Consider the following 144,179-nt stretch of genomic DNA (forward strand, 5'->3'; position numbering starts at 1 on the left):
CTTTCTAGTCTTCAGCATGTTTTACTCTCTTTTTTGTTCACCTCCTTTTTCCCCTCTGCATATTATCATTCCTTGCAGAACAGAGGGGTCTTGACTTTCCATTCCGCCTTCACTTCCACCTTGGTCTTTCTGCACTCATTATGCTTTGACATCCGTTGTCATTGGCTAGGGGATTCCTCTCACCTTTGCTGTGCCACGATCAGGGTGATGGGAGGCAATCTCTGAGCAGTGCTGATTCCTCCATAGTGGCTCTTTCACTGTGTCACATCCCAACACTTCCCCTTTCCAGAGCAAAGGAGGAGAAAAAAAAGTAAGAAATTATATTCTTGATGTGGGGGTTTGCACTTGGATCCCTCTTTGGTCTTGGCACCTTCCACTCTCCTTTAACATTATCCATAGCTCCTCCTTTTGCCGTTTCAGAAGTTAAATAAAGCATGCAGTATATAATGTGTCTTTCCCTTGCTCCCTGCTTTCACCAGCTTCCTTGCTCTCAGTATTTGAAGTGCCAGTAAATATTTGAATCTCATTTTTCTTGATTCCCCACTTGGTTTCAAAATTTTCAGGTGTGCTGTCTCCTCTTTGCCTATGTGATTTATCTCAGAGGGACTACTCACCTCCCGCAGAGATAAACTGTTAGTACAAATACAGAAGAAACAACTGAGATGAATGGATACCTGGGCAACCATGACCAAGTAAGAAAACTGATCATTTAGAAAAATAGTGCCACACACTTTTAAGGGAAAGAAAATGCTTTCCTTTTTACATACTCTTCCTTCCAAAGACAGCTGCAAGGGCAGCTGCAAAGCAAGTGGGGTGGGTTTTTTTGTTTGTTTCCCTGGCTCAAATGGTAGATTCATCTGGTAACTGGAAAAAAATTTAAACTTTGGTTTAGATACATTCAGTTGTCCCCTACTGCTATATCCAGAGATAAACCAGGAACACAAGCACAGCTTTGAACACAGGTGAAGTCTGAACATAAATCAGACTGTGCCCAACAGTCCCAACACCAGCTCTCCCCCACCTCAAGGTCCCACTGGCATCCGCAACACAGGCAATGCATGGGGTTTAAACAAAACCAGGAGGAGGCCTGGAGCCAGCCGTGGATATTTCAAGTGCCTGTTCGTATTGCCTTGTCCAAGCTCACTGTCCTTCATAATTGCCATCATATGTTACTAGGTGCAATGTGACTGAAAGATAGCTTTATATGCTATCTTTGCTTATATGCTTTATATGCTGCTCTCTGCTTATGCAACACAGTACATCCAACAGGAGTATCTCGCATCTGTACAGAAGTCGGGACCAAAGTGTCCATAAACAAGTAGAATCACTATCCTTAACTAATTTTCACTAGCAATTATATTTTAGTTGTGTGGTTTGTGATGGGAAGTAGCTAATATCAGCTTTTTACTTCTACTGGTATTAAATGCAGATAGTATTTTTCCTGCTGTGATTGTGTCTCTTCTTTTAACTGTAGTTTGGTTAAAGCAAAAGTAGCCTATATCTCATTTTAAAGTAACTTTATTTTTTCCTCAAACGTAGCAATAATATGAACTTAATAGAGCAGAAAAAATAATACATTATTTAATTCTTAAAAAGTTTAACATTAAATTCAGCCTATGTACATAACTTGTCTCAGATTGTTTCACACTCTACTGCCAATACTGCTTTGGTTTTTTTCATGTGTTTGTTCATTTTGTCTGTAGCATTCCCTTATCCCAAAATTGCCAAGAGGAAATTTCACAATTCTGTGTACTCAAGGAAATTGGACAATGTTACTTCACCAAGGACATTTTTACTTGGAAGCTAAAATGAAACAATTCTGAATGGGTGGCAGGACTAAGTTATAAAATGACAGTGTTGCAAACTTTGCAGCACCATTATAAATCGGGATTTTTCAATCTCTAACCCACATGATCACCATGGCTCCCTATTTCCTCAACAAATTAAGAATATCCATCTAACTGCAAATCTTTCAATTGATAGGTAGGATTGTCTCCAGGTTCGGTAAATACATAAGCAGTTACAGAAGTGCAGTAATACCAAGAAGATTGTGTGCATAAATAGAGATTAAAAGTATCCTACATTGTTTTGTAATTTTACACAGTATCACCCAGACAAAAGATAATCATTGTCTGAAATCAAAGGACTGGACCTTAGTATCACTTGCAGAATAGTTCATTCAGCTGGCGGACTGGGGACGTGGGTTGCCATTGAAACGTTCATAATGCCTACAACCACATGCATGGCTAATTACTGCTAGGGTGCCTTATTAGACAGAGATTTTCATGGGTTAAACAATTCTGGGGAACCAGGCACACATGTCTACCCAGATCTCCATCTGCCTCTCTTGTTCACCACTTTCTAGATTTCAGCAGAACTGTGTTTTCTTTCTGCATCCAACTACCAAAGGAGGCCAAACACAGTCACGGAAGCCATTAGAAACCTCAAACCTTGGTACAACCTGCTAAATATTTATTGAATTTGGAAAAAATGTGAGACAAATTTAGACTGAACTTGGGTTGATTTATTGTGTTTGGCAAAACATGGTTGTTTTGTATGAAACCAGACAAAGCTAAGTGGTTTCATTTGAATGAAACTAAAGCTTAAATCAAAGCTGGAGAGACATTACCGGAAAAAAAAGTTGGGGGTTTTGCCTCCTTTCTCCTTTTCCTTTTTTTTAGCTTTTTTTTTTTTTTTTTTGTTATTTTTTCAGGATCAAAAGTTATTTTGGTTTGGGTTTTTTTTTTTCATCTTGAGCCAAACTCCATAAAATATTTTATCCGTGCCTTTAGTCTGGCCACACATATACAAATGGAAAATCGTGCCGATTTTCAGGACAAGTTTTTTCCTGATTGCTCTTTACCTATCTTCACTAGAATGTACAAAGTCCTCAGAGTTTTCTCCAGGTTTATTTCTTCACAACAAATAGATTTTTCCAGAACAGATAATTCTTTTTGCCTAAAATATGCAGAGACTTTCAACCAAAAACAGAGAGAGAAACTTTCATGGTTTTATTGGAGAGGTTAAACCAAATTCCAAAACTATTCCAAATGTTAAATTACAGAGAATAGACAGCTGAAAGCAACAATAAAATAGCAACAGAAAGATGAAAAAAAAAAAGAGGCTAATTTTGTTATTCTGGAATTCCTGTGCATTGCAAAAATTTATAGCACTTCCTTACATCATCATTGTTAGTATTTGGAATCATCAAGTGGAGTGTTTTTTCCAGACAGAAGTTTTGGAGAATGTGAGTTGCATAGGGTTTTCTCATTGTTTCATTGATATTTTTACATAGCCTTAATTTTTACCTAGAGGAATAATTAATTTGAAAGTAAAATAAATTAGTATCTTGAGGCCAATGCAGACACAAAGACAGCTCCTCACAAAAACAGATATTAAACAACAAAATTTAAAGAACTTTGATGGGTAGCACTACATTTTTTCCTCATATGTTTACACAAAATTATTTCCTTTCAGGTTTGAATTATAAAATTCACCAAAGCAAAACCACAATTTTTGCTTTGAATTGCAGATGTTTTCCTTGAGAGGAAAATGTGTTTAATTTAATTTGCAATGCAGTTGATGCTGGAATAAATATAGCAACAGTTGTGCTGCAATTTGTGTTAAGATAGAATTAAAATATATTTAAAATTTTCTTCACTTGAGGTTAAAGAAGAACATTTAGTTATCACCATGGTCATCTAAAGCAGAATATGATATAGTTATGAGTTCATTTACACAGATACTCTGGCAACTGAAGGCAGAATCAGGGCATTTTGGCTGTCATTCAAGGAAATCCAAAGATGATGTTTAAACCTGAGTAAAATGCAAAAGGAGGGCACAGAGTACTTTAGCACAGGACATGAAGATGAGAAAATAAGGTTTAAGAATAAAGAGGGCATTTATGTAGATAAGACTATCCAGAAATGCAACAGGTAATGCTTAGGAAAGGTGGTGAGAAACATAGAGTCATAGAATAGTTTGGGTTGGAAGGGACATTCAAAGGTCATCTAGTCCAACTCCAATGCGTTTCATCCTGGAATTGTTTATCCCTCTTCACAACCCATAACCAAAGCATGCCCTTCGTGGGTTTGGTCCCTTGCACCCAAGTCTGTCTGTGCCCCGCTCCAAGGTGAATGAGGGGCACTGGAAAAGCACACCAGGGCAGGGGCAAGAGCAGCTGCTCAGTTATGGTAGTAGGACCACATGAAGGCCAATGTAAAGAAAAAGTCCTGCAAAGTTTCAGTACAGCAAATGCAACAACTTCATCAGCTCAGCAGGCAGCTGCTGGCTAACACCTAAGCCAGCCGGGGGTCTTCCCCTCGCCTTCCCCATTGCCTCATGTGATGCCATGCTGTGCAGCCTGAGCAATGTTTCACAGCCTGGCCTTTGGCAGGGTCACCCCAAATTAAGTGTTTGCAGAATAATAAAGCAGAAAGGTAAAGAGAGGCAATTTTATACTCCAAGCACATCTAAAATAATGCCCACTCCCACTGTGGCAGGAGAAAAAGGCTAGCTATAATTAAGCTGCTGAAGTATTTTATTCATTAAAAACAATTCTTTGATTTAGCACACAACACAAAACACCCACAGACCACAGGAAATCTCTGGGCTAATTCTCCTGCCCTTTCACCTCTCACACATTCGAGCTTTCTGCTTTCTTCCTCCTGTTCATCTGCTTTAATCATTAGCAACAGCCTTGTGCAACAGCTCTAGCAAGTAAAGTCAGCTGTCATCAGAGCATATTTAAACTCTGACTGTTAGTTTCCACTAAATCAGTTCTATGCCCATAGGCCTTATTAAGCACAGAGAAGGGCAGTGGTACAGGTCCCAAAAAGCTCTAGGGGGAACTATCCTTTCCCAGATGAAGTTATGGTCCACATGGTCCTCGGACCAGGTTTATCCTTTCCTGAATTTTCCAATAGCTTTGAAGTGGAAATGTGAAAACAATCACTGAGTGACCAGCAGGCGTATTGGGGATAGGTCTGAGGATGGTGGGTTTGAGTTGTAAGCATTTGAATGCCAAAATATAGGATCGTTAGGAGTAAAAAAATAAGTGCAGCTCTTGACAGTGGTCTAACAGAGTAAGTGCAGAGAGGACTGCAGTACAAGACGTGGAAAAGGTTTGATTTTGCTCAGGAAATGAGCTCCGCTTTCATAACATGCTTGCCTCCTGTAGTGAGGACTCGAGAGCTGGATGAGGTACTCCAGGTGGGGTCTCACCAAAGTGGAGTGAAAAATGGGTAGAATCACTTAGAATCATAGAATCATTAGGGTTGGAAGGGACCTTAAGATCATCTAGTTCCAACCCCCCTGCCATGGGCAGGGACACCTCACAGTAAAGCATATCACCCAAGGCCTCGTCCAACCTGGTCTTGAACACTGCCAGGGAGGGAGCATTCACAACCACCCTGGGCAACCCATTCCAGTGCCTCACCACCCTCACAGGAAAGAATTTCCTTCTTATATCCAATCTAAACTTTCCCTGTTTAAGTTTTAACCCATTACCCCTTGTCCTGTCACTACAGTCCCTAATGAAGAGTCCCTCCCCAGCATCCCTATAGGCCCCCTTCAGATACTGGAAGGCTGCTAGGAGGTCTCCACGCAGCCTTCTCTTCTCCAGGCTGAACAGCCCCAACTTCCTCAGCCTATCTTCATACAGGAGGTGCTCCAGTCCCCTGATCATCCTCATGGCCCTTCTCTGGACTTGTTCCAACAGTTCCATGTCCTTTTTATGCTGAGGACACCATAACTGCACACAATACTCCAGGTGAGGTCTCACAAGAGCAGAGTAGAGGGGCAGGATCACCTCCTTCAACCTGCTGGTCACTCTCCTTTTGATGCAGCCCCGGATACGGTTGGCTTTCTGGGCTGCAAGCGCACACTGCCAGCCCATGCTCATTTTCTCATCAACCAACCCCCCAAAGTCCTTCTCCGCAGGGCTGCTCTGAATCTCTTCTCTGCCCAACCTGTAGCTGTGCCTGGGATTGCTCTGACCCAGGTGTAGGTAGGACCTTGCACTTGGCATGGTTAAACTTCATGAGGTTGGCATGTGCCCACCTCACAAGCGTGTCGAAGTCCCTCTGGATGGCATTCCTTCCCTCCAGCATATCAACCGAACCACACAGCTTGGTGTCATCAGCAAACTTGCTGAGGGTGCACTCAATCCCACTGTCCAGGTCAGCGACAAAGATGTTGAACAAGACCGGTCCCAACACCAATCCCTGAGGGACACCACTCGTTACTGGTCTCCAGCTGGACATTGAGCCATTGACCACAACTCTTTGTGTGCGGCCATCCAGCCAGTTCTTTATCCACCGATTGGTCCATCCATCAAATTGATGTCTCTCCAATTTAGAGACAAGGATGTTGTGTGGGGCAGTGTCGAATGCTTTGCACAAGTCCAGGTAGATGACATCAACTGCTCTACCCCTGTCCATCAGTTCCGTAGCCCCATCATAGAAGGCCACCAAATTGGTCATGCAGGATTTCCCCTTAGTGAAGCCGTGCTGGCTGTCACCAAGCACCTTGTTGATTTTCATGTGCCTTAGCATGCCTTCCAGGAGAATCTGCTCCAAGATTTTGCCAGGCACAGAGGTGAGACTGACTGGTCTGTAATTCCCCGGGTCATCCATTTTCCCCTTCTTGAAAATGGGGGTTATATTTCCCTTTTTCCAGTCATCAGGAACTTCACCTGACTGCCGTGATTTCTCAAATATGATGGCCAATGGCTTAGCAACTTCATTTTGCCAGCTCCTTCAGGACCCGTGGGTGGATCTCATCAGGTCCCACGGACTTGTGCACGTTCAGATTTTTAAGATGGTCTCAAACCAGATCCTCTCCTACAGTGGGTGCAAGGTCTTCATTCTCACAGTCCCTGCATCTGCCTTCCAAGACTTGGGTGGTTTGGTCAGAGCCTTTGCCAGTGAAGACCGAGGCAAAGAAGTCATTCAGAACCTCAGCCTTCTCCAAATCCTGGGTAGCCAGTTCTCCTGAGAGCTTCCTGAGGTGGCCTACGTTCTCCCTAGTCAGTTTTTTATTTGCTATGTACCTGTAGAATCCCTTCCTGTTATCTTTCACATCCCTAGCCAAGTTTAATTCTAACTGAGCCTTAGCTTTCCTAACCTGGTCCCTAGCTTCCCGGACAACATCCCTGTACTCTTCCCAGGCCACCTGCCCTTGCTTCCACTTATTATAAGCCTCTTTTTTTCAATTGAATTTTCCTCAGGAGCTCCTTATCCATCCAAGGAGGTCTCCTGGCCCTCCTGCTGCACTTCCTTCTGGTTGGGATGCAACACTCCTGAGCTTGCAGCAGGTGATCCTTGAATATCAACCAACAGTCTTGGGCCCCCCTGCCATTTAGGGCTGTATCTCATAGATACTTACTAAGCAGGTTCCTGAAGAGGCCAAAGTCTGTTCTTTTGAAGTCTAGGGCGGTGAGCTTGCTGCACGCTCTTCTCGCTGTCCTGAGGATCTCAAATTCGAGCATCTCGTGATCACTGCATTCAAGGCTGCCCTGGAGAGTCACATTTCCAATGAGCCCTTCCCTGTTGGTGAGCACGAGGTCAAGCATGGCACTTCTCCTTGTCGGCTCCTCTATTACTTGCAGAAGGGAGTTGTCTTCTATGCAATCGAGGAACCTCCTGGATTGCTTGTGCCGGGCCGTACCGTCCTTCCAACAGATGTCAGGGTGGTCGAAGTTACCCATGAGAACAAGGGCCTGTGAGCGTGAGGCTTTTCCTATCTGCCTACGGAGTGCTTCATCCACAGGTTCTCCTTGATCAGGCGGTCTGTAACAGATCCCCACAGTAATGCTGGTCACACTCCTTTCAATGCAGCCCAGCATACTGTTGTTTTTCTGTGCTGTGAGCACACACTGATGGCTCATGTGTGGCTTTTCATCCATCAGCTTCCCCAAGTCCTTCTCTGCAGGGCTGCTCTCAATACCTTCTTGAGATTCCTCAGCTTGTATTGATATCAGGGGCTGTTCTGATCCAAGCGCAAGACCTTGTACTTGGCTTTGTTGGACCTCATGATGTCGAAACAAGCCCACTTCCTGAGGCTGTCCAGGTCACCCTGGATGGCATCCCCACCCCTTGGCTGTGTCAACTCCACTACTCAGTTTATACAGCATTTGCCATTCAACAGAATACTTAAGTTACATGTCCTCGGTTTGGAAAAGTGACATTACAGAGCAACCAACAGTATTCTAGGTGCCATGGCAAAGACAAATAAGAAAGAAATGACTATTTACTGTTTGGAGGTATCCATACTGCCTTTGGACCTATCCTTTGCCCTGTGCAACCTGTGAATTTTTTCAGATGCTTAAAATGCCTGTGTAGAAGCATTTTTAACACTGCATGCAGTTAATTTTTGGAAGCCAAAAAGAATCAGGTTTATGGCTGGTACATCTCAGGTTATTAATTATAGTTTATGTCAGTGTAGGGCATCACTAAGTCACTGATTTCTAGAGGCTTGAAAGATGGGTGAAGCCCTAAATGCCCTGCATTAATATTCTGATACTTCATGCCTGCTGCCAACCACTGTTAGAAACAAGATACTGGGTTTGAGTGATGTTTAACTTTTCACAATGCCAAGAATGGAGAGCTTAACAACTTCTGAGACATCTTGCCAGGTATTGAATTCAAACATTAAAGTTAGAGACTGAAACACTACAAAGCAAACAAATGAATAAGCAGCAAAAACTCATGTTCCCATTGTAGGATTGCCAAATTATCACCTGGTATCTTAAATACTGCTTTTAATCTCCAGCATACTTTACTTATTAGCTGGTGGAAGGGTGGCAAGTCTACAGAGGAAATTACCCTGAGCTTCAGAAAATAAGATATGCTCCCCTTAGGGCAGCAACAGACTCAGGTTACTTTTAGTATACACTCTATAAATGGATATATTTAATGAAGTAAGTTTGAATGTTTCAACAAAGCTGAATCACTAGCATTAATATAAAGGTAATTAAATTTATATCAGCACCTTTGTTCTGAAATTGCATCTTCGAGGGTCAGTTTCAAAAGTTTGGACAGAAGTTTCATCAAGTGAAAAAAAAATCTGTGCTGAGGATAGTCCTAGAGAGTCAGCTCCAGATGGTTCAGCTACATCAAGAGCAACTGACTTTCGGCTCCAGGCTCCTGCTCTCCACTTCCCTCCAGAGGAGCCTGGAGCTCTCGATGGTTAGAGAGCAAGGGAGTGCCTTGGACCAGCCTCCCAACCAAGGCACCCTTCCACATGTCTGCTGAAATGAAGCTGGCTGTTTTCCTCCTTCTTACACCTCTCTAAATGGCCACATTTTAAAATACACACATACACAGAACACACGAGAACATTTTACATTTCGTTTTTGCAGTGTAATGGTTTTGCTTGCTTTGTTATGGTTTCTTGCACCAGATGTAGGAATGCTGAGACATCTGGAAAAGAAAATCAGCTACAGCAAGAACAAACTACCAGTCACTGTTGCAGGCTCCTCAGAGATAGGTGAATGAGATTAAAGACAACACCAGCCAACTGGCAGAATGATTTAGAGAACCACTAGCGTTTCTTCCTTGCTTATCAGCTCCCTCAGCCCAAAACAGTGAGTGCTGGGCCATGTGAACGCTCTGTTCTTCAAAGGAGGCAATTCCAGAAAAAATCCTATGACGATAGTCAGTAATTAAAGATCCTGTTGTGAATGTTGCAAGATGAAAGCAATTAAAAGGAGTTTCAGCCTCTTCACAGCCCAGTTTGGGTCTCTTCACCAAACACTTAGGGAGGTTAAACTGACCTTTTATGAGCAGTTCAGCCATAGAGATGTTACACAGGACAAACAACACTGAACAATGTTTTTAAATCTCTCCATACCAAGGGAAACCTCAGATGCAGGATGGAAAGGCTAGTTAAGATCTGCTTACTCCTGGTTTACAACCTAGCACTGTGCCCTCCACTCCACGCCAGCATTATTAAGTGTCATCAGTTCCTTACCCCATCTGCCTAGGAGTCTCAGTGGAGACAACATGGACACACTTGAACTAGCTTTAATCTTACCAGCCTGCAGCAGCCCTGTGGCGAGGCACTGGCAATAGGCACAGTAATGGCTGCATGGGGTGAAGAAAGCACTCACAGCTCTGACATCTGCCCCGGCAGGCTGCTGCCGTCCCTGAGGTAAAGACATGTAGGGCAATGCCTCTTGCTGACATAGCTGGCCAGAGCATTTCTGCAGCACACCCCCAGCCCTCCTCCTCCTCCTCTTCCTCCATGCAGCAGCAGTACCAAGTTGTATTGCTGAGAAGCTTGGAGTCAGCACAACCTGAGCAAGCAGCCATTGCGATGCAGAGAGCAAGGTGGCCAATTGCCCTCAGGCTTAGGCGGCCCCTCAGTTGGGTTTTGCAGCCCCAGCCGCTGGCCTCCCGCAAGTGCCTCAGCCACCTTGTTTAAAACTAGGTTAAGTACATCTGCACCACACCATGTTTCCAGCCGCACTCAGTGTCCTAACCACAATCCTGGCTCCGGAGATAACCGACTGCCTGCATAGTCATGCACAGAAAACTGGGTTTCAAATGCGTTGACTCAACCCTTCAAGCAGGCATTAAGATCACTTACAGAAGCATACAGAATACTGTTTCAGAGCTCAATGATCTGTTTGTGTGTTTACCAACTGGAGGGGGTTGTAGCATTGCAATTTTGCCAAGGCAAAAAGGTGTTCCAAGAAGAGCAGCAGCAGCTGTAAGCGGGCTCTGGGAATTAAAATAATGGCATCTTATAAAACTTCACAAATTGAGCCAATAAGTGTGCAATAAGTCAGTTTTGAAATTACTGTCTTATATCAAGTTTCTCTAATAAAAGTCAAATTTGTGCTTAGAAAGGCTTAAAGCCCATATGCAGGGAAACTTTATAACTCTAATGGGAGCCATGATAGAGCAGTATGTTAGTAAATACATGTGTAAGCAGCACAGTACAAAGAGAAAAGTAGCAATATGTTAATTATCTCCCTCCTGTATTATTTTTGGTTGTCACTGTGGATGCAACTGCAGCAAAACACATGCACGTTCCCGACAGCTGCTCTGTTCCATGAGGAATAAAACAGCAGGAAGACTGGTAATGTGAAAGAAAGAAAACAGGCTTTTCTTCTATAAAAATTCATTACGTGTCCATCCAGAGATAGAAATAATCTTTTTATGTTCTCAGTGACTGATTCAGAGGCAACTTTTTTAAAGGAGATACATGGGTTGGAAAAGAAAGCTGTCTGATGCTGAAGAGCTAGTCTGGAAGAACAAGGCTCCTTATTAACAGCCATAGGCTCTCACTTAGCTTGGAAGTGTTGCAAATGGTTGTGCCAGCATTGACAGAGGTAGTTGTCTCTCACATCCCAAAGGCCTATATGGCCTCTGGCAGGCTCACCCAACAAGCGTGGAGCCAGCCCAGAATCCAGTCCTCCGTCGGATGAAAGATGAGCAAGGCTGTTGCTGCTTTGCCGGTGTGAGACTTGGACACTGTGCAGAGGACAGGTACCGTCACTGGAGAGGTTACAGCTGTGCTGTGCAGAGCACTGCCGAGTAATAGCAACTCAACCAGCATCTAACTGCATTTGGCAAATAGGCAAGCTTTCCATTGCCCTATACAAAAGTGGGCAAACTCTTTTTGACTGTATTTTTCCTTAGCCACAGAACAAAGCAGCACCACTCTGTCCTGTCCAAACAAGGTAACTACTGCTCTGTCAGTTGAAGTATAATAATAAAAGTTGAGCTGAAATGAGCCAGGCAAGGTCTTCAAGGGCAGATACTGGTCTTCTTATTTGAGCTTCTAGAGAAAGAAAACCCCACATTTAATTAAGCATCAAGCCAGAGGACGCCGCCGGCCTTCTTCCTAAGGGTACTGAAAAAGTGTACCCTTAAATAGGAAAGGTGGAAGGACAAAGGACTGAGCAGCTCAATAAGGTGTTTTCACATGCTGAGTGAATCCAGTGAATTATGGGACAAAAAGAGGACATTACATATGCAGTCATCCCTGCAGCCTCAGAATTTCACCAATCTACCACATCACCGCATCACCTTCTCACCTAGAAGGCAGTACCCATAATGGGGCAAATAAGTAGAAATCTTTCAAAAGTTATTAAAAACTAGTTTGACCAGTCCAGAAAGATGTGGATAACTAAACTGGAGATATTGCATAAAAAAGGTGAGTACCTAACTCCAAAAGGACATTCAAAGTTACAAAGCTCAGTGAGTCCAGAGTTAATAATCTACGTTCCACAGTAGGATGGGTCTGTAAGATATACTTCTCTCTTCACTGTTTCTTAGTTTACATGGCTCCAGCTCAGTCTATTGGATTTTGTGGTCTCTGTTCTTAGGCACTTGACCGATGCACTGCGCTGCATAAGCAACCATCCCAATATCTATATTAGATAATGTCTAAAAAGGGCACTACAATGCTTACTTCTTACAGAGCTGCAGTTAGGCTTAATGTAGTAGGCCAGGTCACCTGTTTAATTATTTTTTTTATCATTTTGAGTTATTAGAGAAGGCAACTTCAAAGATTTCCTTTTTCCTTTGAGAAAAAAATAATGTAGCTTCTATAACCTTTCCTTATCACCAGGTCTCCTTAAGACATACTGTTCTTCAGATTATGACATGCTGTGCTTTTAGAAATAGACAAATTATATCCTCTTCCTGTGATATGGTGACTAAAACTGTATAAACAAGCATTTCAGATACCAATGTGTAAACAACACACTGGGTCTTTCCAGTCTGCAAATACAACACGAATGCAAAATTTCCTGGGCCACAGCAAGGGTGTAAGGAAAGTAACTCCCCAAATATGCAGGGGCTCTGGACTTGGAGGACAGAAAAATTGCTTCATGTATTTTATTCCACATAACTTTGGTCATCACAAGAGTATGCAAGTATGGAAGTCTCTTTTCTTAGCACGGTGTCTGTTATGTATGGTTAGTTGTCTGTACAAGAGTTGTGTATACGGCAGTGCTTTGTTTTGCTTACGCTTTTCGTTCTGTGTTTTGCTTTTTGGGTACACAGAGAAGTCAGGCATGTTGGAGAGAATGGGTAATGGATGCACAGCCTACTTTTCAGTCAGGTGCAGATGGTCCTCCTTCCTCATAATTGGTTATTCCATGGACAAGCATGGTCCCTGTCTCTGACAGAGTCTTCAAGGTGAAGACAGGCAGACATCCATAGTCTTCCCTCACAGACCTCTCAGCCAGTCCTCTGGAAAGTCTGAGCTCAGGTCCTGCCTTGTTTTGAAAGTAAGAATGAACATGTTGAACTTGATTCATAATTCAGGGGAAAAACAATTTTCCTGCATATCCTTAAAAGGGATTGGTCCAGATTTTGGGCAGCCTAATCCTATGTAAATCTCTGTGTGCTTAGGGTTTCCTATGGCTGGATCTAGGCCTTCAGGCATCCATGGCAAAGAAGCATTAAAAGCATTAAAAAAGACATTTTAGAGTCAAGTGAGGCTCACTGAACATAGGCTTGTAGGTTTTCACTCCTAAAGGTGCTTTTTTTTTCCCGATGTTTTATTCTATAATATGACTAAGATGGGCACAAAGAGTCCTAGTTGAAAGCAAATTATACAACAACCCTGCTGCAAATAGCGTGAGCTAAAACACTTGATTTTCAATAGGGCTTTCAACTCTAGCACTCTGGATCCAGCTGCGGGCCTTCAGTTTTGGCTGCAGCTCAGGGACAGAAAGCTGCAGCCTCCACTGAGTGCAGTGAGAGGAGCATTCAGAGACATTTTTGCCAGATGTGGGAAGGGCGAAGGTAAATAAACAGAGTCTCAAAATGCAGTACCTGAAATAGCAACTCTTGCTTGCACCTTCACAGCATTTTATCTCTGATATTACAGGTTTTTCTCTCATTCTCTTGATTTTTTTTATGTTTGTGCATTGAATCTTAGAATAATAGAATGGTTTGGACTGGAAGGGACCTTAAAGTTCACCTGATTCCAACCCCCTGCCATGGGCAGGGACACCTTCCACTAGACCAAAAGTGCTAGTCCACTAGACTAGCTCAAAGCCTCATCCAACCTGGCCTTGAACACTGCCAGGGATGGGGCAGCCACAACTTCACTGGGTAATCTGTTCTAGGGTTTCACCATGTGTAGTATGAAATGTCTAAAGAAGGTTCTGGAGCAAATAGTACAATTTCGTTTCATATAATAATTCATGCAAATCCATAAAGCTGTAGTAGAAATTAAGTTGCATTCTGTTAGTACACTAAACACTATTGTTTACTGTACTAACACTGTTTTCAAATATATTTGTATTTTTCCATTAAAAGATTAGTCCCTCCCTAGCTTTTGGAGCTCATCTGCCTTTGAGATGATAAGGATCCACAATGTGTAGCGAAGAAGTCTTTTTCTAGAAGTTTCACAACATGCTCTGCTCCTAAATTGGGAATTATTGCTGTCTCCATATTTCATAGTATTCTGGGGAATATGAAGTGAGCTCTTTTATAGACTAGGACAGAGGGGCATTGGAGCAGCATGTGCAGGAAGTCACAGTGTGACCACTGGGGATACAATGAAATGGAAAAAAAATCGTATTTCTACTTACAGTGCTATCTGGGAAGCAATTTCCCAATAATATAAGAAGATATATGGATATTCTGACCTATTTTTTTGTAGAGACTCACTGCAGCTGAGTATTTCCTGTAGTGACCTGGATCCAATATCATAGAACCTAATAAATCAGTTAGTATTTCAGGTAACTAAAAAATTAAAAGATGCCTTAAAGATTTAAAATTTTTCCCTACATCATACTCCATTTTAACAAACAAAGGTAATGCGAAACATGTAAAAAATCCTCTCCTTTATTAATTTTTCATTCTTTTTTATTTTTTTTTACTTGAAAGATATCCAACTACGAGAGGGGAAGCCATGACATTAGAAAGAGCTTTTCTCTTTACCAGTGTGTTCAGAGACAAAGTGTGTGGCACATTTAAGTGATACATAATCCCCAGTCTCTAAGGAATAAAGTCAGAAACTGTTCTTGTGGCAAGAATGCAGATTTCATCTACTCAGTACATCTAATGCTGTTCAGTTATTAAACATCCTGTGTAGTTCTGATCTGTCCCCAGATATGGGTTTTTCTTCTGTGATTTGACTCAAGAATCCAAGTTTTCATTTTTGTCACATAGGCTCCACGATGACCCCTCAGTTCTCCTGTGTATGGGGATCCCATATAATCACCCCATATACTTGGACTAGACTCTACTCCTATCACTTTGTTGGGCTCTGCTGACCATGATGCAACTGCACAGGCATCATGCTGCTTAGCCCAGGAGAATCTGACCATTATAAATGTAAAAAAAAAAAACAAACAAACCAACCCCAGAAGCTTTCTTATTGTTTTCCTAAAACAAAAGGATCCTAGTTTCATAAAGCCAAGGCTTATGTATTAATCATTGAATCTGTTGATCTTTGCCAGCCATTACATTTATTGGAAGTTCAAGGAGCTGAAACAGTTAATTCCACATCGTCTCTTAGAAAGAGCCAAGTAGCAGAAAAGGGTTGGTGAAAGGCATTTTCCTGTACTCAGAGTTTTAGTTAATTTTATACACAATAACTAGGATGACACATTATTATGGAAAAGGTCATAATTCATTCCAGTCCATTTGCAAGCCAGAAATTCTAGGATTTGCATAAGTTTTTTGTAAAATGGACAATTTCATCTACAGCATGCAAACACTCTGAATTGCAGCTGTCAGGAGACAAAATTCACCAACAGAGGAATGGAATTAAAGTCAAAAACATTTCAGTTAGTGTATTTTATACTAGAGAAGCATGAAAAGAAACTTTACAAAAAATACTTGTGACACCAAAATAATATTTTGGCACTGATCCATAGGTATGAATTCAACCTCAAGTCCGTAAAACTCAAAGCTTTGCATTTTTAATGAATCGCTGATGCAGGCTTCTATGCTTTTCAAGTTATCCTGCCTCTCCCAGCCCTTCAGAGAAACACGCAAACTAAAATCGCTTACTGTAGCCATAGTTTACAGCTTAGTTACTGATCTTAGTTGTTTTGGGGTCTTTTTTCTATTTGCAAATATTCTATGAAAAGTCTGTTATTTAACTGCTCATTTCTTTAATGTGAGTAATTTAATTTTCAGGTTACACACTGGACACACAGTATTCACTGCAAATATCAAGTAAAATCCATTTAAGATTTGAACTAAGACTTAGGATCATCACTGGCAAAGCAGTAGAGATAAGACCTTACTTTGAGTTCCCATGATGAAATTTAACTACATAATGCCATTGTGTTTACACATATACCTGACACTAGAAGTTAAGTAATTAAGCTTACAACTGGTTCAAGGGACTTGTCACAGGAGGAACAACAAAATGCTCTTCAGCGTTGGTTTTACTTTAGAATAAAGAATAAAAGGGGGGGGTATTTCATTTAGTTGGTTGATTCTTTAATTTTTTTAACTTTTTTTTTTTTTTCATAAATGTGGACCTGATAACATCAGGTTTATGAACACACCAGGTTTATGAATGCATAGTTTATGAAGACATTTTGCTTTTAACAAATTGCCTATGCATTGGGAAATGTTACCCCTGTCTCCCCCCCAAAAAAAAAGCTAAGTGTTCACAGTGACATTTTATAACAGATATCTTTATACTACCTAATTAAAATAGGAGATTTCATTTCAAAATATTTTTCCATTTTGTTTTGTTTTTTTTTTTGGGGGGGGGGGTAAGTTTAAAAAGTCCTCAGACCAATATGTGTCCCTGATGATTTAGGATTTTAACTTGCTATCTACTAAAAACCTCTGAACGTTTTAGGTTTGGGTAAACTTGATGCCCTGCTCTCAACAAAGTGCAAACAAATCTGCCATGCTGGAAGACCTCAGCAGAAAGACAGAGGAGCCACAAACTTCTGTCTGAACTCAGCCCGAATTTCAGTTCCCTTCAATGCCACAAGCACAGTGGGAGCTGCCTGCGGGCTGTTGGTGGTACCTTCCTCCACCATATTCCATGTGCCTTCAGCCACCCGATATAAATCCACTGTCATGTGTGAGTCAGAGCCCGAAGACTCCCTAGGGCAGAATTGCTATTTCATAGCAACCTTTTTTGGTATGCTCTGAAATTGGCCAAGTCAAGCAGCTGCTATTCTGCATTAGTCATTTGGCAGGCAAGTTGATCCTGCAATTTGTTGAGCACACATATTAGTCCTTTAATGTAGTCCATTAAACAAACCTTGGTGCATATGAGTCCTCAAATTCAGTGGGAATACCACAGCAATTGAGAGATTTTGGTTTTAAGGGTTCTGTCGTGGCCAGTAAGTGGGAAATTTGCCATGGAATCCCACTGGTGGGGGGGGGGGGGGGGGATACTCCAGGATCAATCAACTCTGTAACAACATGGAGGAAAAAACACTTTTATATGTCATGTGTGGTTTAACCCAGCACTGTTGTTCTGCTACAGAAAAGTCCTCGACATGCAAAATCTGCATTTTCACTTTGTAACGCTACAGTTAGTCTTTGCCAGCATCTGCTTGGATCCACTATGAAAGTGGAAGTAAAACTGAAGCTACTCCAAATAAAGGCGTTGCATGTTTGCAAAAGCTTAAAATGCCTTTTTCTTCTAACTCCACACAAGACACATCTTCCTGGATAATCCTGTGAATCCGGGCAACAAAAAGCCACTTCACACAGCATGGCTCATCTGGATAGCGAAATATCCAGAGGAATTAGGTCTAGGGAAATGCTCTGATTTTCAGTTGTTTGAAGGCAGGACAAGTTAATAGTGTCACTGGTGAAGATAATCCAAGGAATTTCAGAGATAAACAGGAACTGAAATCTCCCTGGCTAATGGATATCTGATGTTACACCTCAGGGGTTTTTTCATAAGTCTGTGCTTATAAAGACTGTCAACAGCAATGGATGTAGTGGACTTGAACCTCCTCATACCCACCAGACAATGCTGTTCTTAACCAACAGTCATATACTCTTTGACCTGCAGCTATTTTTAAATGTATGCTGCTACACATCAGTGCTGATCCACCTCAATTTCATTGCATGTGGCTATTGCTGTTCCCAGAGCACTGATAGCTGGCTGAAGGCTCTACTGTGGAGAAGAAGAAAAGGTCACTACCGAAATAGCTTTCCAATGCAGGCCCTGTCTGCAGGGGCAGACGCATCTTCTCACACACACTCCGCATCCCCCTGCAGTCAGGGGGCTCCAGGAGGAGCAGACAGGCCTACCTATATGGAGAAAGGAAAAAGGTGGATACATCCCTGATAGGAAAGACAGGTCAAGTAAAGGGAAATAAAAGTGCATTGGAATAAGCCTTGCTCATTAAAAGGGTCTGGAAGCCAGTTTGGAGGATTTTCTTCCTCTGACCCGTAAATGTCTCTTTGAAAAGAAGACTTGTAAACCATTTAAGGAAAGTGTATTTGAAGGAAGTGGTTAAAAGAAAAGAATATGAAGGCAGAGCCAGTCACTCACTCCAGACAAAGGGGGCTGTGTTTATCAAAGTTGTTTTAAAAGGAGAAAATAAAGTAACTATGTTGGCTGAGTAATTTTTTCCTGCTGAAGATGGCAAAAATATTAATTGAAGAACTTGACAAAAAACTGGCTGTTATTTAGTCAGCTGTACTTAGAACCTAATTTATGTCCATTTGCATCCTCATTGTTAGGAAAGTATCCCTCAGGAGCTAACAGTGTGAGATAGTACAAAATGTTTTGTTGTCGTGTTTTTACTTTATTTTATTTGAATATTATATTTCATTGCCTACAACCAAACGCTTGGTAATTGTATTAGGTTTTCTCAACATGACAAAAGGGTGACATGCTGGGTGAGAACTTTAGTGGAAGAAATTATTTAAGGAACAAAAAGTCTTGTTTCTTTCAACTCCCAACCTTTTGAACATCAGCAAATAACTGAGTAGAAAAATGTCATCAGAAAGAAGTATCTGTGACCCAGTCAGGACATTAACTGGCTGAAATGAGGTGACAAAGTACCTAGAGTCCAGCTGTCTACAGGAAATATTCAGGTCATCAAGGTGGGGGTACTTCCAACTCATCAAACGTGTTGAGTATCCTTACAGCAGGCCCCTAGATCCCCCTCACAAGGCACACCTACAACCTCCACTTCACACATATATACAAGGCACACACATAGTTCTTAAAACACACAGAAAAACAATCACAGTATGAAACAAAAAATATGACAAAGCTGGCAGGTGTCTGGGGACAGTGGAGTATTTCCTCCCTTTATTCTTTTGCTTTTTCCATCTGTTTTAATCCTCTCTCTCCTCCCAGCGTCAGCCCTTCCTGCACTCAATCCTTAGCCATGCTGCCACTCTGCCACAGCCATCCTCCCATTCCCCGTACATCCCTGTACATCCCTGTACGTCCTGTGGCAATCAGCAGTGCCAGCAGTTAGCCATGGCCTGCATACCCAAAAGGAGAGGTAGCAACTGAAATGTTCCCCCCAGGGTCTCCTGTAAGCATCGCCACCAGGAAACTTGCTGCTGACAAAGGCACTGTGCCGGCCCCAGGAACCAAACACCCAAAGAGCAGGGGCTTTCCTGTAGCCCAAACGCAATTTACTGTAATCCCTTGCTGCCTCCTGTGCTTATGCACTACAGACCTTCTTGGGTTACAAGACACTTTGAAGATCTCACCTTCTCCCATTACTTGTCTTTTACATAAAATGGCCACAGATGTGAGCCTGCTAGTGTGTCAGAGGACTGCAGTTAATGATTTATAAGCCAATACTTCCTATTGGGCATGTTTAACATAGGGGTGTATGGCCGAGGGAGCAGGCTACCTTGCTGCAGGAGCACCCTCTGCTGACTCCCATGTGGGGCAGCAGCTCTGAGGCGGGGTGACGACTCCCAGGGAGGGGCTGCAAGGATGCTACATCTCAGCTTCAGGGTCGTGCTGACTGTCAAACCCCTCACTCTGCTGCAAGTAACAAGGTTAAATGTCCCAGCAAAGCCCAGATGAAGAGGACTGTAGTGGAAATACTCTGATGCATAATCCTCAGGAGCCCTGTGCAATGCACCCCAGCTCATGAAGCATCACCTGCAGAAAGCCCAGTGTCATTCCTGTGCGCATGCTCCAGCAATCACACAGAAAAGGCTCCTCTTGAGCCAAAGCCACAAGGAAATGGTCTAGACAGCTACACCTGAAAATACGCCATTGTGTGTGATGGCATTTGCCATGTACTCCTAATTCACCCCAGGTCCAAGTGCATCACAGGAGAGGATGTGGGCAGATACATTTGCCATGTCAAACATGACTCTCTGCAGGTGGGACTGATGCTCTGGACCAGCAGTCACAGCCTGAAAAAAAAAGCCCTCCTTGGGAGTGTGCACTGGGTGGATCTTCTTCAACTCCCTTCCCGTCCGTGACAGCTCTGGAGCTGGAAATGCCAGTAACAATGGTGAGAACAGTCAAACAGCATCTTCCTGCAGGGATGTGTGGACTAGATCATTCTAAATAAACAATGTGGCATAGGAAGCAATGGCTGCTCAATGAACACCCATTGTGTAGCTCAAGAGTACTGTTGGCAAGTGCTTGTCCTTCCTACTCTTCCCACATCTCTCTTTATGAGTCTATTTATTATTGTATTTAAATGTATTTAAAAATATTTTTAACGTTTCTGAACACTTTTTAAGCATTTGCTAATTGGTGAGCTAATGGTTCTTCACATCATCAGGAATCCTGGAGAGATTTTTAAATTGATGATTAATTTCAGATTCCCAAAATGCACTGAGTGGTATAAATGTTACAGAAAAGCTTTCCAGGGTGCTGTGCGGTTTCATCTTGCTTTCAATTTTGCTTACGTTTCAGGCCACTTTTTTACCTGGAAAGTGATTACAAAACCAAAAAGCTCATGGCTCTCTAGGCATACCTCTACCGACCTGAGGAAGAGTTTGCTGAAAGCTTGTCTGCTTTTTCAGACTAGTGCAATAAAAGATATTGCCTTCCCTTATAAGCCTTGCCTTGCTGACTGATCAAAATGTTGCAAATGTTATTTCCAGCAGTGCTTTATTATTCAGATTAGAAGGGCAGGTTTAAAAACCTACTGTAGGGGCATGTCCTCATTTAGCTAAAAATCAAACAGACATCTTCCTGCCTGAGACTTTTGGCTGCTTATCTCCAGGCTGTGGCACAGGACCCCATTTGGCACCAGCAGGAAACACAAATGGCTGCTGGAGGCTCTGCCACTGGACACCCTTCATGCCAGGGTGGAGACTGAGGCTTAAGTGTCCTCTCATCATGCAGCAAAGATCCCAGCTGGGCTACTTCTGGGCTATTTCTCCTTCCACACTGGTGTTTGTGAGCCCCAGACTGCCCTTTCCTGCTGAGGATGCTGCTGGTTGATGCATAGAGGGAGGCACCACCGGGCAGCGTGGACAAGCACTGGGATACATGGAAGCTGCTGCATTGATACCCAAGCAGAGGACTGTCATAGACTCCTTTACATGTATAGCATGGGTCTTCACTGGAGCTAAGGGCCACCTGTCTTTACAGGCTGCTGCACATCTAGGAATGCCTGCAGGGACTGATGTTACCAAATTTCATTACACTCTGCTTTCTCAGATTATCATACAACATAGAGTTTGTATTGTTGGGTTGCTGTTAACAGGGCAGGGATACAGGCAGAGGTGATTTTGTAGTAAAAGGTGAATTCTTTTCCATTCCCTCACCCAGAAGGACCCCAGAACACCTTCACAGAGGGCAGATCTGAACCATTGCAAGGACAGAGACCTTGGACCAGGACCAGGACCAACTGCTATCAGAAATACTGTGCATGTTACACTGTCATGGAGAGGCAATTTATTGAGCCCTGTTTCTGTGTATTTAATATTTTTAAAGGTGGTGGAAAAAGTACAGATAGCCTCCTTCTGCCAAAACATACCTGGTAATAGACCTTGGGCTGTTATTTGATTGGAAAAATGTTCTGACTGAACCGTCTTTTGGATTTCAATTCTGGAAGAGTTAGTGTATCAAAACCACACATAACATCTCTTTTCCACAGTTACATAATTATCTCAGTTTCTTCTGAGTGTCCTTCTTTGTCTCTTTTCCTTTTCATACATGTATTTTTCTCTTCTGTTCAATAGGGAGGAAGAGTTTCCTCCAGATAGTGGTTCATGACTTGGCTTTTCAAAGTACCAGCTTTAAGCTTGCAGCTGTAATGTCACAGGATGGACCACATTCCTATGAAAAAGCTGAACCTTTGGGGGTTTTGTCAGACCCTCACTTTTCTGTGACAACAACAGAGAAAAGATTGTCAGTAGCAATCATCTTGGGCATCTTGAATGTCACCCAGTCACAGATGTCTGCACACAGAGACTTCCAAACTGTTCTTTTACTTGGCTGCTTTTAACACAGCCTTTGGCCAAGACAATCCCCAAAGAAAACCAAGTTTCCACTGGAAACCAGGTTCCATGTTTTTCCACCACATACAGGGTTCAGTTTTGTCTTCTAGGTGCCTCCTACTCAAGAGGCTCATCCTCTGTATTTTTACCAGGTTTTGGATCAGCAACGGTTTGGTGTAACCTGTGAGCTTGATATTCATTCTCATGGTTTACAGTCAGTCATCAGGTACAACTAAAGGGCAGTTTTAACTACATGGTTTATTTTGCTAGTGCTTGTCACAAAGCAGCATCTAACAAACTCCCTGGCTACCTCAGCCACAGAGAGTACGGCACATGCTGTCTGACAGAGCAATCTGCTTGCAATAGCAGAAAGAGGATTTGTTCTGAAGGTCTTTTATTTAGGAAGAGGGGCAAAATGTTAAGGAGTGCCAAGATTTTTCTTTTGCATATAAATCCTCTCACTTTTATATCAGGGGTCATGCACCGCTGAGGTATGTGGTAAGGAAATAGCATCCTGAACTTGCCTTATACCAAAAAATGAAACAGATCTTCAATATTCCGTGGAGAAGAGAGTGTGCATCATTTCTTGAGAATAAGCCCTTTGTGTCTCTATTATTTTTACAATGCGCTTTAATGACCTGAAAGCATGTGTGCGCCTTCTTAAATCATCACATTCAAAACTACATTTTGACTGTAAAATATATTAAGAATCTTATAGAGGAAGTTATGCCATGTGTGGGGTTTTCTCTGTTTTCAACGATAGGATGAATTTTGCCCATACTACAAGGACAAGCTCCAAAAAAAAAAAAAAAATAAGGTGGGAAGGGGAACACATTTAAACAAAAAGAATAAATCCTAGCTCTAGACACCAGTGTTAGGAAAGTCACCCTCACCAGATGGCTAATACAGACAAGGGAAAATAGCCAACTTGATTTCAAATGTGAGAGTGATTTTTAAAATGAATTATAGAAACTACTTCAGATTCATTATTTTAAGCAGTGAAACTCATGTGTTTAGCTTATGGGTCTGGTTTGAATAAAAGTTTGTCTTTCTTGAATAGAAATCATATGTGATTCCAGGCAGTGGCCTGGACCATTTGCTAATACTAATTGTTGCTGGTTGAAAGTAGGGTAGAGGATTGTTAAAGTCTTCCCTGGCAGCAACTTGATCTGTGGAAATGTACTTTACAGGAACTGTGATGAGGTTCACAGCTGGCAGAAGCCTGTGATAGGGTGGCCACATGACTTTACATCTCCCATTTAATAATGGAATAAAAGCTCACATGACACAAGTTTGGAAGGTAAAGGATGGCAGGGATCATATAAACTGAAATAGGGATGTATATTTTTACAAACATTTCATATTTTGAAAGATAATCAATGATGTGGCTACTTTGAAATAATATTATCACAATATGCTGAAGTAAAGCTGGCACATTAGAAAGCCACCAACAAAGACCAGATGGGCTGTTGAAGTTCTCACATGAAGCATCAGTGGTTTAAAAAAAAAGTGTTAGATTATAATCATATCAGTCTGCCCTTGCCCAATCTCAACAGAAACCTGGTCAATTGGTAAATACTTCATTTTCTGATAAGGAAGAGCTGTAACTTTAGTTAAATAGATAAAATGTGATTATTCTGCATAATTTACATGTTAGCACCAGTATCCTGGTAAATTCCAGAGTGAAACCTTATCTTCAATTTCTGAAATGCCAGGGTTTTGCTATTTTCAACCTTCAAACAAAACACAGTGCAGCCTTGCTATTCACATCCAATCTGGCTGCATCTTACTGCTGTGTGAAACACCTAAGGCATGATTCAGCTGCCCAAAAGTAGGTCTTGGAGCCTTTAAGAATGCCCTGATGTGCCTGAGACACATCCAATGATCTGGCAGATATGGTGCATAACCCACTGCACCCCATGTCCCTGTGTCCCCTTCCAGGGTGGCAGCAGGGAGACACCCTGTGGCATGGCAAACAGTGACAGAGACTGGAAGTTGAAGCACTGAATCAAGTTTCCTACGTCTGTGGTGTAAACCTGGCAAGCTACCTTGGGATAAGGCTCTATAGGGACTCATAACAGAGATGTGGGCAGGGTACAGAGAGGAGATGCAGGTTTGACGCCTAGGTGGGTTGCTGTGGCTCCTTTCCCACAGGGAGCATGCTGGAGTTGTAAGAACCGTTCAGCTCCAGTTGAAGGGGTGAATGGCATTTGGCTGGTGTTTATACTGGTAACATGTCACTCATGAGTTCATCAAGAATTTCAGCCTGCAGTTCCAGTCAGAGAATTACACACTTATTTTCACTGCACACCCAATCTGTACCAACGTGTTTTCTGAAGCTTTGTCATGCTTGGGTAGACAGAAAGTATTCTTTTCACTAATATTTGTATTGTTTCACATCTGGTTCAGAATAATTCTCATGCTATTGTCAGTGGAATTGCTCTGCCATTTCCTTTCATGATGTACTTGATGGCTGCCCTGGAAAACAGTTTATTTACAGGTTCACGAAGATGCCATTGGGTATATTTCACATTTGGCAAACTACAAAAGTGACATTTACAGTTATAAACAGCTGCATAGACTAGCATATATGTTATACAACTTTCTTCACAGAGAAGTATACAGGGTAAATATAATGTAAATAGCTTTCCAGAAGTCAAAATGAATGCAGAAAACATGGAAGACTCTTAGGGAAATAGAAAGAAGTGCAACTTTAAAAAAAAACTCTTCCCTTCCAGCCCTACCCAATCCCAGTCATGGTTATTTCACATTCTCTCTCACTGACTCTCATTTTATATTGTACTGAAAAATCCCAAACCTTCACAACCACTGATTCTTTTCATTCATGATTTTACTTCTCTACCAATTTGCAAAGAAGCAGCTGGCTGTGAATGTTCTTGACACTAAAATGTGGGCATTGGTCATGCTGCTGTCTGGGCCAACTCTTGCTTTTCCTTGACTATTTGTTTTGTGATTCTTGCCAAGTTCTTGTCATGATGACAATACTACCTTACAAGCATAGCTCTAAAAGGAGACTTCTAACTTCTTCACCGTTGTCAGGTGGAAGGGTGAGATGTACAAGAAATTAGATATTTCTATTACTCTGACATGTTTTGAGCAGTACATTGCAGCATCAGGTATGTCTTTCATGGATAAGCACACACTGCTACCCATATAAATGCTACAGCTATGTAACAGCCACTTGTATATAAAGACTGCAGCTCCCCTGGCTGTGGGAATTCCAGAAGATTGTAACAAACTCACAGCTGCCCATGGCAAATATTACCTGAGAGAAAGTTCATTTTTTACACTCATAAACCTGGTATTACTGAATGAAACTTGCCTTGTCTGTATATCTCTAAAGAGGAATGGAGGTTGCTGTACAGACAGATCTTCTCTGATTCAAAGACCAATGCAGTATCTCACTGATTTTCCTGTCCCTCACATTCCTGAGCAAATACACATTTTCTTCTCTCTGCCCCTTGTATGTCCTTCAGTCCTCTTCCAGTGGAGGGTACGAGGGAAACAAGTACAGAAGGTGCAACAAGATTAATTTCACTGCCTGTGGGTGAGTGCAACCCTACCCTGTAGTCTTCTCCTGTCTCCTCTACCACACACTTCTAAGAGGTGCAAAGCAGCTCCAATGATGTGGACAAACAGATCAAAGGACAAGCAATTCATACCTGTTCACTACGGACAAGGCTGCAGCACGGATCCCAGGACAGCTTCTTGGAAAGGACTGACATAAACTGGTTTCCAGAACAGTCAAGATTATGCAGAAGACCACTGAGGACACTGAAAAAGAAGAATAAGACAGACTGAAGCCACCTGAGACCCACACTTTCTAAGCCATAACTGAGAGTTTCTGCATGTGTCTACCTTTCACAGGCAGTTTGGTGCAAACGCTGAGCAAATGTTGGCTTTTCCAAGAATGTGCTTTGGAGAACAGTGTGGACAAAGGCTAAGAAAAGCCTTCAGAAAAGACAAATGAAACAGGAATCAATGGAATCCTTTCACCAGGTGTAATTCGTGTGTCTTTTAAATGCTATTAACACAGACAAAAACAAATTCTCAGTTTCTGTAATAGTAAAAGCGGTTGCAATTATAGTAGGTTAGGATTCAGTGTTTCATTTTCTTTTATGCATTATAACATCCAACCATCTTTTAGCTGTCTCTGTCACCAAGTCCTGACTCCCTGTTAAGGCTCAATCTTTGGCACTTGTAACTAAAGCAACGAGACCAAGTCCTTAAACTTATCCACTGAATGTGTTGGCTCTGAGAGCTTTTTCCAGAATTATGTCAACTTTCCACTTATCACTTATCTTCCTACCTCCTGCAAGTGCCCCTACTCACAACACTTTGTACATAGCCTGAGCCTTTCAGAGACAATCATGCAACATATTAAAACCATTCTAATCTGATGCTTCACACATAACCCCTCAATCACAGCTCGTACTGATTCCAACCATCAGGCTCATAATCTCTGTAGCACATTGGCCAAGAAAGAAAAAAGGGAAAATCCATTTTCATTCTATCTTATCCACAACATGTGCAAATATTACCTCATCCATCCTTGAGCTGGCTCCAGAGATTAACCCAAAGCTGACATGATAGATGTCTAATTTAAAAAATAGCCCATTTCCTGGCAGTTGATTTTATTGTCAGTTTTGTTTTAAACTTCAACTTTGGGTGTGACATTGCTACCAGAATTTCACATTTTTAAATACCAATTCACTTTCAAAGGCTGAAGCCAAGGATGATGTCATGTGTGCTGTAGCTTAGCACATATCTGCAGTGAGAGCTTGAAGATTAAAAAGAAAGTTTTCCTTGCAAAAACAAGAGCAAGACACATACGAAAAAGATTTTTGCAGGAAAGCAATGTGATGCTATTTAACCTTCTGATTAGGTAAAGCACTACATGCGTCTCTTTAATTGAGGGAATGTTGCTTTAGCAGTTTACTAGGCAGGAAGTGGCTGCTGATGCCTGTGGAAAGCAGGCTGCATGAGGTTTGAAGCAGCACTCTGAAGTGAAGAGTTTTACTGAGCTCAGCAGAGGTAGTCTGCATTTGTACTCATGCAATTCCAAGTACAATTTGACCCATGGGGATGAAGGACACCAGCTAAATGAAAAAAATAGCATGAATCCTTTGTTTATGTTACAGAAAAGCTCATATTGTATGCAACATTACTAAGAAATAAAATATCCTTTGCAGTGAAACAGTTTGTTCTTCCTAATCCAGTATTATTGTTTATGCATATGTTAAATCATAGTATACACATGGTTGTAAAAGCTGATTTATTAACCCAGCATCTGCTGGGACTAATGTCCCTCAAAAATGTCCCATATGTCAAAGGCGGGTACAGGCTCAGAGAAACACTCACCCCAGCTGGTCAGAAGGAGCAAAATTAAAACAGGTTTTGCTTTACAGACTACAGTATTTTTGTTTGTTTTCATTAAACACTCTTACTGATTTTAAACATCTGTATTTGTTAACTTGTTTAGTTCTTTCAAACTTAAGAGTACAAACAGTGCCATATGTGCTCACCGCTGGCATTTCTGTTCCCCATGCTAACATTTGCCACCAGAGCCAGGCTTACCTCTGACAACTCAGTAAACATGCTTCACAATGACATTTGAACTAGGTGAGGTAGTTTGCTGCCTAGAGAACGCAGCAAAGACACGTGGAAACCTCCCTCTTAAAACCTATGACACCCGCTGTGGAAATGTCAGCTCAGCTAAAGGAAAGCAGCATACGGGGGAACTGCATGTGGCCAGCTCTCCTGTCTCTGGTTGTTAGCTTTGTCATCATTTGCATTAGCTGGTTGGAGTCTGTGCAAGCAGGTGGAGGGGTAAACTCCAGAGACTTGCACATCCTGCTGTTATATTATCACAGGGGCTAGCTTAAAATGAAATGAGAAGCTTTCAGTGGCTGCATGAAGCAAGTCTACTCACCTCAAGTCACAGCTGGCCAAGAAGATTAAGAAGTGGTTTGGCTTCAATGTGTTAGTGCTTTCACAGAGATGAAATAGAGTGCATTTCAGGGCTCTTTAATCTACCAGAGGATGCTCTCACAAGTGGAACACTCAAGCCATTTAAGTGATGAATTAGATGGGATTTTTACAAAAGGAATAATCATTATTAGTGACAGGAACCAGTTAATAGGGAAAGCAATGTCTTTATGGCTGCCTTCCTAGAGGGCAGGCCACAGTCAAACAAGTTACCAGTCCTAATACCACATTGCTTCCAATGGGCAGGAGATTAGACTACATGATGCGTAGTCATCTTCATCCTGTATACTCTGGGAACCCACTGAGCTGTGGATGGGTCACTTCCACTCCTAGAAGTATAGCCAAACGACAGCCACGCTTCTGCTTTCACAAAAAAAAAAAAAAAAAAAAGAAATCCTTTAAATTCTGTTAATTTTTTGCAATTTGAGCAGCCATGCTCAGAAAAAATAAACTCATTTAAGGCATTTCCCTTAGAGTGACCTCATTTTGAATATTCAAGCCACTTTTAGCAACCATTAACCTAATTTCAGGTGGATCCTTTTTCCAGAATATTTCAACTCTATTTTCTCCTATGATTGACTTGTCATAGCTCATTCCAATGTCTAATAAATGCCTCCTTGGGAGGTGTATAGTCTTAGAACCTGGCCTGGAATTATCCAGCCTAATTTTTGGCACCCAGATTTCCTGAAAAGTGGTTAATACAAATGAGCATCTCTTAAGCAACGATTCTTAGCTTCTTTTTCTGAGGTAGTTTGCCCCTTCACACAGAGACCATAAATAATGACATTAAACATTTGTCCATGTTTAGGATTACATAAACATGTGCCTCTTTTGTCCTCAAATCCTGTCCCCTTTATGTTCAAGACCTATATTTCATACTTTGCCGTTCTTGTAAGACTTTGCACCCAGCCTGTGCTCCATGCTATAGGGAAAGAAGTCTGTGCTCCTCTCTACTGGTTCATTCTCCAGGGGAGGTTTAGACTGAATATTAGGAACAATTTCTTCACAAAGAGGGTGATCAGGCATTGGAACAGGCTAACCAGGGAAGTGGTGGAATCACCATCCCTGGAATTGTTAAAAACTGGGTAGATAAGGCCCTCAGTGATATGGGTTAGTGGTGGTCTTGTCAGTCTTGGGGTAATGGCTGCACTTGATGATCTAAAAGGTCTTTTCCAACCTAGCTGATTCTATGATTTGTTTCTACGATTCTATAACCAGGCAACAGTTCCCTCTGTAAGACAGGGGTGTACCTATATACAAGAGCATGTGCATGCACATATGCGTGTTCACACACATGCTGTCGCTTTTTACACATGTGCAGCAGCTTTGCCTGCTTCACTCCAACAGATGACATAGGAAATACTGATAGTAATAAAGGCTGGGGGAGCACAGGCAGGGAGAGGTGGTGGTAGGTACATGTATACATACATTTCTTCAAAGAAGGAGAGGAATGCTTAGTAGAATATATAGACTCAGATAATCATTTAGGTTAGGAAACACCTTAAAGATGATCAAGTCCAACTGTTAATCTAGCATGGACAAATACACCACTAAACCATGTCCCTAAGCACCAAATCTGCATGTCTTTTAAATATCTCCAGGGATGGTGACTCAACCACTTCCCTGGGCAGCCTGTTCCAATGCATGACAACCCTTCCAGTGAAGAAATTTTTCCTAATATCCAATCTAAACTTTCCCTGGCACAATTTGAAGCCATTTCTTCTTGCCCAGTGGTTTGTTACTTGGGAAAAGAGACTGATATCCCTGGCGGTGTTCAGGACCAGGTTGGACAGAGCCTTGGGTGACATGGTTTAGTGAGAGGTGTCCCTGGCCATGGCAGGGGGGTGGAGCTTGATGATCTTAAGGTCCTTTCCAACCCTAACTATTCTATGGTTCTATGATTCTATGATTCTATGACACATGTTTAAATGGGAAACAAGGGGAGAGAAGCAAAAGATGGCAGCACTTATTTGCCAAAGGCTACAGAAGACAGATTAACTGGGCTTGTGGATATAGAAGAACTGGGACAGCTTCTGCTGTTCATGTGCAAGTGTGTATACATGTTGGGGTGAGGGAGAGCCATGCTGCGAACAGACGAAAACTTCTGATCCTCTCTGGACACATCCCATGTGAGCCTGGCAGCAGCTGGATGAGACAACTAACAGAAGATGAGGTCAAGCAAGAGCTATGGTACAGTCTTGGTTCATTGAAAGCTTTCCAAAAGCAGGAATCCAGTGTTAGGAGAGGTGCATTACAGTCCTTCAGAGGACTAGTCAACAGTCCCTCAGAGCCACTTGAGTCACCACTACTCCTAGAGACTTTCTGAAGCCTCTCTCAACATCACACTAACAGAAGTGTGTGAAATTGTCTCTTCCGCCCTTGTAAGGCACCAGCAATACGAACTGCTCAGAAAATGCACAGGTTTCTAAACATGTCGTTCATACCTTTTTCTTGTTCCTCTTTCTCCTGAAACATCCCTTTCACTCCATTCTTTAATATGTGTCCTTTTTTGATTACTAACATTAGTCTTCAGGAAAGCTAACTCTCGGCACACTAGTAAGAATGTATATATTAATCTGATCAGACTCAAAGTCCTCTAAAAAGGCAAAAAAAGCACCTGATAGGATTATCAAAAGTTTCTAGGCAATAAAATATCTCAAGAAAGGTGTCTTTACTCTCCCAGGTGTAGACGGTGGCTTGTATACATTCCTGAAATCAGGGGCATGTGTCTGGGAATGCTATTCCAAAGAAAATACGCAGGGAGGTCTATTTCACATCACTTCACATTCCTTTCTGAATTTGCACCTCTTTCCATGTCCAGCTATTGGGTGGTTTTTATTGCTTATTACGTTTTGAACTTGACACTGTGAAGATCAAATAAGCAGCCAGTTATCAATTAACTTTCCAAAGCAAATACTTCAATATTCACAGCACATATGTGTTGCAGGCATAAATGCTGGGGGGTGAGGGGTGTGTTGGGGTGTGTATGTGCGCACATGTAGAAAGAACCAGGAGAAAGGGCTACTCAGTTAACACACAAGTTTCCAAACACGTGGATTACACAATCTTCTTGTACCTCTTTTCCCCACAAAATCTCTTTCACTCCAAGTGCAGGCAGATACACATACACATACACACACATGCTCACCTTTGATATAAAGTGGGGCCTGGCTCTTGCTGTGAATGTAACTTTCTTCTGTTCAATGGCTCTCTCACACTCTGCTGTAAGCGGTCTGAGGGGGCCACCAAGTAAGGAGAATTTTGGCCCACCTTGTTTTAAACCTCATCACACATCAGGGCCAGAAGCAGCAATAACTTCTCATTATAAATTGTGCCTGTTATTGTAATTTATCAGGATCAAACAGTTGCTGGCAGCCCCTTCCATAAGATCCGGTTGCAGTGTCTATATCAGCATCAAGCAAAATCAAACATGGCTTGCGAACAGAGGTTTAGTGATAAATAAATCACTCAGGGAGCTTTAGAGAAACAAGTCTTCACACACACCAGTGTTATGGTACTTGTCTTTATTTCTCTTCCAGCTTTCCTTTCTTTTCTTTTCTTTTTTTTTAATTTGATTCACAGTGTTCAGATGACATGTGTTTTGCCTTATTCAGCCATTTGGAGTACAGGTGCATGACTGTGTTTTTGATGGAGTGTTGCTATTCTGGAGTGCTCCATCCAAAACACAATCCCACACATGTAATCCAAACTGCTGAAGATGAGTCAACCATCTTCCCTTTACCATGATAATTAGACATTTCTTTTTTCATTCAAAGTTTCAGTCTTTATTATTAGTTGCAGATGCCATGCTTGAACTGTACTGTTCAATCTTTAAAGGCTTTCACACCAGGCTATTTTATCCCTCAGAGTGGAGGAAATTAACAAAAAGCCCAAGCTTATCCAAACTTAAATTAAATCAAATAAAATATTATTACACTGCAAGAACACAGTGACACCTAAATACCTTTAGTACACATATAAAAATTGTAGCTTAATATTCTATTAAGTAAACATAGCAGCTTGCCAAGGAAGGTTTGTCGCAATTAAAGGATTCATGGAACAGCAGCTTCCAGTGTTACTAATCCATGCAGGCCACACATCTAAGTGTCTTTGCTTTGAAAACGTTTCAGTTTCTTATCACATTAAGAAAATGATGATTTCCCAGAAGGCTGAAACAACAAAGAACTTCACCAGGTTTTAAATCCTTAAGCTAGGTATTATTTTCCAGACACAGGCTTGCAAAAGGCTGTTTTCACAGGGCTTAATATACACTGTCGGAACCTTGGGACTGCTGGTGTTTATTTCTGGTACCTTAGGAGCTAATAGGTGATTAGTGGGGCAGATATGGAATGAAAGAAAAGACACAGGAAAGCAGGTGCCATAGACCTTTAAGGATAAGCTTTAAGAACTATTTTAGTCCTTCAACAAGCCTATCTCTTGGTGGCATTTTTGGCAAGAGGTGGGTGGCAGACAGACACTGAATGTTCAGCTGCTGTAAATCTCTGAGTAATGACAGGTTGGATCCCTACCCTAAAGCACTGTTTACAGAAAAAAGAAATCTTCTGCCTGTTCACATTTGAGAATTTCAGAGTGGTGAGATTTTCCTTTCCACAGTACCTGGCTGGCTTTTGTTTTCTGTACACAGAAGATCAATTTAGATTATCTTTAGTTCCAGGTATAGAAAAATAAACCAGAAAGGACACTTGCTGACTCTACAAAGGCTGGTGGAGCATGACACCTCCTTGTCAGGTGCCACCAGCACAGAGTAACAAAGGTGGTTGGGCTATAAATGTGTTGTAGGTGAGGGATCAGCACCTAGCTGAAGTGGCCCCAAGCAGCCCTGGGGATGTGGCAATAGAGAAGAAGACCTCAAAATTTCGTTGACTTCCCCCTTCCCCGGCTCTGTAGTAGTATCTGTACAAACAGCATGGGACTGGGCACTGCATCTCCATGAGCGAGAGGATGACAAGTAAGACAGCTACATTAAACCGACAAACGTGAACTTGCTTCGCACAGGGAACTCAATTGTAACAGTCACCCTGTTTCCCCGTTCAATACTGGTTAACACATCCCAGGGTTTTTGTTATTATGTGTGAACCCGAGTTTGAGGGGGGTTTATTCCTTCACTGGCCTTTTTTCCATTCACTGGGGAAAAGGATTTCCTTCATGTTCACCTGGGCAGTCCATGGATCACAGCTGGTGGAGCAGAACGTGTATAGGCAACAGTTCCTGGCAAGGATCTGATTTTGCCCCCTCAGCTTTTAAGACCTGATGCTCAGTTCCCTGTGCAGAAATGTAAGACTGAACCTCACAGCACGATTTCAAAGAAAATAAAAAAATGTGGAGCAGATTATCTTAGGATGAAATTATAATGAGAAAAAAGCTTGAGGAAAAGGGTAACTGGGATAAATTTCACACTCCAGCTCTCCAGCCCAAATGTACACCGTAACTACCTTTTGCCTGCTGAAAATGCCATAGAAATACTACTAACAGCCGCTTGGATCATAGGAATACTGTTTATAACAGACATGAAGACAGGAAAACTGTGGAATACATTATTGGTTTAGAAGTTAAATCAAACTCCTGGCAAATAAATCAACAATCATTCCAAATTTTCTTTCTAAAAATGTAGGCTAATATATTGCAAGGCAAGTGATCCATCAACAAAGTATGACCTTTCAAGCCAGAAGACAATCCTGTCCAGTAACTAACTGCTTAGTGAAATTATTACCTCAGCAGCAAAATTACAACAAGCCTTTTCCAGAAGCCACGAAGACTCAGGTAGACCATTGCCCGTCAGGTTTGAAGTTTGTGCTTACAGCTCCATTGCTGTATGAGATGCAAAGAGCCATGCAAGCATGCTGAACACTCTCAGCCCATCATGAGGGGCTGAACCACTGGAGCAAACTGGTATTGGATTAGTATTAGTTATCGTACATGTATACACCTGCTGCTATGCCCCATGTTAGATCCAGGGAAGACAGACTTAGAGGTACCAGAGAAATGCCAGCAGTCACATGCAGGTAAAGACCAGATTCGAGGAACTGTTCTTATACACCTCTATATAAGGAACAACAACCACGCTCCTCAGTTGCCGCCACCACTGGTGTGGGGCATACTTAGAGCTGGGCTTCAAGCAGGGAATGCTCCTGGCCTCAAATAGATGTGAATCTCAATGTTGTGGATGCACAGCAACTTTAAAAACATTTTCACTGATTTTCCCAAGAAAATTTTCCACCTCTTCACTTCAGCAGAAACTCCAACACAGAATAAGCATCCTGTACTGAAAGGAGTGAAGCACGATCCCTGGCCAAGTGGGTGTTCCAGGTTCCCAGCACTCCAATAACAGATCATTTTTAAATCAGCCCCTAAAAAAAACCCTGAAGACCTCCCAGTTGCACTAAATGCCACAGTTTGATCCTTTTTTGGCCAGTAGGATAAAATGTGATGTTATGACTAGCTGTATTTTAGGAAGAAATCTCCTGTGGCAACCCTCAAGCTACCTTATTTTCAGAGGAAAATGTTAAAAATTGCAAATCTATCACTTTAGATCTTCCACTGTTTCTGTAATGGCAAATATAATTGCACTTGCCATATTGCACTTTTTTGGATACTTATCTGCAGAGAAACAATGTTCCTTTAAATTAGCTTTTTAAGATAAACACGCATGCATGTGCTGTTTATTGTACTTTAAAATAATCCCTCAAAAAAAAACCAACCAGTTGAAAATGCTTCAAACTGCATTTGGAGAATGACCTGAGATGTGGGAAAGTTGTCTATTGCTTATGTTATTTTTTCACCCACTTTTGAGTGCTTTGAGGCTACATTTCCCCTGAGTTATGACAGATATTGCCACCCACCTTAGCTCTTCCTGCCTCTGCCCTAACAGAACCTCTTTGTTGTTTTATCTAATCAGATTCAGAGGCCCTGCTAGAGTTGGCTCTTTCAGACTGTTCAAAGCACTTGTATTTCTTATTTCCCAGGCTTCAGAAGAACTAAAAATAACCAAGTGAAAATCCGAAATGCAAAGCTAATATTCTTGCCAGTGTTAAGCAGATATGTTGTCAGGATTAACGAGAGATTTTACAGATCTGAAAAATCTGAATAAATCAGAACACTTAATTTTTCTTTGCTGAGTTTTCTGAGTTTAATCTTTCCTAATCTGCTAAGAATTTTTTATAACAATATTTACCTTAATTTTTTTCTGAAGCAAAGATACGCGGTGTGTCTTCATGCAAAGATTAAAATTTATTGTAAAACTGTCTATATACAAAGGAGAATATTCATTCTCCTTATTAATTTAGATGAGGGTTTGCAGTTCAAACCATTCGGGGGTGAAAGCAACCCAAGTTCTGCCTCCAGTCCCCATTGCAGAGTAGGAGTCATAGGTGTGTCACCTGATGCCAAGTACTGAGAATTTTCGCTGGCAAATGACCTGCAGGCAGCATAGGACAGAAACATTTGGTGAGTTTAAATGTGCTACAGTTGGTCAAACCAGACACATCTGAATCTATCTTTGAATAACAACTTTCTCAGGATTTGTCAAAAGTTAAAGCTTGTAACAAGAGGGATCTTGCTGCACTGGTTGCATTGGTCAGTAAAGCAATGTTTATAGGGAATGGATAAATGGAAGAAAAAGCAGTGTAAAGTGTCGGCAAATGCACTTCTTTCAAGTTGAGAGAGTGAGAAGCAGCTATAATTATTGATTGCAAACATTCAAGCTCTTGAAGTAACTTTTAACTACTTCCATTTGCTGGCAATAGCAGTTTATGATGGGGAAGGGTTTATTCCTGCAGCCAGTACTTACAGTAATTTTGTCCTCCCCTTCTTCAAGAGAAACTGAAAAGCTGGAAGCACAGGGCACAATGTAAAGGCAATTATGCATTCACACAAATTAGCCAAAGGGAGGATCTGTTTTTAAAAAGTCTGAGACACAGTGCATGTCTGCTAACTTCCAGAAGCTGGGAACTGGCCACCAAAGTGACAGCCCAGCTTCTAAACTTCTAAACTTACAGCCATTCAAGGGATCCAAGCTTGAAGCAGAAATAAGATTAGGGACTGGTTTAAGTCTCTGGAATAATTAGAAACACAACACAGAATTTAGTTCTCAGCCCGTGGAGAAGCTGCATGATGAAAAAACCTGGCAGGTGAGATGTTAAACTCAGTTCAAATTAGCTACTGTAACTCAGTCTACCAGAAATCTGGCCCTCAGGATCTGAGGACTATGGCTAATCAGCAGTGGAACAAAGTAAGACCTGCAGTGAAACAAAAGTGACAGTATTTAAAATGCTTCTTTAAAATGAAATTATAGTTAGGTGAACTATTTTATAACTAATCATAACTTAATAATGCCAGACTATCATTATCGCTTGCACAAAATACATTTCCACATAATTTTTCCATTTTCTGTGAAACTTGTAATTTTACAGCAGGCTTTTCTTTTTTGATGCGTATACTGGAAAGGGTTTTTATTGCATAGTCATATAAGGAAGCATATCACAGTGGGCATGCACAGAAAATGCAGTTTTAGCTTCTTAATTCACCACTGTTTGTTTGCTTTTCATTCAGTATGAAACTGTTAACCTCTAAAAAACATAATCAAGAATATGGCTAAATATTTATTATCATAATCTCGTATTTCACATATTTTCAAGTTCAGTACTGAAATACTATCCAACTCGATGCCTCAGCCAAAGTGGATGCGGCAGACGTTTTGCTGCTTTTTTATTTGATGTCTTTTTCCCCACTGACATTTACGGATGATATGACTCTGTTAGACAACAAAACAGAAGTATGGATATTTTATCCCTTTAAATTTTATTAACTGTTTGAAATTATTCCACTAATATGCAAAGCCTTATATTTTAGCAATAATAAAAAAAATGTGCTAACTGTACATATGCCATACATTTAAATGACAAGTCAATCGCTACAGCGGGAAAAAAAATCAGTTTTCACAGGAGTCAACAAAAGCTTCCCATCCATGCAGAGCCAGAATTTTACCTTAGAACCTGGGGCTGTGTCCAGCAGGACCTATTTCAGAATCTGTGATCACCCTTCTGCTTTAATCACGTTGCCGCCCAAATTGCCACATTCCTGGCTGAAATCCATGGCTAGCCTTGCGCTCTGTTTTCTAAGCTCCACTGCTAAGAGCTGGTTGGCATTAGAAGGAAATGAAAATCTTTTAAGTGGCTATTGTGCATGTTATTTGAATGCACTGGATGACATTTCAACACCAGGCAATGCCTCCTCTCCACCACAGTCATCAAGAGTGGTTTGGTGGTTTCTTTCCTTCCCATATGGGCACTGAGGTTTAAAACAGCATTGATCCCTCTGCACATTTTTCTATACTTTGTACAAGCCTCTTTGAACCTATTTCTGCAAACAGAGAGGCTTCAATGTGCAACAGTTTTTCAGCAGCTTGAAGGACTGAGCCCTTGATGTGATTATTTGATTATATATGAAGTAACTCTCATGATCAATGAGTGATGTCACAGTTATTACTTTGAAGTTAACGGCAAAATTTGCATTGGCTTAAATCTGAGCAGGATCAAGGCATGCAGCATCAGACTGACATTCCTTAATTAATTTCCATATTTCTCTTTAAATGCTCACGCCTCACTCCATGCTTTTTCATGAGACCAGAGAAGAGAGCAAATGCTGGAAACTGATGTTTTCACCAGCAACAGGCTGTCACACGTAACAAATAGCTCTAGAATATGAGTTTCTGTGGGCATCCTGTCCTTGATCAGCTCCCACGTTTCCCACAGACAGCAGCATAAGTTGCACACAAAGATGAAATAAATGACCCATACCTTGCAAATGGAAATACAATACTCCATCTGCAGACAAAAGGCCTGATTGAAGGAAGTGCTTCAGCACCTTTAGTCATTTCTACAGACTTCGGTGGAAAATAGCCTGTATTTCTCTGCTTCTTTGAATTAAACTATAATTTATACTTGCATTAAAAAAAAATCTGGGATACATAAAGGCCATATTGGAAGCACGGTCTTTATTTCTCAAGCTAACAGGAAATGAGAGACAGTAATAAGATTTTAACTAGCCTCTCACTTGCACCAAGTATCCAACACCCGCTGAAGAAAACTTCCTTTCAAAATCTTTTCATTCCAAGTCTGCTCAACAGAGAACCAAAATATGTGCGTGTGTGCGTGCGAACAATGTTCATTTGTATTCTTAAGTGAGCTTGTTTTGCCATTTACTAAATGCTGGTGTAAAAATTCCTAAAGCAACGTGACTCTCACAACAAACACAACTGACAGACCCTAGCTGGGGAGCACATGCAAGCACAGACTGCAATTGTTCTGTGGTTATTTGAGAGACAGTGGTCAGGGAAACAGGGGTCATTAATTTCTCTGTGTATTTTAAACATTTCCAGAGATGTGCTAAAATGCATTAAAAGCACAGCAGCTGACATCTAAGGCTGAAACATTAGAAAAAGCTTTAGTAGGGGATTTCTTTGTAAGAGCGAGAAGGAATGGTTTGGCTTTTGACCTCTGTAGTAGCGAAAGCAACGCCCTTTTAACTCTTCACATATTGCTTTTCCAAAAGACAGCTGACCAACTCCTGGAGAAGCACATCCCTCAGAAACTTGAGGCAGAGATTTTGGCTGCAGGTGGCCACAGTGTTTGCCCCACAGGCTTCAGGAAAGAAACAAGGCTTGTCCTCTGTGTGGACCTGGCATTGCCACCAGACAAGGAAACACACTTATGAGAGAATCATAGGCTGGTTTGGGCAACCTGTGCCAGCGCCTCAGCACCTTCACAGTAATGAGTTTCTTCCTAATATCAAATCTAAATCTACCCTCTGTCAGTTCAAAGCCATTCCCCCTTGTCTTGTCACTATACGCCCTTGCAAAAAGTTCCTCTCCAGCTTTCTTGCAGATCCCTTCAGGTACTGGAAGGCTGCAACAAGGTCTCCGCTTATTTAGTTTTAATTCCGCCGCTCCACCCGCAGTCGAACACAGAAACAACGCGAGCGGCAAGCTCAGAACCGACAGCGAGGGAATGACTACGGCCGCCTCCAGCATCTCCCTGCTCCCGCTGCCAGCAGCCCGGGGCAGACAGTCCCGATCCCGTCCCGGCGGAGGCAGGTGCGTGGGCAGGCCACGGCGGGCCGGGTGCTGCAGCGTTATCCTGGCGTGACCTCTCATGGTAGAAGCAGTGAGCGGCGGCGGCGCTGCCCAGGCGCTCTCCCCGGTGCCGGTATCCGCTGGCGCCGCCCGCCGCTGCCCAGCAGATGGCGCCGGTGCCGCACATCACCGCGCGGTGACTTCCGCTTCAGCCGCGCGGGCCGGGCCGGGTCGGGCCGTGCTGTGCCGAGGCGACCTTTGCCACGGTAGTAATGGCCGCCGGGCACCGTGCCGTGCTGTCACGTGTCGCGCCATGCGCGTCGTGGCGGGAGGGCCGAGGAGAGAAGGAGGCCGGCGGATTGGTCGGGATCACGTGTTGTGTCCTCCCTGCCCCGTTGCAGTGTGGTTTGGCGGGCGGTACGGTGGCCGCGAAGGTTTCCTAAGTAACCGCGCCGTGCTGCCAGCGAAGGAGGCTGCCATGGCCGAGGCGTGGCCCAGGTATGCTGCTGGCCCACGGGGCAGAGCTGCGCTCGTCTCTGAGCCGCTCCGTCCCCTGCCGCTCTGCAGCGTGTTCCTGCGGTCCGCGGAGCCGAGCTCTGCCTGGCGGTGCTCCGTTAGTGGCTTCTCTTCTCCCGTCCCCTTCCGTCCCGGCTGCACGTCTCCGAGCTCCCGCCCTGCCGGGGTTGTCGCAGTCACTCGGCAGCACTCGCTGGGCCCAGAGAACGGGGCTGGGGTTGGGACGAGCCCGTCAGTGCCAGGGGTGCTGCCCGGCCTACGCCTGCTCTGCGGGTGCTTTAAGGGAAGCTGGAGAAGGAGGAGGATCGGGTCATGGCTGGTCCTGACGCTGGGGTGATTAAAAGATTATGGGAAATGTGTTAGGCTGTATAAGCTTTCCTTCGTCCCTGCGATTTAGTCGTATCTTACAAAACCTTCTGCTTTCTGCACTGTGTTATAGCATATACCTCAGTAGGTGACTTCTTTGTTTTACCTACAAAGTCATTTGTGAGCCTCCAGTTCTCAAGGTATGGCCGTAGTGTGTGTTTGCTAATGGTGATGTTTGTCGATAATCTTCTGTTACGGAGATTGGCGGACATATTTGTTGTCCCTTGGAAAAATAAAGTTTCATATTGTTAGATTTTGTGAAAGATGTAATTATAGGGTAGATAGAAGTACAGATAATGTGAGAAGAACTTTTTTCTCGTAAGGCTGACATTAAGTATTCTGCATTTGCTGAAATAGTTATCACAGCTAGTTAGACATCTAGTGTTTAGCATCTAGCGTTCCTTGTAAACGAATGTGTAAAAGGATACTGGATTGTGTCGTGAGAGGTAACAATCTCACCATGTTTTCAGAGGTACTGCCAAGTGTATGTAAGGGTATCTTACTCAATAAGTGTATGTTACAAGGATAGCTTACTGAATTCATAGGCAGTCTGCTATAACTTTTTTGGTTTTTACCTGCTGAAGGTAAAGTATCAGGTGGTCTATGGATGAATAAGGAGTGAAAGCAGGAAGCACTTGTCACAGCTCACCTATCAAAATCAATTCACTAGGTGGGTAACAGTCCCTTATACTGAGAGGGCTCCATACTGAGAGAAGGTTTTTTTTTAATGGTAAAAGCATTTCTGCAAGTGTTTAGCCCTTTTATGTTTACATAGCACTTCTCAGCCTGGAAGAGGCTAGGATAGTTTAATGTTATACATGTGCAGTTTTGAATGTAGCCATATATGTTGAGCAGCTTGATATACAAAAACTTTGTAGAGTTTTGAGTGTGGAGTATGTGTTATACCTGAGAAGTCAATAGAAATTTCAGGGAATGGGAGGGGGACAAGTGCCACTGGCCTTCCGTGTCAGGGCATATCAAACCAAATGTCATCCTATAATCTTTAAACACTTTCATGTATTTATTGTTTACTGAGTTCTAGGCACAGTGGGGACAGTCAAACAATATTAAAATGCCAGATGTCTCCAGTTTGGGAGAAAAAAACATAAAAAGGAATTCAAAGGCCTTAAAATAGATGGGAAGTATTACTGCAGTGGATTCTTGTTCATTACCAAAATGCTTAATTGTGGATAGCTAAGAGAGCTGTCTTTTGAAGTGTAGAGATGTTGAAGAAAATCATATTTTATCCATCACCCAAATTTTAATTGCTGAAGCTGTTATTTTTAAAATGAGTGTTTTGATTATAAGGAATTTTAGGTGATCCAGGTATGTTTGCATTGATTGTTTTGTTAAGTAAATAATTTAGATTAGGGGTGGGAGGAATGAAATCTGTCATCAGTCTCGAGAATTATTTTTTGCTTAAAGCTGTCTATGAAAACAGGAAAACACTGGGTTGCCTCTAATTTCAGATGCTTATAATTAATTTTATTTTAAATCTTAGGTTTTAAACTCTGTTGTTTGGAAGGTAACATCCAGGTGCAGATTATGGCTCATCAACTTTCTAAAGAAGAATTAGATGAGCAGTTTGAAGAGTTTCTGAAAGAGGTATGTTTTAGAGGAAGGTCACATCCTTTCTCTTTAAAATAGAGGGGGAAATGAAATGGAAGATGCAGCTGTGTTTTTTATCACGTAATTCACATAGCTCTCAGGTTGGGGTCTTTGCAAGGTCTTAATTTAATTGCTACACTTAATTCATACTATGCTGTGTTATTTAAATGGAAGAGTTTTGTGATTAAATAAATAATTTTGTTTATTTGTCATCACTGCTAGGTTGTATTTTCAGAAAGAGCCCTTCTTTATTTTTGTTTCAATTTAATTGTGTTATTTAGTAACAGATGCTTCAAATTAATATAGTTGAAAATGAGATTAAAAACTTTTCCTGTATGTAAGCACAAGCTATGTTTTAATAATTTCCTTATTTTTCTGTGCAATATCTAATTTCACTGAATTCTATTTAAAAATTCTTACTAATCCTAACAAAATGAAGTAGTGATTAGAAAATTTTAATTTGATTCCTCTTATTCCCCATGGTGCTTGATGATTTTTGAATACAAGCAAGTCAGTGGGTTATGACTTAAGCTAACAATTATCAGATTTGGTCAAATGCACTAACTAGGTATGTGGGTTTTTTCCCACTATGTATAGACCTTTAATTTCAGAATTTTCTCTGTGGTCTATCAGACACACAATGTGGTAACCCTGAGATAAAAATACCACATGCTTAAGGCCTTTGTTAAATTCTGCTACTGTATGTAAGTGTAGCTAATGCTGGCAGAGAATATTCTTGGGGTCTCTATTATATGTAATGTATGCTTGAAGTGTTTTTCATGTGGAGGATGTGCTACAGTTTAATTACTTGTGAAAAATGTAGGTGCTTGATTCTATAAAAATTGAACCTTTTACTATGTAGTAAAGATCTGTAGTAATGAGAGGCTTCTTTATCAAGAAGATTTTAACTTTCCCAGGTAGGTCTGTAACTCATGTAAATGTAACGTCAATGAGAAATCCGATATTGAGAGAATAGAAAACCAAAATGCCATCTGAAAATTAAGGTTCACAAATAATTTAGAGGTGAATTTTGTAATTTAATTTGATGATGTAATTGAGATGACATTCTTCAATTCATCGACATTATAGTTATTAAAAATAGAAAATTAGGCTGTGCCTTTCTGTCAAAAGTTTTTTACTATTGTTATAAAGGGAGTTGATCTGGGGAAGAGAAAGGAGGCTTATTCTTTGGTTTATTTTGTGCATCTGTCAAACTCTGCATATGATTGCTTCTACTATTTTGTTCCTCATTTGGAGTGTTCTTCATGCTCTTTAGCTACTGCCAACATAGAGAATGCTTGAGTTAGAAAAAAATTAAAATAGCTGCACTGAATTATTCTAAGTGGTATTTGGCAAGTTCCAGAAAATATAACTTTTAATAACTCATGTCTTAATTATTTTTTACCATTTCAAATTAAAACAGTTTGGTTTACTATAGTATACCAGCGACAGATGATGCTACTGATATATTTGCTACCAATTCTGTCATTAAAAGTATGCATTGTTTTATGTTTTGTGAGCTAGATAGGGACCCAAATAACAATGACATTATCTATTCTTTGTTACTTTATATGTCTGCATCTTCTGTTATGTTCCTCCCTTTGCTTTTTTTTTTTAATAAAAAGTGCGCAGCCCTTTAATGTTAAGATGAGAAACTGGTGTGCTCCACTGTTTGAAATTGCTGTGTAGGTGATGTTTGTGTTGAGAGTATAACAAGGGGGAATAGGAAAACTGTTTCTTAGTAGTTTGAGGAAGATTTAATACTGTTTAAGCAAATCTTTTAGAGAAGAAATGGAGCAAGGTGGTTGTTTTTTTTTTCTTTTTCCCTTTTAAATAACTCATGGTGAAACTGGCTTTTTTTTTTTCAGGGGGAAGGGGTTGTATGTATATTTGTGATTAAAATGTATAAAGTTATAAGAAAGACTGCAGATACATTTGGATGGTGCAGGTCTAATATGGGGATTAAACTAAAGTCTTTTGGCATTTGCACTGAAGCTATCAGTGAAGAGGGGTTTCTAGGCTTTTGTAAATATACAGAAGGAAACACAAATGAGAGATAACAATTGCTTTATGTAGGATAGGACTTCTAATGATTCCTTCTGCCTGGTCAAGTTTATTTCAAACCCCTTGCCAGAACAGCCTGTTGTCATCCATGATTCTCTCTTCCTCTTCAATTGTCTGTGTGCCTGTGGTCCTTCCGCTCCCCACCACCAGTATCTTGCTTTAGTATGCTTCCTCTTTCGTCACTTTAATTTCCCTTAAGCATCGTCTGTCATTGGTATAGCTCCTAGGATTCAGAATGCTGGCCATGAAGTTCCCTTGGGACATGCAGCATGAGAAGCTTGCTCTAATACACAGTGGTTCAATTAATTGCTTATTTGATGACACTTCAAGCAAAGCCAAGTTATGAAAAAACCATTGCCTGCTTCTAGTTTTCTAGGTTGGCTTATTTGGCTTGATATTCATGGGCGGTTGAGGAGGAAGACTTTCAGAAGGAAAGGCTATACCATCTTTATTAGGAAATCCATAGAATAGTGCCTGGAAGAGTAAAACTACACATTAAACCATGTTTGAAAAACATTTTTCATTTTTATTAGAAGAGCAAATATATTTTAAAAATAATTGCATACTAAAAATATCATTCGGAGTTATATTGAAGAAACTTCATGAAATAATTAGGACAACTGATCATGAATGTTTGAGTGGTTTAGATCCAATCCTGTGTTACCTGTCTACTTCCTTAAGTTTCTTCATGTGTATAGGAGGTGGTAAGCTGATTATGTGCCGTGTAATTGTCACAGTTGTTAAAACTGGCTCTCTTTATTTTTTTTACTTTTAGTTAAGATTAAGCAACTGCCACTTTTTTTCTTCTTTTTCTGTGTCTGTGTACCTGAAAGGCTGACAGACTGTTTTATAGAGGAGCGGAAGGAAGAAATCAGTGGCACTTACTGGCGCTGAAAAGCCATTACTGGGCCAAATAAATGAATCAATCTATGTACTTTTTTCAAAGGAAGAACAAAGTCTGTAAGTTTAGCTGTTGAGACAGCTGATGTTGGGGAAAATGCACTAGTATTTTTGTGTCTGAATTTCTTTCCCAGCTGCTGCAACTTTACTGTTTGCAGTTAACAAGATGGCTGGGCCTAGAAAGTTTCCAGAACTTGGGAACAGCCTGTGGGAGTTACAGTTTCTTTAGTTACAAAACTCTAAGGAGTATGAGGATCATTGAAATCCTGCTTGCAAAAGAGAGGATACTGTTAGTCATAAAAGAAACAGCAAGTGATAATAGAGCTTGCATCAAGCTCCTGTCAGTACTTCTAGCTAGCAGGAGGCACTCCAGCCTTCAGGGACAGTGACACTCGTACTTGTGACTAGTGTGTTATTTATAGGACATTTATTATGAATGTAAGGCTGTTCAGTTCTATGTCACTGAGCCAATGGAAAGAAATTGCAGCATATCCTGTTGTCTGGCAGTTTTATAATTTATTAGAATTGTGTTTTCTTAAAATGCAAGGCTCAGGGAACTTAAATTTTCTTACTGAGTGTGACAGGCATTTAGTTTTCTCAAGTGAAATGATAAGCTCTAAGGATGTTACTGGTTAGAGATATTCACAATAATTTTCTTATATGGTAGTTCTCGATAATTGGCATTTGATTTATGAATGTTCTTATTAGGCCCCTATAAATTGAAACGTTAGGCATACAGTAAAGATAGGTTTTAATGGTAGTGCTTTTGATGTAATAGGCATCGGGCAGTGGACTGCAGAGGCTTGCTTTAATAAAACATCATGTTTTACATATTAAGTACCAACAATCCTGTTGGCTTTAGTATTCTGTTAATACTGTCAAATTTTCTTGTTTGGGACTATTACAAAAGGTTTTGAACTATTACAAAAGGTTTTGAACTTTTCACATGTGGTGCATTTCATATATGAATTCTTTGTTTTTCATGTTTTATGGCTTTTTGTTAACTCTGTTCATTAAGACACTTATACACAATTGGGTTCAACAATTGTGGCTAAAGTTTAGATAAAAAGTCTGCCCCTTTCCTTAACCCCATGTTTACTGAGTTTAAGCACAAGAAAAAAAAAAAAAAGCAGCATGTAAGGTTGCGGTGCACTAGCTTAATGAATATATTTCTTTGTTCAGTGTCTGGATAGCTAATTGTGGCTCTGGGCCTGCTGTGACGAAAAGAGCAGAGATTAGCTTAAAAAAAAAAAGCTTCATCACTTCAAGAAAAGTGCTGTTGTCTCATGAGGAGTGTGGGGGTCATTTCCTTCCTGCTAACTCTTCAGTAACTTAAGTTCATACAATGTTCATACTCGTAGACTTCTGCTTTGTTGATTTAAGCCATCAGTTAAAATCAGTGTGGATGACTAACACATATGAAAGTTTGCTACATAGCTGGGTAGGAATGGCTCTGGCATTTCTGTTAATTTCCATGAACACAAAGTATAAAATTAATTTTTGAAATACGATTTGCTGGGAGCTGGAATATTACTTGTGAAGACTTATTTTTAGAATATTAATAACATTGTTCATGTACAAAGCAAGGCCAACGCAAAACTTTCTGCTCTACTGAATTATCTTTAGGGATATAGTCAGGATTTTGATTCTCTTATGTTGTAGTTAAATGAAAAAGTGTAGATTATGCTGTTCATTTGAACGTATACTCTACTAAGCAGTTAACTTTTAACATACCCAAATACTGGCAATGGGGTTATTATCACATGTGGTATTATGCCACATGAAAATAGTTTTCTTACTCAACTTTGTCATGCATATACAAAAAAGGCAGACAGTGGTGAGTAAAGAGAAGCATCTGAGCTCAAAGTCCAGAACTGAGTGGCTGAAAGGCAGTCAATGTGAAAATGTGAAAGCTGTCTTTAATCTGGTATGCATTTGACTCAGTCTCTTTCAGATGATTCACTTGAAAATTCAAAGAAAAAATCCAGCATTCTCGAGACATTGGGACAGCCCAGGAAAAAAGAAACAAAGAAAAAGGATTCTGTGCTGTGGTGGCTATCTGAAGAAGATTCAGACAATGGTGGTAAATAATGTAGTTTTGCAATATTTTGGCCACAGGGGGTCAGTTCTTTCTCATACTTCATATAGGCTTGGCTTCAGATTAAGTTGGTGCCACTCAAGTGCTATAGAACATTATACAGTGTCCTAAATTCATGTTTGTAAAGTATAAAACTCAAATTGTTTGGGGTTTGTTTTTTTGTTTCTTTGTTTTTTTAAAGGGACTGTATTCAAGCTGTAAGCAAGTTTTCTGCTGGCTTTTTCTGTAGCTTCCAAGTTACTAAAACTTGTAAAGTGCAAACACATTATAAATAGTAAGATAATTAAAAAATATAGCATGAATTCTGCAGAAAAGTTTGTAGGTGTGTTTTGTAACCAGCCTGTTCTTTGTACTGACTTTTATAGATTTCTGTTTTCAATAGAGGAAAGGAAAAAGACCAATTTGTATAAACTTACACTATTTGCAACATTTATAATAAGCTGGGGAAGCAAAGAAAAAACTTTTCAACAGCAGCTGATTCAGAGATGTATGTCTGTCAGTATTCTCAACATTTTCATTGGCAAGAACCATGGCTTAAGGGGAAACAGGCAGTGATGACATGATTGCTAGTTCAATATTGACTTGGTCACATAGTTCTGGAAGAAAATATATTATTGTTTGCAAGTTTTGCACCTCTAGTTTTCGATTTCTTCATTGTTTTTTTTCTGGGTAATAAAGCTTATGAGTAGTTAGTTTCTACAGGGTGACAGTCTCATGTTCTTGTAGTAATTGGTGGCTTCTTATTTTCCTGATTTGTATAACTTACAGCTGGAGCTTAACAGAAAGTTCCAGAAATCAGTTTTTCATATGACAGAGTTAAGATACTGCTGGTAGTCTCAGATATTACAGCTGTGTTCTGTCAGTGTTGTCATATTAGGGGTGAAATCTTAGCAGTTGTGCCATTGTCTGGACTGCTTATCTGTCCTTGGCCTTTTAAAATATTGCTGGAAAACTTGGATATGACGGAGTTTCTATCAGGTAGTTATGAGGTTTTATGATTTCCTTACAGCTTTTCCAAAAATGAAAGGACAGAGTGTTCATGCTGGGCAAAGTGTGAAAATTAAGCAGTTAGCATGACCTCATTTCTTACATACTATCAAAGAAAATTTTCAGGTGACTTTAGAATTTCATCATTCTTCCATGTTTTTTTCTGAGATGCCTGAGGTAACCCATAAAGTACTGTGTTGCTTCTCAGGCTGCTTAAACCAAAACACACTGGAATAGGTACTTAAAAGGCTGGGTGATTACAAGTTTTAGAGAACAGTGCTTGTATGGGTTAAGTACAATGCAAAGCAGAATCAGAAGACATAATATGATCGTATCAGGTTGTTCCCATCAAACCAATTCTACCTCTTTTATTTTTTTAAATTAAGGATATCTTATTAGCTGTGTAGTTTAACCAGAGATAAAGAACTGAAACATGCTTGATATGCAGTTTATTGGCATATAAAATAGACTTCTGGTAAACTTTTTAGGGGGGTCTCTTAAAAAATGCTCCTCCTTTAAGAGGAAAGCATTCAGCTCGTGGACTACCCAGTTTTGCCAGTGTTGAATATATTTGCTTGCAAAAGAAGCTGTTCATATACATATTCTTGATGAGGATCTGCATGAGTTGAAAGTAATCTGTGAATCAAAGGACTAACATATCTTGGCAGTTGTACATAATGAAACTAAGAGTACAAGAATATAGGCCAAATATTCTAGATCTATGCACTGAATTCTTCCTGAGCACCATTTTTGCCAGATTGTTAGTTTTATTTCATCTACACCTGTCATCATTCTGCATAGAATTCTGTGCTTGGGGGCACATGCAGTAAGTCATATTCCACATAATACTTTAATATTACCAAGCAGAGAGGCCTTTAAGTTTTATTAGAGGGTTTTCCAGGCTCTATCTTGATGAGAAGAAAATAACTCTGGCATGAAGCAGGGTTCCTGGTTGTGTCATCCTGTTAGGAAAGGACTATATTTGCCACACTGGACACTCGCTAATGGTAGCAGTTGTATTAACATAAACTGTGCTAGATTAGGAAGTGCATGGCACAGAAGCAGTCTGTAATATGATGAATGCCATTCTACTAATTAATGTCTAGTTGTAGGGCAATTAACTTAGAGTGAGAAGAGAGCCTTTTGCTGAAGCTGCCTTCAGTATGAACTGAATGTTCCTCTGCAGCTGTGATAGTAGATAACTTTTACATAGCTTTAACTGAGAGCGATGAATCCCACATATAAGGGGAATTTATACATGTGTACGCACTACAAACTATGCTACGATTTCAAGTCATGTGGATAAACTTGGAGTGGTTTAAAATGACAGGTCAGGTGGCTGGAAGGAATTCGGTGTGGATAGGCTTCTAGAACTGTTCTTTGTTTCCTCTGTGTGTCTTTTTGTCTTGTGTGCTTTGAAGTACTTCATTAAGTGTAGTTTTGCTAGATCTAATATTCTTCAGCAGGTGTATGTTGCAAAGTATGTTGCTCAGATGTATTAATAATGGATGAAGGCATGGAAGTATTGCAATATAAGCTTCAGCATGGGATGACAGAGAAGATGATGCTTTAGAATTGTAGAATTTTGTAAGGTTATTAATTGTGCCCTAAATAGCAAAATCATTGTCCTGTGGGAAAAAATAATATTACTGTGATGATAGCAAATATGGCAATAAGCTGAATTTCATTTCTGTAAGGTGTAATGGTGGCACGCTTTGACATTTTGTGGAGATCCTTGTATATTCTTCTAGACTTGAACCTCCATATTGGTTGCAGATAGGACTTTATTGCTGTCATCTAATAGAATAATTACATTTAAAATGTTTTGTCATCTGGAGTCAAACTTACATAATTGTATGAATCTTATCTCCACCCACAGTGCAGCACTGCATTGCAAGTACTTGCTCCTGTGTATGAGTTGATGTGTTTGGATGGCATTGTGTAGAGATGCTGTTATATTAAGAAAGTCTGGCTAATCATCTTGAGTAAGGCACCAAGCTGATAAGTTGTTTCCAGTTTGAGGTTTTCATCTTGAGTTACTTTGGTATCTATATCGTGGTGTGTCTTCTTGAAAGACACAAAGAGAGATGACTAGAAGACTAAATATATGCTCTACATTTATGTGTTGTCTGATTGTTTTTTTGCAAGGCATCTTGTTAAAAAAGTGCCAGGAAATAGCTAGGGATTTGAACTAATAGCCTGTTTTCATTTTTTGTAGATTAATCGTAAACAGTGTAGACAATTTCTGTTCATTTGGCTGAGAAATAGGAGGTACATTTTAACATATCTCCACTTGTTATTCCAGGCATGTTTGAACTCTTTGTTCTTCAGCTTTAAACTGAAATGTGCAAATTATGATTCAAGATGCTGTCTTCCATATTTGACAGGTTAAAGACCGACCTGTAACTAATGTCCTTTCTACTTTTTTTTGTCGTTTAAATGATAAAAAAGAAATTGGATAATAAGAATTCCTGTCTTGTCTTGCTTGCCTGCCTGTTCTTGCTGTTTGTCTCATTTTTTAAAGATTTTCAAACAAGATTTGTTAAACTGAGAAAAGAGAAGAAACTGATGGAAAGCCATGCTGAGATAGCAGAAAACAGTGAGCAAAAGAGTCCCCATTCAGATTCCCAGTCTGGTATTTGATTAAATGTTTTGCCATATTTATTCAGTATCAGCTTTATATAGTGCATCTAGTGCATTTCCTGTAGAAAATCCTTTGCAGATCATCCATTTGACCATAGTGTTGTTACTGAAAGCAAGCTGCCACTTACTTCATTTGTCATTTCAAGAAGAAACTAACAAATGTGTGAACCTTTGCTCAGCTGTCATTACATCCTACATCACTTCCTACAGTGATGTAGTAGGACAGACAGTAATGAATGTAACCTGGGGGAGGGGGGGGAAGGGATAACTTTGAAAATCTGAACAAAAATCAGTATGTTTAGTACAAAGAAGATCTCTTACACTTTCTGTATTTCATACTCAAGAAACATTCATATTCACTGTTCTACTTCTTTAATTTCAAAGATGGCAGTCAAAATAAGTATTCTTCTTATTTATGTTATTTTTTTTCCCTCTGCTGACCAGAAGGCTGCTGTATGCATGCTGGCCCTGGAATGGAAACAGTACAGTTGGTGTAATAATTACAGAGTTGTTTGATCTGCAGGATTATTTTAGTCAACATAACTTCAGATTCAGCCTTTTATGTGTAGTCACTTTTTGTGCTATCTGAAGAGAAACTCCAAGGAATAATTAAGACGTCTAACGTTGATACTTTAAATACTTTTGTGTAAATGACAATAGCAATTAACATGTATGTACTAGTTCAGACATGGTTTTGGTGTTGAATTGAAGGAGATTAATAATATTTTGGAGAGCTATGACAAAAGAATACTTGGCACTTGGCCTTTAGTTCATGTTGGTGATCACCTACACAACCTATAGAATGTTCCCCTGTATTAGCTTTCTAGAGCATGTATGCTGTCCTGTTTTCGTAAGCTTCATGTACATAGAATAGCTGTAAAGCATCTCAGTCTGGGAGATAAACACTAGCACTGAATCTGTTTCTTGAATTAGGCTTAATATTTGAAATATGAGCAATAGGAGGACTTTGGTGGTTATTTTAAATTACTGTTTTAAAAGGCATCAGGTGTTTGCATTATTTACAACAGGAGGCAAGCTGTTGACACTTTTTAGTTTACCTGTAAATCAGGGATAATAAATCTAGAGAAAGATGCCTCACTAGTGAACCTGGACATTAGCTGAGGGAATAAAGAACCTATGCATTGTATCAGAATGGATTTCATACTGTTTCTCTCTTTGCACTGCAACTGTCATTTGCTCACTGGCTTTCTTTAGTCATCTTGGATGTTTCTGAGTTGTGTTACCGTTGGTCACGTGTCCCAGTAGTCCTGGTTCTAGATAGAGGTGTTTGGCCTCATGTCCTAGACTACTCTTGCTCTCCCTTGTGTCAAGGTAAATTGAAAAGACCTGTAACTGAGAATTTTCTCTGACATAGGCAATTCAAAAGCCTCCTTCACCCTCACAATTTGAACAAGGAAAAGTCTAATACAGTGCTAGCTTAAGGCATATAAAGTGTGTAGTGTGACTCTCATCTAAATATCATGAGAGAGCACAGCTTTCAGCGTTTCTAAAAATTTTATTGATGTGAATGGAAGCTTGGTTGTATTTGCTGCTAAGCAAGTCCTCACAAGGGTTTAAGCAAACAACATGCAGTTCTTGTACCTGACAGTGATAAAGACAGTAGTAATGCACATTTATCTACCCATGTTTTTCCACTTCGAGCTGATTTAGATGCTTTCTGACAAAACTTTTAGTATAAAGCTTCTTTTATTAATTAAGTAGGTTTACTAGTTTTCTTCAGGTAGTATATTGAGCTCCTAGAGCAATGTATTTGAATGCAAGGTATACGTGGAGCAGGAAGGAATTTGTCTTTTTTTAATTAAAAATTAAAACAAGAAAGTTTTATTCTCAGAAGTTACAAGTATTAACTTATTAGCTATAGCTTGAAAATTATTAATAATTAAATTACAAGAAACGGAACTGATGTGTTTGTTGGGTTCTTTTTACAGAATTGTCAATTTGAATTCTCACATCTTTTTTTTTCCCTCTCTATTTCCTGTCCATTACATATAAAAACTTATAAATGTTTGTGTACACTTAAAAGTAGTTCCCCCTAAACCTTCTTCCAGTGCATCTCGCAGCAAGGCTTTGTCTAAATTCAAAATTCTGGAAAAATTTCATAAGGAAAAGAAAGATTCGTACTTAAACAGAGAAGAAGGAAGCCTCACTTCTGACAGTCCAGACAATTTGGAGGGTAACAAATTTACTGTATTTTATGTGATACTGAAAAGGCAAAATGGCTCAATTCTGACAGTCCTAGTCAAATTAAGTAGGAAGGAAGTTACTTTTTAAATAGATGTTTGTTACTGTCTGTAGGTTTTGAGTCCTTTGTATTTATGTTTTTAAACTTTCCTCTGCAAGTGTGGTGGTTGGAAATATTTTCCTGCTTGAAACTCAGGTTCTTATTTTAATAAATTTGAAGTGGCTGTGTATCATTAGCCTCACAAAATACTGCATGTGAAGGTATGAGTAGTGACATCTTCCGAGTTGAAGACAACTGTTGCTTCAGGAAGCTTTTATGAAAAGTAACAAGTACACCCCCAAATAAATCACTCTTGGAAGCCCCACAGAAACCAGTAGGACTGTTCAAACAACCAAAAAACACAGTGAACAGAGACTTTGAAATTTATCCAAGTTAATTTTTTTTCCAGGTTTGATAGGTTTCTCAGAGTTCAGATTGTGTAGGATTAGTAAAAAGACATTTCTTGCCTTTGTTAGCAACGGTAGCATCCAATCCCCTGTAATTCAGGGGGGTGTCTGGGAATTGAGTGTAGCTGAGTGGCAAAATTCAGGCTGCAAAACTATTTGATTTTCAGATTATTATGGGAGGTAAAAAAGCTCTGGTCTGGTTTGAACTGGCAAAATTAAAATTCTGAAAGAATATTTAATAGCTTACATAAATCCCATGAAGCTTTCAAGGTCTGGGTAGGTCTGTTCAGAAAGTTCGTTGAGTTTGAGATAATTTAAATGAAACAGCTCTGGAAAATGTTTTTCTCTAAAATTTTGTTCTGTTAAATGTTATAACTGCCTTTTTACTGAAGTATATGCCCATCTTCTTTCTGGTAAAGCTTACAGGACGACAGTGTCAGTTTATCTTTGATTCTGCTAACATATTCTCATTGAAAAAATAGGGTGCTGGAGGTCTGGTGAGATTATGGCTAATTTAAAACTCTTCAAAAATACTTGTGACCCAGCTGCAAACAGACTCCAGTTTGCTGTCTTGATAACTAGAACAGAGTGCCATCTGAGTAAATTTGAATTACTGTCTAGTTACTGGACAAATGGACTTCGTGTACTTTTCCACTTCTGCTTGGCACTTTGAGCATTCCATTTTATACTCTTCAGTGTAGTAGCAAAATGTATTTATTTAGGTATTAACTTAGTGTACATGTAGAGCTTGACCTTTAGTTAGTGTCTCTAGCATTTATTTGTTGTATGCAAGGCAAGTCAGTCAGAGCTCTGTATCAAGGACAGAGCTGAAGTCAGATACAGGAATGTAAAAGTAATTGCCAAGATGTAGAATCTTGTGCACTTAGCCTCCCAGTAAAATGTGCAAGAGGACTTTGTCATTGAAATCAATGAAAAAAAAAATACTTCCTAACAAGGGGTATTGTGTAATCAGAATGCACATGCCTGTGGGGAAGGAACAAGGTGTTCAGACTCTTACTTTCCTCACTGTGCATACATCTTCAGTACTGAAGGGAGGGAATTCTCTATTATCATGATAAAGGTAACTGGCACTTCTTAAAAGTGACTTGGTTGGACCTGTAGAGAGGACAAAAGTAACAGAAGTAAGAGCCTGGAGTTGAAGCAGTCTATCAGCATGCAGAAGTCTGGGTTAGTGTTCTTCAACTGAAGAGTTACTGATGTACCCATCTCCTGCAGTCTCCTGACAGCAGGAAATGAGCTGTTATTAGTGTCTTTACCCCTCCTGGTATGTGTGGCACAAGGACACAGCTACAGTCTAAAAATCTTTTGGCCAGACATTCTCAGAAATTCTGAGTTTATTTTACCAACTGGAGATTCATGTTGGGTAAGACAGACATGGTTTCTGTTCCCTTCTGTGAGAGCTGTTAAATTATTTCATATGTCATTGGATAAAATGCATAAGCAGCTTTTCTTCTAGTCTTTTTCTAAGAGAACCTTTCAAGAATCTTAATGTGTGTTTTAGGGGCAGGCAGAAGGAACTTGGTGCTGCTTTTTAACCAGTAATGTGCAATATTTGGTTTTTAGTTTTTCAAAAGGAAGTAGATAAGGCAGCATTCTGTCTGAGAGCAGAATTCACTCTTGAAGCTGGTAAGGTGCTTTTGAACCTTCACAACACTGAAATTACATTAAAGAGAGCAACTGCATGTTGTAGTTGCATAAATATACAGAATGGGTGTTTGTCAGTGACCTTTAACTTTGGTTACTTTTTTTTCCTTAAAGCATTTAATTTGCAACGAATGAAATGTAGCTGCTAAGCTACGGTTTTCAAAAATCTGTGGTGCTTTCTCTGGGATAGTAGATCAAACAAAATGAGCAGGCTTTAAACAAAGAAATGTTAAGTTCTCCATAGGGTTTGTGTGTGTGATTCCTTTCTATGAGTAACGTTAAAGTAAGTCAATTTTTACAGTTGCTGTATTTGTCCCATGATGAACTTTAGGGTTGTGTGCAGATACAAAGGATAGGAAGATAATAGCCCAATTAACTCTAATTAAACAAGATTTACATATCTCATAGTAGAAGTGGAAATTGGATGAATGTGATTTACGAGACTGTATTTTTGCAGTTGCAACATAAGATTAAAATTGGTGGTCCTGGAAGATGACTGAAAGACTCAAGTGTTGTAAAAATAGCTTTTAGATGTTAATCAAGAATGCTGCAACTTTTTTTCCTAGGAATGCTTGGAACCAGTAGAAACTTTGTAAAGATACAGAACACTTCACAGACTAAGGGAGAGAGTTATGAGAATATGCACGTGGAAAAGATGCAGCTTGAGAAAAGTAATGGGGTTGCTGTCTCCGTAAGCAGAGTCAGCCTGGAGGCAAATGGTGAGAACTGAGAGCACAACTTATTTCATGAAGTTAGATAGATTTAAATAAGTTACTGTTGCAAGCAATTCACCTTAATTCACTGCAAGTTCAGATTCGTCACTTCTGCCAGCTGCACCTCATGAACTGAAGGCTCCTAGTACTAGTTTTTGATAATTTGATACTGTTAATATTTTATGAGTCTGTCTATAGTTGTGTTAACTATTATGACTATTCTATGTGAACATACAGCACAGATGCCATTATTTTATTCTTTGTTTTGAAATTTAGATTCAGTTTTAGCTTCTGAGCCTAATCAAAGTATCGTGGGAGCTGGATTGGATACCTTGGAAGAACAAGAAGAAAAAGAAATGTTCTTTGCCAGACTTGAACGAGAAGCTTCCTCTACTATTGATTATTCAAGATTAAATAAAGAGCTGGATTCCAATGATTCTGTCATACTAGCACCATTTTTACGGTAATTTAGAGGGAAGAAAAATTGTGGACTGTATTAGTGGGCACATGTGATGGGTATGGCCAGTGAGATTTTGTGAGACAGCATCCTGTATGATTCAGTCAGGTTTTGGTTTTTGTTATAGTCTAGGGTTTTTGAGGGTTTTCTGTTTGTTTGTTTTAAGGCAAGGACAGACATGAGCTTAGTAAATAAAAGAAAGGAGTAAGGTGGGAGCGTGACTCGGTGATGAGTGGAAATAACTGCATTCTTGTACATGACTGAATAGAAACAATTTAACATTCTTAATTGTAAGGTGTAACTAAATGAAGAGTTAACAACTGACAATAACAAGGAAATAGACCACCAACGATTGCATCCTCTTGGATGTGATATTACAAATTAGTCTGGAGGAAGGATACAAGATCTTCATAGACTAGGGCAATTCATTTATAATGAGTTTTGTGAAAATAATTTCAAACGTGAGAGAAATAGATCAAGGGGCAATTCAGGCTGCTGTTGCTAAAAAATACTGCGCGCAGAGGCAACTTCCAATGTGAAAGGTGTTGAAGGGTTAGAAATCTGGAGAGTTTTAAGTAAGGACAAAACTAGCTTTACAGGAAAAGGGTGAAGAAAGGAAAGATATTTTTTTTTTTTTTTTTTAGAATGCAGTGAGAAGGTCAGAACAGGAAGCAGACCTGATAAAAATTTCTTTGAGAAGCTAATGTAGATGTTGGAGGGAAGGCAGAAAGGGAATGGTTCTAAGAGTTAGATTAAGAATTTTAACTATGGACAGTTGTAAAAACTTAAATATTGATTTTAATAATTGCAGCTATTCATCCACCTTTCTTACCTCTGGCTTGATATGATGGACAAATTTGAGTTTTTATTGCTAATTGTAAGAAGTATTGAAGTTTGGAGTTTGAAAAAAGCTGTATTTATTTGCTGACCAAAAAGAGTAAATTTTTCATTTCATTTCTCAGAAATGAAGAAACTGAAAAAGAAAAGGAAGCTGCACATGAAGAGAAATCTGGTACTGCCATCTTTCTCAATCATTCATTTGAAAATTCTTGCCTTTGGGGCTTTGTTTGGGTTTCTTTTTGTGTTTGCTTTGGGTTTTTTTTTTTTTTGTTTGGTTTATTTTTTAATTGCTGCATGTACACTAAGAGTTATGAGAACCTGATTAAACAGAATGACAGAAATTAAAGCGGTGCATTATTGCTCCAGTTTAAATGCAAAGTCTTCAGAAAACATCACAGCAGGGTGTCAGAGGAAAACATAAGTTTGTAGAGGGATGTAATTTAGAGGTCTGGAAAGAGGAAACTGTACTACAGTCTTGTACTTTGTTCTATACCCTGTGTGCCCTTTGAAGCTAGTCAGAAAACTTGACTCTTCCTACGTTTCAGAAGCACAAGAGAGTCCAGCATTCTCACTGAACTTTTTTGTTCTGAGAAATATGTAAACCAGTTGACTTCTGATCCCATGTCACCCTCGCAGTTGTGGGTAAACCTTTTATTTAACTGAAAACTAATGTATTTTTCATTGTAATTATTTTCATTTATCTGTAGTTCTTACATCAGCCTTTTACGCTGCTTTTGCGTTATGCCGGTGTGACTATTATTCACACAGAGGGTTTTAGGGGATTGCTTTCGGTTTTGTGATATCTTTTTTTTATTTTTTTAAACTTTTTTTTTCTTTTTCTCTTTTTATTTTTAAATGGATTTTTTAACCTGTTGTGACCTTAAAGACCAACAGAAAAGAAAAAACAAACCCAATTGCCAATCAAAAAAATAAAGAAAAATTAATGCTGAAATAAGTCTTAATGTTTGAGCTACTCTAGTGTCTTAACTGTCATCTGTATTTTTGTACCATCATATCATACCTGCATTTAATCTGTAATCTGCAGAATACTCTTAACCTGCTTTTTTCCCACAAATTACTATGCTTCACCCCTTCCATCTTGCTTATTTGTGTTTTACTTGTCATCTCTATTTCACTCTTCATTGCTAGCATATGATAGAGTGTATTCCTGTAATTTAATCAGTAGAGTATATATATCTTCAGATTTATATATTTAGCTGAACCTTTGAGAGGCCCCATTGTCAAGCTTGAATTTCCCAGACATAAAGAGGCTGTATTTGTAAACTATTATCACAGGAAATCTTTTCTCCTTGAAAGCTTGATTACTCCATAGGCCGCAACGGATCATGATAGTTATAGCAGTAATGCTACAACAGTTTTGTAACCTTTTTTCTAACAAAATAGTTGAAATTACCCAATTGTTATGGTCAGTTTATAAAATTGACATTTCTGTTTTTAAGAAAACAAGTTTCTATGAAATACTCATTATGACCAGTCTCTGCATTGTGTGTGTGCTTTTGTTTATTCGTTGTCAAACTGCTATTTCATGAATGAAATAAGTGGATAATGTGTGCAGGAATGATACAAGCACTGTGTATGTCTTCAGTCAGTAGGAAAAAGCTATTTTCAGCTGATCAGACTGGTCCAAAACCAAAGAGAATGCTGAAATACAGTGCCTTTCCAGAGAGTAGTTTTTATACATGAGATCAACTGTGTGTCAGGTGTTTAGTGACAGAACACAGAAAGAACACATTGTAAACCAGTGTTTTGTAATGTTTCTAGTTTTAAGCATTATGGATGATGCAGACACTGAACAGGAGCTGAGTAGGAGGAGATACAGCAACAGGGAATCAAAACTTGTGGAAGGATCTAAGTAACTAAACAAAAGCATTTGGCTTGCTTGTAAAATTCATTCTCTGACACACTTGTGGTTTTAAATAATGCTTACTCTTGAGAGTGCTGATGGGCCACTAGAGCAGGTCAGGGGAAGCAGAATTACAGATTCTGAGCCTTAAAACTGCTGGTGTTGTCAAGGTTAACTGCTGGTGTTGTCAAGACAAGGTACAGAGTACCTTGTCTACTGGGGAGGGAATTACATCATTTCACCTGTTAGTGAAAGTCATAGAATAAAAAGGGTCAATTCAGTTGTGCCTTGAGAAGACAGGTAAAGTGTGTCTGATCATAACACAAACTTCATTTGAATACACAGACATTATGTGTCACTTTTACTGTAGTTTTACGGTACCATGTAAAACTACTAGTAGTATCAAGTCCAGTCTCAAAACCTTTCTCTTCACTTTATGAGTAATAGCGGCAGTAGCTCTTCCTAGATTGGGGGAGGGGAAATAGCTTTCCCTTACTGCTTTACCTTCCTTGAATATTCATTCTGTTTGATGTTTATTGTACTCTTCAGGCAGCTACAGTGAAGATTTTGAAGAAGAAACAGATTCTGATCCTGCCTTTAAAACTGAAGGAAGTCACATGAATCAAAACATCATTTCAGGAGTTGATTTAAGTCCTCAAGAACAGGTATAACTGTTTATATACTTGCCTGAATTGTAAAAGCTCTGCAATGTATATAATTGCAAATATACTAAACCTTCATATAATGTGTTCTGTCTGAAAGAAAATAATATAGTGGTCCTGAGACTATGTTGTTCTAGTAAGGATATGCAATGGTTATGATAAGTCACTGAAAGGATTAAGTTTTTAACAGGGATTCCTGCTTACTCCTCCTTTGAGTTAAGAACCGTGGATGGGAGTGCACAAATTATGAGCTCAGGTTGTAGCCTCAGCCTCAGAATGGGTAGCAGCTAATCTCTCTTTTGGAGCTGCTAAGGTGGTATCTACACCAGCAAATACTTAGAGAAGCAGTTTGGTAAAGAGAAGCAGATTGGACGCAGGACCCAAAATCTACACTGTGTGAACTTTGAAAGTATTACTGTTGACTACCTTAGTCAGGTCTTTTGATGTGGAGCGCATGTGGCTGGAGCACACCAGGTGCGTTCCTGGAGCATGTGTTCTGATTTGTTTGGGTTTTTTTGTGAAAAGAATCTGTAGAGCACTACGTGTTCACCTATAATAGATAGATGAGGGCTTTTAATTCTTAAGTTTATTAGAATAGTAATTCTGATAAATGTTTGAAAAGAACAACTGCTACGTTATTTTCTTTTCTCAAATTACAGCACAGGAGAACCAAGGCAGTGCAGAAATATCCTTATGTGGAGTAGCATTTAGCTCCTGGTTACTTTTGAGAGGGTTTATAGAGTACAGGATATTGGAGACCTTTTGGCATCCTTAGAGGAGTTTTAGACAAGTGCATATTCCTGGAGCATGAAGAACTGCTTAGCTCTGAGTTCTAAGAACTGTGCTTAGATTTTTGGAACAACTTTTAAAGTTCGTCCAGATTTTCTTCCCCCCCCCCCGAAACTTAAAAAGTAATATTTGTTTTTTCTTTATTTTTGTTAGGAAGAAGTAAATGCTGGCATGCTGGCTAAAGGTAAACTATAAACTCTGATCAGTAGGAGAATACTTAATGTAACTTTTTTAAACTTGCTTACCTGATTTTTACTATTTTGGTTTTTTTCACCTTAATTTTGTGTTCTACTTGAAAGACTGTTGGACTGAAAGGTTAAAAATTAATCTGCATATTAGCAGTTCAAAGTGATCATCATTGTAATTTTTAATTTACATATAGTCAGTACTCAGAGTTTGATGCTTACGATCAGAATTAATCACTTTACAGTTAATGGCATAAGCTTTGGTATACTTCTAATTGCAGTGAAGATAGAGTATAAATAAGAGAATTGTGTTTTCTTTAACATTCATCTTCTTGGGTTTAGTTGTATTACTTGATTCACAAGATTCAACTACAGAGCTTCAGAAGGCTGTTGAAACATCAGATGTACCTGTAGGTGAACATCATCTTCCTGAAGAAGTCAGTGGAATTGAAATGAATGAAGCAGGTAAGGGTTGCTTTAAAACAACAAACCCCCACCCCTTTTTTTTTTTAATCAGAAAAGGAAAACCAAACACACAACAAAACACAGTTCTCAGAATCTTACTTTGGTAGAATAGGTGGCTCTGATGTCTTTCTTTGTTCTTAGGCTAACAGTGAACATGAAGCCCTTGGCTTTCAGTAACAAATCTTGAAAGGAGGAGGAAGCGTTTCAGGAGAAAGTCATCTTTCTGCTAAAGATACCTTTTTACTCTTGGTTATTGTAAAGTTGCTTTTGACATTGCAGCTTGAATTGAAATATCACTTCCTCTGGTTATTTGTCATAGCTAAAATTCTTCTTTGACAGCATCGAAAACAATTATAAAATACATTTTCTTACCAAACTTTTTTACAATAGTGTATGCCACTTGTCACCAGAGTTGTACTCTGAATGTGTCTGTTAAAATAGTTTATCACATATGCTGTTAGTTTTAGTACTGATAAAATAGTGAGGCAGTTGAAGGGGGTGGAGAGTCATGTAAACTGAAGATGGGACTATTTAGTATGTGCTGATTAACTCAGCACTGTTTATAGTAAAAATGAGATTTTGAAACATTTTTTTACAAATGAAATCATTATTCTCACCACATAATACACCAAGCTAGTAACTGAAGCACAGGCTCCAGTGGGATGTCTCCCAAACCAGAAAATTCTGTAGTGTCTCTTATGAGCCTGCGTTTTTCACAGGCACTTCCTATGAGCAAACCACCAGTGACATGGAAGCGTTACACCAAGCGTACCGTCATATTGATCAGTCTTTGGGAGACACTGATGAGCAAAAACTGCACGATCCTGCAGTGGCAGTCTCAGAATACATAGTGCAAGGTGTTTCACAAAATAATGACGTCTATTCAAAAGGCATGTCAACCATAGAATCAGGTAAATACCTCAAATGCAGGCATGTATTGTACAAGTATGTAAAATAAGTGAACCAGTAATTTTTAATACTCCTTTTATGAAATGTTTTTAAATGTTGTCCTTTTTACAAATATTTTTTCTAAGTTTTTTTGTTTGTTTGTTTGTTTTGGTGCTAATTAGATTTACCTACTATGGAAGAATTGATGAAACCCATTAAAGGACATTCGTGTAATGTCAGAAATTTTGATGTGGAGCATGAGAGGTATTTACTTCAGAATGCATTTTAAGAATTGTAATAACTTAAGTCCATTAACTGTTTGTGAAAAGCAGCTTACAGAATAGCTCATCTGTCTTTTTCCCCAGTTAAATGTTGACATTTCGTTATGTCTTACAGTCGCATTATGGTATTTGCAGTGAAATGTAAATTGGTTTATACTGGGGATTCCCAAACTGTCTGAGTGATAAGCAGCAATGTTTGCCAGATCATTTGGAGGAGTGTTCCTCAGTCTCATAGCTACCACAGCTAGCATCATTGCTCTTCCAGTCTTCTGCTCTTTCCCCTCCCCCATACATGGATTTCAGACCACATCCTATCCTAGCTCTCCAACCTCCATAATCTAAGATCAAATCCTCTTATTCTGCTTACTCTTGTGAATCTTGCTAACCTGTGCTCCATACCTCCTTCTGGTTTGCTCCAGCTGTTGTGTCTAGAGCAGAAAACACAGGCCTTGAACTGTCAGAAATAGGTTATGCTTAGCATTGAGTTTTGGGAGTTTATCATGTAGCTGCACCCAGCAGATATTACCATTCATTGTTTTATTAGCATTAATTGCATGCTTTCAGGTGTTCGTTCATCTTGTAGCCAAGTTTGGTACTTCCACAAAAGCAGTCACTGCTGGGAAATGGCTCTTGTCCCACAGCATGGGAGTGAATCTGTGTAACTAAATCTGCCAGGTTGTTCTTAAAAAAAGCCTACTAGCTCTTTCAAATTCAAGTAATCTGTACAGCTGATACCTAAGGAAAAAAATGACCCACTTTTTCTGAAGTGGTAGAGAAGCAAAGGGCAAAATTCTTGTTGTATATGACTTTATTCCATTCTCTCGTAGTCCTGTGAAACTGGTAGGCAGCACAGCAAATGACTTCAGCAGCTGTTCACCCATTAAAGAGCACCAGAATAATATGATTTGCAAGGCAAGTTTATTTGAAAAATTTAACAAGGAAGAGAGCAACTTTGTGCGGACAGGTGTGAATGACAGTAACCTTCAGAGAGTGACTGAGAAAGAAATTCAGACCAGTGAAGTACAGCCTGATGTACTAAGAGAAGAAATAGTACAAGACTCTCTGCTTTCACAAGGCAGCAAAACTAAACAAGTAAGTAATATCAGCCAGGTTTTTACTATATGGAAATAAGTTTGAAATACAAAAATTTTTAGACTCCCTGTCATTTGATTATGCTCTGATGTTTAGAGACTGGGAGACTGTTGCTGTTTTTCTTGAAACTCATGGTACCATTGCTATTGTTAGAAGTAGCCAAACCAGTGGACTCTGGGACCAGCAGGATTCTTCCTGTCCCAGCTCAATACATGCAAGGCTACTGTGGTTCCATGTCCCCAGCTCTAGCTAGTAGCGAATCTGAGCACGTGTTCCCATTGGGAGTGTATGCGTAAACATACACAAGCTCAGAATAGAGAGCATATTTACAGAGATGGCAGGTAGAAACACCACTCAATAAGAATGTAGGAGAGACTGCAATGATCAGTGCTCAGCTTAGTCACACAGATGGACTGACCAGCAACCTGGTGGTGTCACCAGCTTCTTTAATCTTATTTTCCCTCTGTTTCCCAGATCTGTTCCTACTTGATCCACCTTGATTGCTCCCATTACCTAGTTTTTGTCCTTTGCCTAAATATCCTGTAAGTTTTGCACATTCTCATGATCCACTCAAATGTTGGGGACCAACATTTACACAATTCCAAATCTCCCTGCATACTCAAATTTTCTTCTCCTTGCATCCCCTAAATTAGCCCCACACTCCTTTAGGCAATCACCTCTTCTGTCTGCAAGGTGTTGCAGGGAGAGAGATTGTTTGGCTGATTAATCCTGATGGATTTTCCACCAGGGCCAACAGGCTAAGCTTTCTTACTTTCTTGTCTTGAGCTGTGTTCTCTATTTTTGATAATCAAGTTTTGCAGGGTTCCTCTGCCTGACACTGTTCCTCTCTTCATCATTGGGTTTCTGTGTTCACTGTGATTAGCCTTTAGTCACGAGCTACCTGCTTTGGTAAGCTAAGGAACCTGTAATGTAATACAACTTCCCAGAACAATTAAACAGAGCTTTACTTGTATTACGTATACTTCTAAAGTACTAAAATTCTGTAAAATTACATACTGTTAACTTGGTTAAAAATAATGCTTCCCACCACCCTGAGTCTTACAGCTGTTTAAATCTGGTAAGAATCTATGTTCTTTTAATAGTGAAAGCTACCTTCAGATTACATTGGAGCCAAAAATTCATTTTAAACAAGTGTTCTCTATCACAGGCTCTTCAGTCTTGTTCCTTGAAGAATGAAAGATCGGAATTGATGACAACTAAACCAGCGTTATACAAGAATATCAGAAGTCCAGCACCTATACATAAAAAGAAATCTTCCTATGGTGCTCATGGGGTAGTTAAAAGTTCTGGGTATGGGAAACCCAATTCACTCTCCAAACAGTGTTTTCCAGTTAATGAAAAGAAAACACCAAAAGAAACTTTCAAAAAGACCAATGTGAAAGCCAAAAGTCCTGCAGATAAATCAAGATCTAAAGGTAATTCTATCATAAGACGACTGAGTTTTAAGAGCCAGAGAGCTTTGTTGTTCATGCTTCATATAACAAAAAAAGAAAAATGCAGAAGAAATCTTAACCCAAATGCAATTAAGTACTGAATTCTTTCTGTAGCAGCATGAAGTTGCTAGAAGAGAGACTTTTAAATAAAACTTCACAGCGTAGTCTTGTTTCATTTCTATTCACTGATGCTGCCACTAGGTTTGAGTTTTCACTATTGTTTACCTGTAGGACCAAAACAGTAGAAAAGCTGCTGTTCAAAATAAACGTCTGAGTTACGTTTTTCATTACAGTAAGTGCAAAGACTTGCTGACACACAAACGTCTGTGTGATCCTCAATTTCTCTTCTCAGCTGCTGCTTCTTATTTTTGCTTTCCTAGAGTACAAAGACAGCACTAGAAAAAGTTTTTATTTTCTGTTCCTGTTACTTCTAACACAAGGAAAGGAGAATGCAAGGACTGAACCATTTTTTGGGAAATGAGGCCTGAAGAGTTTCATAAGATAATTCAGTTTAGCACCTTTGCAATGGTGTTTCCTGTCTCTGAGGCATGGGAAAATAACTTTACAGATGCCAGGGTTTTAGCACAGTTCTAGCATGTGTGCTTAAAAACCCTGCAAGTAGTGTTGGGAAAAGCAGTTTAGGATTATGTTGCCCCTGTTAGAGAGATGTGGCAGCTGTCAAACTAAGGAGCTGGGGCACTAAGTGCTGTGACACTTCCTGGAGAAGAGGAGGATGCTCAGACAGATGAGGTGATGAAGTGAATGAGCCTCGAGAAAATGAGGCCATAGCATGTGTTTCTCTCTCCAGCTATAACCGTTGTTCATAGTAATTTCAGAAGTTAATTTCACCAGGATGCATTCTGTAGGACTTCTATAACTAGGAAGAGAATGGTATTAAATCAGAAAATCCCCTAATAATCATCAATGCTAAGGGAGCACCTTTACGAAGGCATTGTGTGAGAAATGTAAAAAGTATTAAATTTGGACAATGATCATTGCCTATTTGTTTTCAGGTATAACATTCCTAAGCAGGACCTCTTAGCAAAAGTTTCTAAAGGCAGAAGAGAAAGGGCAGTTGTAGTTACTATCTGTATTTCAGAAGACTAAGAACAGTTCTGTGTAGCTACTCTTTAGGAGGAGCTTCCCCTAATTTTAATTTCCAGTCAAGTTGCTATTTGATGCCACAAATAAATGTTGCATGTCTTTGTACACTGTCTGTGCTCAAGTCCATTTTGCAAATTGCTGTCTAACCTTATCTTACCTCATAGCTTGGAATGTGTTGTGTTTCTGTAACTTGGATAACTGGCCACTTCTTGAGCAGAGAACTGAAGTTACCTTGTTTCATGAAGGATTTATGAGGCAGCTACTTGTTTCATTTGTTCCTTTGGGTTTTGTTTTATCTTGTCATCAGTTGCTTACTTAAAAAAAAAAAACAAAACCTAAAAAAACTGCAACATTTTCCACAGTGTCTCATTGCTCTCGGGTTTCTATATTTAGTTAAAAAATTCAGGTTTTAGAATATTTAAGCTATATGCTTAATGGGTGGATTATGTGAATAGATTTTCTTGGAAAGACATTAAATTCTGAATTTAATTTTGTTCTATTTTACTTTCTGCCTAAATGAAGAAGCCTTATTTGCTACTAGGATAATAAGATCTGCAACAAATGAACCAGCTTTGAAGGAAAGTGTTAACAGAGCTATGTCAAGCAAATCAGTCGTCAGTAATCTTGGACAGCAGGCCATGGATTATTGTATGCAATATCACCATGTAAGTAATAATCAGTGGTGCTCCTAATTATAGTATGTACAACTTGGTTCACAAGCCTATTTTGTCAAGACTTCTAATAATTATCACAGTATTGGCAAATGCTGAAATACTGAATAAAGACTTTCCTTGTCAAAGACTAGTTTTTGCTTTTAAAATACACAAGTATTATACTACTCTTGTTGCTTGCATAATTTTATCGCTTGAGTGGTTCTATATACTTGGTTGGAATGCTTATTAATTTTTAAAAATTACTACTTTGTGATAGAAAAGGGGACAATTTTAAATGAATCTTTTACTTAAAAGTATTCTGCTACTAATGTTAAATAGCACTATTTGGGTTTTTTCTCTTTGCATTGCATTGAATACTTAATAGTAGCTTCTGACTTCTCCAAGGTGACTAAATTTGCAGGATCATGATGGATTATCCTTCTTTCTTATCAAATGTATAAAAAATTATTAATTGAATATCTAAATCATTACTCCTCTTTCAGAGAGATGCATAATAGGATAGTTCTGGTAGCTGTATAGTGGCTCTCATATGAGAAGCATTCATTTCTTGTTGGGTTTTGTGGCTTGTTTTTCTGATACATATTTCAGAAATGAGGAAGTAGCTCATTAAAGTAAATGCAGAGTATTCTGCAATTAAAATATTGGGGGGAAGGGAATGGGGGGATTGGGTTGTTGGGGTGGTTGTTTTTTTTCATTTCCAAGTGCCTTATGTGGTTGCTGAGAGGCTGACAAGCCAGTTAAGTACAATTGCTGAGCAGAATTTTTGATAAACAATCAGTTCAGTGTAATGGGTCCCTGAATTTTCTCTTTACTAGGATTTATTATTTTCTCCTATCAAGAGTTGTGACAGAGAACTATATTTGCTAAAACGAGTACAGGTTGCAGAGGAGGAGCTGAACACAGCTCGTGATTTGATTCAACAGCTAACCATCACAGTTTCACAAAAAGAGAAAGAAATAGAGACAAAGATAGTAGAGCTGAAAACACAGCATGAAAAAGAGCTTTCTCAGCTGGGTCAGGAAAACTATGTTCTTCAGTCTAAGGTACTTTATCCCATTACCATATAACAGTAGAAACACTGCTATTGTTATTTGACATGAGTTGTTAGTGAGTAGAAAATCCAGATTTACACAAACATGGCTAGTTTGAAAATGCATCCCTGCTGTTACATTTATTGCTCATAAGACATGATCTGTTAGGTTGGGTTTTTTTCCTACTGAGATAAACTATGTTATCCTGAGTTTCTTTAGTTTGCTATTTGGAGAGTTCTGCAGCAGTTGTTTGCAAAGATTTAACTCGCTCTTAACAGATACTGCGTGTTACAAAGAAGACCTATATGTTGAGATATAGATTATTTTTTTTAATGCATTTTTCAATGTTGTGTTTTGCTTATATGGCATGTTCCCAAGGTTATTTGACTACGCCCTCCTGTCTAGATATATAAGAACAGAAGAGGGAGGGTAAAACTTTGGTAACTTCTAAACCTTTTATGCTTTGTTCCTGTTTCATAATGCTTATATAAATCTCCAATAATAAGATTGACTCATTGGTCTGCTTTCATATCTTAGGAAAAAGATTGACCTATTTACATTGTAAAAGTGTAGTCATGTAAAGAATTCCATATTGCTGACAGCTTTCTTATTAGTTCTGTATCTCTTTCTTTCTGAAAGTTAAGAAGTATGGAAGAGCTGACTCAAGAAAAGAGATGGACCTGTCGTACAGCAACAGTTCCTGTCACTGAAGAAAAACTGGCACAAATACAAAAGGAAATTGCAGATCAAGAGGTCATTATTCAAGGTTATCAACAGGTACAGCACACAGTGTATTGAGCTGTGTTCTAGCCAGTTTCAGAAATAGAATTGTAACAGAAGGTTACTCCTTCTCTGATGAAAACAGTTACCTTGCCATCTGATCAGTGGATTAAATTTAGGTGTGAAGGGCAAATACGTATCGCACATCTGAAAAGTATTTCACACATGTCTAGTTGGGCTAAGTTTTTCCGTAATTCCATGTAACTGCTCTGAATTGTAACAATATGCTGACTTGTCAGTTTGAGAACTGGGAAAGTACCTTATGGCCAATAAAGAACCACAGACTTTTTGCCCTAAATGTAGAGAAAAGTAGTATTTTTATGCAATATTAGAGGATTCTCTTTTTAAGATGTTTTTCACAGAATCTGAGCAGATTAATTCAAGGAAACCTTATTAGTGTTTCTGATTCTTATTACTCAGTCAGGTGTAGAAATAGATAATAAACCCTTTGAATACTTGCAGCTATAAAATCAAATAAGTTAGTTTAAACAGCTTCCAGCTGGTGCTTGGCAGCATTTCTTGATATTGGCACAATGTCTTGCCAGTATGGCTGTAAGCATCCCAAATTGGTAATGGTTTGTGTCCACAGGATTGGAGCATGAGCATGCTGAGCTCTGACCTGTCAGCACCCATGCATGTATATGCTTTTAGAATATAGTTGGAATAGCTTTGCAGAGGAACATGCCTAGTTCTCCAGAGTGAGTATGCACTTGAACAGGACTGTAGAGGTCACTGTGAATTGCTTTAGCGTAAAGATAATGAAAGTACCCATTGTAGAAAGTCAGTAATAAAACATTTAGTGTTTTTCTCCACTGTTTCTGTAGATAAACTATGGAAATCATATCCAATTTTTTTTAACTGGATAAAACTAATTTATGAACATTCTTTAACTTTTTCTGTCTCACCTTAGGAAAATGAGAAGTTATACAAACAAATGAAAGAGCTACAAATCCAAAACAAAAAAAATGAGGAACAAATGTTTAAGGAGAATCAGTGTGTAATGTCTGAATTAATAGCTCTAAGGTAGGCTCATTTAAACATCTAACCTAAAATCTCTGAGTTTTCAGCTGTATTTATTATTTTATTTATGAAGAATCACTGCAGAGTCTATCAGGTGCATTTTTCCTGGTATTTCTCGAGTTTGTGGTTTTGTTTTTCTTTTTGAGAACTCATGTTTGTTATGGGCACTTAATTCATAAGTCTTCTTGCTGATGTTAAAGACTTGCAGAGTCTTCCATTGGGGAATATTTCAGTGCTAAAATTCAAATACTCTTATTCAAACCAGAATGTGTAATACATATACTACACTTGTTCTGTGTAGTATATGTATACGGCTCTGCTCACATCTCAAAATATTTTGATACTGTTATAGGATACACAGTAGATCAGGGACCATAAGGGATCCTGGTAGTGGAGGAACCATTAGATTCACAGCAGTGTAGGTCCTATAAGATTTATATCCTGTGGTAGTAATGAGGAAAAAAACTAGCATTGCATGTACTCCTCATTTACAAATCTTTGCTTGGGATTTTCCTGTAGCTGACTTCCACTGACGTACAGCAGGGGTTTTTTTTCCCCTACTCTTTTATAGTCCTAACAAACAAGTTTGTGTAAGGTGAGAAGATTTCACCTTATATGTGAATTTTTTTGGTATGAATATGAACTGCAGTTGCTTATTCCTTCAATTTGAGCCAGCGTAGATTGACTTATGGTACCGTTCTGGGGGAGCTGGGTTGGAGGTGGTGGGATTTTTTTAGTACAGCACTGTTACTATGCCAAGTCACCACATTGCATAACTGGTTTTGCTGTTATCATTTAGAGAAAAGGTAGAGAAGACTAATATCCAGGCACGAATCGTGCAGGATTCTGAACCAGCCAGAAATCAGAGCTTCACAGAATTGATTTCAGAGCTTCGAGCAGCACAGGTAGATATATACCAAGACTGGTTTTCATGCGTTCTCACTAAAAAAGCATAACCATCCATGGTGTAGACTATTAATGTAAATTAAGTAATGGGAGTATGCTACTTTTCTACAACATTATTTGCCACACTTGTCTATCACAAATGTCTCATCAAATGAACTTTCACAAGTAACCCCATATAAGACGCAGATTCGCTGAAAGAAGTGCAATGTTGCCACATTCATTGGCAATTCTGAAATATCTTGTGAGAGCTTGCAGAAATTAGTAATAGCTCTATAGCTTTCCCTCAGAAGACAAATCCAGTGATTACACATAAAAAAACAGAACAGAGAGTGCGTGAATGCTCTGCTGTAGCAAGGCCTGAGAATAATCAGAAACTAGAAAACCTCACTGATGCTCTGTTCTGATGCAGTTGTTGTGTTCTCATCATTTTACAGGGAAAAACTGTACTCATATTTTTTGTATGACAATGGCTTCTTATTCTTTATTGTCTTACTATTTGCTGTATAACTTAGAAGGAAGAAACTAAATTACAAGAAGAGATAAGACGTCTCAAACAAGATAAGCAAGCTCTTGAGGTAGACTTGGGACAAGCAAAAAAGGAGAGAGATTTAGCAAAAGCGCAGACTGCGTCCATATCAGGTAAAGCACCTTCATTTTGTTGAATAGTCTTGCCTACTCTGCATCACTAAATAAACAGGTAACTAAAACTCGTTTCCTGTTAAAGGATTACTTAGTCAAGTGCATCTAGACCATTTCCAAATATTAACTAAGCTTCTAATAAAAGCATTCAGTGAATGACATGCTACAGTATCTTTGGCACTCTGTCAGAAACCCTTTTCTTGTACCCAGCCAAACTCTTTGTTGTTGTATATTGTTAGATTTCCGTCCCATCTTCCACAGGCAATTCCATTTACATGACAACTCTGTTCATAAGAAAAGTTTTACTATGCTGCATCTTGATTTCCTATTTAGATCTTTCTCACTTTTTTACCTGTATCTTGCACCTGACTACTTTTTTCAAAATTCCTATCAGAAGTCTTTCCAGTTTGACTTCAGCTTTCTTAATGAGAAAGGGTGAGAAATGGACTCTTTCACTTCCAGTATTAGACATTACAAATGCTAAGGGCTGTAATATTTAGCTCCATGTCTTTTCTCAAAATGCTTGATCCCTAAATGGGAGAAGCATAGTCAATACATATCTAAGCTTATAGTCTATATCACATCCATGATGTTACTGAAAATTTGTTTACTGTAAGATGATAAAGAATAGATCCCCTGGGATTCTGTTTTAAATAATTTACATGGTAAACTCTGAACCACTGAGGTACTACTATGTATGAGAGAAAAAGATTTTTTCAAATACTGTTGCATTTAAAATCCTAACTAGGTCTGGTTTTAAAACTTTACTGCAGTAACAGGATTGTCACAAGAGTAAATGTATGAAATGTGCTGAGAAGGATAGTGTTGACTAATTACTTCTTCAATGCATAATTACTAATAAACAGTACTAAGGATATTTTATTTGTGTAGGTGAGAAGTCTTACGAATTTAAAGTTAAGGAAGAATCGTACAAACAGGAAATCACTCATTTGAAAAGAAAACTTGAGTGGTATGCAGAAAATCAAGATCTTCTGGATAAAGATGCAGCCCGTCTTAAAGATGCAAGAAAAGAAATTGAGAAACTAAACCTAGAGGTGATAACATCTTGTTTTATTGATGTTTGAACTTACTTAAAGTTATTTCTTTTCTACTGATAATGTAATGTAATTCTGTCCTTCATTCTAATCCAAGTTTTTTCAAAAAAATAGTGAACTCTTTAACTTTTAAATCAAATATGGAGTCTTTATATGCAAAATTGATATTACTGCATATGCAAGGAGAGTTGCAAGTGCAGAGTGCTTAAAATCTGGTTTTGCTTCTCTTGGACATCTTGATGATGCTTCTGGAAACAAGTATGTGTTTCTTTAAAACCTACAAATTTCTTTACTAAGAAAAGAAAGTAACTGTTACATAAACAATTTGGAACATCCCTCTTGTCCTTCTCTTTTCCTCCTTACTCTGTGGTAGCGTAGACAACATTTACTTTTAAGTACTGGTTCTAGATTCTCTTACAAAAATTCTCTGGATGCTGTAGTAGGGAGGAAAAGCCAAAACACTTGAAATATAAAGCAAACAAACCTAATGCATGAATCCTGAGTAATTCTGAGATTTGCATTGCTTGCTTGTCAGTAGATTTGAATTGAGATTCACAGAAATTAAGAATTTTACCAGTGATAAAATATAATTGATCTTGGAATCTTTTCATGGGGTTTTTATTAGATCACAGATGAAAGGATGTGCTTCTGAAGGTGAAGCCAGGGAACAAGATCCCTTAAATACCACCATACCAAACTTTGATCAACATATTATTGCTGTAAAAGAAAATATTTTTATTTGCATTTGCTCCAAGATGGAGTGGTGTTTAAAAACAGTGAAAAGCTTTGACTTCATAGAAACAATCAAATTAGTCAAACTACACTGGCATAAAAGCATTGCTTATGCTTACTTTGCCAGTGTGTGAGAGAAATCAAAATGTATATATATACACAATATACAAAAACTCCAACTATACAAGGTGTAATACCCTGTACAGTGATTATAGTGACTGATAAAGGTAGGAAATACAATTTCAGATTACAGCTTTGAGTCTTCATGGCCAGACTTTATGGGAGTGCAGGAGCATTAGCTACCCACTTCCCAGGACTATCCCTTGATCCTGGAAGTCAGCATTTATTTAGGCACAACACAAAAATTGCTTTTTGGCTGTTTCTGTATCTCATCACAGAGCATAGCCTTGCAAATCACAAACTATTTCCTTAACTCATCCTGAATTCATGTAGTGCACTGTAGTACTTTATATTATAGCTTAACCGAGCCTGCATACCAGAAATATGGGACAAAGAAGCAGATTTACTCATCTGAAGACAAGAATGTCTCAGAGCTGAAGGTCTCTTCTAGATTTCCATAGCTCGTTTCAGCTCCTTTGATCTTCAGTGGGTTAAAAAAGCTGTAACTTAGTTTAAGAACTTGAAGATTCAGTTAGAAATTACTATTGCCAATTTGTAAGTTGCAGAATATTTCCATTATTTTGTGTGTGTTTGAAATTCTTACTTTATTTCAGGACAGTGTCTCTGAATATATATTTCAATTCATTTTCTCATAAATTGGATAGGTGGAGAAGCTCAGAGCTGAAGCTGGAGATCAGTGTGTGCCGCAGAAGAAACGTTTGCGAGACAGAGCAGCAGATGCTAAAAGAATTCAGGATCTTGAGCGACAAGTATGCAATAATAGAACTGTATTTCATTTAAACGTTATTTCAGATAGATTATAGAATCATAGAATACCAGGTTGGAAGGGACCTCAAGAATCATCTGGTCCAAACTTTCTTGGCATAAGCACAGTCTAGACAAGATGGGCCAGCACCATGTCCAGCTGAATCTTAAAAGTGTCCAACACTGGGGAATCTACCACTTCCCCATGGAGATTACTCCAGTGGTTGTTTGGATTCCCACAAGATTCATGAAAACTACGGGAGTGGACACTTCAAAATCCATGTTTCTACTGTTTCCACTGAGGAAAAGTCAGGTGGAATTGGGCCTTTCTGAATTTTAGGAGATGGCAGCCACATTTGGTAGGGATGTGAAACAAGTGGGAAACAGCCTCTACAAGTAGTCTGATGCAAAGAATATCTTGTCCATAGGTAAGAGGGGCTTGTTAATAGTCTTGCATGCAAGGCATTAGTTTTATTGTAATGCAGACTCCAAAATAAAAGGCATATCATCTGTTACTAGGAGAATAATTTCAATACTGTTAAAAAAAAAAAATCTTTGTAACATTTGGAAAACTAGAACTTGAATATAAGTAGAGAAAAGAAAGCAAATACTTTTAACAGCATTAGGAGCCGTATACAAGTTAATTTCTAAGAAAGTAAATAAAATGTCCATTTGACATAAGCCACTCTGAACACCAGAGCAGTATTTTGTTTAAAATGATGTGTAAGTCAATCAGTGAGAGATGATAAATTTTGCTTCTCTGTAAAGAATAGCATAAATGTAAACAACATAAAAAAATTTCTCAGCGTACGCATCTCTAGTTTTCATTCTTCACTCAGCTTAAGTGGGTGACATTTATTAGCATTCTGACAGTTATTCCCGTTCACTTTTCATTAGAACTTTCTTCTTTTTGACTTCTGATTTAATATTCTTTTTGCTAGATCAGTGAAATGGAAGGAATTCTAAAAAGAAGGTATCCGAATTCTTTGCCTGCTTTGATTTATGCTGCTGCTGCTGCTGAGAAAACTAATGATCTTTCGGCTAAACCAAACACAATTGATTTCCTGGAGAGAAGAATAAAAAAGTTAGAAACAGAACTTGAAGGTAAAGATGATGAAGCTAAAAAAAGTCTCCGTGCCATGGAACAACAATTTCAAAAAGTCAAGGTAAAAGTTGGAGGGTTGTTTGGTAGTCTGCTGTGCAAGTTAACAGTCACAAGTTTATTGTGGTCTAACACAGAGCAGTAGTAAAAACTGGAGGTAAAGACCACATTCAAGGGAAAAAGTATTCAAAGAATTTATAACTAGAATTTCAGTAGATTCAGCACCTAATCTAAAAAAAGCACTGAAACTGTTACAGTACTGTTGAAATTGAGAGGACAGGTTCTTGAGGCATAATAATTTTAATTCTTACAATTAGGATACATGTGTTTTATCAAGTGGGTCACAGTAGCTGCTTACCTAATTGCTTGCTGTACCAATGGCTGTGGTTTTAAAGGTCTGCTGACCATTCTGCAAGGTATGTCTGGGAATACTAAACATTTTATCCAAAAATTATGTTACAGCGAATCTTAAGACTTGTGTTAGGGAGCATGAAAACTGCACTTCTCAAGGAAAAGGTGAACTGCACAGGTACTTAATGAGCAGGAAAGGAAATCATTGTCCAGTCATTCCTCCTGGGAATAACGCATCAGTCTTTCCTTGGAGACTATCAAGGCTATTAAGAAGAGTTAGGTTTTCCTCAGCTCATTAGGAAGAAAGATTCTGTGTCTCTCCAAGTTCATACTTCTGAATTCAAACTTAAATAAAAGTAAAGATCTGTCCTGTTAAAATCTAAGATGTTTTTTAAACTGATTGGTACAGTTTTGAGCATGTGACTGATGTTTTGCAAACTGACACATGGCAAATACTTAATGACAGATTTTGTTTTAATTAAAGACTTCTTTGTATCCTCAAAGAAGACGTTACTCTGCCTGCCCAGCTTAGTAACATCTGAAGATAACTCAATTGTACAAAAGTGAAATAATTTCTTGTCAATTGAATTTTCTTTCCCATAGTTACTGCATTCATTGTGAGCAGAGGATTACTTTGTATTAAATGTTTTGAGTAGTCCTGTTTTACAGCAGACTTAAGTTTGCTTCACATAATTTTTTCACTTGCTAATTGCTAAACTGATTGAGCAGTCTTGTGAAATCTTGCTTCAGATGTGCAGTTATTTAAAAGAATAGGAAAAGCTAACAAAGTACACTTGAGGAAACTGTTGTGGTTTTTTTTTCCCCTCCTCCCCCTCCCCTCTCTTAGATACAGTATGAGCAAAGACTTGTAGAGCTTGAGCAACTGCTTGCCTACAAATTCATGGACCAATCACCAAAATTGAACAGTGATAAAGCCAGTTCTACAGAACTTGAACGGGAGCTTCAGAATCTGAAGAAGGTCCATCAGATCACCATTAAAAACCTCCAGACAGAAATTGAAAACCTTAAAAGTCAAAATTCCCAATTAAAACTCAGAAGTAAAAAGGACAATAAAGACTTAGAGTCCACAGACTCTCAAATGAAACAAGGTAACACAAAAGACAGACTGTTAAAACTAAATGAAGAACTGGTCACCAAAAATAAAGAAATACAAGACCTTACAAAAACCGTAGAGAAACTTCAAAAAGAAAGGATGATGATGTTGTCTGATAACAATTTGAGAAATAAAACTGATAACAAGGAAAACTCTACAGAGATCTTGATAAAAAATATCTCAGCAACAGATAAAAAGAATTCCAGCAACAGTAAACCCTTTCAAAGCATTTTGAAGGATGGCAAAATATACCAACCACATACCTTTTCTGACCATAATCTCTCGGAAGTTCTACAAGAAAATGCACAGCTGAAAGAGGAGCTAGAAAGATTGTCTCTAGAAATGAACCAGCAGAGGGTGAAGTCTCAAGCAACAATAGCTTATTCTGAAAATAACATACGAAGGTAAATGCTCAACATATTCCTTTAAAAACCTTGTTGGCTGATACAGAATTGAAGTGACACATTATCATATCAGCCATGTGTGAAGCTAGCTTATACTGTATAGCCAGTGTTCTCTGTAAGTTTCATTTTACTGTTTGGTTTTGGTTGGGGAATGTGGGGTTGGGGTTTGTTTGGTTATTTTTTTAAAGCAGTGCATTCTCACAATTGATTCTACAGGCAAACTTCTGTTAATCCCTCTTACTAATACTACAGTTTGTCATGGTTTGAAGTAAAAAGATTTCAGTGTAAAGTTGTTGCATCTTAGATGCTTTGTATTTGTGTCATATGGTCTTGATATTTGGTACGTATACTTTCTCTCAGACTGGTGTGTGCTTTCAGTGGGATTTATCTGACCAACTGTAGAAACTTTATACTTTGCCTGGTCTCCCGTAGATCCCTTCGTAGTCGGTGTATTTATTTAGATTGCAGCATGTTCTGTTCTGAAATAGGATAGCTGCATTATGATTTAAAAAGCACCTCTTTTCTCTCCCTCTTTTTTTTTAATAAGAGAAGCAAAAAAATCATGATTGACCGAATATTTTAGCTGCCTTTAGTTAAATGAGGCACATACCAGCATTGTGTGTTGTCCTTCCAGTGCTTTCTTGTGAGGTTTTGTTATGAAATTTCAAAAACATTCTGCCCTTAACGTTTTTGATATTTTATATGCTCAAGTGAGAAACTTTTTTTGGAGAACTGTCTGTAGCTGCTTTACTACTTACTATTTTTCTCTCACTCTGTTCAGGATACAGGAAGACACAGCAGAATACATTGCATCTCTGAAAGCTTCCCATCAGAGAGAAGTGGAAGAGATTCTTTGCCAGCATGCAAAGGAGCATTCTACTTCTAAAGTAGCAGAATTGAGCAGCAAAATTTCAACACAAGAGGTGAGGTAGAGTAGCTGTATTCGTTACATACAGATATCTGCTAAAGTTATTTCTTTCTTTATTACTAAAAGTGGTGGCTATATAGCCAACAGAGAAGTGATAATATACAGTATAATATAGCAGTTAACATCATACAGTTTAATTCATTGGTTATTCTCAGCCAAAGTTAAATCCCCTTGAGGTACACACAAGGCATCTCCATCCTGCCACATTACCCGCTAAGTGCACCATGCTCCTTTAGCAAAAGCTATTCACAATTTCACAAATGTGTTTGCCTTTGTCTGAGGTAGCAATAACCCAGACTGTTTTCCCTTGCATATTTTTTTTTTATGTGCACTACAGGAATTTTATCCTCTTCTACAGTATGTAATTGTTTTGATTGGGCCGGGCCAGCTTGATTGGCAGATTCATGTATCGCCTTCTCCTCTGGTGGCATTCTGAAATATTTTCCTTTGACCAGTCCGTTATGATTTCCAAGATCCCTGAACAACTGGGATTTCCTATTTGAATTTATTGTGTGACCCACTTATTCCATGTAGCATCAGTTGCATGATTTGTAGAGGACACCCTCCCTTTGAACATCCAGCCCAGCACAGGCAACTGTGCCAGGAGCAACTGTCATTATCATGCACTGAAGCACATGGGTTAGTTCTCTGGTTCAGCTGCAGTGCCTGTTGCCAGGGTTGGAGTAGCCACGGTGTCTGCTGCTTTACCATCAGATCCAGAGACCTTCCTTTCCCCTTGAGAGTACTGAATAGTGTTAAGCAGTGCTCTGTAGGCATAGGCGCCAGCATGTTGCAGTAATTTGTGCCTCTCTGTTATTGCCAGGAGGACAGCAAACCTTTTCTAAGTGTTTTGTTAGTTTTTTCAGATTCTGCACTTGTTCAGGAGTGAAGTTCCAAAGCACTGGAGGTGCCCACTGGCCTAAGTACTTGTTCATACTATCCCACACACTCTGCCACTTGTGACTGTCCAGCCACAGGGCAGATCTCTGGGTGGTATTTTCAATAGTTATTTAAACTTAAACAAGACCTGAACTATGTGCAGCAACTTGCTAGTTCATAGCAAGAGGACCAGGTTGGTCAAAAGGACAAAAGACAAAAGGTGTAATTATTAACAGTTCCCAATAGGTGGCTCCCGAATTACAGAGGTGATGGAAATACTGAGTATACAGATCTGTTTCACAACTGGCGATTCTGTCATATCATAAACCAGTCCTAAGAAGTACAAAATTATAATTTTAGCTCAGGCCCCAACAATGATAAATATCACTGCAGGTAACACATACAGTAAGTAAGGTGTGATATAACGCAACTCTGAGAACAAGTGCAACAACTCTGAGAGCAAATAGAACAACATTGTGACCAGTGACTGTTAACCCACACAGTAATGCATATATTAATGCACATGTGGTAGAGGTAGGATGCTTGATACATGCATCATTTGTACCTGCAGTACTACAACACTGGCTGTATTTTTGGTGTATTTTTCCTGCACAGGTTTTTACGCATTATAGGTATTTATGTTAATGACAAACTATTTTTAATCTTTTTGTAGATATTAATAAAACATCTGCAAGAACAAATTGGTGAACAACAGAGACATCAGGAAGCCCTTTTAGTTTCACAGATGCGAGAGGAACTCCTACAAAAAGAGGTATATTTAAATTTGGATTGGGGGTACCCTATCTTAATAAGAGCTTTCACTTTCATCTTTGTAAAGCCTCAATGTGTAGTAAAATAAGTCTTAGAAACAGTATCTTTGTCAGTTACTTCTAGATCAGTTATACCTGAGAATGTGGTATATTTTTCTGATGTGGACAAGAGAACAACACAGAACAGAAGGTAGAACTTTGAAATTATTTTTTTTAATTAATTAGAAATATCTGACATCTGTATGAAAACTGATCAGCGGGTTATTCCAAGCGTTCATAGCCTTTGCTATGAGAGTTATGATGGGTAGTAAATAGACCACAGGACCTTCCCTGTATTTGAAGGTGTCGTGGTTTAAACCCTAGTCAGACAGCTTGTTCATTCATTCCCAGTGAGTGGTGCCGGGCTGAGAGCAATCGAGAGTCCCCCTGCCCCGGGGCTCTCCCTTTCCCCACTCCCGGAGGAACAGGGAGGAGGATCGAAAGAATGCAACTCCCACGGGTTGAGACAAGAACAGTCCAGCAACCAATGTACAACACAAATCACCACCTCTACCACCAATGACAACAATGATAAGGGAAAATAACAAGGGAAGAGAATACAGTACCACTGGCCAAGAAACAAGTCCGACCCAGAAGCCCATGTCCTTCCGGGTAACTCCCAGTTACCCCCCACCCTGGGCATGACGTGCTGTGGTATGGAATACCTCTTTGGCTAGCCTGGGTCAGGCGGCCCGTCTCTGCTTCCTCACGGCTTCCCCTCCTCCCTGGCAGAGCATGAGCCTCACAAAGTCCTTGGTCAGGGTAAACCACTTAGGAACAACTGAAAACACCGGTATCACCAGCACTGTTCCCAGGCTGGAAGCCAAAGCACATCACTGCACCAGCTACCACGAAGGAGAAAAATGACTGCTACTGCTGAACCCAGGACAGAAGGATATTTTATTATTGTTTTAAATTCTTTGTTCAGATGAAGCCTTCCTTTTTTCATCCCCCATTGCCATACAACAGACTTAGTTATATTCTTGGTTTTCTCATAGAATCATAAAATGTTTTAGGCTGGAAGGAGCCTTAAAGATCATCTGGTTCCAGCCCCTCTGCCATGGGCAGGAACACCTTCCACTAGACCAGGTTACTCAAAGCCCTTTCCAACTTGGCCTTGAACACTGCCAGGGATGGGGCAGCCACATTTTCTCTCGGCAGCTTGTGCCAGTGCCTCACTATTCTCACAGGAAAGAATTTTTTCCTAATATCTAATCTAAATTCACTCTTTCATTTTAAAGCCATTCCACCTTGTCCTGTCACCACCTGCCCTTGTAAAAAGTCCCTCTCCAGATTTCTTGTAGGCACTCTTTAGGTACTAAAAGGCTGCTCTAAGGTTTCTCCAGAGCCTTCTCTTCTCCAGGCTGAACAAGCCCAGCTCTCTCAGACTGTCTTCATAGGAGAGGTGCTCCAGCCCTCAGATCATCTTCGTAGTCCTGTTCTGGACTTGACTGAGAAGGTCCACATCCATCTTGTGTTAAGCTGAATGCAGGTGGGGTCTCACAAAAGTGGAGTAGAGGGGGAGAGTTACCTCCCTTGAGGAGAATCACCTCCCTTGACCTGCTGGCCATGCTTCTTTTGATGCAGCCCAGGATGTGGTTGGCTTTCTGCTTTGATATCTGTGAAACTTAGGGTCTCTTGAGAAGTCTAGTTGTAATAATTTTTCTGAAATTCACTGAGAGCTCACTGAGAGAGGTAAGAGAAACTTACCAAGGTTTTCTTCATCTTCTATTAATAGCATATAATCTAAAAATTACACTTTTTTGTGTGTTCATTTTTGACTTAATATTGTATAAAATTGCTGTCTTTTAGCTGAAGCTGTTTAAACTATTGGCTATGGTTTTGTAGTTCTTCAGGAGGAGGCTATAGCCTGGCTTATCATTATGCCTATGCTTAATTCTCCATCTCCTTGATGTATGAATCTTGCTGATCTTAATTTTATTTTGCTAATATGCTAATTAACCTGCAATAATTATTAAAAAGTATTCTCCTATTCTCTAAGGGATTGAGAACTCCAGACATTTAGTCTTGTTTACTGCCCTTATTTAGAGGAAATGAGAGAAATATCAGTATTTGTTTAGTACATAATATAATTAATCTCACTAAAGTCATTAAGTATTTATATTACCCATGCAAAATTCCACCTCTGTTGTGTGAAGTACTCAAGAAAAGTGAGGGCTTGTAGGGAAAGAAAAAGGATCTATTAAACAAGCTCTCTATTTTCAGAATAGAGGTTGAGACTTTGGGTTCATATTATGAGTCTAATGGTGGGTGTTGCCTTCGTATACAGAGCTTGTTTCACTCTAGTGATCTCAGTATATATAATACTTCCTCCTCTGAAAACAGGTCGAGAGTACAGTGAGACAAATGTTGTTAATTTGTTTCTTCTGTGACTGCTATACAGATTATTAATACCAGTGATGTTTAAGAGAATGATCATCCTATCTGACCCCTATATTACAGGCTGAGTTCAAGGTGCTGGCATGTAAGAAAATGGAATGGAGTGCTTTGTTACAAAAATCGTAGCTGCACTACACAGAGAAATGTCAATGTAAAGCCTTCCTTTTGCCCTCTAGCATGATTGCTGTGATGCTTTCAAAATACATTTTGAGCATTAAATAGTTAAGTATGTTGGGCTGACAAAAGAAAGCAACCAAATCTGCAAACAGAATTAGTCATGATAGGGAAAAGCACTACCATTTGCAGTAGGATTGAGCCCTCAGTCTAAAATGGTGGTACCTCAAAAAGGGCAAAAAAGTCTGAGGTTCCCTGGAAGATTGTTATTTTAATACTAATTTTAGAAATGTTCTTTATGGCTGTTTTCCATAAACTATATACTTCTCTGGGTAACAGCTTGCACATTGCACAGCTTTGTATTTAACATAGTTCTGTTGCTGGCAAAATATATGGAGCTCATTTTTCCTTGGGGCTTTTTTCCCTACATAAGATTTTTCCAGCATGAATTTTGTATTTAATTATGTACTTGAAATCACGCATCAGCCCTTTTCCTTCTGTGGAGCAACTTAGCAGCCAAGCACCAGACACTCAGTTTCACAAACCTTATGAAACTAAGACAGCTCATCTGACAAATGTGGCTGAAATTGGCCCACAGCTTCAAAGCTGCTGAAGCTATGGAGAGAGGCAGAAATGAAAGTAGCATAGGCCTTGTTATTTTGGAAAGCCATGTTAAAAAAGTGGAAATAATAGTAAGCCATCCTGGAGTAATTTCTCAGTAACAGTGACAACATCTTAAGAAGACACAATGCTTCCAGCTACTTGAATTCAGCAGCAGAGAGCCAGGTGTAACTGGGTGCTTGAAGAGGGTTAGCAGTTCTCAGATATATTGGGTAAGAGGAGTTAAGGGTTATAATAAAGGATAAGGACTTCAAAGCTTCCACTTTAGTTTACTTATGCACATTAAGAAAATGACAAAAAAAAAATTTTAAATGGAGAAATACCAAGTTACTTAAAATAGGCAAAGAATGAGAATAAACCAAGCTTTACAGAAAACTTACAACTGATTTCCTAATCCTCCAGAAATTCAGGTAAATCATTGGTAGAGCTGATTTGACCTGGCATGTTTTAGACCAAAGGGGGCTTGTAATCGTATCTGTTAGCAGCATGTCTTTTCTTAGTTTATTCCTTAGAAATACACTACTACATGTTATATTTGATCCTTATCCAGGCTGTGAGAAGGGGCTGTGTAAGAACAGCTAATCATGTATTCTCTATTATTTTTTTAGTATGTTTAGAAGCATAAGAAGTGTCTGTGAATAATCACTTCATGACACATTATGAAAAGGATTGGAATCATCAAGGACTAGATTTTCATTTCCTCAGGCCACTTCTTACAGCTGAAAGATCGTAATCTAAGTGCCCAAGACCCTGTTTAAGCTTTTGAATAAAGGAGATTTTTGTCTTCCTTTCTGCAGCTTTTGAATGGAATGATTGAACAACACAAGTATGCTTTGAAAGGAATCTGTTTTATACACTGCTTAACACAATAATAATTTTCATCAATTCTGTCAAATTGTAGGTGACAAAATTGTTGGAAGAACTGAGAGAGGCTAAGGAGAACCAGAGTCCCAAAATGAAACATTTCTTGTGCCTGGAAAAGAAAATCAAGCATATAGAGACCAGGCATGCAGAACGGCAGCAAGAAATTCAAAAGGTACAGCAGAGTTATCTCTGCATTTACTTCTTAAGAGCAATTTACCGGTTTTACTGTAATTGCATGGTACTTGCACAGGCTTATTTAGCTCACACTGCAGGGGGCAAGTAGTTATTGATACAGCCATGTCTTCAGTGCCTGCTGATGGAAGTGAGTGTAGATGCTGTTGTTGTGGTAATGAAGATTACTTGTGCATGACTCACTTATCAGGTAACTTCCTCACAAACTGATCTAAGGAGGCTTTGCTTTTGCAGAGGCTTGGACCACAGGACCTCTTAAAGTCCCATGTATCATTCACCTATTTCTTACTTCAATTACACAATGAAAGCTAGCTATTGAAAAATTTGTAACACAGTTTGTTAAGCTATGATATGTTCCTCAACGGAACTGTAATTTCGTTTTCTAGTCCTAGAAGTCCCATTCAGAGAAGCTGCATTAAAAGTATAGAAACATCTTTCAGCAGACTACTGTTTCATACCCCAGCCAACAACAACGAAAAGCCTTTATCCTCCACAAGTTAAAAATTTTGAAGCTTGGATCTTTGTAATACAGCTTCTTGTATCTGACATTTGTATCCCTTAAGTGGGTAAAACATTTGCATTGTTTTTTTTTTTTAATCTTCTTTTATCATAGCCTCCATCCTGGTTTTTCATCTATCATCTGGAAACAGTTTTCTGGTTGATACAGATTTTTTTTTTTTTTTCTCAACACTTCCATCACTTAAATGTATGATTGTCTTTTGTATGTGTTTTAACTTTGGATTTGCTGAAATGTATGAACTTAAAAAAGGTCAGTTGGACAGGGAGATCATCAAAACTGTAGCAGTTCTTAGTTTGGGGAGTTCTACAGTTTTGAAACCAGGTCTGAAGGAATACACTTTTATGTACAGAATTGTTTATGTTAAAAGGCTTTATTCTCATACGTTCCTACGTCATGTACTTAATTTACTATCCAAAAAGAGCTGTGCATAAGAACAGGTCATTGGATTAAGAGCAGACTGTGCTGCCACTGATGATTTTATTATTTCTGTTCACATTCTGTCCTCCTAAAGGTAACTGTAATATAGTTATTTTTTATGCTATTTATTTGCTTTTGTATTACTGTTTCTGTAGAGTGTCTGCTGCTGCCTCTTCCGTGATCTGTCTCCATTAAATTAATTACCTGACCTATAGTATTTACTAAGATGTGTTGTAATGTATTTCATAAAAATAGAAATAGTAGTACACACGGTTTCTGCTATGTAATGTCATCTTTCCTGCTGTTACCAGCCTTGTTATGTATTAAGCTTTGGATTTTGTTTGTCCTGTTTTTGCATCTTTACTCATCTGCAGTGGGGCACCCAACAGTCCCCCAGATGAAGGATAAGGAAATGAACAATGTAGAAAAAGTAACTGCTGAACAAGAAAATAACAGGTTATCCTGAACATCAAACTACAAATACATTAATTACAGCTTTTAAGTTGATAGAGCTTTTCTTAAAGAATCTGTTACAATTAATAGTTGTGTGAAGATTCTGATACCTTGTGTGTCCTGGGTTCAGCAGTAGCAGTCATGTTTTTTCCTTTGTGTTAACTGGTGCCTTTGTGTTAACACTTGTGACATTTTTATTTTGGGTAATTTAATAGGATTATGCCATGGATTCATGTCAAAGTTAATTCAGACTTTTATCTGCAGCAGCTTCAGATTTCTGTGACTACAGGATATTTTCTGGTAATTCATAGACCTTGTGGTTTTTAAAAGTGCAGCAGTAGCCCAGAAGATGTCATTCAGATGCTGTTGCAGAATGTTCTCTTAATTAACACACTTAAATGGCAACTCAAAAGATTAATTTTGATTATATGGGGGTTTATGTTATACACCCAGCTTTGTCTTAGTCAAGCTTTTAATTGCTGCTTTGGGCAGGGTAAGTTAAATTTGTCTGAGGTTCATTACACGCTAATGGATTCTACCCTTCTGTCATTAATGCAGCTATTGAAATTCAGGGTGATTTTTGTAATATACAGAACAAATTATTTCCACTTAATGTGAGCACTGGGTTTTGAGACTGAGCATCAAATGTAATGAAGTGGTATATTTTGGCAAAGAGGCCACACTGGCTGAGTAGAATCACAGAATGGTCTGGGTTGGAAAGGACCTTAAAACTATCTAGTTCCATGGGCATGGGACACCTCCTGCTAGACCAGGTTGCTCAAGGCACTGTCCAGCCTGGCCTTGAACAGTGCCAGGAATATGGGGCATAGTAGTTGATTAGAAAGTCACAGTGCTGACCTGCTTCTCTTTTGCAGGCAACCCAGCTATCGCAACATGTTGCTCAAGTGAGACAAACCCAGGAGGTGGAGAAGTGGCGAAGGCTGGCACAGCGGAAGAACCAGGAACTGGAGAGATTTCGAGTGGAATTGGATTCAATATTAGATGTTTTACGTGAACTGCAGAAACAAGGGGTTGTTATTCCTGCACCTAATTACAGTGGATTCAGCGTGCACGACAGCTGTTGGAAGACGTGATTAGGTAGGAGTTGATTAGAGAAGTACAATTTTAATATTCAAAGTTATGTATAGAAAATATTACTGACAGTCATTAATGCAGCACTTGTAAATTGAATTGCATTCTGACCTTATCTGGAATCTTGCTTGTCCAAAGGTAGGTTTGCCTTGAGCAGCACCCAGTTGTATTGTATGTCATATTTTGTTAGCAATAAAGTTACATGCCATTTTTAAAAAAGATTAGGAATATTGAGGTTATTCCATAAATTTGATCACTAATGAAAAATTCCAGTTGATACTTTTTCAGATACTGTAGAACATGCCTCAGTATTTTTAACTTTTGTTGAATGATTCCTTTGTGAACAATATAATATGCTGTTTAGCTTCTGGTTTTAGTGTGTAGAGTTACTATTTTTCATTCATTAAGGCATGAAACTCTCTTTTCCCAAGACTTTGCTTCTCTCCCTCCAATTCATGAAGCATTCCTTCCCTTATCTCTCTTTAATACCACTTTCAACTTTGTGAATGGTTGGTGGGTTGGAGCAGAGCAGGCACTTGCTGGTGATGCTCAGATTCAAACTATTCTTTGTCTCCTTTTCAGATATTTCCCACTGTGCTGGTAATAATGATGGCAGAGTGATCTAGCTGAGTTGTTAGGGGACAGCTATGAAAAAAAGCCTATAAAATACAGTGAGAGTAGTTATCGGTATCCCTTTTAGAAGGGAAAGCTGTATTGAGTATGATTTTTACAAGGGGCTGTTCTGGTTCTGAGATAGTAACTTTATAGATAATCTTGACAGAACAAAGAGGCCAGCCTGCTGCTAAAAAGGATAAAAGAAGGAGAAGCATTAAGTCAAGTTAAAGAAAATTCAAGCTTTTGGTGGCTTGAAAGACAGGTTTGCAAACACATCAGTAAATTACTAGTTTGAAGTCTCAGCAGTGCAAGTCCTTAAGAATTCCACAGCACATATACTGAGGTTGTAGTTCAATCAACTACCCTTATTTAGGACAATAACAAGATGAAAACTAGAATCTACTCTTCAGAATGTACTAGAATGTATTGCACCCTGTACTACTGGAAGTAGTTCAGGTCTATGACTATATGATTGTGCTTCTTTAAGGAACAGCAGTAAATAGGTTTGGTTTATACAAGCATGTGACTGAGCATGCATAAAGGACAAAATAATGTAACACATTATACTGTGGAAACACTGGCAGTAATAGTGCAAGGACTTTTCTTTCTTCTCAAGCATATACATACACAAACATAAGTGAGAGTGAATACACACAAATAAAAAAAAGATAAGTCAGTTGGCAATATCGTAATCTATCTTGGTTGTTTCATATACAGGTATTTTCAGTATTTTTAGTGAGGCTGTTTTGTCCCACAGAGATGAAGTATTAGTCTGTATTCATAAACTATGTAAATACAACGCTGCTTTGTATAGATAAGCTATGGGTAAATATGCTTTTGTGTTCTTGATTTTGGATTGTTTTGCAAATGAAAAGCATAAAGCTGAGTAATTTCAATTTAATTTTTTTTTCTTTCTGTACAATTTGCCATTGATGTAACTCTGTATTAAAGTCCGTGACCTGAAGTGTGATGTTTTTAATTACAGCTGGGGCACTGCCTGGGATGGGAAGGCCCAGGGGGAGCATTTCTGGTTGCTGGAAATTCTCTCTCCAACCATTGCCTTCAAATGTTCTCACATGAGTTACATTTCAAATTAAATTATCTCTCCTAGTTTGTTTTACTGAGCAGGGACAGTATTATTGACCATTACTGTAAGCTATACTATGGTTTATACTGTGTTCTCACATATATTTATGTAGTTACACATAGACTACATGGTCTTTATTTTTCAGGCATTTCCCATGAAGTGGGTGCTCTACACAGTAACAGACTACCTCTGGTCTTGAGCAGCTGTAGCAATGGCTTCTTTTTGAAGAACTAAGATCCAAATTTTAACTTCGCTGATAAAGTTATGAGTTTGTGACTCTCCAGCAGCCTGAAACATACCCTGAAACACAGCTGACAGAAACGGCCATTAGCTTTTACCATATTCCAGTGAGAAATTTGGTGCAATCTCTCAGAGTAATATAATTCTATACTGCTTTGTGTTTGTTTTTCCTCTTCTTCTGTTATCCTAGTTCATTTTGCATTTCCAGGGCCCATTATAATGGATAGATTAAAAGAATCTTAAAGATAATTTCTTTGAATCATTGCCTTATGTTTAGCTGGAATTCATTTGTTTATAGCAAAGCAGCTGGCATACAGTAATTTGAATTGTCATGTTTGAAGCTTTAGGAAACCAAGTGAGCAGCTGGCCGGGTGCCTCAGTGACCTACATTGCAGAAAAGACATTTGCTTTGAGAGAGAACAGGGTGTGCAGAGGAGCACAGCACTTGCAGCAGAGACATAAGCAGTTCTATTTCAATTTCTCTGAAATACATGCCAGAATTGTTCGTTTAACAAGTCAAATAGGTTATAATGGATGAAGACTGTTTCCTAGTACATAATACATTTTGAAGTCTTATCTGGTAGACCTGTTCTGGAAGAAGGGAGAACAGAATCTGTATACTAGGACAAGCTGTGCAAATCCAATTTCTGTGGGGAAGGGGACTGTGCATCAAGTGCTGCACTGACGTTTTGGAACAGAAAGTCCTCTGATAACTGTGAATTGTAACGTTTAGCCTTTCATACAGCTACCTACTCGGCTCTTGTCCAAAAATGAGAAAGCACAGCCCTCCAACTCTTGCGTGTGTTGAAGAATATGTGGTAAAAGGCTGTGTGGTGGCTCTGTACCCTCTTTGCTGCCTGACAACACCCAAAGCTGCCAAGTAAGTTCATTCCAGCTCTGCAGTATCTCCAGTTGATTTATTTTGCTTTGTCATCCTTCACTGGAGGAGAGGGCAGAGTAGGAGGGTACGCACACTTGACTTCCCCCTTTGCTAGGGGCTTGGGCAATTCTTTTAGTCACGTAGTGGCAAAAACAGTCTCAATAGGAAGGTGCATAAATACTGAATTGCATGACAAATACACACCATTTACTTCACCTTTTAGCTTTAGAGACTGTATATCATTAGATTGTAGTAGAGTACATAGTTTTACCTTTCCCTTTCTCTTCTCTATTGAGCAGGCAACTTCTGATTTTACATTGTAGGTTGAGTGGGTTGTTTGTTTTAAAGGTAGAGAACTAATACTTGTTTACACAGAAGAACATTTCACAAATACTTAACTTTGAAAACTGGAGTACATAACTTGACCTAATAGGTTCTTAGAGAACACAATACAATACATTTTTATGCAAACATATGTAATTATCTTAGGGGAACTCCCTGTGAAGTTAAATCTACCACAGGTGATGCACTTACAGCAGGTTTTCAGAAGAGGCTCTGAAATAGACAGCCCAAGCAGTAGGAAAACTTGCAATAATTCCATTTGCAAACACCATTAAATTCTTAGCACCCCTATTGAAGGATTATCCTGCTCAAAACACTTTCTATTCACTTCATGGTGAACCAACTCATGGTGATTTTCTTTGAAAAGGTAACTTTAACATGTTATACAAAGTTGGTTATTACACTCCCCTTACCCCTGAGGCAAAATGTCATGTCTATTAGTTCTAAAAGGAAAAAAAAAAACGAGCTTTAAAATAACTGCTTTTGAAAACTGCAGAAAATTTCTGAATTTGCTTTTGACTCTGCTCTAATGCACAGGCAGAGCAAAAAATGTGAATCAGACTGTGTTGCTGCCACAGTGCTTCTGCAGCCATGTGGGAGCTGTGCAGTGGGGACCACCACATTATTTTTCTGTAAAGAGCACTGTGACGGACTTACTTTAGAGACAGAAGGGAGATAGATGGAAAAAGTGCAAGAACGGAAGCAGGAACCAAACAAATACCTGTAGAGGATTAACACATGCTTTAGAAGGACAGCAATACTGAATTAAACTAATATATAGTTTACTGTATATAGAGACTTAGACATAGACAGGGCTACTCGGATTCTTAAATCAGTATTCCACTGTTTATAGAGACTTTTAGACATGAACAAGACTACAGCGATTCTCAAGATAAGGAAGGCACGCAACAAGAGGACCAGATACCTTCTCTCAAACCAATATAGGCCTCCAGCCTGCTGATAAGGCCTGAGAGATAGGTAAACAGCAGCAAAAGAAAACAATTTGAGGAGCCTCTCAGGGTTGCAGATTAGACCAAACAAGAACATGTAGTTAACTGGCAAGACTAAACATGCATTCTGATGTCCTTAACTAACAGATTTCTGTAAAAGGATAAAATGAGTAGAGATATTTCTCCCGAGGACCATCACAGCCCCCAGCGACCACTCCTTGAAGTCACAGCCCCTGTGCCGCAGCCTGATCTACCCAAACTACCATATGCCATGAGTAACAAGAATTGGGTAGTCATTTCACAGAATTATGGTGAATATGTATGTAATGAAGATATAAAAGCTATAAACTTATTGGGGTACGTAGTAGGGAGAGTGATCCCCCACATACCCAGTGTCACAACAAAGTAACGTTGGCTTTCTGACCTGTCATTCTGTTTAGAGAAGTTATTTCCTGGAATTCAGTGACAACACTAAGAACACAATTCAAATGTGGTATAAGTGAAGTTGGCCTTATCCCTTGATCATTTTTATAAGTGCCTTTCATTTGGGTGCTAACTGTCACCAGCATCCATTCACATGAATATTTCTCCTTTCTCCCAAAGTTGCAGTTATGCACCCAAACAAAAGCCACAAAGATTTAAGGTACCAGATGAAAATGTCAGGTTAACTGACTGGGAACAGCAAACAATTTCTTAATTTGGGAAGAGAAAAAGGAACTTATACAGCTACAGCCTTCATACTTGTGGTTGAGTACTTACTGTAAAGGGAGGCCTTTTTGCACCTCAAGATCTACATTGCAACCATGCAGCTATACTCATTCATAACAGGGTTCACTTCAGTCTCCTTTTAGGAACTACTTTCAACAATAGTCTGCTTGTTTTAAACAGCCTCTGCTTTGCTTTAAGTATAAACCCATTCTTTAAACACTAGGAAGTAGTGCAAGAATTATATTTGAAAGCAGGAAATTTAGGTGTAAGTGGTTTATAAGGGCACAGGAGTTAAAAAACAAAAGAAGTTTCCCCAGTCTGCATTCTTTAAATGTACAAGCCATTCATTATTTATTCTCTTTGTCAGGTGAAGGAAGAATGAAATAATTTTATGAAATGAATGCTTAAAGAATTTAAGCATTGAAGTGGCTAAAGAACATACCAGCAGGCAATTCCTACATTTTCACTCAAACATGTTCCATGCAAAGCAAGTTAGTTTCAAGAAAACCCAGTTATGCATGATATCTTGGATCCACTGGTTTCCTTTCGGTTAATAACTGCCTGCAGAGCACTCTTACTCCAAACCCAGCAAAGGATTTAAACCTGTTTCCTCAGCATCCTATGTGCTTGCTCTAAAATCATTTGACCATTAATTACAATTTTTTTTAAGAAAGCTAAATGTAATGTAAGTTCTGGCTAAGGTTCAGAACGATATTACTTCTCTAAAAGAATAAAGGTTGAAATTACACCTATTCAACAAACCTTTCCCTGGGAGAGCAGCTGTGGTTGCAACACCATCCCGAGTACAAAAAAAGGACACAGCAAGTGCAGCTCAGCCATGCTTTTGGAGGTAGTCCTCCCCACAGCTTCACACCTGCTAGCCCTTTGCTGGCCCACTGGTCAAGAAAAGGGCCATTGATGGAGCCAAAAAGCACAGGAAGGTTCAGACTATAAGCAAAGTATAACACCAACTTATCACTGACATTTATTTGCATACAGCAACTCTATGAATATGTAGGAATAGTTATCCAATTTCCTGTGATTTAGCTACTGAATCCTGCACTTACCAAACTGGAAGCTCGCATCAGCAATTTAATAAAAAAAAAAGTCAAATTACTGTTTGTAAGATACTAATTCCAGGTTATCACTGGGCAACTGTCAGAATGTCCCTCTGAAATACTATAAATGCAGTACCAATTTGCTTTTGCTCAGCAGCAGGTGGTGATAGCATTTTGTAAACACTGTGCACAATTTATTATGCCAGGTATTCTCTCTGGAAGCTTTGTTGGGTTTAACCTGCACTGAGAAGCAGTTAGGTATCAGAAATTGAAGTTAATTCCAAGCAGATACCAACTATGCTGCTCAGTTTCAGCTGGCCTTTTGGGGAGTAACAGAAGCTGCAGAACTTCTCCAGGGACCAGCTACTTATCCCTTGCTCCAGCTTTAATTTGAGGTTTAGACTTTTCTTGGATGAGCAGTTTTCATACACCTCCCAGTGCCAGGCTACAGCCTTTATGCTCTCTGCAAATCACAGTATCACAGTATGCTAGAGATTGGAAGGGACCTCAAAAGATCATCTAGTCCAATCCTCCTGCCGGAGCAGGAACACCTAGATAAGGTTACACAGGAATGCGTCCAGGCGGGTTTTGAATGTCTCCAGGGAAGGAGACTCCACAACCTCCCTGGGCAGCCTGTTCCAGTGTTCCGTCACCCTCACTGAGAAGAAGTTTCTTCTCAAGTTTAAGTGGAACCTCTTGTGTTCCAGTTTGTTCCCATTACCCCTTGTCCTATCATTGTTTGCCACTGAGTAGAGCCTGGCTCCATCCTCGTGACACTCCCCCTTTATATATTTATAGACACTGATAAGGTCACCCCTCAGTCTCCTCTTCTCCAAACTATAGAGACCCATCTCCCTCAGTCTTTCCTCATAAGGGAGATGCTCCACTCCCTTAATCATCTTCGTTGCCCTGCGCTGGACTCTCTCCAGCAGCTCCCTGTCCTTCTTGAACTGAGGGGCCCAGAACTGGACACAATATTCCAGATGGGGTCTCACCAGGGCAGAGTAGAGGGGAAGGAGGACCTCTCTCGACCTACTAACCACCCCCCTTCTAATACACCCCAGGATGCCATTGGCCTTCTTAGCCACAAGGGCACAGTGTTGGCTCATGGTCATCCTGTCGTTCACTAGGACCCCCAGGTCCCTCTCCCCTACACTGCTCTCTAACAGGTCGTTTACCAACCTATACTGGAACCTGGGGTTGTTCCTGCCCAGATGCAGGACTCTACACTTTCCCTTGTTATATTTCATCAAGTTATTCCCTGCCCAACTCTCCAGCCTGTCCAAGTCTCGCTGGATGGCAGCACAGCCTTCTGGCGTGTCAGCCACTCCTCCCAGCTTAGTGTCATCAGCAAACTTGCTGATAGTACACTCAATTCCCTCATCTAAATCATTGATGAATATATTAAATAATACAGGTCCCAGTACTGACCCTTGAGGCACTCCACTAGATACAGGCCTCCAACTAGACTCAGCCCCATAGACTACAACTCTCTGGCTTCTCCCCTTCAGCCAGTTCGCAGTCCACCTCACTACCTGATCATCCAGTCCACACTTCCTCATTTTAGCCGTGAGGATGCTGTGGGAGACTGTGTCAAATGCTTTGCTGAAGTCAAGGTAGACCACATCCACCGCTCTGCCATCATCCATCCACCGTGTTATTTCCTCATAAAAGGCTAAGAGATTGGTCAAGCATGACTTCCCCTTGGCGAAGCCATGTTGACTGCCCCTCATAACCCTCTTATCCTTGATATGCCTTAAGATGGCACCAAGGATAAGGTGTTCCATCACTTTCCCAGGGATGGAGGTGAGGCTGACCGGTCTATAGTTACCCAGGTCCTCCTTCTTGCCCTTTTTGAAGACTGGAGTGACATTTGCTTTCCTCCAGTCCTCAGGCACCTCTCCCGTTTCCCAAGACTTGGTAAAGATGATGGAAAGTGGTCTAGCAATGACTTCCGCCAGTTCCCTCAGCACCCACGGGTGCATCCCATCTGGACCCATGGATTTATGGATGTCCAGATTGCTCAACTGATCTCTAACCCATTCCTCATCGACTAAGGCAAACCGCTCCGTTGACCTGACTTCATCTGAGGTCTCAGGGGTACAGGGCTCTTCAGGACTGCCTGCAGCAGAGTAGACAGAGACAAAGAAGGCATTCAGTAACTCTGCCATCTCTGTATCTTCTGTCACCAGGGCACCCATCCCGTTCATCAGCGGGCCTACATTGCCTCTGGTGTTAGTTTGATCTGCCATGTATTTGAAAAAGCTCTTTTTGCTGTCCTTGACCCTTCTCGCCAGGTTTAATTCTAAGGAGGCCTTAGTCATCCTAGCTGCCTTCCTACATCCTCTAGCAGCAGCCTTATATTCCTCCCAAGTGGCCAGCCCCTCCTTCCACGACCTGTAAACTCTCCTCTTCCACTTGAGCATACCCAGCAATTCCCTATTTAGCCGCACAGGTCTCCTGGCCCTCTTCCTTGACTTCCTATGTGTCGGGATGCTCTGATCTTGAGTTCGGAAAAAGCAATCCTTGAATGCCAACCAACTATCTTGGGCCCCTTTACCTTCAAGCAGCCTTGCCCACGGGATTTCCCCTAGCAATTGCTTGAAAAGGCCAAAGTTTGCCCTGCTAAAGTCCAGGGTTGCAATTCTACTTGCTATTCTACTAGTCCTACCACACAAGATCCTGAATTCCACCATCTCGTGGTTGCTGCAACCAAGGCAGCCCTCAACCCTTACTGCTTCGACCAGACCCTCCTTGTTAGTGAGGATGAGATCCAGCAGCGCTCCTCTCCTGGTTGGCTCATCCACCATTTGCAGGAGGAAGTTATCATCCATACACTGGAGGAACCTCCTGGAAATCATGATGGTACCCTTCAGAAGCTGGACATAGGGGCAGGTAGTGACAGAACAAGGGGGAATGCCTTTAAACTAGAAGAAAATAGATTTAGATTAGATGTTAGGATTAGATAAATAGGATATTATTACTAGGAAGAAGTTCTCCGCTGTGAAAGTGGTGAGACACTGCCACAGGTTGCCCAGAGAAGCTGTAGGTGCCCCATCCATGGCAGTGTTCAAAGCCAGATTGGATGAGTCCCTATGCAATGTGGTCTAGTGGAAGGTATACCTGCCCATTGGAACCAGATGTTCTTGAAGGTGCCTTCCAACCCAAACTGTCCTGAGACCCTATGATTTAAAAACAAAAAACAAAACACCCCCCCCCCCCCCCCCAAAAAACAACAAACCCAAAACCCAAAAGGCATCTGAATTAAGGTTTAAGTGGTTTACTTCTTATCTAAACTGAGTTGGGTGAGCACAGACAGTCTTACATACAGTAGAAAACACAGATCTGAAATACCTTCTATCACAATACCAGAAGTCCATGAAAGGCTTCAAACTGGAGAGTAACGAGAATGTTTACCTTAAAGTAAAAGGCTTTTTAGTCAAGGATCCGATGGGATGATTGCATGACTGATCTGCTGTCTGAAATGATTGGTGCCTCTGAGATGAGGAGATCATCCTCACCTAGCGAAGAGTTCTGCTCAGCATTCACAAAGTTAGGAATGTTAAATTTTGTAAGACAGTGTAGGTCTTCCTCAAACATACCGCTGCTCTTGGGAGCTTCCTGGAAGTGGGTATTACTCTCCAGACCTGGACCTTTCTGATTTTGTTTTGCTTTGTCCAAATGTTCCACTTCATTAATACAGAAATGGAAAAGTGACTGTGATTCTTCAGCTATTTGGCGAGAAAAGACCCTCTCCGACTCCAGAGGCCTTCCAAAATCTGCCACAAAGCTATTCATGCGAAATCTCTTTCCAGAAGGTTCTGCATTGCTAGGGAGCAAAGAGAGAAATACAGTAAGCACAAAAAGTAAAAACATCAAGTTTTTAACAGCAAATTTGCTTTCAGCAACCGTTACGATTAGGAAGGAAGGAAACCCTACAGTTTGTCTACCACTGACTGTAAAAGCCAGCACTATTTATTATTTTCTGCTTAAGTTATTTTAAGTCTTGATTTGTTGTGATGATTTTCCACTTGAATAAGTTAATGTCAGCACTCTTAAATGGCACTTCTAATAATCAATATACTGTTATAATGAGCTCAATAAATGAGCTTAGAAATACTCCCCAGTACTTCCTTTTGATATCAAGTAGTAACAGGTTGTTTAGAATGGCTTATCAAACACTTGTGAGAAAAAACATCTGAGATATAGGCAGCAGTGCTGTCACTAAAGGTATAATTTGAGTGCTTGGTTGTCTGGACATCAAACTATCCCTTCCACTGACTTTAGTCAGTGTCATTCAGATTTCCAGATGAGAGCTGGAACTAAAGATTGCTCTAAAGTCTGGCAGTCTTAACAACTCAGACACATAGCCCAGGAAGGACATCTTTTATCAGCAACAGCATAGCCAGCAGGGCCAGGGCCAGGGCCAAGGCTGTCATCGTCCCCCTGTACTCAGCACTTATGAGGTTGCAGCTCAAATATCATGATCAGTTCTGCACCCCTCATTACACAAAAGACATTGAGGTGCTGGAGCAGGTCCAGAGAAGGGCAGTGAAGCTGGTGAAGGGTCTGGGGCCCAAGTCTGATGAATAACAGCTGAGGTAGCTGGGTTTAGTCTGGAGAAGAGAAATCTCAGGGAGACCTTATTGCTCTCTACAACTACCTGAAAGGAGGCTGTAGTGAGGTGGGGGTCATTCTCCCAAGTAACAAGCAATAGGACAAGATGTGACAGCCTCAAGCTGCGCCAGGGGAGATTTAGACTGAATATTAGGAACAATTTCTTCACAGGGTGGTCAGGCATTGGAACAGGCTGCCCAGGGAAGTGGTGGAATCACCATCCCTGAAATTCTTGAACCGTGTAGATGAGGCTTTCATTGGCATGGTTTAGTGGTGGTCTTGTCAGTCCTGGGGTAATGGTTGGACTTGATGATCTAAAAGATCTTTTCCAACCTAGCTGATTCTATGATCTTAACACTTCTCAGAGTTTTCTAGAAGTGCTAGCTCAAACCAGCTCCGATCTGCATGGCCCTGTGCATGAGCCATAAAGAGCTAGGGGTGGGGAAAGCTCGTGCTGGGTGTTGGTTTTACAGCTAGTAATGCATTCTTTGTCAGGCTGAATTTATATCCTGTCATGACAAAATTGCATCTGAATGGCAGTAGAGGTATTCAGAGGATGAGTAGTGAAAACTCTATAAACACATTCTCAGAATAAAAGCTAAGTAAGAATTGTTACATAAGAATTAATAAAGCATACTCTTTACATGTGAACTCCTTGCAAATGACACTGGAGCCAGACAGTTGGACACCTAAGTGCACACGGCAGTTACATAGATTTTCAGAGGAACACTGTCATTTAATTCCCTCGGGCCTGCAGTAAGAGGTAAGTGCCTACATGCTTTTAAAAGCCTTATGGCACCTTCAGAAATCTACTCTGAAAACCTTTCGGTCTTTCAGTCATAGTTAAACGTGCTAATTTGCTTCCATCACGTAAAACAAGAATTCTGTCCCAACAAAATCAGTTACAGTAGCCTTCCAGTCAAAGCAGGCTCTAAGTTTGTCAAAACTATAATGGCTCATTCTGCATTTCAAAGGGAAGCATGTAGAAGCATAGTATTTAAATTGATGCAAAACAGTCCAGTAACTAAGTACTAGTCTGCTGTATGCACACCAGGAGGCAAACAGACTGGAATAATACTGTGGTAGCTTTCAGAACTGATGACTATCATTTATGTACTTACAATGCAACAGAAAGAGCCATTCCAAATTTAATTGACATATACGGTTTTGCAAATCTGTCACTAAGAGTTTCTCTGAAGTGTTATGGCATGGACAGCAGAGGTGGCAAATAAGCACTGAAAGAGGATAACAGCCTAGGAAGAAGTGAGTTTGGAAGAAAGCTTAAAATGCATCCATTAGAGAAGTAAAACCCGTTCGTAAGTGTGGAAAGTACTTTAGAAACCATGAGCTGTGAAGGAGCAAAGGCTGACTGTATGAGGGGCACACAGGACTGGCAGTGGCAACCTAATCTTAACAGAAGAATGGAAGATGCAAAATTTTATAATGACCATACTGTTAAGGACATACAATAAAATGGAGAATAATCCTATGCTCACGAGTGGAAAACACATGACGTAATACACAGTGGTATTTTTGGATTCTGAAATCCACAAACACTATCTTTCTGTGTTTTGGGGAGGAATCGTAGTCTTGCTCATTACAGCATGCAAGTATACCTCAGCGTTTGTCAGGGTTTGTCAGGGTTCTGGTCTGCTGGATTCGGTACTAGGCTCCGGATTCTGCCCACTGGACTTGAGTGCACTGTCAGGGTACGGACCATTTTGCCCAGGATACCCATCTAACAGGTGCATACTGGTTTGGGACTAACACTTGAGCTCTATAGCCAAAACAGCCCTTCCCTGAACCCTCCCTAAAGTGACCTGAAGTACTTGGCAAACCATGGAGAGGAGTAAGTAGCGAGTTCCCCAGAATAGCGCTGTTTGGCATCTCAAAGGGAGCTAACCGATCCTTAACCAAAATCAACTGATTTCTTAAGAAAATATTACCAGTCGTTTCACCTTTACTGCAACTGGTTGTAAAACCTGCCTCAACAGCTGCATGAAGCTTTGAGGTGACATTAGCCAATATTTGTATTTTGTACAGAGAGAGTACACGAACGCATGCGTTCGTTGCGCAGTGTGTTTGTAAGGATGTTTTTAAAGGCAGAAACAGAGTCCTGTCTTCTTCTGAGTGATGAATGACAGTACTTTTCAGGCAGAAATTCAGACAGCTTGTCAACAATTTTTTTGTTGCACAAGCGAATGTTCTACACATACTAATGTCCAGGCAAACAAAACAGAAGTGCAACAGACATCATTTCCACAGCTAATTAAATTTATATCTCTCCCCATCCATATCCTGACCCTTTTCCTCTGGTATAAGGCTGTACCCGATGCTGAACATCTTGTACAATTTTGGTAAGTACATGCTATTGTACCCCTTTATACTGAGCCAAGAAAAGCATACTATTAGAGAAATCAGAGTATTCTACTTTGGATCCAGCCATGTGAACCCAGTTACGCTTATGTCTCACGTTAATGGTACTTTAAAAGAGCAGCCAAATTGACTTAACTGAAGTCAGAGACACATGCATCAATCAGGCTGGCGTAGGAATCCCATTAACATCTATTTCTAAAGGAGGGCTGCAAGACAGCCCACTAGTGGAACGATGAGTCATGAAGAATCCAGTCAGGCATAAAGAGAGAAGGTAAAAGCAAACTAAAAACCACAGTCTGCACTGGTTCTACAGGTAGGTATTTATGTTGCAGTTTTTATATACATGTATCAAAAATAAGAGGAAACAACAGTATTCACTGCCCTTACCATTTTCCTGGATGATCTATTTCCAGTACCATACATATTTGGTTATCAAATCTCAAAAAAATAGCGCTCAAATTTGTTCAAGGTGCCAAATCAGCACACATAGTAAGTAGGCAAACATTGAAGCACACAGCTCCCAAAGCTGCAAAGTTCAAAACAAATACAGAAAGGAATAAGTGGGCTTTCAGCAACTGAAGAAAAATTACATTAAGACTTAGATTGCAAGGCACTCGCGAGGTCTCTAGCTTAATGCCCTGATGAAGGCGAGGCCAACTCCAAATTCAGGTCAGGTTATCTGGATGTCAAAGGGGACCAAAACAAGATTTTGGCCTCCTTCTTGGCAACCTCTCTAGGCAACCGTTTCCAAGAAAATTGTTGAAGAAAGCAGAACAGTGGGAGATACCAAGCAGGCCTCTGCTACCTGAAAGTACATTTTTACAATGTACAAACTTTTGACAAATATACATGTTAAAATCTTTGCTGTATATTTGACTTCATCACTTTATTTCCCTTTCAAATTCACGTGGGATACAGACTCTCATGCTTGGCTCAGAAACAAGATCTCCAGCAAAAAGGGGCAGCATACCAACACTTAGAAGGACTTTAAATACATTTGGGACCGCAGTCTGACAACTTTATGACAGTCTGTAAGGGAGGCAAAAATACTAGAAAGTCAGTTCTGGGAAGCTCAATCCTTCTCCCTCTATTTCCTTCCCATAGAAGCAAAACCTCAGGAGCACAGAAGAGGGTCATGATATACTTACGTCCTCTCTAATATGGCCCTGTCTCCAGAGATCTGCTATTACATGAAGTTTCAGAGCCAGTCTACATATGACTAAATAGCAGAGGGCCTTCAATAGGCAGAGATAGGCTGCTTTAGAAAGTGATAAGCACTAACAATTGCCTTTCACAATCAGCTTCTCATCACTGCTACCTGCCTGCAAGCAATCTCACTCTCCAGAGGGGCTTTTTACTTCTACTTTATGGTACGCTAGTCTGAGAGGAGATGCGGGTTTAAACTTACTTAGAGGAAGGGATGCTGACAGTCTGCACACTGTGCAAATGCAGATAAATGGTCACGGCAAGGCAGTCTGCACATACTTATCAGCCAGAAAGAACAAAAAGGGGAAAAAATGAAGATTAGTTTGTGACTTTCAGGGGACCCTGGTGTTAATCACACGTGGAGCTGATCTGTCCTTCAGGACCTACTGGACTTTCTCAGCAGAAACTGAGACACACTGAGACTAGGGGAGCCACAGGGTTAAGGGGAGATTTTGTAAACAGTACCAATACCTACCTTTTGGACTTGAACACACAAGCACGTGTAAACCTGCCAGTCTTCACCTTCCTTGATTTAACATCTGCCTTGTATTTTACTTGTATATACTCTGTCAATATTCACATTTCTGTTTCACTCCATCGTAACATAAGCCTACCTAAAATGACCCCACTTATCTGCAGAACAGTAATTTAAAACCATCTGTTTGGCAGCCTACCCACCAACTTCCTTTTAGCATGAAAATGCAGACATGCAGCTATTCCCTTCTCTCGCTGTATTCCTACTGACTAGCTGCTAAATAGAGAACGCATTAATAACAGTTCTACAGAATTGGTCTCCAAGAAGGGCTAGGAACAAAGACAGACTGCACCCTTCCATAAGGACAGACTAGAACATGATGGTGCTGAGCCAGTACAATATCAGCACTGTCACTGCTTTTGGGGTCTGCAAAAGAATAGACACACTAGTTAGCAGGCTGGATTTGTTCCAGTTTTCAGACTCACTCTTGATGTGGTGCTCCTGTCTTTGTCAGCAGGGTCAGGACAAAAAACATGAAGATAACAAAAACTGCAAGACCAACCCAAAATCCAATCACAATGGAATCTGGTGAAAAAGAGAAAACAAGATGATCAGTATTTCACCTCCACTTGTAGGAAGCTTCCTCACATGCAGCATGACTGCAAGTCCAGAAGACTGTCTGAAATAAACAGAGCCACAGATAAAAAACTATTTGCTACCTCAACAAATACCAATAACCAACATATACAAGACATTTTTGAATAATTTTTAATTTGGGACCCAACTTGCATACAGAAAACAGCTACACAGTGTCAGGAGAGCCAAATGGATTTGGATAAAAAAGTCAAACCACCAGTTAATTAAGAGGAAGACACCAAGCAATGGAAAGAGCATGGCTTTTTGCCTGTGTGCCCAAAATGTTCCTGCTGTTCTCATCTGGAGTAAATGGACCCATAGACAAATCGCCAGTTCTACTTACAATGAATCTATGTCCACTTACGACTTCAAAGTTGCTCCTGAAGGAAGCTCAAAGCTTCCACAAACTTAACCTATAGGCACAACTGAGACAAACATATTTGTCTCAACAAATAGCAATCAGCTGACGAGCATGGCCTAAAGTTACAGAGCATTAACCCAAAATATAATCTGGTCCAGGACCCACATTATACGGGTACTTTTTCACCCTTTGTTTCAGTTATTTTTTGTTTATGCAAATATTCAAAACTTCCACTGTAGAAGTTAAAAAACCTGACACACAAACATGCAAGAGGGAAGCCTTGGTCAGGACAGGTGTCCAATCTACCCTTAAGCTCTCATTACACAGCTACTACTGAACCTCAAAGAGCCAAGCTGGCTGTAAAGCTGTGTGACCCAGTGCAGCAGGCAGAGCACAGAGCTCTAGCCAGCCTGTTGAATCTCCTACAGGACTCACTAAAGATACCAGAAAACAAGGAGTCAGCTATTCTGCCTGGTGCATGACCCCAGCAGTTAATCACTCTCCCACTGTGAAATATCTTCTGTGCTAAAAGGCAGTTCTGTAGACTGGAAATCAGTTCAAACCATTTGCTATTTTTTTTGCCAAGTCCAAGTGCCTGCTTCAACTTGAGATTTGTTCTCTGTGAAAATACTTTATCACAAATCACTCCTTAATCTCTTTATTTTACCAGAAAGAGGGATTAAGTTTCAAGCCTCCCACTGCAGCACTTATTCCATCTCTCCTCTGCCACATCTCCTCCTCTCAACACCCTTTGTAAAATAATTAGAGGACGGTTCAAGTACGGGTCTCCATGACGGGGAGGGGCAGGGAGTTTGTAACACTGCTTTCTACTTGAAGCATACTGTTACGAGTTAGTTTATGTGACTCCATGCATTATGAGCCCTACATTTTTCTCGGAATCATTCTATATGCATAGTCTGAATCCAGTAGCTCGAGATGCATCTTGTGTTTGGCGTTACTAATACACAATATCTCATGAGTATCTACCACTCTACCAAGCTTTTGTAGTACCTGAAAATTTCATCTAGAAAGAAATAGTCACATTAAAAAGAAAATTGCTACTTAGAGCTACTAGTACCTACCAATTAGTCAGACATGCTTCAATGATATGCAGCTGCATTGATAACCTGAATGTAAACTCTGATGAAAGTAAGATGTTCAAAAACCATGCAGAGATCAAGCTGCAAAAGCAAAAAACAAAATAAACCACAAAAAAAAACACAAAAAAAAAACAAAAACCCCACCAAAAAAAAACAACAAAAACACAAAAAGAAAAAAAAGAAAAAGGAAAGAAAACACAACATAAACAGGAAAAAGAGGGAAAAAAAGAAAATCCCAAAAGAAAGCAAACTTCAAGAAAAACATAAAATCAAGACTCTGATAAACTACTTCTACTCCCCACAAAACTCACACCTGCCAGCAGGTTGTGGTGAACAGCAAGAGGCTGTCTTGTGGTTTGTTTGGTGTTCCTCCCCAGCAGGATTGCTAAATTTACTGAGCCTAAAGCTACATCTTCCTTGCCCTGCTGAGGCTCCTGAGGCACTTCCAGCCCTCTGCTGTATCAGTATGTCAGTATGTCTGTATGGTTTGGATTTGTTTAAAATTAAATCAGGTGGCCCAAGTTCTCTTCCGTATTTCATTTAAGTGCAAATTATCCAAACCTACCAACTTCTAAACATTTATTCAGCATAAAACCGTACACAACATTTATATTCAAAACATATGGTACGCAGGACTACATTTATAATACTGTCTCAAGTTGTAACTAGATTGGAGAGGTATCCTATGAATTTCTCTAGCTGTATCAGCCTTCCTTTCCTTTGCAACAGACTCATAACATCCTGGCAGCAGTTCTGACTCCCCTGACCATTCCTACTTGGTTTACCTCTCTCTAATGTTACTGAGGTTTCTTCTGTTCCAAAGGCACAAAAAAGGATTTCGTTCTTATCTCTGCCAGTCACAGGTGTCTCCTGGCTATCTTTATCTATTTACTTTCTAAAGCTGTAGTTTACAAAACCTAGTTCCTGCCTTCACTTCTCTTCAGGCAAAGGGCACGTTTTTTGCTGGTAAATCAGCTTTTTTTTCTTTCTTCTTTGCAGTCATATATTTGAGGTGCCACAGGGACTTTTCATTGTCCCCCCCCTCCACTTTCTTTAATAAATGGATTTTTGTGTATTAGATTGTTTAGTCAACATCTGTCTTCACAGGTCCCTTGCTGCATAAATCTTTCTCTGCTTTCAAAAACCCAGGCCTCTGAATTCCTTTGTATGCATGTTAAATTGTTAGGGACCTGTCCTTGTCTACAATTAATTAAGTCAACATCAAGCCAAAAGTGGCCTCCAACTTTCTCTTTTGTAATTCATCTTACATTATGGTCCAAAACAGTAACCTCCCTTCTGTGTGAAACACCTTGTGTTTCATAAATAAATAGCAGTTTAAAATAAAACACACCTCTCTTTTTAAGGGGGTTGCACACCTCTAATTTTAAGAAGGAACAGTGATGAGTTACAGCTGACCAAGTGTCACAGCCAGGCAGCACCAGTTAAACGAGAGTCCACTCCCCTTTAAGCTCTCTAATGTAAGTTACAGTGCTTTACTAGATTAAACTCGGCCCTCTGAGCATGCATGAAGTAACACCAAGGTGAATAGAGCCAAATTCAACCTATCAGTTAAAAAAAAAAGTAATAAATGACTTGGAAAAGAAAAAGAAAAAAAGAAAAGGGCCTTCCCAGATCACCGATTCAATATCAACCTTTTTCATAAGTACTTCAAGCTCCACCTGAAAAGAGGTTATTTCATCTGTCCTATTCTCTAGTTACGGGCTGTCAAGAATGAGTGAAGACAGCAAAGCTGAGCTGCCACACATAATGCAGGGCAATCACTTCAATGGCAGTCCAAGACCTGCTTTGTTGCTGTACCTTCTGCAATCCAGCAGGAACTATCACTTGTATATTTTAGTCCCATCACAATTCTTGATACACATAGCTAAAAAGGAAGGAACTTACAAAGCACGGCAGCTAATCTTTGTAATCAGTAATCTTTGTAATCAGGTTTGGCGTCTGATTAAGTGGAAGGATGGAATATAAATTAGAAGCATGATAAAAGCTAACCTATATTTTTTGAGTACCTAACATTTATAAAAGCACAACTCAGGCTAAAAATTAAATTCTGCTTTAGTTTTTTTTAAGAAGTGTTAATAACTTCAACGAGTTTTTCTGCGCCTTACAAAACCTCTCCAAAACCTCCTGATTGTGCAAACCAAGGGAGATCTGCCTTTCTCGGCTGCAGTTTGCCACTGCAGGCACTTCCCTTTCCCTGTCTGAATCCTTTGCATGACAAATGAGGCAGAGTATGTATCTCACCCTGGACCAGTGCTTCTGCACTGACTCAGACAAGTTCAATAAGCCTACAGTTTTAATTACCAGTGAGTCTCCTCTCTCCTGAGGATCTATACTGCCTGCCCAGAACGCAGCCTGTGCAGTTAGACAATAATTATGATCTCCTGGCATGGTTGTTAGAAACACTTCTGGCCCCAACAGCCTTGTCCTTCCTCCTCACTGAGCAGAATGCAGTCTGCCCAACAAGGGAAACTTGCCATGCAGACTCCACTGCTGATTCCCCTGGTTGTTTTGAATGCTTTTCCTGCAGTTTCATCAAAATTCATCAGAACATGCAGACCAGGGGACTTCACGTGGGGTAGCTTGAATTTCCCCATCACTATGAAAAGCAGCCTCAGTCTTAACCAATGATTCAAGGGAACCGAACTAGAGGCAGAATGGGGGCTACCAGTGATTTCATCATCACTCACACCAAATGTCTCCTTCCCAAGTCTTGGGGTCTGAGTAATATACTGACTGGCAAATCTGCCTGACTGCAACAGAGGACTGCTTTTCCAGCAATGCCTCTCTTTGCATTCTGCTAGATCAAGCAGAGTTGTGAGACAGTCCACTTCATTTTAAGAGGGTTCAGTTTCGAGGTAGTTATTCTCTGTTTCAAGGTAATTATTTTCAGTTTTAAATTTATTACTCTCAGTCACAATTTTCTGCCTCCTTCTCAAAGGCTAATGATGACTTTAACACTGCATTTTTCTGATCTCATTTGTTTGCTTGCCGGTGTTGTTCATCCCAGTGTTGTAGGAGGCCCTTGTATCTGTTCAGGGCTATCCATAATAACACAAGTTTCCATTATTTTACCTCTATGCCTATGGAGCTTGAGTGACTCAGTCACACTCTTTGTTACTGATGGGTGTAAAATCCTCTCGCTTTGCTCTTCATAACACAAGTGTAGTTTGCTTGTTTGGCAGCTGTGTGCGGTTTATCAGTGCATGGTGCTTTCAAGTTCCTGCTCCCACAGGGAGTACAACAGAGCCTGGCTGCAGGACCTTCACTCTGCTTCACCCTCCATTCAGTTTCTCTTAGCATATGCCAAGGTTGCAGGGTTGCCTGGGGAACTATCTTAGGGGAGATTCCGTGCATGCCAAGCACATTCCATGCTGGAAGTAGCAGCCGCATTTTACCATTTTACCCTAAGATTTCCTTAGTGTTATAACTTTGGTTGACTCGGGAGAGGTGATCTCCAATTTCCCCCATTTTCCCACGCAGGTACAGTAAATCTGAATTAGTCTCTTGTTTTTTTTCTTCCCTTTCCCCCCTCCCCCAGCCATCTCCCCCTAAAAGAAAAGAATAAAAAAAAAATTCTAAAAGCCAAATGCATGGTGTGGGTTTTTGATAAATGATGGTGCAGCTGCAGTAGCTTGTCCCAGTTCGATTTCCTCTCAGTTTCTACCCAGATTTTTCCATCTCTCTGGTCCCATCCTCTACTTGTTATTCCACTTTAAAAGAGCTCCAATATTACCAGAATGCTGAATTTAGAATACTTCTCCTATGAAGAAAGTCCCAATGATAAAAGTTTCCTCAGAAGGAGAAATTTCTTCCTTTTTTTTTATTTTAAAAGCCTTAAAAAACAAAAGCAGTAAGGGTGCCCACCACTTTTTAGCACTAACAGGAATAAGAACAAAGCAACGCAGATCATACCAAGTAGTCACCAGAAGCAGCAATGGCTGCATTTGCTGTTAGAAACTCTTCTAAACAGTCTGATAATTTCAGTATTGACAAATTTCTATCACAGCAAAGAAATCCATACTTCCCTCATGCACAAGAAAAGCATCCTACAAAAAAGGCACAGAATAACAAAGACTCTAATGGAGTAATACCTCCAATGGCTGAGAATTCAAAAAAAAAATGAGATATTTTCGTAGAATCAATTACAAATTAAGAGTAGGAACATTAAAAGGGGGAAGCTCAGCTGCAGTAAGGCATGTCTCTACTGAACTTACATTTATGAGCCTTCAGGCCTTCAAACGACACTGGTCCATACTCATAGTACTCATAGTCCCAGGTATAATCAGAGTTAGACAAGGCCTGCTGGGAGGTTCTGTTAGAAATCAACCTCAGGGCAGACATCTTGCACCTCAATAAGTATATACCTGTGGGTAAAAATGCGTTAATGCAGACTACATACTTTAGCACATCTTTTGATTTTACAGAGAATCTTTCCTTATTTTGGGGATCTCTTACTCATCACTGTTAGCAAGAGCAGCCATTCATGCTTACAATGGCGCGCTCTCACCTCTAAAATCCAGTATCACTGCCTCGTCAGACAAGGCTATCACATCCCCTTCCATTACCCCCATCTCGGTTGGCCACTCAACCACCAGTCAGCACAGAGCTGCTCTTCAGTGGAAAGAGGAAAACCTATGTTCACCTCCAAAGAGATGCCCGTAAATGTACAAAGGATCAAAACCAGGCTCCTCAGATTGAATATAGCTTTTATAGCTCAAACGTAGTAAATGGCAAAGACCACCAGCCTCAGCAGCTTAGGACGAATGCTGCCATGAAAACCTGGGTGACAAACTGGCCAGACTACCAGGCTCAAAGGGTTGTATTATCCATGCGGAATCCAGCTGGCAACTGGTTATCAGTGGTACTCCTCAGAGACTGAGGGACTGATACCACGATGAAATGAAGTGCACTTGTAGCAAGCTCACAGATTATGTTCAGGCCAGTCAAGAGGCTACTCAGAGGAGCCAGAAGCTGGAGAAGGGGAATAACCCATGCTCTAGTATAGGCTAGGTGCTGACTGCTGCAGAGCAGCGCTGCATGGAAGGACTTGCAATGGACAACAAGCTGAATATGAGTCAGCAATATGCCTTGTGACAAAGCAGGCCAGCTGTGTACGAGGCTGAATTAACAAAGGCTGCAGCCAGCAGGTCAAAGTAAGTGTTTATTCTTCTCTACTCACCACTGGTAAGACTGTATCTTGGGTACTGTACCCAGTTTCAGTACTCCCAGTAGCAGAAAAGCATGGACACACTAGGGTAAATCCAGTGGAAGGCCACCAAGATGGTCAGAGAGCTGCAGCACAGGATACGCAGTAGCCTAAGGGAACTAGGTTTGTTCAGCCTGGAGAAGAGAAGGTGGCTCTGAGGAGACTTTAGTGCTGCCTACAGTTACAGTCAGAGGCTGCAGAGATGATGGAGCCAGACTCTTCTCAGAGGTGCCGAGTAAGAGGACATGAGGCAATGGATACAAATTGGGAAACGGGAAATTTAAATTAGCACAAGGAAAGATTTACCTGATCTAGTTGAGCATGCTTTGAGCAGCAGGTTGGACCAGATGACCCCCAGAGGTCCCTTCCAACCTAAATTTCTCTGTGCAAATTATCAGCTTCAATACGCCACTACCAAAGGAAAACAAAACAGCAGTGATTTTCTCCACAGATTAACAGAAACTGCAATGCAACATTGAGCATCATTAAACTGCCTTGATAGATACTTGTCATTAACACAACCCTGCACCAGGGATCTGCATTTTGCAAAGTAATTTTTTCAGAATATTAGACAGTTTTATGCACACCAAAAGAAAGCACATCTCTGCACAGAGCATCTGTGGCTGCAGCTGGAGCCAGGACATCCAACTTGAAACATATTACAAAATACTTCTTATAAAGGCAAATTGAGCTTTGGGTAATTTTGCATTTAATTAAAACCCAGCAGGGTGAAGACTTCATGCAGTTCGTAGAAATACTGCAATCAGTTGTCCTGTGAACAATGAAACTTCACAGAGCAAGTCGAACCCAGCTAAAATTTCTTTACAAGAAGGGCCCTAAATCACAGTGTCTCTGAAAATGACTGAAACGTCAGTCCTTCCTAAGGATAATTAGATTAACTAAGGCTGCGCAACTAAAGCGCTAAGAGGGACACACATAAATAACAAGAATGAGGCACAAATGAGGAACACAAATTCACCCAGGGAATACGAACAGCATTTCGGATTTGTAAAAAAGTTCTTTCTACAACTCAGAAAGCTCCCAGCAAGAATAAATAGCCTGAAGCACAGAGGAGGAATTAAAAATGTGGCTGTAATGGACAACTCAGTTCATGGCTGTTTCCCATCCTCTACTACCAACACTTAAAAACACAATAGAAGGAGGTACATCTAACTTTAAGTGCCTGTGTTAACAGTAAAGCTCTTCTTTCGCTTTCCCAGTGACTAGAAAAGTTTCTTATTTCCTCGAATCAAAGGTAGTATCTAATTAGGCTTCAGTTTTTCTTAGTTTTAATCAACGAAAGTAACGACTGCCTCCAGGAGAAGCAAATGGCACAGTTTAAAACCTAAGATTCCTGTCCCAACTCTGTCATTTCAGCTCTGTCAACTCCCATTTCAGCTCTGTCAACTGTCTCTTACAAGATTTTGTGTTTCATTTTGTGACTGGGCTCTGAGACTATGCTGCGCTGCACAGGGTTCCCACCATCTTCTTCCCCTGCTCCTCAATGTTTTGTTGATGACCTGTCTCTTGACAGACTGTCATATTCCTGTTTAAGGGCTGGTTTTCTCTTTTATAGCCTTCCAGAGGAGTCTTTCCTTCAAATATTTCTTATATGACAGAACTGAAGTTCGCTGTCACCTCCTCACTTTTATTATTATAAAAAGAGCTGAACAGGAATCTGCCGGCAGAAAACTTCAGAACAGGGTGTATAAACAGCCTGAAAAATGTTTCTTCCTCCACCTCAAGTGCAGGCAGATGGAATTAATTGGGCCATAAGAAAAGCTGTCTCCCAGTCCAGTCAGATGTGTCCGTTTATGATTTATGAGGAGAATACCCACTTCTAGGACACAAAGAATTTGTCCTCACTTCGTCTTAGGACTAGAAGTTCCAGTGTTTCACCATGGACAGTACAAGCATTTCTAGACTTTCTTTTACTGTAGACAGCCGCTTTCAGAGGGAGAGGTGCTAACTACAACCTGGGTTACCAGCTCCCAGGCTAACCTGTGCCTCCAGCTTTGTGGGACATATAAAGCCTCTAAATCATCCAGTACAGCTAAGCATAAGCATTGTCCCAAAGTAGGTTACAGCTGACTTGTAAGCTCTGTCTGTCCAAATGCCTCCAAAACCTCAGTCTGAAATATGTTAAAACAAACTTTTTATTCTACTTTATAAGCTTAGCATGGTGGAACAAGGACCAGCACAGCAAAAGCAGTGAACATTAAGACCTTGCACCCCCTGAGGAAGTGCAAAGCAGGGTGAGCTGACACGATAGCAGCCCATCTGGTGCATTTGCCAGACTACATCAGGTTATGGAAGGACTGCAGGTGCCAGATAAGCGCTTCAGGGAAGCAAGTCCCCCACAAGATGCACTCAAGCACTTTCTGCCAGGAATGGACAGCAGTGATTCATCCCACAGCTCTGAGGCATAACTGGGAGCTCCTGCAATTGACCTTGCTGAGGGCTTTTGTGAGGGGGCATGGGAGGTAAGGCAAACATGGAAGCCCCTCTGTTGACTTGGATATATATAGATTCAGAGAGTTTCTCCTCACTGGTTCATTTATTTCAGAAGCAAGTAAGTCAGCAACAAAAAGCTTTACTTTGATCACTCAAGAAATGCCAAAGCAGGGTTGTATTCAGTACTGTCAACCAAGAGATTCAGGCAGACCAGTCCCCTGGAAAGAAGGGCAAGTGCTCATGGCTGCCTCCTGGAACATCGGGCAGCTCTCTGCAGATAAAGGATGTTGATGGGTCCCCAGACACTCCACATGGAGACCCAACTACAACTCCTGGAGTTGAATTACACCTTCATGAGAACTCATTTGTAACCTTTGTGGAAGTTTGCAAGACCACAGCTTGCCAGCCAGTTGTACTTGAGCAAACTAGTTTGACAGTTGGGCTATATCTACACAAAATCCACATCTTTGAACTGCAGCAGTCAAATGCTGCTGCAGTCAGATTTTTTGCTTCAATCTGGACATCACTGACACACTGCACAGAGCTCACAGCCACTTACCTTTCAAAATAAATCAGCATAAAGGCATAACTGAACCCACACCATATCCAGAGCACAACTTCATGGTTTACCACACCACTGGGGTCACAAAGGTAAATGTGGCTTTGTGTACATCTGAAACTGGTGTTGTATGTAACAGGAACAGCTACCTCCAAACTAGACCTGCACACACAAGAATACATCCAAGCAGACTGGTCAATGTACTGTTCATTTCTGAAGATTGGTAAATTTTCATTCAAAACTACACTTATTCTCTGCGTATTCCCATTCTGCTTACTGACAGAGGGTCTAAGCACTCTTCACTGAATAAATAAGCCAACTGTTGGCCACTTGCAAACTGTGAAGATCCCAAAAGGCAGGAAAAAAGGAGTAGCATTCTAAACTGTGAGAAGTTCTAGCCTGATAAGCCTTAGCACTACACCTTGATGCATAAGCTCCATCAGCCAGGCCATACAATTAACTCAGAAGTTATTAGCTATGAGAAGTTAAAAACTCAGCTATTCCCACATACTCTATGTCCCCATAAAACCAACATTCTTCATAGAGGGGAAGGGAAGCAGCCACCACCACGTTCCGTTTTCCTCCACCCCAGGAACTAAGAGTTGAAGCCAGAGGAAAAGAAGTTAATGAAAAAAGCAAGCACAAACTTATTTACTCTGCACTGCATCAGCTGAAAGGTAATACAGAAGCCATCTTTCTACAACCCTACCACATGGCTATTGCTTTGCACAATCTATGCTGCTCCCAAGCACCGGTGAGAGAAGTCTGCAGGAAATACTTAACCAAATGATCCTTGCTGCTTGCTAATTCTCAAGATCTTAGATGCGCAGGATTTGAGATCAAACTTGTAGCCTTTTCAGGGGAATATCCAATCTTCCCACCTGCAACAAAAGCAAGGAAAGCAAGTTATATAAAAGAAGTGAAATTTAGCAAGAAAAATAGAAATGTACCTGAAAATTGATTGTACAACTAAAAAAAAAAAAAAAAACTCAATCACACATAGCAACTGTGAGTACATGACACTTGGGGCTTTTCTAGGAGAGAAAAGAAAGTACCACTGTTAACAGTGGTTATGATTGTGATTGATGCTCACATCATCTGCATGAGCTGTTGCACTTAAATAGCAAGAATGATATTCGATTCATCACAAAAGGACTTTATAACAATGGTAAGGAAAAATGCTGGTTTAGTCATCGCTTATCCTGGGAACTAAGGATGAGAAAGGGCAAAATTACAGACATCCATGCCTCATACTACTGTATTACACATTCATTATTACAAAAATGTCTTCTTTTCCGTATACTAACACTTAGTATCTTGCACTGTGCATGCTGCAGTGTAAAAGGAGGTTCCACACTATTCTACGTAATTTGCATGCTAATAGCACAGCTACTGTTTGTAGTTGAAAGTGATGACATTATGACTTTAAAGCAAAATTTAACAAATAAAAAACCAAAACAGTTTGCCAAGTATTTCCCTAAAGATGATGATGATATATGCAAACACTAATGCCCACTTTGCAGTTCAACTCTGTATGGGCCACCTGGAAGTTAGGGAGAAACTGCTATGAAATCATGCCATACTGTGAGTTCACAGACAACTACCTGGATCTGAAAACACATAGAGCAAATACTGCATTAGCTCACTTGTAAACCATGCCTGAGAAGACAGCTGAATTATACCTAATGTAGCATCGCAGAAGCTATGTATCCTTTTGCTCTTAAGAGGTTTCAGTCCTGCAGTGACAGTGAATGGACATGGAACAGTTAGTATAGATCTACTGGGACTTGGTCCCAAAGCACACTGAAGCAGTTTAGCTTAACTCCAATACCAGAATCCTTATGAATTACAGCCAGAATATATAGTCTTAAGAGACAGTATTATCTACAAATAATAAATGGAATTACAGCTGACATATCTTTATTTCCTGAAGCTAGGATAGAATTACACGATCCATCATCCAGCTTTAGTGTATGAAGTTAAGCTCGGAAAACATTTCATTTTGACATTCAGGATGGCAAAAATTTATCTATTACAAGAATTCACTTTTCCATCCAAATAATACATCTCTGCACAAAGAAAAAAAAACCAAACAAACAAAATAAAAACCCCCACAACTTGATAGTTGTTATAGGCACAGTAGAAAACAAGACTAAACCTTTCTTTTAAACAGAGAAAAATCTGTTCTTCTACAGAGAAAATAACATGGTTAAGTTTCTGAGCATTTTTTAAACAGGGAAGATCATCCTTGCAACATCTTGTCCTGGACATGTCCCAGCTGAACCTCCAGTGAGCCTAGTTCCAGACACAGCTCATGGACACGGCTGCTGCTGCAGCAAGGCTCTGGTCAGAAGGGAGCTCTGGGTATTGTGGAGCCCATTTTCTTCTCCCCACTAAAAGTCAACCTCCTTTAGATGTGCACATGCCCCATCTTCAAGACACAAGTTCCCTCAAGACCAACCAGACTAGAAGTCCTATCAGTAAGCACTGAAGTTCTGAGACCTCTTCCGTCCTATAATGCTTACATCAGTGGTATACATAACTGTAGTCAACACTTTCCAAAGAAAAGCTTGCCTTTCCCTCAGCTGTTTACAATGCTGACAATTCTAACCTTTCACACTACAACTTTTTAACCTTGCAATAAAATCACAGATAGAGATCCCAGGCTGTTTTGTTATAGAAAACCCTGAAATGATAAACCTATGGTATATGCACTACTGAGGAAAGAGCAAACCATAAAGCAAGTCTGGAAGTTGCCTGCCCTGTGGCACATTTTTCCTGAATTTTCATGGCTTGACAAAGTAGGTGCTAGGGTTTCTGTTTGGTTGGTTGGTCTGGGGAGTTTTTTGGCTTTGTTGGGTTTTTTTTTTACTAATTGTCTCTTGTCTTTTGGATTCCTTGCTAACTCTGAAGTCTGTCAACCTGATGCCTTATTCTGAGTAGAGAGAAAGGGAGAAAGGAAAGCCCCTGATCTTAAACACAGGGTTAGCACAGCCCAGAAAACAGACAATTGCATTCAGGCCTTCTTCAATAGCTCTGTTTTGGTTTTGACTCCGTGAAAAAAACACCAAAGCGCTGAGGCAGCCAAGCAGAGTACATTTCCCCTCTCCCATTACAAAATAAGACTGTAATCTTCACATAACATCAGTCTTGTCTGAAGTACAAGCTGCAGCACACCTCTCACAGCACCTCTTCACTTCTCAGTGGTTCTTCCCACAGAAACAGCTTTGTTCCTAATCTGCACTAAAGCCAGTGGAAGATAGGCTGGCGGAGTTGAAGTTTAAAGCAAAGATATGACAGACCATTTGTTCAGAGCTGCTCCCATACTTGGGTATCTCACAGCCATGGCTTCACCCTGCTATAATCTCTCAGACACAAAGTAATGCTCAAGCATTCCAATTTGAAAATTCAGTTATGGATTACATTTCCTCAAGAACTAACAAAATAAGGTACAAAAAGATACCGTTTTTCTTGAAAATTTCCACACCCAAATGACAAATGTTTGCTGAACATCTGTAGTCAGCCTACAATGCCATGCAGAAATTTTGCCTTAATCAGTTCAATGGGAATTTCAAACAGTCACTGAAATGGAGCTGTTTATTATAAATCAAAATGGTTTGGGATTTTTCCAAACCACAACTGTTTTCTTCCTGTCTTTGTGTCTAATTCTTCCCTTCAGTGCTGCTGAAGAAGTACACAATTTCTTGTAGTGTCTCAAATACATATTTCTTGTCAGGTAAATCAGACAGCAGTACACGACTCACAAGCACACATCTGAATTCCCCAATTCTTAATCCCTGACACGTCTCTGCCCTACACAAGGCTATAAACCAGTAACCAGAGACCAAGGAAACATCATTAGAACAGTACAGCCAAGGTCTTGCAGTAATAGGCCTTATGTATACAGAATAAAGCCTTCATTTATTTGTCCTAAAATTTGTACTACAATTGTGCCAGTAATAGCTTGTATTACTGGTTCAAAGACTGGAAATTTCATTTAATCTGTTGAACAAGCTACAAGAGAATCATCTGTGCTTCACCTTAAAACGTCTTCCACCACAAAGTCTACATGGGTGACCAGCAAAAAAATAGGCAGTAAATTATTTTGTCCAGCTCCTAATATTTTGTCTTATTTTTTTTCCTTCAACAACAACAACAAAGTATTGCAAGAGCTTGATTTGTTTTATACATTTTTCCTTGCTACTGATACACCCAGAATATCTCCTTATTTTCAGCAAGAATGGAGCCAGACTGTCCTCAGTCAATGTAGAGTTACCATTTCCCTGGCATCTTTCCAGGTATTTACTCCTGTGGTAAAAAAAACTCTCTCGACTCTGATCAGGACCCTGAATAGGAAAACACAAATAAACAAGAAAAAACAAGCAGTATTTGAAACTATTACCTGATTATCTCCATACTGAAACCAAAACATCTGCTTATTCCACAGCAGTTATGTAAACCTGCATCCCTGTATATATAGCCTCTGGGAAGCTCAAATGAGAGCAACAGGAGCAGAGGGAGCACCTCCAAAACAGAGCAGTAGGCTGGGAAACACACCTGGAAATAGAAGTGCCTCAGTGTTCATGCAAACAAACCCCAACCAGCCTTGCAAAAGCAGTTTAAGACAGCATTGCCACTGTTGTACCATCCCTCTTCCAGCTATGTCTGTTGCAGAAATGACAAACTAGTGTGCCTATGCTTCCAGTCACTGTCCAGCATCAGGTGCTAGACAGGGCTGATAACACTAGGGTGAGCAAGGCAAATGTCAGGGAACAGAGACTTTTTGGAGGGAAGTTTTGCTGGCTTGTCATCAAGGTGATCATCTCCAACAAAAATAGGGGCAGGCAGCTCAGGAGAGGGACCTGAACTGCCTTACCATACCAGTCACCATCAACAGAGCCTGCTCACCAGAGACTGCTAAGACAATGACTGTTAAGGGAGAAAGAAGGGGGCATTGGGAGAGGAAGAGTATGAAAATCAGGAAAAGTCTAGGGAAGAGCACATGGGGGAAAGGAAAGGGGGCTAAACTGAAAATAAGAGAAGTAATTTAAGACTGCAAGGAGGAGCTTTCATCCCTTCAGTTCCAAAGCACAAAGGGAAACATCATCTGGGAAACAAACAAACCTCCAACAAACCAACCAAACCCCAATAAACGAACAAAACCCATCACAACATACACACCACAAACTTATCCTGGATTTTGTTTTCAAACATTTTAGGTCACATTTATAAGCTCACTTAAACGCTCAGCAGTCAGAGCAGAACACAACACAATCTGGGAGGGACGGGGGTGGGGGGACACGGACGACAGACGACTGAACATAAGTGCCAAGCAAGCTACGTGCTTTCTATTCCTTCTGCTTTAGAATACACTTACATAGCGTGAGAAGATACCACTCCGTTACAAATTAGAAACGTGACACAAGCAGACGGCATTTTCCACATCACCCAAACGGACAGTGCCATCACAAGCTTTTTTTCTTTTTAATTATTATAAATTAAATAAAGATTAGAAGGGTACTTCAAACCTTAAGGCTTGCGAAAGTCTACAGGTGTCGGTCTCAAAACCGCCTGTTAGCCAGGCTGAACTGCAGGCACTCGGGGCAGCGGCACCCCACACCGCGCTCGGGGCTCTCCACTCCGCCCAGCTGGGACCGCACATCCACCCGCGGGCCCTACCGCGGGGCAGCGCGGAGCGGGAAAGGCAGCGCAGGGCAGCGCAGTTCCTCCCTCCTTCCCTGCCGCCCTCCCCTCCGCAGCTTACCCGCACCAGGCACGTCCAGGTGCCATCCTCCGAAGCACCGCTTCGTCCCTGGCGAAAGGCGCGGCCACCCACGACCGCTCTCGCCCGCCGGGTCGAGTCAGCGCTGAGGGGGAGCCAGGCGGACGGAGCTGGCGGCGATGACGCCCGTCCTCTACCTCCTACCTGACCGGGCGGCGGCAATGACTGAGCTGAACCGGACCCCGCCACAGTCAGTGAATCAGCAGCAGCCCCGAAGCCCCAGCCCCAGCCCCAGCCCCAGCCCCAGCCCGCCCGGGCTGGCTCGGCACGGCTCGGCTCTGTGAGGTGCGGGCAATGGGATGCTCCCGGGCCAATGGGCAGCGCGGGCGCGAGCGGCCCCGCGGGTGGCCGCAGGTGCGGGCAGGGTTCGGAGGTGTGAACCACTCCGAGGGGGTCCAGAGGAGGGGATGGAAACAGGGAAGTGCGGGGCTTCTGAAGGGCTGAGCGCCAGTTGGAGTCACCGCCGTGTGTCACTTGCCTCGACAGAGCGCACGGGTCTCGAGGGGATCACTTACTGTGGAGAGCGAGGAAAGCCGAGCAGTGAATCATGACCCCTGGAAGCGGACAGGCAAAGCCGTTGCATATAGGCAAGGTCCCCCATGGGAAGCCACCGGGAGTGGGGGGCAGTGAGGGTGGTGAGAGGTGCTGTCTCAACTGCCCGGAGGTGGAGGGCAGTGTCTTAAACCCACGGGGATTGTACGGCCTCTCGCCCCATTTCCATCCCTACGAACTGCAACTTCTTAAAGAGACCTTTACACATAGGTGAAATGCGTACCTCACTCTCCTGCTTGTGGTTATCAAAGCATGGGAAATCACAGAATTGTTGAGGGTTGGCAGGATACCTGGAGGTTATTTCAGCCAGCTGAAGCACGGTCAGCTGAGCGTGCTGCTCAGGACATGAGTTAGGCCTTCAGTTATCTCCACAACCTCTCTGGGCAGCCCACCCAGGTGTTTGATCACTATCACTGCAAAAAGCCCCCCATTTTTTCTCACAGTTACACAGAAGTTCCTGTTACTTCAGCCTATGTTCAATGCCTCTTGTCCTGTCACTGGAGGCCACATAGAAGAATCTCACTCCACTTTCTTTACTCTCAGCATCAGTTACTTACACACATTGGTAAAAGCACCCTGAGTCTTCTGTAGGCTAAACAGTCACATCTCCCTTAGTCTCTTCTCATGTATCATGAGTTCCAGTCCCTTTGCTGTCTTCTTGGCTTTCAATCATCTTCATGGCAGTTAAGTGCTGTAATGAATTATATTACTCAATTTTGCAACCCAGTATTAGGAAATGAGTCTCACACACCTATCCAGTGAAGTCATGGGCCCACTGCAATACCCACCCTCAAATGTTATAGTAGATCCCTGTTAGTGCTCTGGCACTTTACTTGTTACCATCAGCCTAGAATGGTTTGGGTTGGAAGGGACCTTAATGATCACCTAGATCCAACCTCCCTGCCATGGGCAGGGACAGCTTCCACTAGATCAGGTTGCTCCAAGACCTGTCCAACCTGGCCTTGAACACTGCCAGGGATGGGGCAGCCACAGCTTCTCTGGGTAACCTGTGTCAGTGCCCCAGCACTTCTTTCTAATATCTAGTCTAACTTCATATCCATTTGTCTTCTGCTGTCAAATGCATGTCATGCGCAAGTGAGGGCACCTCACATGTTGGTTTTATGCCTCTTTCTTTCCAGGCAGGACTGTGGTCTTGGACAGTGCTGTCTCTCTCCAGCAAGTCATAAAAGCTATCATCAGTGCTATCATGTGCCTGTCAAAAATATACAACTGATGCTTATGCATTGTCAGGATTATGAACAGAAAAATGAATAAGCACAATAGCAATTTGGGAACTTCCCATCTGCTAATTTCATTGCTGTCAAACAGGCAGAATGACTCAGGCTTTTGCTCTTTTTTCTTAAACTTAAAAAAATAATAATAAAAAATAGCTAATTCCCTCTAAAGGAAATAAGCTTCATGTAGTCCATGCCCCACCTCTACCACATCTCCCATGCTTTGTCCTGTAAGGAAAGATTTTAGAGCTTTTGTGTCAAACCACAACTAGATTAATGAAACAGCATTACAGCATCTTCTCATGATTCTTAATTTTGTTTCTAACCCTTACTGTTAGTGAAAATGCAGAATTAATGACTATTCAGTAATAGCAACCTGGCTGAGATTGCAGCAGAAGAAATGTTTTCTTTCCTGATGAGATGTGGAACTGCAGGTGTGCAAACTCCAAGTGTAGGTAAGGGTGCTGCTCAGTCTTTTATCCATTCCTCTTATTATTTCATTTTCTGTCTCTTCACGCACATCATTAGTGTCTCTTCCTCCTAATAGAGACAGCAGTGGGAATTTTTAAAAGCCTAAAGAATTCAGCTGAGGGAAGAGGAGAGGCATCATGGATATTTGCATTGTGGCTGACCAGAACGAGGATGGAGCTTCAGCAGCAGCAGCCGCCCCCTTACAGCTCAGCAGCTGCAGCAGGCATCAGCCCAGGGTTTAGTGACAAACAGCCAGAGACCATATTTACAATTAAGGCCCAAATCCTGCAGAAATTCATTCTACCAGTCCTTCTCACTTGCCAGATCTTTATATTAATATATAGTTAGTAGCTGCCTGGGGGTTAGCGTCCACCTAGAAAGCAATAGCCGAGGAAAAAACATCTTCACTGTAGCTTAGTTAGAATAAACAACAAAAAAAAACATGCTCAAAAAGGAACATCATTTGCAGTTCTTCTGTATCTGTGGTGGTTTAAATGGAAGGCAACAGAGGGACTTTTCTGCACCACTTATGAAAAGTAGGACTATGCTACAAGAGTAAAGTTGTTTGGTTGCATTTGTATGTTAATAAAAATGGTATAAAGAAACAAATTGCCACTTATTTACCATTTTTCTGTACTATGCTGTTGAAAAAACTCTCAGGGCTGCAGATCTACAAACAGGCCGCTCTATTTGGCTACCCGGTGCTGCTAATTGATAACCAAATGTACTTACAAATTCAGGGTCTAAAGTTCACAAAATATTGATTTCGATTTTTCTACAAACTCTGTCAAGTTACTCTGTTTGTCATGTTTTGAAAGAAATAGTATTATAGGAAAAGCGTATTTTATGTAACTTGCAACATGAAACTAAATTAAAACTTGAAACTAAAACATCCATGAATGAAAGTTTTAACAGAGGCCACCCATGCAGGTTAAATACAAATCTACAGATAACAGAAATAAAAAATGGGTGAGTAATGAACTGGGTTCATGTCTTGTAGCCCCATCACTTTCACAAGTGATAATTTTTAAGATGTAATTAATAGTAAGTTGAAGTTGCAGGAGAACTATGGGGAAACTCTATGTTGTGCAAGTGGAATAGCTTCTGAGATACCCTTCTTCCTCCATTGGGGCATCTTTGAGTGCTCTTAAATTCAACTACTGAAAATGCTGTTTCATTTCCAGTTGGAGTTTGAAGCTCTTAGTAGCGTTTCTGTGTTAAAAAGCACGTTGTCCCCTGGTATATTCTAATATATAATTAGCCATCTTTGAATAAGGTTCATAGTCTTGAACACTGCATCCCTTTTTTCCTTTTAGTAACCCATTTCAATTAATGAAGATAGATCAGGCATTATTCCAGCATCACCTCTCTACTGATCCTGAGTATTCCCCTTCTAAGTGAAGTGTAGAGCTGATACAACTCCTTAACAGCAGTTATATCATATACTGGCAGTTTTGACCTCAAAAACTTCATCAGAATCACAAATTTCTAGCATACGCTCCTTTTTTCTTTAAGCATGACCTTTGGTCTCTGTTCCTCTCTCTACAGAGTGAATGTTCTGAAGTAGCTTTTAATATTAAAAGACAAACAAACAAAAATATCCAAGTAAGCTTATGCCAATAGAGACTTGCTACTGATAGCTGTTTAAAATATGAACCAAGACTGATCCCATCTGATACATGCTTATTGGCATTTTAATGTGATGGATTTTCTTATCTGAACACAGTGCAGATGCTACTTGTAACTTGCATAGTTATTCTTATAAGCCGAATTTATAATCTAATTTAAAAAACAGATTTATAATTGTTAGATATGCCATAATTCCCTCAAAAACACTAAGTGATACTTAGGCTTTGAATAAACTCATGCCTCTTTCTACAGTCAGTGGATAAAACAAACAGCTCGCTCTGACAGCAAGCAGATATCAGTAGTTAGGTTTTTGGTCAGTTGTCCCATCACCCAACACTTTCAGTTACCTCAATCAATTTTAACTTCTAAAGAGAAAGAATAAATTGCTCATGATATTTTTAGACTGTGCTTTAATATATTAGATTAATTCCAGGCTTTATGCTCTTTTGCCCACCTGTGGCAAGGTATCTAGGGGCTGTGCCTATACAGATCCTCTTATCTAGTCCTCTTGTTAATGCATTAGTACAGCATCCCTTTTCCTTGGTATTTTGATCATGGAATAAAATCTTTTCAGCTATCCTGTTTCACCCTAATTTATGGAGTATCTTTTCTTGTTCCTGGAACGCCTCCTGTTTCCTGTGAGGAATAGGGGTGACAAAACCCTTGAAGGTTTCCAGTTCATTCTTACATGAAAAGCAAGGAGATGACAGGCAGACTTCATTCCAATAAATTTCAGCTATTCTTTTCTAAATATTAGGTTGAATATGAGCTTCTTTAGTCCAACAAAACTACTTATGAGTCACAGGCATCACATTCTAGTTTATTTTACAGACTACAATTCTCTCATACATTAGCAAAAATAATCTGCAGTGCCTGCCAATCCCAGCATTAATAAGTAAAACCACAGAAATGTGCTCTGTGTCACTGAAATTTGGTAAGCTACAGCACGTAGTTCAAAGCCTTATCAGAAAGCCATATTCACCTCCTATATTTGATGAGCTATGGCAACTGGTGGAAATCATGAGTATGCTTAACTGCCCTAATCAATTGCTCTTCCAGGCTATGTATACTTTATTTTACAGACTGGGAAGCAAGTAAAACCTAATTTGCTTTTACTGCACGGGTTTGGCTGTGCTGCACAGAGGAACAGTTCTGCAGTGGAAGCTGAGGCAGTTACGTGAAAGGGAAGGGGGACCCTAAGTTCAGTTCTGCCTTCAGACATGAGGCTCACAGGTGCTCATAGACCCTTGCACTGCAATTCAAGTGTCCCTGAAATTGTCTGTAATGAACTGGCTGCTCTGAGGCTGGCAGAAAGGAAACCTTTCCACTGGAAGCATCCCAGGCTTCCTAGGAAGGGCACCTGTCCCTGCAGCTCTTCTGTTCTCTTTATACTTGTCCTTCCCTAGGCAGGACTGATCTGCCTATCATATCAATATGCTTTGTGGGTATTGACACAGAAGTTTAGATTGCCACAGGTTTTACTTCATTCACTGCCCTGCTCAATCCATGTTCTCACTCTTGCAGCTCAGGTCATAGCTCAGATGGGCCTGAGATTGTCATAGCATGTCAGGTCATAGCTCAGAATGCTCCTGAAGGTGGTGCATTCTCTCCTGCAGGTCATGCGCTCAGACAGGTGGAGACTGCAAAGGCAGGACATGAAAAGAATTCCTTATTCCCTTAGACATGAGAGAGATCATGTTCAGATATTCATTCTCTGATCCTATACAAAGGCTGTCATGCTATGCTCAACCATTAGAGAAAGTTTGTGAAGCTTCAGTTGAGCCTAGAATTTGTAGTATTTTCCCTCCTGCTGGCTCCTCCTTACTAGAGGAGAGATCACATAACCCACAGAAGGTATCGTTCTCTGCCAGAAATGTGTTTGCTCTTAGAATATTGGCAATCACTTGTTCACTGCTGCAGAGAGGATCTTGATCAACCGGGGCTGCACCTCTTGAGAAATAGTGTCATTGAACCATCATGCAACTCACCATAAAACATTACTGCAATACTTGCTGTGAGGCAAGAGGCTATTTCTCGATGAGATTTTTTGGCAGGGCCCATTGTAATAGGGTGAGGGATGATGGTTTTAAACTAAAAGAGGGGAGATTCAGGCTGGATGTGAGGAAGAAATTCCTTACAATGAAGGTAGTAAAATATTGGAACAGGTTGCCCAGAGAGGTGGTGGATGTGCCATCCCTGAAGACATTCAATTCCAGGTTGGATGTGTTTCTGGACAACCTGATCTAGTGGAAGATGTCTCTGCTCATTGCAGGGGTGTTGGACTAGATGACCTTTGAATGTCCCTTCCAACCTAAACTAATCTATGATTCTATGATTCTATAAAGAGGTATAATCAGACAGGCAAAATAATACACACTCTGCCTTTCTTCTGTTCTGAAGGACAACCTGCATCCTCAAAGCTAAGTACAATTTGAATGAGATTTTAACTTAATTCATGTTAATCTATCAAACGGTTTGAAAGAAAAGGTGACTGACACCTGTAATGCAGAGATGGATGCTAGAAAGACATAAGGCTGTAACTCTGGAAGCTCCAAAGAAATAGAGAAGCAGTTTATCTCTTGCAGAGTGGATCTGCAAGGGGTAGGTGGAGGCAGTATATAGCACATAACCAGCTTAGTTTTCAGTCTCTGCAGATATGAACTACACTTGGTTCTTCTGGTTAAGGTAAATACCTTGAGGGTCATGAGAGAGGTGAAAGCAGCACTTACCTGAAAATGCTGACAGTATGACAGTAAGGAGATGATTGTTGCACAGTAGCAGTTTGGTTCCTTCAACATTCATAGACCAACACATCCACTCAACAAAAACAGAAATGTCCAACATAATCAGCACAGTTACTGGACAATCACCCTAACAACAAGATTCTAGAAGGATGTTCCTCTAGGGTAAGGTGTGACATTTTGGGTGAGCCCCTTAAATAGAGCATACTATATATTATAAAACCAAATCCTGTTTATGATACATGCACAGTTGTCACATAGCACCAATACTGTGGGTGTATGGAAGAAATATGCAATCAAGAATGAATCACCATCTATAGTAAAAGAAAAGATCCTTGGTGGGAAGGAATTACCTACTTCCCTCAAAGTGATCAATAGAGACTGCTAAAATTTTAAGTTGCCATTTCTGTGAGGCATTTAAAATTCCACACACAACTTTAGAACTCGTATCTCATTTAATCTCCAACAAAAACTTTGCTCTTTATTGGGCTTGCTGCTTTAAAAAAATCATTTCTAATCCTCAGTTGGTATAAACCCACACCTCACTGAAGTCTGCATGTAACATGCTGGCTTTTAGCCACCTTCAGCTTTGAAAAGTTTCCTTTGATAAAACTAGATATACCTCCACTATGATCACATTTTTGGTCTCTAATCTTTCTACACCATTTTTCTTCAAAGAAATAACCTTTCTACTTGGACTAGGATGGTGCTTAAATATAGCTATTAGTATTTCAGTAAGTGCTATTTGAATAGCGAAGTACTTTTCATCTGAAGGCCTCAGACGTTTGGCCAGCTTCAAATCTAACTCTCGAGTTCAACAGAGTATGTTTAGGATGCCTACTGTGTCAGAGAAAATGCCACATACTGTTTTATGCTCTGCATGGTGAGAACTAAAGTGCTCTGCTGGTCAAACAATCTCAGCAGATAAAGGGTATGGAGAACAAGGATGATCGATAGAGAAATCCTGCTGTCCAGCACAAGGGCAGGAGGTCAGAACTTTTTACAGGCAACTAAGTGAGGAGTGTTACTTCCTGCTGCCCATCATAGAGGGCTTGCTGGTAAATTGAAAAGGCTGAATTTGCTAACCTGCAGGCCTTTCTTCACTGAGGGTCTGGCACTTGAACCATCCAACAGTTCAAAGATGGTTTCACAGTATGGAAAAGTTTTGCTCTGCAGCACAGCCTTGCTTCAATGGAAGCTTCTTGCATCAGAGGCTATGCAAGTAAGGAATTTGTAAGTCTGTACTCAATAGGTTTTGTATCCATCCAAGATCTTGCTTTGCTGAGGAAAAAAAACCCTCTCTTCAGCTCACTTTGGTCAAAAACTCAGTCCAGTGACTCTGCCAGACCTAATACAAGCAACACTGTGCTTCCCAGTCACAGGATCCTGGGATCCTCATTGGCAACTTGCTCTCAAATGGAACTTGACGGGACAGAGGAGCAGAGGGCAGAGGCGGGTGCCACCAGGCTTGAGCACAGTTCAGCCGTCTGTGTAATCTACACACATACACAACTGTTCCAAGAAAGAGTAAAACAAAAATTGCCACAAGAACACACTGTACTCAAGCATATGGTTTAGAAAGCAAAGCTGAAAGTTGAATACCAGGTACATTTAAACCTTCAAATATGAAAAAGTACTCCAGTGACAGCAGGCCTGTTATGATAGTACTTGTGCTAGTGTGGCCTTGGAGAGGGAGTGAAGTTCAGACAGCTCAATAACATAAATAATAGGCAGCTTCATGGAATCATACTATGCACCTCAACAAAACTAGCAGAACTTACCTGTATTCATCAAAATAAAATGAGATTTTAGCATCTAAAAAGAACATAGTCATAAATTTGCATCAGATTGACATGGATATAACTGTGAAACAATTCACAGTACTGGTTTTATGATTAGTGTGGGTGGTAAGTGATATGCCTGAAGTCTCCTCATGAGAGACGTAATTAATGCTGAGGTGCTTCTCTCCAGCAAGAGCTGATTATTAACTTCTTGCCACTTTTGCTATCTTCAAGAGGAGTAGTTTTTGGATTTCATGGAGCAAAAGAAAACAAAGTGTATAATATCCTTACATCTTTCTTGTAACTCCAAGCTCCTGGTAAGCAAGTTATCACCTTTTAATAAGCCCCTTATGATAATGAAAAGTGACAGATGTGTTCCTGCCACAGAAAGTCAGGAGAATAAAACTCCTATACTGATGTAGCATTAAGAAGCAGGCATCACTTATTACAGCGCCAGACACACAGGGGATAGCTCTGCCTAACGTGCATGCCGATTCTCACAGGTTTCTTGCTTATAAGCATTCCTCTCATACACATGCACTGTAACTCCCAGAAATCTCACACATATTGTAATTTCTTCCCTGAACTAATTAACATGGGTTACTATCCACTAGAGCAGGCGCAGGTTGTTTTGGGCAAGGGCCCCATGGTGGTTGTATCTTTGTTGGCCTTCGGCTGAACTCTCATTGTCTTCCTTTTATGGTCTTAGGTTGGCTTCTCTTCTGGCTTTGTGAGGAATGGTTCCCAGTTCAGTGAGCTGGATAGGCAAAGAATGTTCTTTACCCTTTCTCTTGTTCCTTCTTGACACGTGTATGGTTTTGTTTGGTTAAAGAGCAACTTGGCGGTTTGCTTCAGCTAACAATGGGTAAAATGAATCCTCTCCTATCACTTCAAGCTTGTAGAGAACAATAGCCAGAAAAAAAATCTTGACATACAAGAAAAGAGAGCTAAGGAGCACCAAATATAGTTCAAGAACTTCAGTTCTTCAGTTCCTGTTGGTTATATTTTGTGTCCAGGAAAGACACTCCAGATGTCAATCCCCAGGGGGAGGTATAAAAACGCACTAGTAAATCTGTTCCCAAGTCTTAGTTGTGAGTATGATTAAACCTTCCATTGTTTGCAGTGAGAAAGTAAACCTTGGTGAACTGCTGATGAATGTATCCTGTCAGCGCTACACTGATTGGTTTCAGCTGGTATCAAATATTTCTGTGACTTTCCAGGAGAAAATAATCAAGTCAAATATAGGAATACAATACATTTAAACTTCATTTTCTTCTGTCTTTACAGAAGCAACAAGGGCACAAAACCAAGGTGTGTTGGGAGAGCATAAGGCTGGAAATAGCAGCACAACCCCATGGTTAAGAACACTTCTCAGATCTTTTCTTTCACTCATCTAAATGATGACACACAAAGCTGTCTTTGCCACAAGCCAAGCCCAGTGCTTCAGGAAGGCTATGTCAAACCTCAGACTACTGACCTTTATGCTCCAAGTCTGAAGCATAGCCTCACACTCACATCAGAGTCTCTCTGGACCATGCAAGCTTTGTCTAGCCTCTCAAATGCTCCCTTGAAATTTCACTGCCAGCATGTTGTGGGTTATCTCTGGTCACCCAGGCAGTGGAGTCCCACACAGCTGGTCCCTTTCTCCCTCCCAGTGGGATAGGAGACAATGGAAAGAGCAAATGTGAGAAAAAAAACATGGGTTGAGATAAAGACAATTTAACAGGGAAAGCAAAAGTTGCAAACCTAAGTGAGGCAAAATAAGGAATTCATTCACTGCTTCACATCAGCAGGTAGATGTTCAACCATTTCCGAGGAAGCAGAGCTTTATTACGTGTAATGGTTATTTGGGAAGACAAACATAACAACTCTCAGTGCTGCCCCCTTCCTTCTTCTTCCCCCAGTGTTATACGCTGAGCATGACATCATACAGTATGGAACATCCCTTGGGCCAGTTGGGGTTAGCTGTCCCAGCTCTTTCCCCTCTCCTGCTCCCCTTACAACTTCTTGTGCATCCCTAGCCTACTGGCTGGCAGGGCAGCGTGAGAAGCAGAAAAGGTTTTAACGCTGTGTGAGCACTGGTAAGCAACAGATAAAACATCCCTATGTTATCAACACTGTTTGCAACACAAATCCAAAGTATGGAATTATATAAGCTTCTATGAAGAAAATTAACTCTATTCCAGCCAATACCAGTATGCATCAGGAGAAGATCAGGCAAGTGAAATGCATGTTTGCATGCAAAAAGACCATATTCTTTCTGCCTGCTCACTAAGACAACCAAGAATTATTTGGCCATGACAGTATTATTAGTGACCATGAGCTAGTATCTCTTAGGAACTACATAGATACAGCTTGACAGAGGAATTCACGTGCAATCTGTAGATAATATCTCTATCAGTAAGAAGATATAGCTGAATCTCCATGTGTTGGATTGCAAGAGCAGAGACTTTTTGCATTTCTGAAGATGTCTCCAGGCATCATCTGTATTCGGCAAGGGTTCAGCCAGTTACAGAATACACCAAAATGATGATGCACTAAGACCTGATTTGAACTTACACTCCTTACTCGAGTCTTTTGACATACATATATATCATTGGCAACAGTCTTTTCAAACCTTGCGTTTGGTATCAGAAAAGAAACAAATGTGGTGGCTGAACAATCCACAACAGTACTAGATAATGTAGATTAAATGTAAATGTAAAACTTAATTTTTGAAGCATAGATTTATCTAAGTTTCTAAAACATTGGTATGATCTCAGCAAGCACTAACACTTCTGTATTTTGGAAGGCATTAATGTAAATCCTATGTTTAGGCAACTAGTTGAGCAACTGATCTAGGCTTACTTTACAGGGAAAGGGGGGGGAAAGATGGTACTCATTGCCTAGTGGAAACATGTCTGTCTGCAATTAGGTGAAACATATTCTGTAGGCATCCTTTCCCATCCTTCTCCCCTTGACTACAAGCAGTGGTGAGCCAAACACTCTAGGCTTGCCTTCTGGATAGCTAATGAAGATAACTCACACCTCTCATCTTTGTCACCCCCAACTACATATAAAATCGAATACATTTCCCTTCACTGATGTTTTTGTTTGAAGGCAGACCGACAGTGGCAGTTACTGGAAAAAAAAGCCAGACACGTGGATGGGAGAAACTGCATTTCCTACAACATGCTTAATGGTGAGGATTGTCCCATTTTTTAGGGCACTGGTAATCAGAAGCTGAATGAGAACCTCAGGCTCACACACTGTGTGATAGCAAGCAGATTACATTACTATGCACCTGATGAAGTGTTTAAATTCAAATCTCGCCTTTCCAGAAGGGGAGACTAATGCTAAATTTAGTTTTGGAGCAGCCTTTTTATTTTTCTTTTACCTGCTGTCATTCACTTAAAAAAGGAATAGGGTATGTTGTGCAGCTTATAATTTTCCCATCCCAAAGGAAGAATTTTTCTTCAGTTGTAATGTAAAGAATAAAAAGCTGCAGTTCTGTTAAATTGTGTCTTTATTAGAGCAAAAGCATCGTTTTTGCTTATCCATCAATGCCAAATTTAACTCACAGATATTTAAACCATACAGTTTGGGCTTTTCAGTTTTATACACATTTTCAGATTCATATACAAGGTTTTCTATCCAATTTAAAATCACACAGCAACAGTCCACTCACATGCTTGCTGAATATGATCATTTGTCATCAAGCTAATGGACAGTGTCTAGGAACTACCTAATATATAGCAATGGAAGATTTGCAAGTGGTAGCTGTCAGAAATAAGTACAGAATACAAATGACAGTAAATCAGTCTTGAAGATATTAAAGCCAGCTGGCTGTGTGTGTCCTGGCACATTTTCATTACTTTAGCATTTTCTTGCCCACATCTCATTTTTTTGTGCAGACCGGTCTGTTCTGTACTTATCTTTTCACCTGGGAGAAGACTGTTAAAAATACAACTGGGTAGGGAACGATGGAAATCAGAAACAATAGCAGTAAGCTCTAGAAAAACCCTGATGACTGAAGATGGTTTGGGATAAGAACCTTAGCCCAAACTAACGTTCACCTTGTCCCTAAAGGGCCACAGAACAGTCAGCTCCAGGTCAGAGAGACTCAGTAAAACCACTTTCAATAGTCCATGTTACAGGGCAAGGATCACTTTGGAAAAAACATCTTATCTGGAAAAGGGACACAAAAAAAAAAAGCTAAAAGGAAACTTCTTGACAATGTCACTCTTCAGCAGCGACCTACCACACTGTGGTTTACAAGAGCATCATGCTGCATAGCAGATAAAATAACTATTTAAATATAAATATCAAGGCAGTATTTCCAAACAGAATTATGGCAATCCTAGCCAAGTAATTTTATTTACCAGTGTTTCAGAGAGTGAGTTGCACAGATAGTGAGGATACATGCATAGTGTCAGCGATAACACTTCAGTAGCAGGTTGTAGGAGCAAAGAGCAGCATAAACACAGTCTTGAGACATTTGTTCTGTTTGTTAAGTACCTTGCCAAGAGTGCCAGAGAGACATAGAGTAACCGGAATAAAAACAAGATGGTTTTCCAGGAGCTGTAGCCCCAAGGCAGAATGAAGATCTAGTGCCTTGCAGAGACACAGAGGCCAATGACCAATTGTAGGCAGGCAGGCAGGACACACAAGATGCTCACCTGAGACTTCCAGGTTGTTTGAACAGATCTTGGTAGCAGCAATAAAATAAAATATCCAAGAATAGATTTGAAGGGAAAATGGAACATGTTACATAAAGAAATCTTCCATCTCTCAGCCCAATCATGCGTTACCAGTGGCTATGGCCCTAGACTGCTTGCTGCCACTGCTCCAGAAGAAAACGGTTTAATACAGTCTCAGAGACTCCGCTTTAGAAGATGATGTACGCAGAGCCTGTTTTCTGCAAGTAATGTATGCACATCCAGATCCCTGTACTTACTTGCAAGAAAAGCTGAAACGAAGGCCCTGCACCCACATCTTCCTGGGGTTCACACAAAGGAGTATGTGCGTGCTTTGCAATGCTCCTTGGGATGAAATAAATCACTTGCCACCAGAGAGCTGAATTTGTCTAAGAAGTTCACATTTCCTAAATAATGGGAGTGCTTGCAATAGTTAGTTCCTTTTCTTCCATGAGATAAAGGACTTAAATGATACAATTCTGACAGTGTCTGTGGTAATTATACCTCTGCACTGCAGAACAGATTATTTTCACAGACAAGGTAGCTTTTATTAAAAAGCAGTTTTGGGATTTGTTTTCGGCAGAAACCTAGACTTGAAAAAACCCCACCATGATTACAAGAGAAGCAAGGGAAATCTGAAACATGTCATCAATTTGATTAAATTCTATCGTGCCAGATGTATTTTTGCCCAATGTGAAGAGGGGAAGGAGAAGACATACATTTACTGCTTATGATCATCAAGGGTCCCCTGCAGGCCCAGATGGCAGTGGGAGAACATCCACTCAGGGCCTGACCTCAGGCTCATTGAAACCAAAGTGAAAAAGAAGGTAATGCTTTACACCTTGGCATCACCCCTGGATTTCTTCAGGAACATTACAGAATTTCATGCTGGTTTCATTTTCTTTTTTCAAACACTTCTTAAAGCATCACATTCCCATCTCTGAACACCCTTGTGAACACAGCAAAATAACACCCACTGGTCAAAACATTTATATTTAGCTCAGCTCTTTTCTCTGTTTTTTTTAGCTTGGTATTTTTTCGAGCAATGCTCTCAGGCAGTCTGTAATAGGGGATTGTGTCAAGTTCATGTTCCTCATCACCTTATTTCTCTTTTATGCTGCTCCTCTTCAATGAAGTTTGAGGTCAGGGAGGAAGAGAGAAGGAACAATGTTTGCTGCCCTTCACCTCCACCAGCACATGAAATCATCCCAAGCTAGTAATAAGACAGTGGGCACTATTTTCAAGTCCACGTTTTTGTGACAGATAAAGAAGAGCTCAGATCAACTTCAAATAAGCTTTGTTGTTTCATTATAGTTTTAACTACCACCCAGGCTGGGTAGTACATTCAGTCCCAGCACAGACATCTTTAAAGTCAACTGTGTTCCTCCAAAGAACATTCACCAAAATTAGTGTGCTTAGCAGGAAGTGAGCTAGGTGATGATCCCACGGATACATGTGCCCCTCTCAAAAAGACAGTAAATGAGGGAACATTGTGTCCACTAAGGAGACACAACCATGATGCCTCACCTGAACATAGCTCTCCACGTCTAAGCCAGCACAGTCCCAGGACAGAAGCCACTATTGGTCTATTCTAAGGTCACAGGTTAGTCACTGCTGCCCAACAGCTCAGTGGCCAAAAATGCTTTGAGAAGCAAGACATGCCAATCCTGTCCCTCTCCAAGCAGAAGGGACTGGAGGTCTGCTGCATTTAAGGATGCAGCCCTGTTCACTAGTGGTTAATAGGTTTCTTACCCCAAAGAATAAGCGTTTTTCAAACTAAGCAGTTTCACAAGTACTGATATAAACGCTGCCAGACATCACCTAGAAGGCGGGTTTTTTTCCCAGTGCTAGGTCTTTGCATTCTAGTTGCTGCTGCCACCACTGTTAAAACTATTTTCATCATTTTGCAACACACAAACCTGAGTTGGAAAGAAAAGTTTCTCACTAAACTTTATGATCAAAAGCATCTTTTAGTTCCAAAAAGATGGATGACTAGTGGGCAAAGAAGGAGGCTAAGCTCAGTCTGCTCTTCCAAGAGCCTGAAACCAAAGCATCTGCTGAGGTACACAACGCATAGGCTGCATCTGTATTTGTCAGGACCATCCCTTTTGGAAAACAGTGCCAAAGAAGAAGTGTGGGCCAGCCTTTTATCTTCCATCATACAGAGCAGTAAGTACAACAGCTGCTCTATAAGTCTCGAGTAATGCTAATTTCAAATAAATAAAATAAAGTAAGTTTACTGACAGGACGCAGGTCCACGCTGCACATCTAGTAGAGGTAGAAGCAGGCTAAGCCTGTGTAGAGCCCCAGCCTAAACAACAAGGGGACTTTCTGCAGTTGCAGAATCAGCCACCTCCAATGTACAAGGGGAAAGGAGAAACCCCTGTGCCTGAGGGATGGATTTATCTTGCATGAGGAGCATGTTCATCTGTCAGGCAGGATGCATTAAGAGATACTCCCAGAAATCCCTTCTTCTCTGAGTCTTGGTCTGTCAGCTCCATTTTCAGCTCCATGTTCAACTTATGTGAGCATACTAATACACAATTCACAAGCATTGTTGCCACGCTTAGAAGTACTTAACTCTTAATAGCTTTACCTAGAGGAGATTCCACTGCATTTAAAAATGTATTTAATCATTGTTTATTGAACAAAAAATCAGTGCCTTTGGATTTCACTGTGCACAGCTTAAAAGGATCTAAATTCTGAACTGGCCTCATACTCTCTTGAGCATATAAAATTTATTTGCAAACACTACCACAACACCAGTCTACTTTAAAGAGGAAATAAAAGCAAACACACTTTCACTAAGGAAGCCCGCTAGACTGCTAAAGTGCTGTATGCTATTAGCAATACATCTGTGTGTGAAATACAGACAAAATTGTATCCTGTGCCTCTTTCTGTAGGATTTTGCCCACCTGAGACATACTCTGGTCTTGTCAGTGTCCCGTTTTATTAAGCATGACATTCTTCTGCTGGCTTTACTCCCAGCGAGGGGAATCTGTACTAAGTGTTGTTCCAAATCACCCATGGCATGATCCAGCTATTTTCTTTCTTATGCTGAACAGCACTTTCATTACTATGGCAACTATCCAGTTGCTACAGGATTAGGGTAGCAAATCACTTTTGTTAATTACTCCTCAATTTCCTCAAATCTGAAGGAAATCTTGCTTATACTGCTATATCCACCCATGTTCTGGGAGCATAGATGTTCACTAATTACTGAACTCTATACAGCCATGCCAGCAAAAGGAAAAAAACACCTTACAACTGGCAAGAAATCCACGTCCTGTGCTGTCAAGGGCATATCTGCCACATGCAGAGGCAAGCCTATGTGTGTTTTCCAGGTTTGTGGCAAAAGCTTGTTTTCAGATTTAAGGAGCACAGAAATCAATACTGAGAATCAAAACAAAGACACCTGAACAAAACCCCTCTGGTGCATACAGCTTGCCTGTCAGATCAGGACGACTCACTGTCCTGCTCTGATACACCATTTGGCTTTTTAATAGATTAAACCGTTCTAGCACAATCCAAGACACCCATCAGTCTCAGTTTGTGGCTTTTGGTGTAACAACTACAGTTCAATGACACCATGAAACCAACCACTATGACTCAGCACAGACAAAACCAGGAGCATTAAATCTGCTGCCCAGTTTTGCCAGAGGATACATTGGGATATCAAAGTAGAGTTCACTGTAAGTTCCCTTGATGGCAGCTGATGGGCCGATGAAGATGAAACAGTTGTCTTTGTAGTACTAGTAGTGACTAAAGGTTAATAATTAATGAAAATGTATTTCAAGCAGTTCTGTTATTTTTAATTATCCTTAGCTTACAGCATAAAATATTCATTATTTTTCCAGTTACCTTGATAACTAGACAAAATTAGAATTTCTAATCAAAAAAATAAGAAATCATGCACAGCATTCATGGGCTTTTTTCACTTCTGACAAAGGATGAAAAGGGAGAGGAGCCGTACTCAATTTTTCTTTGCAGTCACCTTGAAGTAGTCACAGTAATAATCAGGAAGACACTACACAAAAGTTGGGTCTTTACTTACAGGCTTTGTTGTCAGGTCTTTATTAGTTATGAATGTTTAAGAAACTATTTCCAAAGCAATTCTTGTCTGAGCTGGGAAAAGCTCTTTAGTAGTCACAGATACCCGGACACATCATATTACAAAATTACTCTGATTTTACCAAGAGAATGCCAGGGAACAGTACACGGATTTAAGCGTTCACCAAGATTATTACATCTTCATTACAAGGCCTTATTAAGAGAGAGATTAGTAAATCTCTCCCTTGCATAAGCAAGACACCATGTTCTTACATCCTCAACATGTGCTAAAGGGTTGTGGGTTTTATTTCTTTAATCTTAACAAGATGATGTTTGCTGGGAGATGCTATTTCTTCTCTTGGACAAACCGGAATAGGGAAAAAATGCGGAGGGCACACCAGCTTTATGTCTGAAGCAGAAAAAGGAGACCTCAAGCTGAAATTTGAGATAGTTGATCTGAGTTTAACTGATTCTGTTCAGCAGTTACTCAGCTTAAGGGGAAAGGAAATACAGCAGCATGGAGTAGAGCAGACTGCTGCTGAAACGGTGGGCACAGCATTAGTCACAGGGAACAGAGACACATAAGTCATTAGTGTCATGGAGCATATAACCTGCGTTCATGTATATGAAGTGGTTGGAGCCATTAAGTTAGACACAGTGGGTGCACAGAGACATTTTGAGACAACAGAGAAGTAAGCAAAGATAGAGGCTAGTCTCACTGGACAAAGCGATGTATAAGCAACAAGTCTGAAAAACAATTCACCAAACATCCTGTATAATCAGAAACTGGTGTATTATCAGTACAGAATTCCCTTCCTTGCCCTTGTTCACTGACAATTTCTGGTTCTGCAGGATGCCATTGCAAAAGCCTCATCAAAGGCCTTCTTGAATGGAGTTTTTGAGAGGCTGTATCTCAAATATAAAGAAACTCTTTCCATCCAAGCTAAAGCTCAGAGAAGATCTCAGCTGCTTTCAGTGTAGTGCTACTGCCCTGCAAAAAGAGGAGAAGCGAGGTAAACTATTTCCTTCTGAAAGGGAATAGTTACAACTCCAAAATCATGGTGGACTGCCCAGCCTGCCTCCTCTCTCACATGGCACATAAAGCCCTTTCAGGAGTCTCGCCTACCCAGTTGGGTTTACCAAGTTAAGAGTATTCGCTCCTGTATATGCAAGGAGACAAGAAAACCTGCTACTGAAATTCCACAGGTTTTGTCACTTTATAGTAGGTAAACAGTGTATTTGTAAAACATGCCTCAAATTGTCCTTTGAGAGTCTAGGAGATGTATTCAAAAGGCAACCAAAACCTCATCATTTCACATTTAAAACAACCAATTTTTCTTAACACCTAATAAGGTTTTGGAGGCTGCTTGCGCCATCAACCAAGAAAGATGTGAGAATAAGCAGACTTCACTTGTCAAAGTGCAAGATCAAAGGAGAAGATCAAAGCTACATGACTGAAAATCCAATTAGTCTGTTCTTTTGGAGGAATAAGTGGCTTGCGTAAACCAGAGCATACAGTGGGCCAAACACCTGCTCTGCAAACTGGCTCTCTGCAGGAGCTGGCACATCCCAGTGTTCTCCAGTATGCACCATTCCATAGGCTCCGAGGTCTGTGAGACAAGCCCTGCACTTCTCCTTACACAACTGACCATTTTTCAGTAGGTGCAAGAGGAGGTGCAAGGTTTGTAAAGCATTTTGGCGGGGCCCATCTTTACTGTATTCACAAAGTCCCAAGTTAGTGAAGTACCAGCCCTACAGCACCAGTATCCCTCACATTAAGAATCTGAACAGAGTCAAAGCAGCCTCCACAGAGCTGCATGGTTTCCAAGATGCAAGCTTGAGAGGGCTGGTCAAATCCCCAGCTGTTTCTCAAGATGACATAGCAGTCACTCAGCATGTAAACTCTGTAGCTTTGCTGGCAAGTTTTCTATGCTTTGTGGGAAAAAAACAGCAGGGAAGATGCTAAATTATTCAACCTGTTTCCAAATACACAGAGGAATATGCAGGTCATATAAGCCCTACTACACAGGAAATCTGTTTTTCAAGATTTTAATATTCAGTATTCTTTACAGGAAAATAATCTCACAGGATCTTCTGCACCAAAGAAAAAGAACATTGCTCATTTAGCAAATGTACTGAAGTCCTGCTGATAGACTTATCTTTCCTGGGACGAATGGTCTAGAATCCTGAAGGGACAGTAGATGGATTTAAGATGGTTATTTAAATACTTTTTTTGGACTCAAACATGCCGCCATATAGAATCTACTCCTGTTTTGTTCATTCGTCTTGTCGAATGGCTACGGGCAGAGGATAGGTGAAGATTAAACCTCACAGTGACTGTGGCATTTAGGAGCAAATGCTGCTGCTCAAAACAGTCTGAGCTATCAGAGGTATGGGATGTGCTTTTGAACAGTGGTTCAGCCTGCTGCAGAGGTAGGAGATAGCTCTTTCTTGAGACACTCATGACAATTGCTAAAGCTGGTGGACACTTTGTGCCTCTTAGAGCTAGCTTTCCTGCCCCTGCACTTAGGTACCTACCTTAAGGTTCCTAGTTTTTAGAAGTCTTGCCCTCAAAATTTGGTGCAGTTACATTTTACGTACCTTCCTGTCTCTCTCTTCCCAGTGCTCTAAGAGCATCTTTAGAGGCCTTTCATCATTCAGAGAATCAACAACTGCATGGAACAGTCAACCCAGTAAAGGCTTTTTCTCATAGTGCATAGAAGACTCTAGATCCTGGCTGTATTTTCTTTTCTTTCATCTCCCAAACAGCTGACAATTAGAGCTGTCACTCATACCTCCCTTACTGCCATCTTGGAGCATGCATTGGAGCGGTACCACCCTGGCTTCTGCACATGTTTTCTTGCAGTGGTCACCATTCGGGGTGTAGTTGTCGCAAGTTTAACTGAAGTTACAGCTTTAACTGAAGCAGCGATTCCTCTCTAAAATGACCGTCTTCTCTTCACCTTCTTTGGAGCTAATGCTCAAAGTTTTGCTTTGTGCTCTGCACTGACCTGTGTTGCTCAAAAGGGACAAAGTTCAAAGCAGAGATCACCAAGGCCAGAAAGGATCACCTTCGCTACATCCTGAGCTGGTCAATCAGTTTAGCATCTTTACTGGGAATGAGCCAGGCACTTGTTCTGACTCACTGAGGAGAAAATTCATATCACACTGTGCTTTAATTAACATACCTGGGTTTAAACATACATTGGCAGAAACTTCTCTTGCAAGACTAAGTCAAGTCAATTTGGGCAGCATGAAGTCATTCCTCTGCCACATAATTTTGAGTCTTCCAACCTCCTGCCCCCATTTTCTTCCAGGTGGATATATATGTACCTGTTACCTTCTGCAAGTGATTCAAACTTCTTGTTTTACTTGCTTTAAATTTGCAATGACTAGATCTTCCTCGCTTCAACTCGGTGCATTTCAAATGGATTCTTCGTTTCAAATAGAAAATACTTCTAACAGGACCTTGTTTTCTACCTCCAGATACAAATACAGACAGGATTGCTAGCACATACATTTCGGTTAGAAACATTTGAAAGTTGATGACAAAACCCAGACATTCCTCTTTGATTTCTACAAGCCCAGTCATCAGGAGCAAAATCAATAAATCCCTTGGGAAGCTACAAAACACACCAGGTGAGTGCATTCCTCATGGGTAAATATGGGAGGATATGCAAGCTGGGAAGAATATACTGCTGTTTTATGGTTTAATACCATCACCTGCACCCTAGGGAATGCTTGACTCCTTCCTGGGGCATTCAGCGTCAGCTCATGGCAGATGTCTGGCACTGGGACTTAGCAGCCAGCACGGAGTGGATGCTTTTCCGCGCCTACTAGCATTTCTTACCTGTGTTGCCACAGCAACTCAGCATGCCCAGTCTGTGTGAAGACAGTAAACTGTTTCCATAGGAACCAAGCATCCAGGCCTGCACTGAAACTTCAGATTGGGAAAACATGAAATTTGGCCAATAAAAGGCAAATCAAAGAATGACAGGTGGCTTAGTTAACCGAGGGGAGAATCTGCATTGCATACCCGTATGGAGAGACAGGCAAGGAATATCTACTCCAGCCCAGGACTAAGTAAATTTAACTCACTGATCACACACACTAAGCTCTATAAAAACACGAATTTTTACCCCCAGTAATTGCCAACTTTAATACTTAGAGTTTCAAGGAATTTAAGTGTAAGACTGGGGTATGGGGAGTTTGGGTTTTTCTTCAATGCAAATTTCTCCACATTTTTGCTAAGTGTGAAAACAGGTATGTTAATAAGACCATTTAAAGTAAGATCAGGAAAATCACAACTGCTAATCTTTTAGTAGTGTATCATTAAAAAAACAAAATACAGGAAAAACCTGCGTTGAAGACTGTTACAAAAAATAAGAAGAAAACTTAAACCTGATTTCACAGCACTTTGTAATATTGTCACAGAGAGACACTAAAGTATACATCCAGACTACAGCTACACTTGGAAAAATCTCTGCTTCAGTTCTAATCAGATATTATTACCTTACATCACTAGTGATAGAAGACCTAAATAAAGCGACTGGGGATTTAGGTAGCCAGTTGGAAAACAGTCTGACACTCAGAAACTTAGGTCAGCTGCAGGCACCTCATTTTAGGCATCTCAGCTTCAAGCTGAATCCTGCTTGGGGGGGGGGGGGGGGGGCGGCTCCTGAAACAGACAGCCAAAGCTCTGTTTAATTCTTTCTAATGACTTTTCTCTGTCATTATTTCTCCTACCCCATAACTTTCACATGTGTAATAATGTGTATGGGCAAAAGAATGGAAAAATAACTCAACTCGACAAAAACATTCGTGGTACTTTCAACATCATCCTACAAATGAAAAAAAAATAAAAATTGCTACAAGTTAGTGCTTATACAAGCAGAGGCAATTGTGTTGTGTGTAAACACCTGCTGATATTCAGCTAACAGCAGACCATGTCTCACTCACATACACAAAAGGAAGTGCCATCGATCCCAGCACAATTAACATGTATTGCATTTGCCCACCTGCTGCTTGTTTTACTGCCTTCAGCTGTTTAGAATTAAATTGTTATTCTATTCTATGATTCTAAACTCTTCCTAGGCTCGCAGTGAACCAACCAGACTTTGACTATGGATCCTAGGGCTGGGAAAGCCTCAGATGATCTTGATGATGGGATGATCTTGCCTAAAAATTGGCTGCTGCCAAAAGTACAGGTTCTGCCTGACTAGGGACTGGGAGGAGCTGCAGCACATCAGTTCTGTTACAAGCATGAAAAATAAATTCACTTTTTAATTACAGCTGTGGTGTAGCAGAGCATCAGTTCCTACATGCACACCCAGTACACTTGAACCTCTGTATTTGAGCTGTCACAATTAATTTAGCCATTGTTACAGGAGCTCAGTGCATGGGAATTTGGGACAGCCCTTGAAATCCCCCCACTGTATTCTACCCAGTTTGTGTGCTTAAACATGTTGATTAATCTCCAGGGTGGTCCCTGCTACACCACAGATCAACTTGTACATAGATGTTTGTAAACAGTTACTAGGTATTACTCCCACAGAAAGAATAATGTAAGAACAAGAGACTTTTCTACATAGTTAAGACATTTAAGAGATGCTTTGTCTGCACGAAGGACAATCAGTAACAATGCATCATGCACGTTGTGGAGTGTTCACACAGGACTGTGGATTTCAAGAGCTAAGCAGAACCAGTTTTGAGAGCCTCAGCTGGTGCAGCTGATAATGGTGCTGCAAAGCCCATTGCAACAGAGGTTCCTGTCACTATGAGGTCAGCACCTCACTTTCCTGGTTGGGAGATCTGATTCACTAATGTGAGCCAAATTCCCACTAAATTACATTTCCTTTAACAAAATCTATCTGAGCAAACCCAGACAGGTACTTGGCTCTTCCCTTTGTGTCAGCCTTGATGTTTATCTCATTCCTCTTGGCAACATGAATCAGCTCAAGGTGGTAAAGAACTTATCCAGAAGAAGAAACAGATGAAAAAACACTGAGTTTAAGGAGCTTAAGGTGCATTGCTGAGCAATTGTCCACAACTTGCGGGGGGAGGCCATGGGGTACAGCAGCACCCCTTTCCCCAGCACCTAACTATGGGCTCAGCGCAGCCACACATATGAACAGAGGCAGCCACTCCCCTGCTGTAGCTAACTGCCAGGGGTTCCCACTGATGGCCAGCTTTGCTTTCACCTCATTAAAGGTGCATGATTTATCCTTCACTGTTTTACAAAGGGAAACCTGTTCAGCTGAGTCCAATCATTTCACTGATAAGCCCCCCCCCCTTTATTTGTAATAGATAAATATAGTTTCAGATGAATGAACACACTGCTCTCCAGCTATGTTATTTGATTACTACCATCTTTGCAAGTTTTCATTTGTAATCTCTAATCACACAGTCCTGGTCTATTTTATAAGACCCTGCCCACAGTAGACAAACAGTACCTACATTCTATTACTTTCAGCAAAGAGAAAATAACTTGAATTTGTGTGTTTTGGGGTTTGGTTTTTTTCCTTTTTTTCATTTCCCTAAAGAATACTTCTCTACCTTCTTTTAACTACTTCTACCTCTAAAACCATAAAACGTGGTACATAAATTTAATCTGATTTGCAGGTACATGAAAAAGAGTAAACAAACCAGATGTAGCACTGAGTATCTCTGCAACTTGAAATGATAAGAATTCCTCCTTTTTAATGACTGTAATTTTTCCTACATAGACTAGCTACCATACCATAAGTAAAGGGATGGTATGGAAAAAACTGCTGCATAGTCAAGTATTCAAATTTACAAGTTTTATGCAATAATCCAATACTGTAGGCAAAGTTGCTTGTTATTTATTTACAAAAACACACGTGGCCACAACACTCCAATGGCTATATGCCTCAAGAGACTAATCAGCTGCTGATGCTGTCATCCTTAATGCAGTATTACAGGTTGAGTGAATACACATGTGAAAAAATATGATAAACAGAGAAGGCGCGTGGTCTTGATGTGCCGGGTAGGTTATGCTCCTCAGCAACATAATCTGCACAAAACCAAACTATGGATTAACAGGAATTGTCACCATGAAAAAGGAACTCTGCACACACATTCATAGAATCAAAGAATATTTGGGTGTGAAGCAACCTCAGGAAGTCTCTAGTCTAGATCAAGCTGTTCACAGCTGTACCCAGTCAGGTTTGGAAAGCCCCTGAGGGCAGAGACTGAGCCACCTCTTCAGCAGGCTCTTCCAGCCAAAGTTTCCACAGAATCCTATACAAGAATTGTGCTGGAAGCATTTGTCTGAAGATCTGAAGTACTGTATTTCTCTGGCATGTTTTATAAGTCACAGAAGCTCCTCTGCAATATGCTTTTGTAAACACCATCTCACACAGGAACGCAGAACAGTTGCAGGAATGTGCCTGTTTGACCACATCACCAGCAATAAAGGTTAATTACAAGAGAAAACCAGACTGTCAGCAGCTCACTTCAACATCCACATAAGGCTGTGATGTTGCCTAATGCAAACAAGCAGAGCACAAACATCACTACCCTAAAAAAGACCATTTTCACCATTTTCAATTCAGCATACTGTCCACCACTTCAGGGATTTAATATAAAAGTTAGAATCTGCAACAAGTCTTTCAAGTATTAGAGTAAGTAAAACTTGAAGTTACACTTCAGCCACTTTTAACAAACAGTGCATGTAGATTAGAAAGTTGAAGTAATGTCAAATGGCCATTTGTTGCTAAGCTACTCGTGCAAAGCTAGTTGTGAGTAGTAACAGATCTATTAAAAGCTTCAAAGGAAATCAGAGGCTTTTAAAAGTATGACAATTCATCCTAAATTACGTCTTTTACAACCTCAAAATGCCTGAAGTTTTGAGAGCCTATCTTGGGGGAATCAAGCAGCTCTGCTGGTCTCACCAGAAAGTAAGCTTTGGAACTTGGAAATGAGAGTCCCTCCACTTTACTGCAAATGTCAAATTATGACTGCTTTCAACTACATACTTGAGCGTGATGTGGATTTCAATTGTTGAAAAATGATGCTTAAATAGGCATTTTCTCAATTGGGGATGTAAAATGCCATTCTTAAAGATGCCCTCCTGAAGTGGTCTAGGAAGAATCGCTATAGGGATATAAGCCTTAACAAGGTCAAAGCAATGAAAACTGTAGGTGGAAGGAGAACATCTGGGGGTTACTCTCCTTTTTCCAAATGCAGCTCAAAGAGCCACATTACAGACCTATCTCCAAAAGAAGAATGAGAGAGGGGAAATGCACCAGTCTTCTACAGCAGCATTTTATGAGACAGTGAACTCACATAAACGGTTTGTTTCTGAAAATTCCCATCCAAATTGTGATTTAATGTGCAGATTTTGTGGGTGTCACTTCCACAGGTCTGTGTGGTGGGTTTATGCTTTACTTTGGTTTTGGTTGGTTGGTTGGTTTCTCAAACTGCAAAATCAGGATGCAGCAGTCTGATGTAAAAGGCAAAAGGTTTATTTCCAAGACACAGATAATATACCGTCTTACGAGGGAGGAGAACAAACTGTTTATTTCATGTGCATGCAGTACGAGCCACTGATGTTGAAGAGTCACTGGCACACAGAGTTTATGACTCTTTTTTAAACATAAGGTGGGTGTTGCAGTGTTTTGTAATGCAGGACTTTTTCTCGAAAAGCAGCCGAGAGTTACTATGACTAAAGACACACCTACGTGGAGGTTTCTGTGGCTTCCCGCCCCCCCGGATCAATTTTGCTCAGAAAAAAAGAATGCATGGGAGGGGACATGGAGCAAATTTTTCAACCTTACTCTGTGATGAATCTCCAACAGAAGAATGGGAACAACTGATGCAGTGAAATCATAAACACTGTGTAAACAGAACATTAGAATGTGTTTTTTTGGTTAATGAGGACCTACTAAATGATGACATGCTTCAAATTCCTTGTATTTAACTGCGTGGTTTTAGTAAGGGAGCTTTTGTATGAACAATTACCTCTTAATGGACACACAAACATCTCCTTAAGCAGCAGCAGAGACATTATCAATTACACCACATCACACTGGCTCCTCTCACCTTGTTTTAATCAGTGTTTAAGTATGCAAGAATTCCTGAACTAAACCAAATATATTTGCAATTGGATTTTCCTACAAACAAATGTCTCCCTCACATTTACTAAACCCAAGCAGATGAGTTTTTTAAAATACAGCTGGCAAATAACTGTTACAATTTATCATCCCTTTTTACTATCAGCAGCATGCAGCAGCTACCTATAAAGCAGTTTTACTCATGGATCACTACGTATAATTGGGGTTTCAATCTGTCTGTCTTCAACAACAAAATGCAATAAAAACACCGAATTAAGTATTGTAATTTTCATGTTTCTCGTGTGGAGAAACTTAAATACTTTATGAATAGTCTCTCTGCAGACTTGTTAATATACTGTACTCAAGTATTTACTTCAAATTACCATTTTAATTACACAAAATATGTATCTACAGCTGTAAATGTAACAAATTACATGAGTTTATCCAAAATATGTTCCAAACAAAGAGCTGGGAGACTGCAGATATCCCTTTTTCCCCATGAATGATTTTCCATGTAAGTTCTCCATTTGACCCTGACAGCACAGTAATTAAGCCAGTGCCTTTTGAAAAACGTTTCCAATTTCCTTTTTGAAAACTAAAAAAAAGTTTGCTTCTGGGTGAACTACCATGCAGAGGTGCAGAGAGCATCAATTCAAGAGAGTGTTTATCTGATATTAACCAGGTAATAGGAGAAGATTCTGATGTCATCTTCTACTTTTAATCTTATTTCCCAGGAAAGCATGGCTCTTTCCTGGTCAATATGCAAAGCACGAGCGCCTATTCTCTCTCTCCTATTCCCATCCAATACCCCTGCACCTGTAGCTCAGCTTCAAAAGAAGCTGGGTAATGTATCATTTTGCTGATAGCACAAACTTACTGCAAAAGTTAATTTTAACCAACTGAAAGCTTATGGGAAGAGCCATTCTATTTCAACAAGCCAACTGAACCAATGCTAAAGAACTAAAACTTGTACCAGTACAGGACAAAACACTCCACAATTTTCCAGGAAATTAACATGTTGCATCCCTGGAAAATTCATAGTGAAAATTCTTAAAAACTTACACCATAGGCTGACAGTCTGCCAAGGAAACACCAAACACTGGATATATGCTTTTTTAGGGTTTTTTAGTTTCCAAAAAATACTTATCTCTTGCTCTGTTACAAAAAAACCCCATACATTATAACCATCAGAAGTTACAAAATAACCTTATGTACTTGTTGAGAACTAGATACCACCACAACACAACTGTAGCGCAAATATATTAGAAAAAACTAATTAAAAAAAATTGTTAACCACCCTAATTGATTATAATTTGTGACAGTCAAAATACCAAAGTATGAAGCTTTCCAGAACAGTATTATTCTTAATTACTTTAAAACAGACTATATCACAAGCCTATCTGACCTCAAGAAATTCAACAAGGCCATGTGCAAGGGTCCTGCGTGTGGGTCGAGGCAACCCCAAGCACAAATACAGGCTGGGTGGAGAATGGATCGAGGGCAGCACTGAGGAGAAGAACCTGGGGTGCTGGTTGATGAGAAGCTCAACTTGAACCAGCAGTATGAGCTCACAGC

General features: G+C 40.2%; 2 protein-coding genes across 13 annotated transcripts; one reads left to right on the forward strand and one right to left on the reverse strand.

Annotated features, from left to right (window-relative positions):
- Window positions 1–39,923: 39,923 nt before the first annotated feature.
- On the forward strand, window positions 39,924–86,093 carry CEP162 (centrosomal protein 162). Its single transcript, XM_061460354.1, has 27 exons — window positions 39,924–39,948; window positions 41,834–41,937; window positions 46,849–46,987; window positions 55,513–55,665; window positions 55,936–56,122; window positions 57,079–57,128; window positions 59,370–59,485; window positions 60,425–60,455; window positions 60,799–60,921; window positions 61,641–61,832; window positions 61,992–62,073; window positions 62,918–63,182; window positions 64,351–64,618; window positions 66,263–66,405; window positions 67,230–67,457; window positions 68,085–68,222; window positions 69,136–69,248; window positions 70,045–70,150; window positions 70,664–70,790; window positions 71,682–71,845; window positions 73,363–73,467; window positions 74,404–74,628; window positions 75,763–76,433; window positions 77,215–77,356; window positions 78,914–79,012; window positions 83,086–83,220; window positions 85,506–86,093. Exons 2-27 carry the CDS (start codon window positions 41,878–41,880, stop codon window positions 85,722–85,724), a joined length of 4,281 nt encoding a protein of 1,426 aa, XP_061316338.1. The 5' UTR covers window positions 39,924–39,948; window positions 41,834–41,877; the 3' UTR covers window positions 85,725–86,093.
- Window positions 86,094–88,424: 2,331 nt separating this feature from the next.
- On the reverse strand, window positions 88,425–116,558 carry MRAP2 (melanocortin 2 receptor accessory protein 2). Of its 12 annotated transcripts, none has more exons than XM_061460360.1 (7): window positions 116,378–116,532; window positions 111,397–111,494; window positions 107,907–108,011; window positions 106,609–106,758; window positions 100,762–100,861; window positions 95,020–95,431; window positions 88,425–88,604 (listed from the first exon to the last, which is right to left on the reverse strand). In XM_061460360.1, the coding sequence occupies exons 4-6, from the start codon at window positions 106,733–106,735 to the stop codon at window positions 95,038–95,040; spliced, it is 621 nt and encodes a 206-aa protein (XP_061316344.1). In that variant the 5' UTR covers window positions 106,736–106,758; window positions 107,907–108,011; window positions 111,397–111,494; window positions 116,378–116,532; the 3' UTR covers window positions 88,425–88,604; window positions 95,020–95,037. The 12 variants fall into 12 exon arrangements, with proteins under 12 accessions (XP_061316344.1, XP_061316345.1, XP_061316343.1 ...); XM_061460361.1 differs by lacking the exon at window positions 88,425–88,604 and adding an exon at window positions 90,191–91,492; XM_061460359.1 differs by lacking the exon at window positions 88,425–88,604 and adding an exon at window positions 91,672–91,840.
- Between the last annotated feature and the right edge of the window lie 27,621 nt (window positions 116,559–144,179).

The sequence above is a fragment of the Pezoporus flaviventris genome, unplaced genomic scaffold, assembly GCF_033815535.1.
Source record: "Pezoporus flaviventris isolate CSIRO_AGI_PZ_B2104156 unplaced genomic scaffold, CSIRO_AGI_Pfla_v1 ptg000031l, whole genome shotgun sequence".
Taxonomy (NCBI): Eukaryota; Metazoa; Chordata; class Aves; order Psittaciformes; family Psittacidae; genus Pezoporus; species Pezoporus flaviventris.

Bases quoted from the DNA above. Each gene is read 5' to 3' on its own strand.
- MRAP2 (XM_061460360.1), bottom strand. From the start codon at position 106,735: ATGTCTGCCCTGAGGTTGATTTCTAACAGAACCTCCCAGCAGGCCTTG. The intron at 100,862-106,608 runs GTAAGTTCAGTA...CTTTTTCACCAG, and splicing joins AGGCCTGAAGGCTCATAAAT to ATTCCATTGTGATTGGATTT. The intron at 95,432-100,761 runs GTGAGTCTGAAA...TTTGCTCCCTAG, and splicing joins ACAGGAGCACCACATCAAGA to CAATGCAGAACCTTCTGGAA.
- CEP162 (XM_061460354.1), top strand. From the start codon at position 41,878: ATGGCTCATCAACTTTCTAAAGAAGAATTAGATGAGCAGTTTGAAGAG. The intron at 76,434-77,214 runs GTAAATGCTCAA...CACTCTGTTCAG, and splicing joins TCTGAAAATAACATACGAAG to GATACAGGAAGACACAGCAG. The intron at 79,013-83,085 runs GTATATTTAAAT...GTCAAATTGTAG, and splicing joins AGGAACTCCTACAAAAAGAG to GTGACAAAATTGTTGGAAGA.